We start from the raw sequence: 136511 nt of genomic DNA, 5'->3' as shown, positions 1-136511 counted from the left end.
ATCCTGGCTCCACCGGGAGATCAATAATGCATGAGGCTCTGCATGTGTGAGACGGGGGAGGGGACTGGAGGGGCGAGGCTGGTTTGAGGTGGGGGAAGCAGCCCAGATCTTCTAATGGAGCTAGCAAGCACCTGAGGAACTGAGGCCCAGAGGGGACAGGGATGTGGCAGGAACGGGTGCCCAGGAGGTTGGGGCAGAGGGACCCTTGCTGCAAGAGGCTGACCTGGGAGGAAACTCTTGCATTCAGCCATTGAAAGTTCTCAAACTCTTCCGGTGTTCAGGTATCTCTGGGCCCTTCTCCTGGCCCTGTGGGGATCCTGGCCCCTCACTGCTTGTGGGTAGAGGGGGAGGCTCTATCGGTAGGCAGGTGAAGGGTCTAGGTGAGCCAGGTGGGTGCCCCCTCTCCACCTCCATTCAGGAGCAGACCCACCAGCTTCAGGTGGGAGGGAGCTCTTCTCAGGAATGTCAGCTGCTGCCACGCAGCCCCCTTACCCCAGGGTCCATGGACGCCAGTACTCCTTGGCCCTCGCGCCGCTCTGCCTCTGAGTCACCGTCTCCGAGTCACCGGCTCCCTCCTCACCGCGCTGAGCAGTGGCAGCAGCTGCTGCAGGAACCAGGAAGGAAGGAGACGTCGGAGCCTCCCCTCTAGCCGGATCTCCCCACCTCCCTCTCCCCTGTCCCCTCCTCCCGCCAAGCTCCGGGCAGCCGCTCAGCTCTGCCCCCCTGCTCCCCGGAGGACTCAGGGCTGAGCAGACTGCCCTAGCATCGGTGTGGCTTGGGAGTGGGGGCACAGTCCCCGCTGGGCATGGTTCCAGATAGATCAGAGGACTGGGGAACTGTTGGCTGTATGCCAGTGGTGATAAAGGATTTATTCAGACTAGCATGGCAGTGACCCTGTTAGTACCCAAGGCCAATTCCTAATTAATCCCCGCCCCCTGCCTCTCATTTTACATCTGAAAATAGACTGCAAAATTTGGAGCCAGCAAAAGTATCAGGTTGATGGTGGAGGGACAGATGCCCCCTCTGGGACCATAAGAGAGTGCCAAGAGCACAGTCAGCAGGGGCAGTCAAGCCAGGAAAGGGACAGCCAGCAGTCCCCACACTGAGGCCCTTCATTGGGGTGATGCCCCACTAGGTCAGGCCCCATGGAGATCTGAAAGTGCTTGTGTGTACGAAGACACCCCACAGCCTGCAGTCTCTGATCAGGAGCAGGCCTGGGGCAGTCACAGCTGCTGTTAAAAGGGCTGCAATGCTGGTCCCCTCCCTTCCTTTTACCCTTCTGCTGGAGTACTGTGCCCAGCTGCTCAATTCTAATGAAAAATCGGCTCTTAACAAAGATCTAAAATTCATTCAAATGAATGTGGCATAGACCTACATTTTCAAGCGCAGCTAAGTTTTCTGGAAAGAAGTAGGTGGGGCCTCAGGTGAAGGATGTGATTCAAGTTTCTTCTCTGACTCCAAAAGTGACATAGGCCACTTATCCCTTCCACTTCATCCTCACCGAGCTTGGTTTACGTTTCAGGGTCTCACATATCTCTCGGGAACACCCACTGTCTTGCCTTTATTCAGAGCCTCAGCGCTGCTCCAGCCACCCCAGGAGGAGGGTGTTGTTAGCACCTGGCAGGGTTCTGGGAGGGACAGGAGCACTGGGCAGCACTGACCAGACAAGCTCTGGCATCCAGGAGCCTCAAGGGCCTTTTAAGCCACTTCCCAGTGATTGAACATCCCTGGGCATACAGCACAGGGCGAGGCACTGGGGGAAGCTGGTCCTGGCCCAGGCCACAAAAGAGCTGCTGCAGGTCAACCCTGCCAGACAGTGCCTGTCCAAGACTAAGGAAGCAGTGGCATTGCTTCAAGTCCGAGAAGGAATGTTGAACAGCCACCTTCCCCGGGTCACCCCTGCATCCACCCAGAATGTGCTCCAATCAAGGATGATGGTGGACTCCGAGTTAAGCATCCCGTCTCCTTTATTAGGAATTTCTGGTTCATGAAGACTTGCATGAGGCCTCCTACCCTAGAGCTCTCAGAATTCCCCATTAATAGAGAATCCTAGTTTTCCCGCAGGCCTTTTGTCCAGAACCACCAGACACGTTAGCTAGTGGGTACAGCTGTCAGCTGCCTTTAATAGGGCAAGCATGCGCGGGATGCCATTTGTGGGAACAGGTATAGGGGAAGAGGATTTTCCTAGGAAGGGAAGCCAGAGTGAGGAAAGTCAGATGACAGAGAAGCCCCTGAGAGTAAGTTTATAGGGAGGACAACCGTGTAAACCACAAAATAAAGGAAGTAGAATATATTTCATTTTATTATAAAGCAGTGCTCCCAAACTTTTCACAGCGTACACCTCGAGGGTGGAGAACTAACATCCAAGCACACCTGGATGGTGGATGGGACCCACTTCTAGGTAACCTGATGAGGAAGCTCTAGTGTAGAAATTCAGGATGCGGTCTTCAGAGCAGAGGGCTTGGTTCAAGTCCCTGTTCTGCCACTTACTAACTGCATGACCTTGAGCAAGCCACTTAATTTCTCTGCTCCTTCTCTGTGAAATGGGTACAATGTGGTCAGGAGTAAAGGAACTAATACATGTACAGCACTCAGCACAAAGCCTGGCACACAGCAGGCTCTCACCAGGTGCCATTCTCAGCACAACTGCTTGGTTGAGCTACTGTGGCAGTGGCAGGTTGTGCCCCAAGGGGGTGGGCTCAGAAGCCCGTGCAGCAAGAGGCAGTGACCAAGGAGGCAGGGGACAATAGCCCTATCTTTTCAGGATCTCTGCCTTGGACCTGGAGAATGGAGAGACTTTGCTCCTATCAGGTCCCAAGTTGGGAAAACTAAGGACGAAGCCGGTGACTGACATCTGAAATGGAATCCTCTGCATCTCCAAGTGGCCCTATACCTGACAATATCATTACTAGTGAAAACCAAGTGACAAACGCACTTCCCGACCCCAAGTTCTTCCACATCTCCCATGGAGGAGAGCACAGCCAATAGCGCAGAGTGTATTTATGCGCAGGGCTGGCTAAACAGGCTGGCTACGAGTCCGGAACAGGGTCAGGATCTGGCTTCCCATTGGCCGACATGACAGAATCCTTCTCGCGTTGCTCTCTGATGTACTGGTCCAACAGGGTGGTCAGCTGGAGGGGCTGGTGCTGGAGCAGGGAGTGTGTCTGGGCTGTGAGGCAGGTGAGGCCTCCTACAAGCTCCCCCTGCACCAGGGGCAGGCTGGGGAGCTTGGAGTAGTTGATAAAGCCCTGCCTGCTGAGGATGGTGTCATCAATGCAGCCACCTGGAAGAACACAGGGTCAGTTAGGCTCCTTGCAGATGCCTTTCTTCTCTGAAAACAATATTCTGACCCTAGGAACTTGCTCTCCATTGCCCTTCTCAAAATCCTGCCTTCCCCAGGACCTGGGTTCCACTGTGCCCCACACCACACCCACTGTGCTTGGGATCGATCCCTACTTCTTCACTCTTCCCTCAGAAAACTCTTAATATATCCACCTGGCCCTGACCCCTATTAAGTCAGTGTTTCCTAAACTTCCTTGTAAATAAGAATCAGGTGGCCAGGTGTGGTGGCTCATGCCTGTAATCCCAGAACTTTGGGAGGCTGAGGCAGGCAGATCACCTGAGGTCAGGAGTTCGAGACCAGCCTGGCCAACATGGAGAAACCCCGTCTCTACTAAAAATACAAAAATTAGCCAGGCGTGGTGGCGAGCGCCTGTAATCCAAGCCACTCGGGAGGCTGAGGCAGGAGAATCGTTTGAACCCGGAAGGCAGAGGTTACAGTAAGCTGAGATCGTGCCATTGCACTCCAGCCTGGGTGACAAGAGCGAAACTTCGTCTCAAAAAAAAAAAAAAAAAAAAAAGAATCAGGATGAGGTCGGATATGGTGGCTCAAGCCTGTAATCCCAGCACTTTGGGAGACCAAGGTCGGTGGATCACCTGAGGTCAGGAGTTTGAGATCAACCTGGCCAACATGGTGAAACCCCGTTTCTACTAAAAATACAAAAATTAGCCAGGCATGGTGGCAAGCACCTGTAATCCCAGCTACTTGGGAGGCTGAGGCAAGAGAATCGCTTAAACCCGGGAGGCGGAGGTTGCAGTGAGCTGAGATTGCGCCATTGCACTCCAGCCTGGGCAACAACAGCGAAACTCCATCTCAAAAAAACGAAGAATCAGGCTGGGTGCAGTGGCTAACGCCTGTAATCCCAACACTTCAGGAGGCCAAGGTGGCATAATTCCTTGAGCCTAGCAGTTCAAGACCAGCCTGGGCAACATGGTGAATACAAATACAAAAAATACAAAAATTAGCTGGACATGGTGGCATGCGCCTATAGTCCCAGCTACTTAGGAAGTTAAGGTGGGAGGATGGATTAAGCCAAGGAGGTCCAGGCTGCTGTGAGCCATGACCGGACCACTGCACTCCAGCCTAGGCAATGGGAGTGAGACCCTGAATCATGGAATGGAGGGAAGTAACGGGGAACTATTGTTTAATGGGTGTAGAGTTTCATTGTTAGAAGACAAAACGTTCTGGAGATGGATGGTGGTGATGTTGCATAGCATTATGAATGTACTTAACACTGAACTGTACATTTAAAATGGTTAAGATGGTAAATTTTGTGTGTATTTTACAATTAAAAAATTGAATAAATATCATGGAGTGTTGAGGGAGTATTAAAATCACAGATTCGCCGGGAGCGGTGGCTCATGCCTGTAACCCCAGCACTTTGGGAGGCTGAGGTGGCGGATCACCTGAGGTCAGGAGTTCAAGACCAGCCTGGCCAACACGGTGAAACCCCATCTCTACTAAAAATACGAAAAAAAAAAATTAGCTGGGTGTGGTGGCAGGTGCCTGTAATCCCAGCTACTCGGGAGGCTGAGGCAGGAGAATTGCTTGAACCCAGGAGACAGAGGTTGCCGTGAGCTGAGACTGTGCCACTGCACTCCAGCCTAGGTGATAGAGTGAGACTCCATCTCAAAAAAAAAAAAAAAAATCAGATTCCTGTCCCGCCCCCTCCTTACGGAGACCTGTGAAATCTGGATTTCCAAGGACATGTGCAGTATTCTCTGCCCCTTAAGTGAGTCAGCATCAGGGGAGTCTGGGAAACACTGGTCACTGGCCCTCGGCACCCTTTACTTGGGCTACTTGTTTTAAATATCTTCATCTGTGAGGGTTTCAGCACCTACTACCCCACTGTTAGACTCAAGGTATCTAAATTTTCTCTCCCTGCTCCATGTCTGCCTTTCCTAGTCTTCCCTCCAGTGCAGAAGTGACCCGGGGTAGTGAGACAACACAGGTGTGGGAGTGACAGTCGGCCCTCAATAAATGTGCTGTTTACTCAGGCTCCATCCATGAAAGGATGCTCTCTCCAAGAACGTTCACGGTTTTACCAAGACAAGCCTAGCAGATGGCAGCAGGCCCCTCTTCACCCCACCCCTAACTGGCAGGGGTGCTTGCTCACCTAGCAGCGGCAGGAATGGCACAGTCCTTAAGATCCGTACCATCTCCTTGACCTTGGGCTCTTCACTGACCAGCAGCATGTTGTGCCCCACAAAAAGGGGCAGCAGATTTTGGTACTTGGAATCCTCCAGGAAGGGCTTCAGGACCTGGGACAGCAGGAAAAAATGGCTTATCGGGGACAAGTGGGAGGAAGAGCTACCTCGTGGGTCATGGGCCACATTAGGCTGAGGGTGCAACCCAAGGGTCTTCTCAGCCCCTAATCATAGGTTAGACACCAGATTAGAGGGTGACTCATGGAGAGGAGGAGTAAGAAGTATCATCACTGGGGAGCAGATGGTGAGGTCTGAGTCTGGTGGGGGTGGGGGGAAGATGGGCAACCCATGCCAAGGGGCCTGCTCCCTACCTGGTTGGGGAAGACCTTCATCAGGATCTTGTGTTTCCGCAGCTGGTGTCGCATAAGAAGCTTGTCCTCTGCACTTAGAGCCACATTCTGGCAGACGGCTATCATTCGGTTGTCCTGGAAAACTGCTGCTATCTCCCGGCGGAGAAGCCTGATGAGGCCTATCTCCTGAAGTTGGAAAGCAATGACCAAGGGTACATCAGCTGCCACTTCTCCTGGCAACCTTGCTCCCTCTGTGGTAGGTTCTAGGGCTTCCAGTGATGTCCAGATGTGCAAAAGATCGGGGAACAAGTAGGATAACTGGGCCTCTGACTCTCAGAGACATGTAACATCTCCCACTACTCTAACCTTTTCACTTTCATTAGATAATTGCAGTCTTTAGCAGTGTTTTTCAAACCTGAGGATGCTCAGTTCCACTCCCCCGAAAACAGTCCTGCAGTCTGCCCTAGTCAACAGTGCTTGACAATAATATTGCTAAAATTACTTCAATTATCAATCTGACACTGTACTCATGTTGAATTATTTTGCCAATCATAAATATAACTCTTTTGCAGTGTTAGTTTAAAATTGAGAAATTTGGCTGGGTGCAGTGGCTCATGCCTATAATCCCAGCACTTCGGGAGGCCAAGGCAGGCGGATTGCTTGAGGTCAGGAGTTCGAGACCAGCCTGACCAACATAGCGAAACCCCATCTCTACTAAAAATACAAAAAATTAGCTGAGCATGGTGGCATGTGCCTATAATCCCAGTTACTCAGGAGGCTGAGGCAGAGAATCGCTTGAACCCAGGAGGCAGAGGCTGCAATGAGCCAAGAGTGTCCCACTGCACTCCAACCTGGGTGACAGAGACTCTGTCTCACACACACACACACACAAAAAAAATGGCCAGGCAGGGTGGCTCATGCCTGTAATCCCAGCACTTTGGGAGGCCGAAGCAGGCAGATCACGAGGTCAGGAGATCAAGACCATCCTGGCTAACATGGTGACACCCTGTCTCTACTAAAGATGCAAAAATTAGTCAGGCATGGTGGTGCATGCCTGTAATCCCAGCTACTCAGGAGGCTGAGGCAGGAGAATCACTTGAACCCGGGAGGCAGAGGCTGCAGTGAGCCAAGATCGCGCCATTGTACTCCAGCTTGGGCAACAAGAGCGATACTCCATCTCAAAAAAAAAAAAAAGATTGGAGAGATACTCTCCCCAGCCCCACCTGCTAGGGTAGCTCTCACACACACATTTTTGGAGACAAGAAGGAAATTCAGGAGGCCCACCCAATCCAGAGCCCAAAAGCCAATATAGAATCAAGTGCGGATTTCATCTTAAAATATCTGGATCAGGCAGTCAAACTGAAATAATGACGTGCATGACAATGGCTGAGTGTCCTACTTCACTATGGCCAGAGACAAGATTACTTTAATCCACCATCCCACCACCAAGTGACATGTATCCAAATTCCTCCTTACCTCCTGTGGGGGGCTGGGAGGAGATGGCAGGCATGATGGGTGGATGGCTGGTTTCGGGGGGATATATTCAGTCACAGCCATCAGCTTCTGCCGCTGAAAGTGCATCACACGACGGTGGCGGGTAACAGCCTTGGAGCCATAGCGGACAGTCTGGAGGGTAGGCAGCCGGCCTGGGAGGGGATATAGCAACATGGTTAGAGGCAACCTCTTGGAGGCCCTAGTTTATCCCAAATGGAGAAAAAACACACCCTCTAGCAGAGAAAAGCACAGCTCACAGAGCTAGACTCAGCACAAGAGTGGGACAAGGAATTGTCTGACAAAAGTCCTGAATTTCCAAAGCTTCTCTTCTCTTTCAGTAAGTGACCCGAGGTCAATTACTTAATCTCTTGAGGCTCCCATTTCTCCAGCTCTTCTCAATGTGCAGAAATGTGAGAAAAAAATGAGAACAAAGGAGAAAATATTTTGAACACATTAAGAAAAGGGGGGGCTGGGTGTGGTGGCTGACACCTGTAATCCCAGCACTTTGGTAGGCCGAAGCGGGCGAGATCACTTGAGGTCAGGAGTTTGAGACCAGCCTGGCCAACACAGTGAAACCCCATCTCTACTAAAAATACAAAAATTAGCCAGGTGTGGTGGTGTATACCTGTAATCCCAGCTACTTGAGAGGCTGAGGCAGGAGAATCGCTTGAACCCGGGAGGTGGAGGTTGCAGTGAGCCGAGATCATGCCACTGCACTCCAGCCTGGGCACAGAGTAAGACTCCGTCTCAGAAAAAAAAAGAAGGAAGGAAGGAAGGAAAGAGAGAGAGAGAGAAAGAAAGAAAGAAAAAGAAAAAGGGGATAAGGTTAAATAAACTTTTTCTTAAAATGGTCAAACAGTAAATATTTTAAGTTTGGGGCCCATGTAATCTGTCTCTAACGCTCAACTCTGCCAAAAGCAGCCACAGACAATATGTAAAGAGACAGCAGAAGCTATGTACCAATAGAATTTTATAAAACACAGTGACTGGCCCTGCCATAATACGCCAACCCCTGGTCTAATCTAGTGGCTCTCAAGGTATGCCCCACCTCCACCCCAACCAGCAACATCAGCATCATTTGAGAGCTTGTTAGAAATTTTGCTGGGTGTGGTGGCTCACACCTGTAATCCCAACACTTTGGGAGGCCAAGGTGGGCAGCTCACTTGAGGTCAGGAATTCAAGACCAACCTGGCCAACATGGTGAAACCCTGTCTCTAACTAAACTACAAAAATTAGCCAGGCGTGGCGGCACACACCTGTAGTCCCAGCTACTCGGGTGGCTGAGCCATGAGAATTGCTTGAACCCAAGAGGCAGAGGTTGCAGTGAGCCGAGATTGTGCCATTGCACTCCGGCCTGGGTGACAGAGCAAGACTGTCTCAAAAAAAAAAAAAAAAAAAAGAAAGAAAGAAAAATAAACATAAATTCTCAGGCCCTGCCTAGACCTACTGAATCAGCAACTCTGGGGTGGAGCCTAGCAAACAGTGTTTTTTGTTTGTTTTGTTCTGTAGAGACCAGGTTTCACTATGTTACCAAGACGGGTCACAAATAGTGTTCTAACAAGCCCTCCTGGTGATGCTGACGCATGCTAAAGTTTGAAAACCACCGCTCTAACCGCTGCTCTGACACCCTGTCCTATGATTTGAAGAGGAGAAAAAAATGTTACACCATTCTCACAGCTCTTAGACAAGTTTCTCTTTCCTCCTCTCTTCCTGTTTACAGGTAATGCTACAGAGCACCCCACAGAAAACAAGGGAGGCACTCAAAAGCCCTGAGACAAAGTGACCACTTAATCCTCAACACAAGGGCCAAGACTAGAACTTCCCACTTTCAGTCATTTCCAAGACTGGGATGTGACCTCAGAAAAAGGTCCAGATAGAAGGCGGCTCGGCTCTAACAGTCTGAGAGTATAGATATTTGCTGGGGTAAGAGGTCTTATTGCCAGCAGCCACAAAACCTAACTGTTAAGACTGCAGGCAGGCTTTGGAATCAAATTAAACTGGATTTTTTTTTTTTTTTTGAGATGGAGTCTCGCTCTGTTGCCCAGGCTGGAGTGCAGCAACGCGATCTCGGCCCACTGCAACCTCTGCCTCCTGGGTGTAAGCGATTCTCACGCCTCAGCCTCCTGAGTAGCGGGGACTACAGGCACGCGCCACCACACCCGGCTCATTTTTGTATTTTTAGTAGAGTTGGGGTTTCGCCATGTTGGCCAGGCTGGTCTCAAATTCTTGACCTCAGGTGTTCCCTCCGCCTCAGCCTCCCAAAGGGCTGGGATTACAAGCGTGAGCCACCGCGCCCAGCCGAAACTGGATTTTAATCTCTCTTCCGCCAATTACTAGCTGTGACCTTGGCCACCCAACTGGTCTGAACTTCAGTTGCTGCGTCTGTAAAGAGGAGATGAGAATGTCTTTCTCACAGGGTGCTTTAGATTTAAATGATTTAAAAGATTTAAATGAGCTAACACATATAAAAATAGTTATCACAGTGCCTGGCCTATATTAAGTGCTCAAATCCATTCACTAAACAAATATCTACTGCACGCTTACTAACATCCAGCACCATGCCACCTGCTGGCTATGCTGAATGAACATGGTTCTGCCCTTGCGGAGTTTAATAGAGGAAACAAGCAACTAAACAAATGCAAAATTATAGATTGCGACGGGGCTAAGGAGTCAAGGGAAGACCTGAGGTGACATTTAGACTGACACATTAAGATGGAGACATAATGCAAAGGTCTGGGCGAGGAGTGGTCCAGGCAAAAGAAACGCTGGAGACAGACAACATCTGGACGTTGTTGCTGTGATTACCAGTCGAGTCACAAGGAACTGGACAGGGTAAGGAGGCCAGCGATCTAGCTGGGGTCAGAGATTATGGGAAGAATCAGTAGTAGAGGAGGGCAGATGAGGACTAGAGAGCGGCCGCAAGACACGCCGTGAGGACCTGGGCCACTCCTTACCCGCCTGGGGCAGGAGACCCCCTCGCAGCATCCCCGCCACGGCCGCAGCCATCTCCACCGGAAGAATGGACGGAAGCCGAGTGGAGACGGAAAGAGCTAAGGATTGTGGGGTAGCGAACCCCGGGGCCGGAAGCAGTGGGCGTACCCGCCGGCTGTAGCTGTAACACGCATGCGCTAGGCCGGGCCAACGGAGCCCGCCTTTACCTCCCCACTCGGCGTCCAGTCTCTTAGCAACGACTCCGGCTTCCTAGGAACTGCTCCTTTCTCAACCACTCCTGCCCACAACACCCCAGCTTGCTGCCAGCAAAGCCCCTCCACACCCCTCAAACTCCAGACCCTTCACATCAATTTACTGTTGTCTTCCACCTCACCCCAGCAATTTTCTCTGAATCAACCCCCTTTCCTCCTCTCCTAAGTCTCTGAGTTTCTCTCTCCTCCTGCCATCCTGAGTTCTGCCATCCTTAGGGGCCGCCCAGACCTCTCTTTTCGTTCCTCTCCCGCCTCAGACCAGCAGCCTTTTATTTTAGATCATGTCTGGAGGTGAGTAGGGAGGTGGGACGGTGGGTAGAGCAGTTGGAAAACAGCGGGGTAAGGCCTCCAAGAGTGAGGAAGTGTCACAGTTGGACTCATCTTTTCACAGGGAAGTCAGCCCAGGGTCCAGAGGAAGGGGGCGTCTGCATCACTGAAGCCCTTATCACTAAGCGGAACTTGACTTTCCCTGAAGATGGGGAACTGTCAGAGAAGATGTGAGTGCATGGGGGAGAAAAGGGGTGCTAGAAGGCTGAAACACTCAGGATGACCAGGTCCCTGACGTGTACTGATTTGTCAACTGATCTTTGTCTCTCTCCTTACTTACTCCACACATCCAATCAGTGGTAATGCCCAGTTGATTTTCCCTTCTTCAAAATAATTCCATTTCTTTTTCACCATCCTCACTCAACTGTCTTAGATAAGGCCGTGTTCACCTCTCTCCTACACACCCACCACTTTGGGAGGCTGAGGCAGGAGGATCACTTGAGCCCAGGAGTTTGAGACCAGCCTGGGCAATAGAGACAGAATCCTATCTCTAAAAATAAAAATAAACTAGCTGAGCATGGTGGTGCACACCATGCTGTAGTCCTAGGTGGCTGAGACAGGAGGATCACTGGAACCCAGGTACCTGTGGCTGCAGTAAGCTATGATCATGCCATTGCATGCCAGCCTGGGCAACAGGGTGAGACCCTATTTCTAAAACAAACAAAAAGTAAAGTATTTTTAATTACTTTTTTAGAGATGGGGTCTTGCTCTGTTGGCCAGACTGGTCTTGAACTCCTCAAACAATCCTCCCACTTCAGCCTCCTGAGTAGCCAAAGTGATCCTTTTAAATAACAAATCTAATCAGGCATTCACTGATAGAAACTTCCTCCCAAATAAATCGCAATGCCTAAGCATGAGTTGACTTCTGCTTTTCAGCCTTATTTCTGGCCACTCTCCACAAGTGTACAATTTCCCACACTGTGTACTCACACCTTAGTACCTTAGTACTCAGAGTATGTGTGGACGGGAGGGGGTGCAGGGGTAGGGCAGCAGCATTGGCATCACAGGGGGCTTGTTAGAAGTGGAGCATCTCAGCCCCTCCGCCCGATCTACTGAATTAGGATCCGCATGGGCATATTGGAGTTTCAGAAGGGCTGTATTAGCATATACTATTCCTTCTGCTTGAAATGCCTTCTCCCCATATCCCCCTACCTTCATGGCTAATGCCTACTCATCTGTCACCTCCTCTAGGAAGCATTCCCTGATTCCTCCTACTGTGAACTTAGTGCACAGCCTATGTACTCCCTTTGTCCCCTGTACTTCTGTTATCCACTTGTCAGAGATGTTTGGCCTTATTCTTTCTTTCTTTCTTCTTCCTCTTCTTTAATCTTTCTCCTTCTTTCCCTTCTTCCTCCTTCTTCCTTTCCCCTGTACTTGCCTCTGTTATCCACTTGTCATAGATGTTTGGCCTTCTTCCTATTTTTTTTTTTTTTTTTTGAGACGGAGTCTCACTCTGTTGCGCAGGCTGGAGTGCAATGGTGTGATCTCGGCTCACTGCAACGTCTGCCTCTTGAGTTGAAGCGATTCTCCAGCCTCAGCCTCCCGAGTAGCTGGGACTACAGGTGTGCGCCACCACACCCGGTTATTTTTTTTGTATTTTTAGTAGAGATGGGGTTTCACCATGTTAGCCAGGCTGGTCTTGAACTCCTGACCTCAGGCAATCCACCCGCCTCGACCTCCCAAAATGCTGGGATTACAGTGAGCCACCTCGCCCAGCCTCTTTTTTTTTTTTTTTTTTTTTTTTTATGATGTAGGGTCTTGCTCTGTCACCCAGGCTGAAGTGCAGTGGCATAATCATGGCACACTGCAGCCTCGACCTCTTGGGCTCGAGCGATCCTCCTGCCTCGGCCTCCCAAAGTGCTGGGAGTACAGGGTAAGCCACCATGGCCAGCCTGCCCTGCTTCTTTATTAGTGGTGGGCATAGACTCTGTCATTTGTCTCTAGTAGGCACTCAGCAATGTTGTGGAATGAATGAATGGGTGGATGGAACAAGTGCTTTTTTCTCCATGAACCACTCAAAAGGAAGGTGAGGAAGGATCTTTCTGCAGTGTCTCATCTCTGTCCCACCCATGCCTCCACCATCCAAGCTGGCCAGAGGAAGGTCTCTCTTGCCTCTGAATCTCTCCAGGAACCATAAGCTGCCATCCCCCAATTTCCCAGAGGGCCCTTACTCCTCTCTCTCACCCTTCCCAGTGCTAACAATAGAGATACAAGTCTGCAAGTCAAGGCAGTTTCATGATCTAGACACCACCTCAAGATGTCAAGACGTTTCTCACATCTGATTAAAATCACTCAGCCAACTACCCCTCCTTGAAACCCCTTCCCTCCTCCATCTCCCATCCTCCCTGCTAAGAGACCACATGAGTGGTGCTCTAACACCACCCTTACTGACTCTTTTCCCAGGTTTCACACTCTTGATGAACTGCAGACTGTCCGCCTGGACCGGGAGGGGATTACTACTATCAGGAACTTAGAAGGCCTCCAGAATCTTCACAGTCTCTATCTGCAAGGGGTAACTTCTTTCTCCACCCTTCCCCTCCCCTTGACCCCTGTGGACCTAATCTGTCTCATCTGAAAGGAGCCAACCAGGTCATCTTGCCCATTCCCTGGTGTTCAGGCAGGCAGACCTTCATTTAAACCATTCCCAGATGAATGACATAGGGTCCTGAATTGAAAAACTAATTCCCTCAAAATAGATCCTGAACATGACCTGTGCTCCTTCCACTGTTCTTTAGGCACTTCTCTTGATCTAGAAGTTCTTCTTGGCATCTACTCTAAATCTTTCACGTTAAATAGCTCCAGCCCATTTCCTGTTTTGAAGAAGAGGAAACTATGAAGATTCCTGTACATCATTCAGATCCTACTTGAAGGCTGTTTGGTGGTGGTGGTGGTGGTGGTGGTGGTTGGTTGATCTCCAGCCCTCCCCTGGTTGAGTATTCCCAGCTCGCTTCAACTTTCCCCATAGAAACTTTAACCATCAAGTTCCTGTATGCTCATTGTTCTCTCTGTGTATGCAAGCCACCACCAAGGCCCTTTCCATTTTCCTGGTGGCTTCTTAGTTTCCTTTTCTGATTCCCAGGTCACTCTTTGGTTGTGGAATCAGAAGAGTATACTTAGTCAGGTTTAGATACCCCAGGTTTACACCCTTAACCATCCACATGGGGAAAGAAAATCATCTTTCTTAAGGTAGTGGCAACCTGTTCAAGGAGTGGGGTGATCACTCCCAAAGTGCCAGATCTCCAGCTGCAGAGTAGACATGGTCTTGGCGCTTTGTCCCTGTAAAGGGCCCCCGACGCATCTGATCTCAGCTTGGTTTCCCCACTTCGGTTTCTTCTTGCAGAATAAGATCCAGCAAATTGAGAACCTGGCTTGCATCCCCTCCTTGCGGTATGTGGTGCCAGGGCTCAGGCAGGGGAAGAGGGGTTGGGGGAACCTAGCCATATCCCAAAGAACTGGTTCAGATTTCTCCAAGCCTGGGTCCTTGTCAGTCAAGGACCAGCAAGCCTAGATCTACTCCCTCACCCCAGAAGGCCATGTGTCCCCACTGGTCATCAGCTGCCTAGCCCAGGGGCCCCAGTGTCAGGTGCCCTCCTGTTTTCTTCCAGCTGTTCCATGATTCAGCTCTGCCTCTGTACCCCTTCCTTCCCCTGCAGCTTCCTGTCTCTGGCAGGAAACCAAATCAGGCAGGTGGAAAACCTCCTCGACCTCCCATGCCTCCAGTTTCTGGACCTTTCTGAGAACCTGATAGAAACGTTGAAGCTGGGTAGGAACCCACTCGCCCTGGCTCACCAAACACATCCCCTGTGGGGCCTGCCCTCCCCTCTGCACCCATCTGCCCGTGCTTCTATTAGCCATGCCCCTGCAGGTCCACATTTCATCCTCAGGGAGTTCAAGGGGTTGTGCCTAGAGGTACTGGCTTTGGACTAGAAAGTGGGTATGAGAACCCCATTCCCATCGCTTCATGGTCTTTTGGCTAAGATCAAGTGAGAACCCCATTTCCTCTCTCTTTGCTGTGTGCAGATGAGTTCCCCCAGAGCCTTCTCATCCTCAACCTGTCTGGAAACAGCTGCACCAACCAGGATGGCTACCGGTAAGGATTGGAGGGTGGGAAGAAAGGTCATGGCTGAGCTCTACCTGCTAACTCAGCCCAGGCCCCTCTCAGCCTGCAAACCTGGGGTCCTGTCCATGACACCTTCTCCCCCACCTCCTACCTAGCTCATGAGCCACCACCCCTCTGGGTGTGAGTGCTGTGGTGCGTGTCTTTGCATCCTCCACGCCAGGGTGCCCTCCTGGGTAACCTCTGCTCCTTCTGCTCTGCAGCGAGCTGGTGACAGAAGCCCTGCCACTTCTCCTGGACCTGGACGGGCAGCCTGTGGTGGAGCGCTGGATTTCGGATGAGGAGGATGAAGCCTCAAGCGATGAGGAGTTCCCAGAGCTGAGTGGCCCATTCTGCTCAGAACGAGGTGACCCTGCTTTCCAAGGTTTTCAGCCTCCCCAGAGCCCACCTCTGCCCTGTGGGACATGAGGGAAGCTAAGGTGGCAGTGGCGTCTGGGGAGGGGAGCCCCAAGTTCAGATCAACATCTGGGCCAGAGCCAGGTGTCAGTCCTGGGCCCCAGCCTCAGGCTCCTTCCCACAAGGGACAAGGGGCCAGCCAGAGACTTCCCTGAGCCCAGAGACCCTCCTGCTGAGCCCAGGGCTCCACCCACCCTGTACCCGCCACCCCCGACCCCTCCCAGGCTTCCTCAAGGAGCTGGAGCAGGAGCTGAGCAGGCACAGGGAGCACCGGCAACAGACGGCCCTGACAGAGCACCTGCTGAGGATGGAGATGCAGCCCACCCTCACCGACCTGCCCCTGCTACCTGGGGTGCCCATGGCTGGGGACAGCAGCCCTTCTGCCACTCCTGCGCAAGGGGAGGAGACAGTCCCTGAGGCCGTCTCCTCACCCCAGGCCTCCTCTCCCACCAAGAAACCATGCAGTCTGATTCCCAGGGGCCACCAAAGCTCTCTCTGGGGAAGGAAGGGGGCACAAGCAGCCACAGCCCCCAAGGCCTCTGTGGCTGAGGCCCCCAGAACAACCAAAACTACGGCCAAGAGAAGCAAGAAATGATTCTCTGTCAACCTTTCTCTACTAATGGAGAGGAGTGGGGCCTGCCCCCCTTCTCAGACCTCTGACCTGTGACAGAAGCCCATCCCCAGTAAAGTGTCTCTAGGCCCTGACTATGCTTTTCATGTCACTTGGGGTATCTCAGGGGAAGCAACCAGTGAAAGCTCCAGGAAACAAAATACAGAGCTCAGTGAGCCACCTGATTCTAAAGAGCGAGTCTGGAATCTTTCGGGAGCTACCCACAGGGCAGGCATGCCTCAGGCCCCCGCTGGCTTTCTGGCTCCCACTTGGGCAGGAAGCGGGCACCACCTCATGGAAGATGCATGCCATCTCACTGCCACCCCTAGGGAATGCCCTTCCCCGGTCCAAGCCAAGGACCAAGGAGCTGTGGTCCTAGTCATCCCCAACAGCAGCCAGCTCCTGTCCCCTCCCTGTCCTCCTGCCCAGTCCCCATCACTCACCCACTCATAGGAATGAGTACACAACCACAGGCCCCGCAGCCAGCCCACAGCTGCCTTTGGGCCTCACTTGGCTCTCCCACCCCCACTGGTCCTGGGATAAAGTTCACTGAAGAGAAAATAACGCACATTTATTAAGGCAAAGGCCAAGCTGGCCGCTCAGAACATGGCCAAGGAGCGTGAAGGGATTGCTCCAACTTCACCACCACTCGGGGCACCCAGGCCCCAGGGGTCCTGGGTCCACCCCAGGCCAGCAGAAGCTATGAAGCTTACGCATAAGCCTGGCTCTCCCTCTTCACGAAGGCCTGGAAGAGGCTGCCCAGCTCCCAGAGGGGTGAGGCCCACTCGCCGGCCAGCAGCCCCTGTGTGGCCTCAAGGCCTTCCTGCTCCAGATCCCGCTGTTTCTGCTGGAGCTGCTGCCCCCGATCCTGCCCCAAGGGAAAGCTGAGATGAGTCTGTCCGGGACAGGCTTCCCGCCAGGTGAAGGGGGGACTGTGTACCACCTCACACAAGCAGGAGAAAGGAGAGACCCCCCGACATTCCCCAAAGGCAGTTGCTGGCTTTGAAGGGAGGAACTCCTCTCCCCAGCTCTGAAATCTCTTCCACTCCCAAGTTCCTTCATATTTCCAGAGTCCCACTGGGAGTGGGGGAGGTCTATCATCCCCTCAAGGTAGCCCCTACTCCCTGGGGGATACCTGATCTCTCTCCATCAGCCCCAGGGCTGCCTGGTGTCCACGGTAGAGGGTATGCCGACGATCTACCTGAGTCTGGAATCGGGGCAGGGTCCGAACAGGGTCTTGTGCTCCAAAAGTGGGGGACAGCACCTGGGGGGCCTGGGCCACCCCCACCCCGAAGATGAAAGGTTTGAACACAGACCTAGAGGGGCACAGATGGAAGGACGGAGATATATCAGATCCTCTCTTCTCCCCAGCCTTCCCCACCCTCATTCTTCCCACCTGGATGGGTCTGGCGTGGCGGTAAGAAAGTGCACGCAGGGCTGCGTGGGATCCTGGGGCAGGACAGACACCATGCTGGCCGTGGTGCGAAAGCCTCCCGAGTCCATACAGATACCACTCTCCTTGTCTCTGAGGATGCCCATCATCACCTCTGCCGTGATGCCCCCTGCCAAGGAGTAGAGGGGGAAGCTGTGGGAGGGGAGAGTGGCTGGCTCTGCTGTGGCCCTCCTGGCCCCCGGCCCCCTCCACCGTTCACTAACCTTGCCATTGCCGCAGCAGCTCCCGCCCTGCCTGGAAGCGGGCCTTGGCAGCCTCCATGCGCACAGGCTGCTGGGTCAGGGAGAAGATCTGAGCAAAGTCAAAGGCACCCTGCCCATCCCACCAGCCCTTGGCCTGGGCATGAGTCCGCAGCTCCGGGTGTTGGGCCGAGATGTCCGTGCCAATGCTCAGCTGGTTGGAGATGTTGCGGGCCCCCTCTGTGGAGGAGATGGGGGAGTGGTTCATTTACCATTGAGCACCTATTCTATGCCAGGCACTGGGCGAGGTGCTGAGAACATGGTGGAGAAGAGAACTACCTACCCTCATGGAGCCTACGTTGTGGTGGGGGAGGCAGACAAAATAATCACAGAGATAAACGTAAGCATGCAACTGTGTTGAATGCGATGAAAAAGAAGTACCTGCTTGCATATAAGCAGGAAACCTGACCACCCAGGGAAGTCCAGGAAGGCTTCCCAGAGGAAGCAACAGGCTGTAGCACACGGAAGACTTAACCAAGTGAAGGGGAGGAGAATTCCCAAGTGGGCTCATCTCCCATCTCCCTGGATGTCCCGACAGGCTTGCACCTGGATCGGGCCCCTCCCTGCCCCTACCATCTCTCCCACTTCCCAAAGCTGGGAGAAAGGGAACACCTCACCCTGGATCCTCTGTGCAGCCCAGAGCCTCCCAGCTGTCTCCAGCACCCACGCCTCAGTGCGGTCAGCCAGCAGGAAGGTGCTATGGTAGGAGAATGGCGCAGCATCCTCCAGGCAGCCGCCCCCCTGCCCATAGTGCTCCAGTAACCCTGTGATCACATGCAAGGCCTCCTGGGCAGAGCTGCTCCGTTCCAAAGCCAGCCTGGCAAGAGAGAGGGCCAAGGGACAGAAGGGTGACAGAGGGATCAATGGCTGGTGGCAGAAGCTCCAGGGGACAGAAGAGGCCCGGAGAGGTTTGGTGATAGGCCCAAGTCACACAGCAAATCTGCTGGCACTGATCGTATCAAATGCAATTATGCCAGTGGCCTTCAATGCTCTGGTTCCATGTGCTATGCTTTGAGGGTTCCATGAAAAGGCCTGAAACACAGTTTCAGAGAGAGAAGTGTCCTGAGCCCCTAACCTCTCTCCACCCAGAGCTGCTCCATCCACTATTACTGGTTTTATAAATTGGGACTCTATGTAAGATTTCAACTGAAAATAAATAAATAACCACTGCTCTATTTCTGGGCCAGGAGAGGCCCAAAGGTGGCTGCTGCTGCAGCCTTCTTCACGAAGGCACAAGGGCAAAGTCTGCAGAGAGGAGGAGGCCCCTGTGAACCAGGCTGGGGGAGGGATGGATGGGCCCAGGTCAAAACTCAGCCCCTAGATTTCTGGTGTGTCAGGCAGATGAGGAAGGGCAGGGTCTGCACCTGAGTAGGTCCATGCCCAGCAGGGCTTCCCCCTCCCCAACTGGCTCCTTCGTCCACACAGCCTCGTTGCCAATGCAGACACCATGCTCGTTGGCGCCCATCTCAGCCCCCCATAGCCAAGAAGGACGGCTCAGAATCACAGCGTGCGTCTTCGACACCTGTTCCACTTCAATGTAGGTGCACTGGAGGTGAGGGAGGAGAAAGGAAGCGTCCACTCATAGAGGGGCGGCCCCTCGAGTGTGGCACTCTGCCAATTACCTTATAGATCCCTTTGAGGAAGGTCTCATTCCCATTTTACAGAAGAGGAAACTGAGGTAGACTGAGGCTACATAATGGGCTCAGGTCCAGGTTGGTAGACCTAAAGCTCATGCTCTTCCACTACTTCTGGCAGCCTCCCAGGTGTGGGGAGCAGGGATGAAGGTCTTAAAAGAATGCAGAGATCTGCCACACCTCCCAGCACCCCATAAAGTCTAACCCACCTGGAGCCGGCTCCCAGGAGTGTGAGTGCCTGCGGGGACAAACACCACCTCCTGCACCTCGTCCCGGGGTCGGTCCGAGTTCTTGGCAAAGATCACAGCCGGGATGGCTGAGGCCGGGGGCACGGAGACAAAGCAGTCGCAGGAACATGGGGAGTCAGGGCTCGACGATGCCATCTGGGGAGAGGCGGGCCTCTCCATAACCCTGGCCACGGCTCGGCCCCGAGGAGCAGCCTACCCCCACACGTGTAAAAGACGCGCAAGGAAGACACCGCCGTGGCTCCTGGACGCTCGGCGCACACACCATGCACAGGTGTGCGGGAACGGAGGTGCCCACCCTCTCCCCAGGCTCCAGGCTTGGGAGTCCGCAGGCGGGCACTCCGGGGGTCCCGCCCCCACTGGGAGTCCCGGCCCTTCGGAGCAGTCGTGGGACCGTCCCCCTCGCTACCCCACCAAGAGTCCTGCGGCCCTGCGCATGCCCAGATACCCGACCCTCTTCTGTCCAACCCTTCTCTCACCCCCAGTACTGTATTCCCCTCACCCTCTCTCCCTCCAAGACCCCAGCTCGGTCCCGGGTGCCACCTCCTCCGCTTCTGGCCAGGGCCGCCCCATTGGGCGGAGACTCTCAGGTGACCTGGAAGGCCTTCGGCCTCGGGGTCGGAGCCGGAACGGAGCCTGCAGCTCCGCCGTTTTCCACCAGGGCGCGCGCCTGCACCACTTCCCGGAGCAGAGCGGCCTTGCGAGTCCCACCTGGCTCCCTGTCCTACCCAGGCGCCCATTTGAGGCCTGACAAAGGCTGCTAACCCCACGGAGTCACTGCGGGGAGCGGGAGCTGGAGCTGGGGGTGGAAAGGATCCCGCGTGAAAAGGGAGACTTTGTCAGAGAAAGGGGACTGCTGGGACATCTGGAGATTAAGGAAGAACCTCAGATACTTGAGTCCTGGTTTGAATCCCAGAGGCGCAATCCCAGGCTGGAGGCGCCCAGGGGAATAAGATACAGAATACGAGAGTGGTGGAGGCTGGGTGCGGGGGGGCTCGCACCTGTAATCCCAGCACTCTGGGAGGCGGTGGTGGGAGGATCACTTGAACCCAGGAGTTCAACACCAGCCTGGGTAACACAGCAAGACCTCGCCTCTACAGAAAATATTTTAAAATTAGCTGGGCGTGGTGGTGCGTGCCTAGCTGCTCTGAAGGCTGAGGTGGGAGGATCTCTTGAGCCAGAGAGATTGAGGCTGCAGTGAGCCAAGATCACACCGCTGTACTCCAGCCGCGGTGACAGAGCAAGACCCTGTCTCTTAAAATAAATAAATAAGGGAAAGTGTGCACAAAACCCATCTGATCCCAGAGGACCTATCTGTCTGATAGTGCTCAAACCCATAGGAAGATCGCTTTAAAAGGAAATTTAGAACTTTCTAGTTCAAAGATTTGGTGCCTTTACCTGTAGTGAAACTGAAACCACAAAGAAGTCTTGGCCAAAGGTGACACACAGTCATGTGGAGGTACACTCTGATCCCAAATGTTTTGATTTTCAGTTCATTTTTCTCTACAAACCGTCTCTCCATAGCCATCATTAAGACAAATGCATCTTACACCCTTTTGCTCTGTGGAGCCCTCCAGAATGGAGAGAGGGGAGATGCTGTAGGTTATCTGCTTCCAGGGGTTGCACTGAATCTATAGATGGCTTTGAGTAGTATGCACATTTTAGCAACAGTAATTCTTCCAATCCGTGAGCACGAAATATCTTTCCATGTCTTTGTGTCTTCTTCAGTTTCTTTCATCAATATCTTATTTTCAGAGTACAGATCTTTCACCTCTTTGGTTAAATTTATTCCTAAATATTTTATTATTTTGATAGCTATTGTAAATGGGACTATCTTCTTGATTTCTTTTTTGTATAGTTTGTTATTAGTGTATAGGAACACTATTGACTTTTGTACATTGACCTTGTATCCTCTGACTTTACTGTATTTGCTTGACAATTCTAACAGTGGGCCGGGTGTGGTGGCTCATGCCTGTAATCCTAGCACTTTGGGAGGCTGAGGTGGGCGGATCCCCTGAGGTCGGGAGTTCGAGACCAGCCTGGCTCACATGGAGAAACCCCATCTCTACCAAAAATACAAAATTAGCCAGGCGTGGTGGCACATGCCTGCAATCCCAGCTACTTGGGAAGACTGAGGCAGGAGAATCAATTGAACCTGGGAGGCGGAGGTTGCAGTGAGCTGAGATCGCGCCATTGCACTCCAGCCTGGGCAACAAGAGCAAAACTCCGTCTCAAAAAAAAAAAAAAAGAAAGAAAGAAAGAAAGAAAACAATTCTAACAGTGTTTTAGTGGAGTTTGGCCTTCTTTCAAGCCTACTCTGCTAGGGTGCTGGCGGTCAGTCACGCTAGGATTAATGGGAAGGTGAAGGCTGTTTCTGATACAGTGTCGGGGAGGGGTTGTGAGGTTGCCAATTAATGTCATTCCAGAAGCAAACATCGAAGCTGTGTGCTGAGAAATCTGGGCACCTGAAGCAGCTTGCAGGAAGGCGGGTTCATCTCCTGCAGTTCCCCGGCTTCCCACTGTGGGGCGGAAACAGGCAGGAGGAGAGGCAGAGAGAGGCCACAGCGCACCCCCAGGTTGCAGTTCCCAGGCTGTCTTCTTCTCTGTCACTTTCTCATTTCTTATTTCATTCACCCACCCTAGAGGTTAGGAGTAGATTCTACTTCCACTTCCCAGGAGAGGAACCCAGAGAGCCAGCCCAGATGTTCTGATTTCCCTAACCCCTTCCTTGGCCCTCCATGATCCTCCTGCCAGGCACCCCATCTGAGGGGGGTCAGAGGTGGCTTTGGGTTCCGTCGTCGGGGGGATGGGGGGCAGGCCAGCCAGGCAGCATTTCCAGCAAGGAAGCAAGTGTCAGAGCCCCACCAAAGGCCCCTGCTAAGAATGCAGGTCAGCGGGAGGAGCTGCATGGGGAGGAGGGGTGGCCCCAGCCCTGCCCAGACAGGCCCAGCCGGCCGCACAGCTGCCCTCCTGTCCCTGGGGGCAGCGATGGGGGTAAAGGAGGAGGGGACTCACCAAGTTCCTGGGGTCTAACTCCCCTAGAACCAGGAAGACAAAAGAGGCACCTGGAGGAGTGGGGCTGGCATAAGGTCTTGGGAAAACACTCCTGTCCTTCCTCCTCCCAGCCTTCTAAATCTAGCAGCAGGTGGAAACAAAACAATTGGCCCCAAACCAGTCTGGTTTCCTCTACAACCCCTAAATCATTCATTCTGATGCCCCTATCCTAAGGTAGCCATAAACATTGTGACCCCAGGATCCCAAATTAAGTTATGGGATGGGCCAGCCTGAGTACCAGATTTGGCTTCGAGAAATTGGGTTAGGGTTAGAGTGGTGGATCTAGAAATCCCACTAGGGGAAAATAATACTTTTGGCAAAAAGGTAGAATGAGGTGAAAGAACACAGTAACCCCTGCCCCCCAGCCCCCTTGGAGCCCAAAACCTATCTTCTGTCAACCTTCCTGGCTTTGGGGCTCTGGAATCATGAGGCTTTCTACTCATTTGATGTGAATTAGGCACCAACTTTGTATCAAGCACTGGGAGGCCTGGGAAGATGTGTACAGATAGATATTTCTGCATATCTCTGGGGGCGGGTGCACGTGGGTCCAGTGCGGGTATGTTTGTGTGCCTTGTGGTTGTGTAACCATGGTGGGTCTCTAGCTGTGAGCTACAGTAGGAGCCTTTCCCTCATACTTTCCAGCTGGGCGGGAGCCCATCAGATAGCTCGGCTGCCTTTCATCGCCTTGTCCCTGATAAGGATCATCCTGGGTGAAGTAATCACTGCCAGTCACCCCCAGCTCAGTCACAGGCAGGGGATGGACTGACATGCACCCTCCATGGGGATGGAGTGAGGGAGCCAGTGCCTGGGAAAGAGGGAACCAGTGTTCTTAGCAGGGGAAGGGAAAGAAGGGGCTTGTATGTGGAAGAGGAAAGAGATATCTAGAAACTTCTCATAACCACAGGTATGAGACCAGGGAGGGACAGCCCGGGTATCAACCCAGAGGAAGAACCTCCCTCCTTCTGTACCAGCCACCTCTGGGGCAGGATCAGACCCCAGCTCCAACCCAACTCAATAGACATGAGGCTTTCCAAGGGGCTGCAGGATCACTGGGAAGCATCCACCCCACTCTGTGGCCCAGACCTGGTCCTCACTGCTGAGGGACACTGAGTCAAAAAGGAAACAGAGCTGGAACACAAAGGAAGCATGATGTAGTTGATGACTTTATTGCATAAAAAACACAGGCTGTTTCTCCCTCCTCCTACCCCCTCAAAGTGAGTTCACAGCAGTTAAAGAAAAAATAAATTCCTACATTTTTCCTCTAGGGGGACTGCCTAGAAAGACAGGCAGCCAAGCAGCCTAGATCTATAAAAGAGGGGAGCAGAAGAAAACCTATCCAAAGCCTCTACCAGCATACCTCAGAGCTTGGGGCTTCCATTGGGGGGAGCATCTATGTCCACCACCAACACCCATTTGGGAGTTCCCCTTAGGATGGCCACTGGAAAAGGCTGTCTTGGCACAGGGAGGGGGTGGCTGGTTTCGATGGGTGGAGGAGAAAGGCATCTTACACCCACAGTGCCCTTCCTCTCTCCCCCTCTCCACCTGGCCAGGCAACTTGCAGGCACTGCCAACTCTCCTCCTGCCCCCAACCCTCTCAGCAAGGAAGGGGATCTCTGGTTGGGTTAGCAGGAGGTAGGGAAAAGAGAAAGAAAGAAAGAACATTACTTCTTAAACTACCCCAGGCCAATGAGTTCCTCGGGAAGGTCATCCTGTCCCTTTTAAGGAGGGCCCCTTTGTATACAAACACATATTCCCACCCAGATCCCAGCCCCCACTTCCCATATAGCTCCCAGACCTTGGCTGGGCTCCAGCATCTACAAGGGAGGAAGAGATGCTGGGCCCAGATCCCAGGATCTTGGACATGGTGAATAAGATGGGGTCTCCCTGGCTAGAGACCCCAGGCTCAGTAGAGAAACACACATACATGCACACAGGTACACACAACATGCACACACATAACCTAATATTAAATAAAATACCCTTTGCTTATAACTTAAAAATCAATACACAGCTAATCTCTGCAGAGGGCTCCGGGTGAAGAAAGGGAGCAAGGGGAAGGGGGAGGGGTGTCAGAGGGACTGTAAGGCCCCTCTCTCGAGTGTGGGAAAGCCCTCCGGCTGCAAGGGCTGTGGCCTGTCAGACCCTTCCTCATATCAGCTTCTTTCCCCTCTGCCTGGCTCAGCTTCTGCTGGGCTTCTCCCCTCCCTCCCTTCCTCTCTCCCCCACCCCATGATCAGAATCAAAATGTGTTTCTAGCATCTAAAGGAGAAGGGAGTGGGGACAGCTTCCTGGATGTCACCTCAGAAGGCAGAACCCCTTCCAGTGGGAGAACAACTCTTTCCTCTCCCTTCCCCTGTGAGATGAGGGGGAGGAAGGAATCCCCTAATGAACACGCTATGGCAGGGGCAAGGGAAAAACAAGGGCCCAGCTAGAGAGACAGTGGGGTTTATTTTCCTGGTGACAGCTAAAGAGATGGTCAGGTAGGCTGCAGGCCTCCACTCTGAGTGGGAACCAGTGGAGGTCCCTCTGTTGAGACACCCCCAATCTGCCCTCAACCAGCCCAAGAAACCCTCTTCCTTCCATCCCTGAGGGGAAGGCAACTGGTGGGAACTACATGGATTCTACCGCTGGCTGCCTTGAAAACACACCTAGGGTAATAGATGGGGAATGTGAGACTACTGAACTTTATTTATCATAGACCAAGAATTAAGGGCTGAATCAGAGGTGGAGAGGGAAAGGGTTAGTTCCTTCCATACCCCACCAAATCCCTATCTCTCATTTTAGAAGGGGACTTCCCTACTCGCCCCCTACATCTAACTCTGTCCTTTATCGCCAGCCCTGGCTGGGAGGCTGTCAGGAATGGCAGCCCTCTTTCCCTCTTCCTTCATGGTTCCATCAGACTGGGTCTGAAAGGGTTAATAAGGAAGCTCATCAAAGGAGTTATTTTTACAGCAACAATCCTCCAAACCAGAGAGAGACACCCCTGCCAAGGGGGACCCCCAGGCTCCCCCATCCCATCTCGGCTCTCCCTCCGGAAACCCTAGGGGCAGAAGCACTTTAAGTGGGATGAAAGGGACCCCGCCGCAGGGCGGCTCCGGAGGCGCTTTTATGTCCTGGTTCCCAGGCGCTAAGGACGTGTCCAGACAGCCACCACCAGCGCCCCGGGCCGGCCCCACTTCTCTCTGCTCCGGGGACTGGGACTTGCTGTCTCCTCTAGCCTGTCCCCGCCAGCCAGCCGCGGTACGGGTGTCCCACCCCAACCCCCCAGCCCAGGGGCGAGGGAAACTGTGAGGCAGGGGAGAACAGAGGGGCATTGCGCAGCTCCTACCGGCCCAGTCAAATTCATCCTGCCTAGTAGCCCCAGAGACTAAGAACCCCTAGCGCCCCATCTCCCTGTCCCTGCACCACTTTTCCTCCTCCCTGAATAAATACGCACCTTCCCCTCTTCCTCAAGCCACCCCCAAGGACGTCGGACCTGGGGGCTCGCATCCAGTGCCCCCCGGGAGACCCGCAGGGAGGCGGCACCGAGGAGATCAGTTGGAGGGAGCCACGCTGCCCTCGGCCTCGCGTTTGCCTTTGCCCCCGGGGGGCTCCACTGCGCCGCCGGCCTTGCCCTCTCCCGAGGCCGCCCCAGCCGCCTCCTCCTTGGCGCCCTCGTGGGTTTTCATGTGCTTGGCCAGGTGGTCGCTGCGCATGAAGACGCGGCTGCAGACTGCACAGGGGAACTTCTTGGTGCCGGTGTGGGTCTGGAGGTGGCGCTGCAGCTCGTCCGAGCGCGTGAAGCGCTTGCCGCAGAAGAGCCAGTTGCACACGAAGGGACGGTCGCCGCTGTGCCAGCGCAGGTGCGCCTTCAGGTGCGACGTCTTGGCGTAGGCTTTCCCGCAGCCCGGGATGTGGCAGTTGTGCAAATGCTTCTTCTTGCCCCCATCGGGCCCACACGGAGCCCCCAGTCGCTCCGCCTCCAGACAGTTGGGGCAGCGACAGACGGTCTGGCCTGAGCTGCGGGGCACCGACCGCCGGGAGCCTTTGGGACGCGCCGCCCCGTCCAGGCTGGAATCCAGCCCTTGAGACTCCGGGGCGGCTACTTCCAAGGCCTTAGCCCCGTCGGGCGGCCCTAGGAGATGCTGCCCTCCGGCAGCTGGAAGGAGGTGGTGCGCATGCGGGTGGGGTGGCGGGGCACAAAGCTGGTGGTCTCCGACGTAGCCCCCCAAGCCCGCCTGAAGCGCCCCCGGGTGGCCAGGTGAGGTCAGCGCGCCCTGAGTGTGGGGGAGGTCCATCCAGCTGGTGCCCGGATGAAGGTCCCACCACGAGCCATCCTCCGCGCCTGGGTGAGTCGGCCTGAACCACGATTCATAATGGTGTGACATGTCCGGCTGCAGGAGCTTGGAAAAGGGGCCCGGGGCCAAGGGACTGTCGCTTTCCAGGTCCTCGCAGGTTACCCGCGAGGAGGCCCCTGGCAGCTCATAGCCCTGCGAGAAGTCCACCTCCGGGCCCAGCGGGAGGCTCTGCAGCTCTCCAGGCTGCAGCGGGGAGGGGTAGTCCCCGGCCTCAGGGCTCGTGTGGCCCTGGTAAGTTTGGAGAGGCTGCAGGTCGAGGCGCGGCGGGGAGGCGTGCGGCGCTTCCGTGTGCTGGCTGCCCAGAGAGCCGCAGACAGCGGTTAGCATTGCCGGGATCCGGGGTGGGGTGAGGGCAGGGACGGTCAGGGGCACCTCAGACGGGACCTAAAGGAGGCGAAGAAGCAGAAAAGTAAGGGAAATAACCAGCTCACTTTCCCTCCTAACCCAGGTCCTCTTCTCTGGCCCCAGGTGTAAAAGAAGGATGCACCTCTGAACGAGGACTAGAGATGAGTTTAGAGAATTCGGGAGTGCGAGGAAGGGTCCAAGATGTGAGGTTCTCATCCAAGCACAGAGGATGATGGAGGTCTACCTTCCTCTGGGTGATCCCTGCCGTATGACCCAGCTCATCCCTAGAGTTGGGCCACTCCCAGGATGGTAGGTCAGATACACCTACAGCACAGTGCTAGAACCATCCCCACCCCAGCTGCCCAGGCCAGCACAAGGGGCAGTGGCATTTTCCCCCTGCAGACCTGCTGTCAGCCCAAATGGAGGATCTAGACCCATCTCAGCTTCCCCAGTTTAACTCAGGATACAGATGGGAGAGGGGATGGTCTATTTCTGAAACCCAAAGCTTCAGGTGACCTGCCCCTCATAAAGCCCCAAACGGGTCCTGAGTCTTTGAAAGAGTTCTCATGCCATTCCCAAAGCATGTTCACTAATGGAAAGCATTTCACCGTCTACGCTGCTCCCCGCCTGGCCTGGTCACATCGGGCCCACTAAACCGACTCACATGCCCCCACCCCCTTCCCTCAAGCAGGGACTTCACCTCCCTGGGGAGCAGCTCTCTGGCCACCAAATACCCCCGGAATCTGGGAGATACCCCCACCAGAGAAAACCAAATTTCCATCCCTCTCTCGACTCATACCAGTGCCAGGCAACTCTCTGACTGCTACCCATCTTCCTCTCCATGCTAGGGGAGGCCCAGATATAAAGTTGGGAGGGAATGGCTTCCCCAGAGAAGAGCTTGACAGCAAGCTCTGGAAGATACAATTGCACCCCTTTAAGTGATACAAGGTCAGAGTGCAGGAAGAGGAGGGCAACAAGAGAAGTCATAACCACAGAACTTAAGAGCAAGAATTGCCCAAAAAGATGACATAAGCGAGTGCATCCTAGGCATGGATCATTTTTCAGAAGCTCCCCACCACCACCAGAAGATTCTTCTATGCAGCAAATGTTGGGAACCACTGCTCCAGGCCAATCTTCTTATTTTGAAGAGAAGGAAGCAGACTGAATGACTTGGCACAGTGACTTGGACAAGGATGTTCATTTATTCATTCAATAAACCAGGTCTCCTAACTCCTGGACTCTCAGTCTGTTACTTTCTGTAAACCAGTCTTTCTGTAGACCCTTAGAACGCTAAAGACCCCCAACGCTTTCTCAATCACATATCTGTGGCTTGAAGTTCACTCTTTTCTCACCACCTCTCCCTAAGGCCTGGAAGCCCTGGTGCCTCAGCTGGGCAGGTTTGTGTGCCTGGGTCTTCTCTACTGGTGGGGGAGGAGACCAGTGACTTAGGGCAGGATTGTTTCCTTCCTACAGCAGGGCTTAGCTGACCCTACCATCTTCTGCCTCTGGGACCAGGGAGGTGGCACTGATAGCCTGGGAGAGGGAGGGAGAGGAGGACGGGGGCACCTACTCAGGCTACGGGTGCCTCACCACAAGACAAAAACAGGGTGAAGTTGCAGGAACGGAGCCCCAGGCCGGGGTGGGGCAGCACAGAAGGGGCTGAGCGGGAGCTGTGAAGCCAGGGACCCTAACAGCTTTTGGTGCCTGGGAACTGCCCCAGGGGCTGGAGGATGGGAAGGCTAGGATAATCTGGGCTCCAGAGTGGCTTCTCCTGGCAGAGAGCTGGAGAGCCCAGGCCTGGGATGCAATGGCCTGCTACCAAGATTTCAGAAACCCAAAGCGGGGTGATTCTCAGGTTCTAAGACCCATCCCACTGGGTGGAAAACTGCCCTGGAGCTGGCTCAGTCTAGCAGAAGATGCAAGACTAAGACCCAGGAGAATAGAGGAGGGGGCAGGTCTTGGGGGTGATATGGAGCCACCCTTAGGTGGCAACCCTTAGGTTGCCTCTATGGTCCTTGACCCACCTGCCCCAGACGGGCAGCGCTGTCCTGCCCCAGAGCTGAGAGGAAAGAAGGGAACAGGATTGAGTGCCAAGTATGTGTCCGGTTCACTTCCAGGCCTAGAACGATTTCAGGAAAGGAGAGAGCACAGCGTACATCGCAGGCTTCTCGCTCCCCGAAGTGGGAAGGCAAGTCGGTGCACCCTTATGCCCCATTCGGCTCTGCCTCTCTGGATCACCGGCTAGTACTCCCAGTTCTCAATGTCCCGGTCCTCTGGTTGTCCCAGTCGCTCCAGTTGCCCCGGTTTCCAGCCTCCTCAGTCCCTCCAGTCTCTCCCGTCCGCCCAGTTTTCCCTCCATCGGGGTTCTAACCTCTCAGATCCTTTAGGACCACCCCGCTCCCAAGGCCATAGGAGGCTGGGGTGCGTTCGGAGTGCGTTTTTTCGAGACAATCTCCGTAGCGCTCACCCCTGGCCACCCCGACCCGCGCTCCTACCTCGAGGCTGCGGCGGGCTCCGGGCACGGCTGGCTGGTGCGCTACAGACGGTCGCTCATGGGCTCTGTGCGCCGGCGAGCTCTCCAGCGGTGAGGGGCAGGAGCCCAGGGCGAGCCAGACCCAGCGGCTGGCGGCAGGCGGCAGGCGGCGGAGGTGAGCGCCGGCGAGAGGGCGGAGGACGGAGGGCGGGCAGGAGACAGCGAGCGAACAAGGCCAGCTCCGCCCGTGACTCACCGGCGCTCTCTGCCTTCATCCTCTCCCCAGCGCTGCTTTTTCCCCCGGACTCGCGGCCCCGCCCACCTCACCTGCGGCCGCCTTTAACCCTTGAGGGCTCGGCTGGACCGGAGGCCCAGCCAGGGCCGCGAGGAGGGGGCGGGCGGGAGTGGGGGAGGAAAGATAACTAGGGCGTGCGCCGCCCGCTCCCTCGCTCCTCCCTGGTCCCCTCCACTCCCAGGGAGAGGGGCCCGGGCGGGGTGATTCCCAGGTTCTAAGACCCGCCCCGCCGGGTGGAAAACTGCCCTGGAGCTGGCTCGGTCTAGCAGAGGACGCAGGACTAAGACCCAGGGGGAATGGATAAGGGGGCAGGTCCTGGGGGTGAGACAGAGCCACCCTTAGGCAGCAACCCTTAGGTTGCCTCGATGGCCCTTGACCCTCTCTGAACGGGCAGCCCTGCCCCGGAACTGGGAGGAAAGAAGGAAACAAGATTGAGCGCCAAGTATGTTTCCAGTTCGCCTCTAGGCCTAGGCCGTGTGAAATTTGTCTTGGCTGCCCTCCTTCGCCATTCCCCCGACCCCCGACCCCCGACCCCCGTCCCCTGCCCTGCCTCACCCCCCGCACCCCGCGCCGCTTCTCTCCACCACCACCCTTCCCCGTCCTTTTTTCCCTCTCCCTTTCGGGGTATCCCTCTCTGACCTTTCTGGGTGACCACCTCCTCTCCTCCCCTCTCCCAGCCTCTGCCCACCACCGGTCTCTTCTGCCCCCCTACTCCGGTCCCAGGTCCCAGCAGCTGTCACTTTGCTCCTCCCCTTAGGTAGCAACCCCAGTGCCTAAGAAATCCACCTCTCAAATTCGCCTCTCCTCGCCCTCCTGTCCTTCGGGAAATGCTCAGCCTACGCACACCCTCGCCCCCGAGCACCCGGTTCTGAAGAATGGGCAGGCGCCTGAATGGCCCTGGGAAGGGACACTTCTGGAAGGAATTGAGCTATCCCTTGCCACCATTCCTTCCTAATTCTCACCAGAATAACTAAACCCAAGGTTCTTAACTTTGGGGAGGGGTCTTGGATTCCTTTGAGAAAAATGCACATGCCCAGTGCAATATTCTGGTAAAATTTCAGCGCGCTCGCGGAGCTCACAAAAACTTCCCTCAAGATCTGGATGGGTCGACATTTCCGAGACCCGCCAAGCACCGGTGGGTAGGGAAGTTCCGTCCTCCACCCACGCATTCTTCTGCCTGGCCGCTGAAGTGGCCCCATGCTTCACTCCCATGCCGCAGTGTTGATCTCTCCATGTGACCCCTTTTTTCACAGGGGAATGCAGATGAATTTCCCTATTTCTTTCATTTTTCAGATTGGTCTCCTCTGTGCGCTTTGCCGTCGGCTTTTTAAAATTTCGTTTTCCTCTTTACAGTCGACTTCATACTTGAATTTAGGCTGATTTAATCTCGCCTCTACAGCCCCTATTCCCCCCCGCCATTGGTTTACCTGTCCTGCATGCCCGTTTGGGACACACTCAAACTGTAACTCAAAAATAGCTAAACCGAGTGCATAAGCGGGGTGAAAATCAATCCATGTGTGTATGCGTATGTGCATGGTACCCCTCAGACACGCACACGTTCTTATCCAGAATCGATGTCGGATTCATCTGTGCATCTCCCTCTTTTCTAAGGCTCATTTCCCTCATCCGGACAACCTGGGTACACATTGGTAGGGTCTCCTGGGGGCTTAAAGAAATTGATATGCCTAAAAATGCTTAGCCTAAGGGGCCCCTGGTAAGCGCCGGGTAAATGGAAGATATCCTTGTTATAATTATTAAATAAGTCAGTTCCCAGTAAATATTGGTTGGATTAAGGTGTATACACAAAGACCTGTGGACTAGAAGTTGACGGATTTAAATTCTAGCCCCAGCCCTGCACTTGCTAAACTGACCCTGGCAGGTCAGGTGCCTCTAAGCCTCAGTTTCTTCCTTGGCGAAATGCTGTAAAAGCAGCCACCAAGCTAGAGAAGTGACAGGTATTTGGAAGCCGGAGGTGCCGCCTGACATCGGGGAATTGAGATTTCTGATCAGTCGGGGTTTGCTTTTTGCCTTCTTGTTACTTGGGGCTCTGGATGTGGATTCACAGGAACTGCTCTGGATCTTTGTGGCCATGGCTAAATTGACAATCAATCCTCTTCATCAACGCAGCTTTGTCTCCATCCATTCAGCCTACAAATCCTGGCCAGTTGGGTTTGTATCCTAGTTCACAGCTACCTCTGGAATGGAGTAGACACTCATCAGGTCCAAAACAGAGCCCCCAGTGGGGGACTCTGGTTCCTGATTTGACCTCTGGGCATTCCTGCCTCCTCCTCCAAGCTGCCTGCTGGTGCTGCATCTACTGTTCCTAAGGTGCTAAAGCCTGTGCAGGGGTCTGACTCTGGGTAGGGGACCAAGTTCCCCTCCCATTTATAGGCATCAGATTGCCTTCTCTTCCTGGCCCCTTCTGCCTTTTCCCTGGAAAGCAACAGGGATTCAGCCTGAGGATGGTAGACACTCCCTGCTACCTTCACTCTAGGCCCCCTTTAGCCCTGCCCCGATCCAACCAGACCTGTAGCCATCTGGAATTCCACCAGCAAAGATCCTCCATCTGCCTGCAGCTCATCAGCAGGAAATTCAACAACAATGCAGTTGTCTCTGGAAACTCCCAGCCATTCTGATTTCCTGCTCTGCCTAGGTTTCTGCTGCTCACTCAGGGTACTGGCACTATCTTTCCTCCAGTCCCCCTCTACTTGCAGTCCTCTGCTTCCAGCCCTTTTGGTTTCCCACTTGCTAAATGTTTTCCCACGGAATGATGGCGCATGGTCTGATGTTAACTTAATGAGCAAGGTCACCACAGCCCATTGCCCATATACTTATTGCTACTCAAAATTGAACAACACAGCCCATCACATCTCCTGTATAAACTGAGATCTGTCTTGGACTTGGGCCATTTCTGCTGCTCTTCCTCATTCTCTCAAATAAATAGTCAGATTTCCCCTGCAAGCGTCCAACCCCCATTCCTGCCACCCCTCTTCTTCTCAAGCTTCATCTATAGTCAGTGATCCACTTTGTACCTGGAGAAACCTCATTAGTCTCCGTGTTTATCACAAACAGCATTTATTTACTGAGCACCTACTATGTTCCAGATGCTTTACACAAATATCTCTAATTCTCATGGGCATGCAGCAAAGTAATTATTATTATTCCCATTGTACAGATGAGGAAGCCAAAGATCAAAGAAGTTAAATGATCTACCCAAGATTACAGAGTTGTTAAAAGACAGAAGAAGAAACTGAGTTCAGATCTCTCAGGTTCCAAAGCCTGTATTCTGCCTACTAGTCCATCTGGCCTCCATATGGCAGAATTGATGACCCTGGAAGTCTGGCTCCCCTAGAGCCTGAAGGCGGAGGAAACAGCATTCTTAAATGAATCCCTAGATCAAAGCCATCTCCTATCTTGAGTCTAATGGACAAACTGATCCCATCTTGAATTGCTGAGACAAGTCAGACTCTACACTTGTGATCCCTTCCAAACTTCAACTGTCCTGTAGAGATTGCACTATGAGAATATCAAAGCTGGTCTAGCCCCAAATTGTCTCGTCCAAGCCCTCGTTTTACTGGTAGGGAAACCAAACCCCAAAACAGGGACGTTAGTAGCAAGTTAGAAGCAGAGCTGGGACCAGACCAGAGTCTGGTCCTGTTTTCCTCTTCTCACTCACTCCTCTCCTCTATTTCCCACTCCCACCTCCGGGCTGCACTTCCAAGCCTGCAAGCTGATGACCCTGGATGCCAACATATTCCTTATTTCCCCTCCTCTCCCCACCATACTCTCCTGATTCTTAGAAAACCAGATAGAGCCTAAAGCTGGGGTCAAATAGTTTTCTTTCATTCATCCTTTATTTCATTCAACAAACACTTATCGAGGGTCTACTTAAGGCCAAGCACAATGCTGGACACTAATTTTATTATAAATTTCAAAATCCCTAGCTACCACCATCGCTTTTCAGTCTAGAAGATGAACCCACCTGAGGATAGTGCATCTGTATGTCGGTGTGTGTATATCTACAAATGTGTGTACATATTATGCCTGTGTGTACCTGTGGGCTTGAGTGTAGGGTGTCTTCTCTCCTCCACCGTAAATGCAGTTCCCCATAGGATGTGGATAGTGGTTTCTCCCTTATTATCCTTGCAGGTGTTCTGTCATTCAGGGCAGTGAGTGTGTGTGCCCTGTATTTCTATTAACATTTATTTGCCCTTCCTTTCTCTCGGAATAAAGTTCCCAGCTATGAATCCCTACCCCACTTCTCCACTGGGCTGACTACCCCAGCCCAGTCAAAAGACCTCCAAGGGATCCCTTTGGTTCTCCATGCAAACCCCACCAAGATCTCCCTCTTATCTCCCCCTTCCCAATTCAGAGAGAACCAGACCCTTCTCTATGACCCCCACTTTAGAGTGGAGACCTGATCCTCTTTGTGGAGGTCCCCTGTACTGGACAGGGAACAGCCTCTCTTACCAGTCCATGGAGCCCAGAGCTGGCGGCGGCAGTGAGGGCCAAGTGGCGGTGATAAAAGAGCCAGGCTTTATAAAGGAGGTGACAGGCAGTGCCAAAGGGGGAGGTGAAGGAGGGAGCAGGGATGCTGCCAAGTCCTCACGGCCTCGGAAGCTTTTAGGATAATCCAGGAAACAGTGGCCCCCAGCTCTCCTAGGGGAGTGGTAGGGGGTGAGATCTGAGTCCGTGAGGTCTGCCAGGAAAGGAGGATTTCAGCTGGGAGTGGGGGCTGGGGGCACTTCCTTCCTTCCGCAGAGTTGGCTGGGCAGTGGGAGAGGGACAAAGCAGTTCTTGCAGGATGGAGGAAATGACAGCATTGCTAGGGTGGAGAGCTGGGATGGCTGGAACTCTCCAAATTCCATCCCCTCTTCCTGAGTTTTCCTCCATGGACTTGGTAAGAAAGAAAGAAGTTCCATTTTTGAGACCTGAAAGGCTCATGCCCCCCACCAAACACACACACACTACACGTCTTCAAGTCAGTTCCTCCTTGCAGAGCTTCATGTCAGTGTTGTTGGCCTCTCTGAGCCACAATTTCTCTCGCTCCCTTTTCATCCTCTTTTTACATACTCACTTCCCAACTTGGATCCCCCAAGAGGACCCAGTGTAATCTATCTTTTGGACCTGGGATCTCTCATTGTCAAATGGGAAGGGAGGACCTTTTCCCTGACTTTGGATGGAGTGGGGAAGCTTAGGATGGACAAGAGGTCACCTAAGACCAGAAAGACCAGAGGCAGAGTCCAGCCAAGAACTGCTACAGACAGTTCAGGACTCCTGGAACTCCAGGAGGGTGAAGAGGGTAGGAAGGTGGCCTGGAAAAGGGAGAAGGGGCCTGAAGGTGAATTTAGGGGGAGCCCCCAGATATCTATTTATATGAGCCTAATTTTAGGGTGGTTGTAAGTTTAGGTATACTGGCTAACACAAACATGTCCCAGGGCAGAGATGGACAAAAGACCAGGAAGGAGAACGGAGATGAAACAGAAGAGTAAGACTTGTTTCCCAAAGCTCACTGAAGCTGTGAACTCTGACCCACATAGGAGAGTGGCCTGGGGACTTTTCATGGGATGACATCCTGTTTTTGACCACAGCCCAATGCCCTTGGCAGAGGACAGGAGCAGTTGTACCCCCTCTACACACACCAGCACCCAGTACCCCAAGACTTACATGCTACCTCCCTCCCAGGATGAGCCAGGGAGTCTTCACCCAAAACTCTTCTCCTGCTCCTCCCCTATACCCTCAGCAACCTCTAGACTGGGGATTCCCAGTCTCTTCATTAACTTTTCAGCAATTATCCCATAAAGGCCCTGACAGGTCCTTCCTCTCCCCATTTCAGAGATGAGAACACTGAGGCCCTGAAGAGGTAAAAGCTCAGCAGAAAGCCACCCATCAAGCAGGAGAGAATAGAGTATTAGAGGGCTTAGGAGGCAGAGCTGGACCTCTTTCTTCAATCTTAGGCAAAATTGGGAGGACAGGGCCAGCACAACCCCCTGGGGGAACCCAGGCGTCAGGACTGAGGCAGGCTCCAGGGAGGGGCTTCCCTGTCCCTCCCCACCTTCCAGCACAGAAAATCAGAGTGGGGAGGGGAAACAAGCTGAGGAGACCACACAGGTGGAGTAAATAATGTTAATACGGGAGCATTATCACTAGGGCATTTCCTCATGGATAAATGTCTCAAATACCAAAGGATGCCTCCAAATTATAGTTAATTACAGAGTTGATTTGCATAAATTATAAGGTGAGCATACAAATTCTTTCAATCGGTTCCATATGCTTAGGTAGCAGGTCCAGTCCAAAAGATGGGAGAATCTTGGGGTTGGGGGGGAGTTTGGGAGAGGAAAAAGACCCAGCCCTCAACCTGGACCTTCAGGCCCACACACCTTCCCCTGGCCTTTGGATCAGTCAGGGGTGTGTGTAGACCCTGCCTGGACAGCAATGAACGCAGCCAGCACCCTACTTGGCAGGAGACCCCCTTTCCTCCTCTATTCGCACCTCCAGACAATGTGTTTTCCCAACACCAGTGATGGGCGGGAGAGAGGAGCTGGGAAAGCTATGGGTGGGTGCCATGCGGCCTATAGCTTGGAGTGGGGGGCGGGACTGCAGAGTCCTGGCTTCTGGCCTTTGGAGCCAGAAGAGGGGAGGGGGCTGAGGAAGCTGAAGACCCAGTGGGGCTGAGGGTAGATTCAATTCAAGCCCCTTTCTCTTGATCTCAGCTCCCCTACCCGCCCCCTGGCCCCCACACGAGCCACCTCCCCCAACTCCAGCTCACTCCCAGCGCCAGCCCTCGGATCTCAGGTTTGATGTTGCCGCTACCTGCACCTTCCAGGTGGCTCCTCAGCGGCTCAGACTCCCAGACTTTCGTCTCCAGTGCCTGGGCCTATTTCCTCTGCCCTCGCCTCTCGGTCTCCCACCTCCTCCTCCCGCCCCTAGCTGCTAAGACTCTACTTCCTTCTTCAGCTCTCTAATTTGTTCCTCCCTCCGGCCCCCATCCTCAGCCCCAGAGGCCCATCTCCTACTGTTCTTCCTTCCATCTTTCTCCTCCTTGCCCAGCCTCCCTCCCCTAAAGATCCCAGGGCTCCCCTACACTCAGCTGTCAACTTCCCTTTTCCCACCCACCAACTGCTTTCTGCTTTCCAAGCTACTCTTCCTCCCACCCCTAAGCTTGCTTACCTCACTGTCCCCCAAATCCTTACTGCATGTAGTTCTCTGATTTTTCTCAATATACCTGCTCCAAAGGCAGACACTACTGGATTCGCTTAGGCTGCAAGGGGGAGGCTGGGCTAAGTAAGATCTCCCAAGTGTGTGCAGGTGAGAGTTTACCTTCATCTTTTTATCTTAGGGCAGGCGAAGATGATGAAGAAAGAGCCTAAAATGGTGTCTGGTACTTAGCAAGTATCTTACAAATATTTGTTTAATTGACAAATGAGGTGGAAATGGGCACTGGTCTGTGGAAATTCTGTGGAAGTGTCAACTTGCTGACAAAAATTACTACTTGTCTCGATTAATTTTCAGGTCTCCTATGCCACTTCTGTACCCACCAACCTAAGCTTTCCTGCACCTAATTAATGACAGATTAAGCATTTTTTTTTTTTTGAGACAGTCTCCCTCTATCACCCAGACTAGAGTGCAGTGGCGCCATCTTGGCTCACTGCAACCTCCGCCTCCTGGGTTCAAGTGATTCTCATGCCTCAACCTCCCAAGTAACTGGGATTACAGGCACCCACCATCATGCCTGGCTAATTTTTGTATTTTTGGTAGAGACGGAGTTTCACCACGTTGACCAGTCTCCTCTAGAACTCCTGGCCTCAGGTGATCCGCCTGCCTCAGCCTCCCAAAGTGCTGGGATTACAGGCGTGAGACATGATGCCTGTCCTAAACATCCTAAAGTGCCACTCCATCTTGGCACTTCCCATCTCCAACACATCCAGTGGCTCCACAGTGCTGAATGTGTCATCCAGGACCCTCCCACTTCACCTACGCAGTCTTCTTTCCCGCTGGTCCTCATACAAACCCTACAGCCCAGCTCAGCCCAATGGATTTAATGTTCACCAAACATGTCCAGCCTTCCTACCTTTGTCGAAATCATTTCCACCCCTGCCAGCCATTCTTGCCTCTGGAAAGCACATTATCCTTCAAGCTCCTGGCTGGCACATAGGCAGCTTTCTCTGCAAAGGCTTCTCTTATCTGCACATCACTGGCATGCTCCTCTGAACTTCCTCAGCACTTATTGCCTCATGCTCTGCTTCCATGGGCTTGTTTTCTTATCTTCTCTACTGGTTGAATCCTTGAGGGCAAGAACTCTATCCTTTCATGCCACAGGGTCCTCAGCCCAGAGCCTTTCTTTGAGAAAGGGATGGATAAGCCACAGCTGAGTGAATTAGAGAAAGGGCTCCCCAGAATCCAAGCTTCCAGAAGCTCCTCAGCTTGGGGAGGGCATCAGTGAAGGCAGAAGCCTGGGTCGGGGGACTTAAAACCCAAAGATCCATGAAGCAAGCACACACAGCTTCCTACTGTCCCCCTGGCTGGCCCTGGTTGTGTGATGGAAGTGGAAGGACCCACAGAGTATCTGGGACATGCAGGGTTGGAGTGGGGGCTGAGGGAGAGTGAAGCTCCCCACCCTGTCACCCTGCTTGGAACAAGGAATTGGAGGTTTGGGGCAAAGGAGCAAGGGCAGTAAGTGGAGCCGAGAGAAAAGGCTGGCTGGGTGTCAGTCACGGAGACAGGCAGAGGCAGAAAAAGCAAAATCCCCTTAGTCCCTCGGTAGGAATTTAAACTTCTTACAAGGGTGGAAAGATCCCAGTCATGTCGTGCCTCAGCTCAAAAACATTCAATAGCCCCCCATTACCTACAGAAGAAAATCTACACTCTTAGGCCTAGGATTGAAGCCCCATTCCCCATCTGGCCTCAGCCTCCCTTTCCAGCCACATCCCTTCCCACTCCCCAGGAGGCTTCTACTCCATCCTTACCGTCCACATACTTTCACGCCCCACACTGTTCCATGTGTGAAATGCTCTTCCCCATTTCTCTGCCTGATGAGCTCCTATGGATCTTTTAAATCCCAATTCCTATGTCTCCATGCTCTCTAAAGCCTTCTCCAGTTTTTCAAGTTATACTTTTCTGTGCTCCCATAGTTCTAAAATATAGAGCATTTAATATTCTCTGATGGGTAATACAATTAGCTGTGTGCGTGTGTAAGATCGTGAGTTCCTTGAGGGACTGGAAATTTCTGTTCATCTTTGTATCTCCCCCAGCATCTTATACAGCAACTAGTACTGAGTGTGCAATAAATATATGTTGCACTGGATTGAATTTACACCCTTTGCAGAGGACAAGGGGCTGCCAGGTCAGAGGTTGGTGAGTTCTCTATAAATCCCTTTGTCGGCTGGGTGCAGTGGCTCATGCCTGTAACCCCAGCACTTTGGGAGGCAGAGGCGGGAGGATTACTTGAGGCCAGGAGTTGCAAACCAGCCTGGGCAACATAGTGAGACTCCGACTCTACAAAAAAAAAAAAAAAAAAAAGTTAAAAGAAAGAAAGAAAGAAAGAAAGAAATCCCTTTTGTCACATCACTGAGAGTTGGCCTCATGGCCTTCAAGACACTGCATCAAAAACATGCCCTGACCCTTCCTCTTTCACCCTGACACTGTGCCCAGTGCCCTGTCAGGAATCCAAGGTCAGGGGTGGCAGACAAGGCTCCATAAGAGGCCCAGTATCCTGTGTCCTGGTCAGCTGGGCACGGCCACCAACCTGCAGCCAGGGTCATCCAGAGAACCTCCAGCAGGATCCCACGAGAGGGGAATTAGAGAGGAGGCTGGGTATCAGGACCTGGCAGGCGGAATCAGGCGGGTAGGGGGAAGGAGGGCAGTGCCCTGGAAAGGGGGCCGGTCTCATTGTTGTGGTCTGTCTGGGAGATTCCTCCCCTTTTTAATTTGCTTCCTGATTGAGGGGTTGGCTCTGACTGCCCAGCTCCCCCGTCATTATCTGCTGCCGGTGGCTCAGGTGCTGGCGAGCCTGGCGTGGCCCGTAGGTTATTACCTGGAGCTCTGGGGGTGGCAGAGGCTGCCCCTCTGGCCTGGGTGGGGGCCTGTCTGGAATCTGCCCTGATCCTACCACCCACAGGGCAGCCATCTTGATGCCCAGCATAGTGGACACATTCACTTGGTTCCAAGAGTCAGCTGATCCCAGGCGGACTTCAATGTATAGAGGAAGCTTCATCTTTCAAGTGCCTAGAGTATGGATTCAAGAACCTGAAGGGCCAGGCGCAGTGGCTTATGCCTGTAATCCCAGCACTTTGGGAAGCCGAGGTGGGTGGATCACTTGAGGTCAGGAGTTCGAGACCAGCCTGGCCAACATGGTGAAAACCCATCTCTACCAAAAATACAAAAATTAGCCAGGCATGGCGGTGCGCGCCTGTAGTCCCAGCTACTTGGGAAGCTGAGGCACAAGAATCGTTTGAACCCAGGAGGCAGAGGTTGCAGTGAGCCAAGATCATGCCACTGCACTCCAGCCTGGGTCTCACTCAGACAGAGTGAGACTCCGTCTGGAAAAAAAAACAAAACCTGAGGCAGCCAGCCACGGTGGCTCACACCTATAATCCCGGCACTTTAGGAGGCCAAAGTGGGCAGACTGCTTAAGCCCAGGGATTCAAGACCAGCTTGGGCAACATAGCCAGACCCCATTTCTACAAAAAGTACAAAAATTAGTTGGGCATGGTGAGGGTGCCTGTAGTCCCAGCTACTTGGGAGGCTGAGGAAGGAGGATCACCTGAGCCCAGGAGGTCAAGGCTGCAGTGAGCTATGATCACACCACTGCATTCCAGCCTGGGAGACAGAATGAGACCCTGTCTCAAAAAAAAAAAAAAAAAAAAAAAGCCTGGCATGGTGGTGGCTCATGCCTGTAATCCCAGCTGTTTGAGAGGCCAAGATGAGTGGATCACCGGAGGTCAGGAGTTCGAGACCAGCCTGGCCAATGTGGTGAAACTCCATCTCTATGAAATACAAAAATTAGCCAGGTCTGGTGGCAGGTGCCTATAATCCCAGCAACTTGGGAGGCTGAAGCAGAAGAATTGCTTGAACCTGGGAGGCAGAGGTTGCAATGAACTGAGACCGTTCCACTGCCCTCCAGGCTGGGTGACAGAGCAAGACTAAGTCTCAAAAAAAAAAAAAAAAAAAAATTGGGCGTGGTGGCACACACCTGTAGTCCAAGCTACTTGGGAGGCTGAGGCACAAGAATCGTTTGAACCTGGGAAGTGAAGGTTGCAGTGAACTGAGATCGCACCACTGCACTCCAGCCTGGGCCACAGAGTGAGACTTTGTCTCAAAAAAAAAAAAAAAAAAAAAAAAAAGGTAAATCACCCAGAGTTAGATCCATTTCTCAAAGGCTGTGAAAGGAGTTAAGTCATTCATTAAGAAGTGATTCCAAGCCATGTGCGGATGAGAAAGAGACAGCAGTGAAGCTAGGGGATTCTCCTGCTGAATCCTTCCTATTCTGTGGTGTTCAGAAAACCAAGATTCGTAGAGGGGAAAAAGTGGCATTGATCTATGAACCTGGGACAACTAGAACCCAGCATGTGGGACTTCCTGTTGTGTAGGTGCAGAGGAGACTCAGCCTCCTGTAGTGCCTGGAGCATTGGACTTCAGACCTCTGCTCAGTGCCTGTGGGCGCAGCCTAGAACCCTGGCAGAGAGGGCACACTTGCCTCTTCCATCTCTGAGTCCCCAAAGTTCTGGCCCTTTGCGTTATCCTTGATTGGGCCTGTGGGCTTCAAGGACAGGAGATAATATCAAGATAAACAGGAAGTGCCAAATTAGAGACACGAAGTTTGTTGTTTTAGAGGGCGCCCAGCGCCAAGCAGCGGTGCCAGGTTGGCAGTCCTGGAGCCTGGTGTCTGCCTGCTCTCTGCACAGCCAGCTGCCCCTTGGACCACAGCAGGAGGGCCCTCTGGGCAGGAAAGGAGGATGGGATGGAGCATGGCAGGGAATGGGTTAAGCAAGTCGTTCTTTTTTACCCACCAGCTGAACATTTGCAGTGTCACCTCTGATTCATTCTGGTCATTTAGTCACTCATTCCACAGATATTTTTAAGCTCCTTCCCTGTTCCAGGCATGTACTTGGTACAGTCTCTTCCCCCGAAGCTAACATCCTCACTAGAATGTAAGCTTCATGGAGGCAGGGGGTTTCGTTCATTGCACTACTCCCAGTGCTTGGGAGGCAGGGGGTTTCGTTCATTGCACTACTCCCAGTGCTTGGAATGGTGCCTGGTACTCTATAAGTGCTTTGTAAGTTTGTTGAATAAGTTAATGGAAGGACAAATAGATGAAGGAAGGAAGGGAAGAAAGAAGGAAGGGAGGGAGGAAGGGGGCCCTTAAGTGGGCATAGGAGGGTCCCATGATTTTTCAGTCTACTGGTCCACTGGTCCACTGGACTTCTTTTTTTTTTTTTTTTTTTTTTTGAGACAGAGTTTCTCTCTTGTTGCCCAGGCTGGAGTGCAATGGCGCCATCTCTGCTCACTGCAACCTCTGCCTCCCGGGTCCAAGCAATTCTCTTGCCTCAGCCTCCCAAGTAGCTGGGATTACAGGCATGTGCCACCACGCCTGACTAATTTTGTTTTGTTTCTTTTTTTTTGAGATGGAGTCTCGCTCTGTCGCCCAGGCTGGAGTGCAGTGGCGCGATCTCAGCTCACTGCAAGCTCCGCCTCCTGGGTTCACGCCATTCTCCTGCCTCAGCCTCCCGAGTAGCTGGGACTACAGGTGCCCACCACCAAGCCCGGCTAATTTTTTGTATTTTTAGTAGAGATGGGGTTTCACCATGTTAGCCTGCCTCGGCCTCCCAAAGTGCTGGGATTACAGGCATGAGCTACCGCGCCTGGCTTTTTTTTTTTTTTTTTTTTTTTTAGTAGAGATGGGGTTTCACCATGTTGGTCAGGCTGGTCTCGAACTCCTGACCTCAGGTGATCCACCCACCTTGGCCTCCCAAAGTGCTGGGATTACAGGCGTGAGCCACCACGCCTGGCCTACACTGGACTTCTTAATGAGAGCATTGATTATCCACAAGTGCTGTCCTCTCTATTCCATTCTGTCCACCTCTGAATGAGTCTTTGAGTCTTTTTTCCTTTTTTTTTTGTTTTTGTTTTTTGTTGTTTAAGAGACAAGATTTTACTCTATTTCCCAGGCTGGAGTGCAGTGGCGCCATCATAGCTTGCAGAAACCTCTAACTCCTGGGCTCAAGCAATCCTCCTGACTCAGCCTTCCAAGTAGCTGGGACTACAGGTGTGCCACCACATCCAGCTAATTTTTAATTTTTTTTTTTTTTGTAGAGATGGGTGTCTCGCTGTGTTATCCAGGCTGATCTCAAACTCCTGGCTTCAAGTGATCCTCCCATATTGGCCTCCCAAAGTGCTGGGATTACAGGTGTGAGCCACGGCACCCTGCCGAATCTTTGAGTCTGGACACCAGTAGGTGGTCATGGTCCAGTTCCTTGCCCAGATGCCCACAGGGACTTCCAGCTTCCAGGCTGCAATCACAGAGAATGAAGAAAGAAGGCTGTTCGAGAAATATGGGCAGCTCTTACAGGAAAGCCCCCCAGCCTCTAACAGGCCCTCTCTGGGCATCGAAGGTGCCAGTGGTCTTCCAAGGCCCAGGATGTGCCCGGGACGTGATTGCTCTCCTGGGCCCTGTCTTGCTGCTCTTTGCCCCCGCCCTCCTCCTCTCTACCTGATGGTGCCAGGTAAGGCTTCAGGCATGGCAGAGGCTGAACTGAGAGCCACCCTACCTTGTTCCTGTGGCTCCATCCCCCTATCCACACCCAAGAGGTGAGATCCTGGGGCAGTTGGCATCTGACAGCCTGGCATCGACTCATGCCAACAGCTTGGAAGCTGCAGTAATTAGAAGGGGAGAGGGAGAGAGGGGGAGAGAAGGAGAGCGAAAGCAAGCTCTAGAGAGAAACCTTCTTCTCCTGCCTGCCGCAGGGCAAACTACTTCAAACGAATTCGTTTCGCTCTTGTGAAACTGAAGACAATTTCCTTTTCTGTCATAAAACAAATTATTGCTCATCAGGAGTGCTGGGCTAGTCTCTCTCCTAAGGGTGTGCTCCTGCTCTTGTGCAGGAGGAGGGGAAACATTAGGGGAGGGGACCCAGGGTGCAAAAGGGATTCCCGGGAGCCATCCTGAGGGGGAGTAGGAAGAGAAGCTTTGGATAGATTCATGCTCCTCTCAGGAGTGAAACGGCACCGTGTCCCCCTTGTCAACCTCCCCGACTGACCAGGGAAAGTGTCCAAGAAGGTACCGCTTGGCTCCAACCACCAGGACCGAAAGAGCCTCTGAGAGGGTCCAACCCTCCTCCATCCTCCTGCCTCCAAGCCACCCTGGGGTAGGCTCCACCTCCCCCCTCAGGCACCTGTTCCTGCTGTTGAGGGGTGAGGACAGGAAAGGGAGGCCCAGAGAAGTTAAGAGACTTGCCAGAGATCACTCAGCAAATTAATTAATGGCAGATCCAGGATAAGAACCAGTGGGTTCTCTTCCAGGCCAGGATCGGAGGGTGCCTGGGGACTTTTGTTAGCACCTTTATGACACTGGGTTGCTCCAGTGAGCAAACGGCATCCAAATGCTGCTGCTATCCCTAGGGGCAAAGTCTAGAAAGAGGAGCTGGTGCAGTGGGTTCCCTCCATCCCCAGTCATCAGGCCCCCATGCTGCCCCAAACATACCCTTTCGCCTCTCCTGGTCTTCGCTTTGAAAAACTTCCAGGGGACCTCCCTTCAGACCCACAAGAGGAATGATGGGTAATTTTTCTCTCCCCACCCCATCTACCCCACTAAATGTTCATAGCTCTTCCTTTCTCTTCTCTACACTGATCACCAGGCCAGGGCTCAGGGGAGACATGCTTCATCTTTATGCTTCAGCTCTTACCAATTTTTCATCATCTCCCCTGATAATTGCCCTCCTCCCCTCCCTCACTTCTCCAAGCTCTGGTCTCATGGCTTTTCTGGGAATTGGGGGAAATATAAAGGTTCCTCTCCCTGAGGAGCACCTAACTGGGGTGGGAGGGGATACAGACCTGACATTCACAAGCACCCAGAAGAGAAGAGAAACGGGAAGACTCTGGCTGGAAAGAACGTGGGTATCAGGATGAGGAGAGGGAGGGCAGGGAAGAAAGGCGGAGGCAAGGCCAGGGAGGGGTCTCTGAGAGGGTTTCTTGGAGAATGAGATCAAGGAAGATGTGAGGAGGGGTATGGAGTAGAAAATCCAAGCCACGGACTGCCTGGAGACAAGGAGGAAGATGGGCCCAGGTTGGGGGCCATGGTGATGCCTGGGAAGGGGCTGGGAGCCAGGAGATAGGGTTCAAATCCCTGCCAGAGATGACGCAGGCAAATGGGAGGGCCAAATACAAACAACCATTCCAGTGATGTGGAAACCTAGTTTTAAGCCAGGGTGAATGTAGAAATGTTTGAGGATTGGCTGCCGGACCGGAGTAGCCAGACAGCCACCGTGAACAAAGGCTCTGGGATCGCATCCGCGGCCTGATGGGAGATGGAGAAATCGCCTTGCCCACCGGTCTTCCCCCAGGCACGCGTGTTTCTTTCCCACCCAACCCGCTGATCGGCACTCTGGAAAGGGGGACCCACCACCTGCCAAGTTCCCTGCTTGGCAACATCCCCAAATGTTCTCCCTTGTGTCCAATCACAATTCCTCTGGTGGCCATTGGAGGCTTGGCAAGGAGAGGGCAGTGGGGAGATGGAAAGCGACTGCCCCTCTGAAAGTGGCTGGGAGGGAGACAGGGAGGGGGAGGTGAGCAGAGGGCAGGGCCAGGAGAGGATCGTGTCCGGGCGAAGACTCCTGCTCATCGGACACGCCACGCTGGGAATCTGAGAATCTGTGGTGGGAATGGGCCGGGCTGGCAGGAACAAAGGATGAAAGCGAGGTTGTGCGGCCGACTGGGACGTACACACCCATCGCTGACGTACTTCGGCGGCCGATGACCTCAGCCAGGCCGTCAGACCCCGTCTTATCGCGCTGCCCCAGTGAGGGTCCCCCTGCACCAGTCCCCAAACAGGGCCTGAGAGCATGAGATAAGTCGGTTAGATGCCAGAAGTACCTGCTGTCAGGAGGAGCTCAGGGAATGACATTTCCCAGAGACAGGCGGGGTCAGAAGAGGGGATGTGGGAGGGTGAAGAGAAGCAATGAGCCTTAGAGGGAGAGTGGAGAAACCATCATGTCAGTGACCCTGACTTGAGGATCCAGGGTCCTGGCTGTCAATTCTTCGTGTCTATCTAAGAATTCTGACAGTGGGAGGGCAGGGCCCTGGCTAGGCCTGGAATACCTCTAGAGGACTTGGGTTAGACACCAAAACTTATTTGCTTTTTGGTGGCAGGAACATTAAGAGACTGAGTGAAGAACCCGTAATGATCTCAGAAAGTGTGGAATCACGCCTCTTGTGCAAGGGTAGATCACCACTTGGCCACACAGTCAGTGGAGGCTCCGATCCTCCCACCCCCACCCCCATGGACCCACTCAGCTTCCTGGGCCTCCGTGGAAACCTGTTGCTGGCATTTCATCTGTTCCTTTGGACCAGGAGCGGAGTAAGGCACTGTGGTTATGGTGTAGCTCCCTCTCGCTTGCCCCATTCTGGGGAAGAAAATGGGCTCTTACTGTTTTTTCTCTCCCAGTTTTGAGGTGAGGAGCCTGGGAAGGAAGGATCTGTCTGAAGACTTCATCTGCCCTTCTAAAGATCTCACCCCCACTGGAAGCCTTTGGCAGATCCTCAAGCACAGCCACACTGCCTGTGTGCCCCCCAACCACCCCTCACAGGGAGATATAGTTCCTCCCGAACAGAGCATGACATGCAGCCACACACATAGAGCCTCCACCAGCATGCACACGCGCACACACATGCACACACGCCCTCACTCAGTCACACATCCTCTTAGGTCATCACTTACCCAGAGGTTCATCCAGACCCCAGTGCAGGCATACACTGTGGCCACAGCAGCCCACAGTGACCACTGGAGCAGGCACACCCCACTCACTGCAGCACAGAGCCTCGCCATGCCAACAGGCCCCCAAACACTCCCGGGATCCCCTTCACCCAAGTGGTCCCTCACACACTCTCCACTCCCATTTGGGCAAGTGTGTGTAGTGAGCAAATACTATGATAATGAAGTGCAAAGATGGACCAACATGGTGCCTCCTGGACACATGTGTTTACAAGGTGGCGGGAGACTCAGTCACATGAGCAGAGTGTTGCAAAGCAGCACTCGAAGTGCTGGAAGAGGAAAAAGCATCAAGTACCATGGGGACGACCCAAGTCTTGGAAGCCACTTGCCTACACAGCCAGTGGGGGGCACTGAGCCTTCCCACTTTCATACGTGGGCAGCCAACCCAGAGCTGCCTACATCAGAGCCAAAGTGCTCCTGACCTCCACCAAGCTGCCTCCATCAGGGACAGAGCTTTCACACTCACGAGGCCCTCACCTACTCCCTAGTAGCCTCCTAATGCCAGCCAGACCCTCCTAACCCCGACCGTCATGGATACGCGTAGACCCATCTTCAAGCCCTTTGCTCTCACACACCCTCCTTCCAAGGAGCCAGGGCCACTTGTCACTAGAGAAGCCATAATTGGCAGGTGCTGAGGCTGCCACGGAGCTTTGGAACAGGCAGAGGGGAGGGAGGAGAAGGGTTCCTGAGGTAGGGGGCTTGGGAGCGGGATGGGGGAAGAAGGAGGGGGCTGGCTCCAGTGCCCTCTTCTCCGCTCTGCAGGTGTAATTAGCCCTGGCAGATGAAAGGGCGTCTTTGAAAGCAGGCGAGATCCTTGTCTGTCAGCAGGGCGCTCTGGGTGGCATCGGCAGCTTATCCTGAAACCACACACGGCACCAGAGCCGGGCTGTCTGAGTGCTGCCCAGGAGGCGGGGAGGCAGACCCCAGGGGCGTGAGCCCTTGACTCCCCACTCCCCCATATCTTGGCCCTGGGCTCCCTGCTTCTATGAGCAGGAGCTTCTCAGAACAGAGTCCTCCAGAGCCTGGCAGTGCCACTCCCAATAAACTGATGCCCCATCCTTTGGGCCTGAAGGGACAGGGTACTGCCTCCCCTCCCCTGCCAAGCTGGACAGGAGGCCAAGGACAATGGCCCTAGGCAGTCCTTTCATCCTGAGATCTCAAAGCGCCATCTAATTAACCCCGCCCAGGTTGGGGACTTCCTCTGGAGTCCCTTTGGAGGGGTGTGGTCTGGGACCAGCAGTTCCCAGATCTTAGCTTGGATAGGAGGACCAAGAGGGCAGGATCTACCAGTCCTCATCCTGTTTGGGATCTGGGGAGTCTGGAGGTACAGCAAATTGAGGGTGCTAACACCAAACTCTGAAAAGGGGGCTGACAGGGATCTCAGGAGAGCCTGAGTTTGACACCCAAAGGGGGATAATCCCTGATGCATCCTGTCCCTCCTATTGCAGTTGGGTTCAAACTCAAGCAAAGGACGAATCTCACGAACACTCAGAGTGAAAGAGGCTGGCTCTAAAGGCGTAAACACAGTGCATGATCTCACCTACTTGAAGGTCAAAAACAGCCAGAAAAACTAATCTACACTCTTTGAAGTCAGAATAGAGACTCCTTACTTTTGGGGGGTTTAATAACCTGAAGGTGGGATAATGGGTGCTTTGGGGTGTTGGTAACCTTCTGTTCCTTGAGCTGAGTGTTGGTTACCCAGGTATGTTCATTTTGTGAAAATTCATCCAGTTTTGTGCTTATGATTTATGTATGTTCTATATTTATAACACTTTTCTATATGCATTTCATAGTTCAATAAACATTTACATTAAACATTTTTACATATCAAGCCAATACTTTGTCTTATGATTCCTTTAAGGGGCTCTCACATTTGTCTCTTTCCTCAGCTGGAAGATCAAAGAGTTTGCTCCAGAATGAAGCCCTGGTGAGGCTAGATTCTCAGAGAATTTCTGGACTGTGTGTGTGTAGGGGGAAAAAAGACAGGAGGCTGTGCAGAGCCAACACATTGATATACCCTATTCCCTACCCCCATCCCCACTGCAATCCTCAGACACACTAACCTATTTCACTTTGCTAAAAACCAGTGAATGCTTTGATGCCAAGGGAACCAATGAGATAACTGGGATCCCTGCTGTCCTCTGCCCTACCCCCACTATCTGCTCCTGAAATCTGTTCCCAGTCAGGGTCCTACCCTCTCCACCTCTCGTGGTCAGCTCTGTCCCTTTCATCTCCCTCCTCTGCTTCAGGGTCTAAAAGAGATAGCTTTGGAGGGGTAGAGGGTGTTTGTGAAGAAGCTGCTGGTCCCCACCTCATCAAATGACATCGCTGCTTCTTTCTCTCCACCCAGGAAAAAGGCAGGAGGCATTGATTTCCCCTCCTGCCACTGAGGGAGAGGGCTTTGAGCTGGACTTCCTGATAACTGGGGTGGTAAGAAGTCCTTGGAGGGGGTGAACAAAAGCCAGGATTATTTAAAGACTGACCTGTCTGGAGATAGGGAGAGATCAGATCAGTTTACGGGGTCCTAAGCTTGCTGGGTTTTCACTGCAAAGAACTTCACCACCCAAGCATGAACACATGGAGGTACTTGCTCTTGACATAGGGTATCCAGCTGGGAAGGGATCCTAAACATCCAGGTTTCCTAATTGGCACCCCAGAACCCCCAGCCACGCCAGAGACTGAAACTCTGCCGGTTTTGTGTGACTTCAGGAGCATCCACCTCCTCCTGCGCTGAACTCAGTGATGTCCCACTGGCAACTTTCTCTCCACTGGTTTGATGGGCTCTATAACCTAGAGTCTGGGGTTCACCTTCCCTAGTTTTCTGGAAAATTCATACTCCCTGCCCCCAAACTCATCCTCCCTAATTAGCTCCCCTAAAATGTGCTGAGAAGAGGGATTCTTCTCTTCTGACCCTCCTTCTAGCAGGTGGAGTTCATAACCCTCGACCGAGTATTCCAGGGATTTTTGTTTTGTTCACTAATTGTATCATAAGCACCCAGAACAGTGTCTGGCACACAGTAGGCATTCCATAAATGTTTACTGGATGAATGAATGGTGCCCACACTTGGAAAGTTCCTCCAGAAGCCCATCCTATATCCCTATTACTATCATTTAAGCTTTCAGCTCTGGCCCTAGAAGAGAGGAGTCAGCTATCTGCCTGCATCTGCCATCATTTATTGAGCACCTACTGTGTGCAAACCATTGTGATATGTGACTGTCTGTTCATAACTTAAGAGTCTTGGCTCATCCCAATACCTCTTACTATCTGTCCCCACTTCTCCCTCCAAGTCCAGTCTTCATTCAACCTCACTGGCCCATTTTCTTAAGAATTACTCAGGATTTAATAAGAATGAGAAGTTTGCTTTCTGTGATTATAATTGTTTGTTCTAGGTCTTCTTTCGTCTCCATTTAAGAGAAGTGAAAACCTCTCCATTTCTCTTTTTGTCTCTGTGCCTCCAACTCTCTGCATAGCATGTGTTCCTGCCTCTGTATCCCCATCTGGTCTCTGTTTCTGTTTCTTTTTTTTTTTTTTTTTTTTTTTTGAGACAGAGTTTTGCTCTGTCACCCAGGCTGGAGTGCAGTGGCGTGATCTTGGCTCACTACAACCTCTGCCTCCCGGATTCAAGCGATTCTCCTGCCTCGGCCTCCCGAGTAGCTGGGACTACAGGCGCCTGCCACCATGCCTGACTAATTTTTTTGTATTTTTAGTAGAGACGGGGTTTCACCATGTTGCCCAGGCTGGTTTTGAACCCCTGAGCTCAGGCAATCCGCCTGCCTTGGCCTCCCAAAGTGCTGGGATTGCAGGCGTCAGCCACCGCGCCCGGCCTCTGGTCTGTTTCTTTGCTGGAAGAGTAGCTCTTTCTTGGGATCCCCTCTCTAGGTTTGATTCCTTGGGGTGTGGGTTTGTCTCAGGCCCAATCTATTTCTCTGTCTCCCTCTCTTTCATTTCCTTTACAGCAAATAGGTAAACAAGTGGTTGAAAAATAGGAAAAGGGGAAGAAAAAAAGAGAAGCTATCATGGGGTGTTTTCTCCCAGGTATCAGGGTCGCAGGTAGTTCCAACCTCAACTGGGAACAAGTCCCAACAGGTGCAACCCCTGTCCAGATGTTGCACAATGCAGGCGCGTGCCCAGAGCCCAATCCCAGATCGGTTCTCGGGCAGAGGTCCGGGTTGGGGATGTATCCAAACCAGAAATATCCTTTCAGGTCTCTCTCCCCGAGACAAACCCCGGCAGGGTCTGCTCCTCCCGGAGCCGGCTTGCAGGCGTGTTGGGGGAAGCCAGCGAGGTTGTTTGCCGGGAAAGGACAGTTTGGGACCCGGGAGGGGAGTTCCCTGCGTCTGGGCCGTGGGGGGAGCTACAGGCCGGGCGGGGGTGAGTGAGGCCCAGCGGACGCAGGAGGCTCAGTGGCGGCGGCGGCGGCGGCGGCGGCGATGGGGAGGAGGGTAATTAGCAGGGAGGCTCTCGCCACAGCACGTCCCCACAAATGAGAGGCCCCGGGCCCCAGACACCACACAACAAAGCAAGAGGCAATTATTTGGCTCCAGTGGGAGGGGACAGCCCTTTGCCGGCCCACTGCAGCTGAGCACCCAGCCTCCGTTGAGGACGCGGAGGGTGGGGTGCAGAGACCCCTCTCACCAGCCCCCCGGCGGCAGGGGCAGGGCCCCGAGGGACTCCCGCTGGGTTACCCTTAGAGGAGGTCCCTGTTTGGGAAGGCAGAGCCGTAGGAGGCCCCAGCCTGATTAGAGCCGGCCCTCAGCCAGCCCGGAGCCTCCCACAAGGCATCCAGGAGACCTCCTGGGGACCCCACAGGGAAGCGAGAATGTCCTGGGACCGGGGCTGGAGAGGGCGGAAGGTGCTTTTTGGGTCCTGGAGAAGCCAGTGGCCAACATCTGAACCCCCCTTCTCCAGCTGTGGCCACACAACTGGCAACCGGGAGGCTCTCAGGCAGGTGGGGAAACCACAGAGGAGGGAGCAGGAGCCAGGGAGATTCCAGAGCTCTGGCCTAGGCCTGGAATTCACACAATTGCTATGCAAACCAAATGCAAATACATCTTCTTTTATCTCCCCTTCAAAAATCGTCAAATCAAGCATATTTGGAAGAAGGCCAGGCCTGATCAGCTGGAGGACCCCCAGCCTCTGCTTGCCTCCTTCTCCCTTTCCACCCACCCATCCCTACAGGAAAACTAAGTCCTCCAATACCTTAGATTCACCTGGGACCCATCTGCAAAGGACTTTCCCCTCTTTAGATGAAAGAGCCCAAAGTACAGATGGGGAAAAAGAGGCCTTAAGAGGTTAAGGTACTTTCCCCTGCCCTAACAGCCCACCTGGAGAATGACAGGCCTCCTGGAACCTTCTGACAACAGCCAGCTGGGGGAGGGGAAAGAGCACAGAACTGGGAGTCCTAAAATCTGATCTCTGGTCTCAGCTTTGCCTCTAACTTGCTGGGTAATCTTGAGAGAGTTACTTATCTTCTCCAAGCCTCAATTTCTCTGAATATCAAGTGGCTATCTCTGGGAAAAAAGGCTCTTCCCGAGTTGAGCCCCTCCCTGCGTCAGGGCCATCCCGCATTGCTGCCAAGGGTCCTTGAGCCAAATGCTCTGCTTGTCACCCTCCCCAGCTCTCACCACTCTCTGCCTCAGGCCAACATAGGATGAACCCCAGCCATTGGCCTCCCCTTTTCTTTTTTCTTTTCTTCTCTTCTCTCTCTCCCTCCCTCCCCCCTTCCTTCCTCCTCTTCTTCTTCCTCCTCCGCCTCCTACTCTTCCTTCTTTTTTCCTTCTCTTCTCCCTTCTCCCCTCTTCCCTCCTCCTTTCCTTTCTCTTTCTTCTTCTTCCTCTTCCTCTTCTTCTTCTTCTCCTTCCTCCCTCCTCCTTCTTCTTCTTTTTTGTTATTTTGAGACAGTCTCACTCTGTCACCCAGGCTGGAGTGCAGTGGAGCAATCATAACTCACTGCAGCCTCAACCTCCCTGGCTCAAGTAATCCTCCCACCTCACCCTCCTGAGTAGCTAGTAGTACAGGCGTGCACCACCACACCTGGCTAATTTTAAAAATTTTTTTCTGTAGAGGCTGGGTTTCATTATATTGCCCAGGCTGGTCGCGAATTCCTGGGCTCAAGTGATCCTCCTGCCTTGGCCTCTCAAAGTGCTGGGATTACAGATGTAAGCCACCACACCCAGCCTCATTTTCAAAATCTTCCTCAAAATTCACTTTAGGAGCCAGGCAGGGGGTACATGCCTGTAATTCCAGCTATTTGGGAGGCTGAGGTAGAAGGACTGCTTGAGCCCAGGAGTTCGAGTCTAGCCTGGACAACAGAGCAAGACCTCCTTTCTAAAAGAAGAAAAAACAATTCCCTTCAGGAGGCCTCACTGAGTTAGCCCTGCTGACCTCTGGTTGCTGCTGATGTTGGGGTTCTCTCCATCTAGGAAGGGCTCACTGGTCCTGTACGTTTGCCCTTGCTGATATGGGCTGGGAGAGCTCCTAAGTAATTTGGAGAGTGTATGTGGGATCCTCATTGTGCCCCCACCTGCACCCAGGATGGAGACAGAGACTATGTCTTATGTTAGACTGGGGGCTTCACAAGAACACAGGCTGCATCTTTTCCAGTATATTGTAGCTCTCTGAGGCCAGAGAGCCCCCATTAGGGTGGGACTGTGTGTCTACCATTAATACTTTTCCCTAAAGTTGAGGACTCTGCCCCCTCCACCTGCCCAAACCCGTGGTCAGCAGGAGCCATTCCACAGAGGAGAGGGGCCTAGACAGCTGCCTCTCCCAGGTCTTCACTGACTGCTTTCTCAGCTCCCCCTTGGCCCCCTTTTCCGGGCCCCTGCCACCACCAGGGGGGCAGCTTTGTCATTTCCCCTCTCCCACCCGGCTTCTTCTCTTCTCAGAAACTCTGGCCTGGCATCTGCCTCCTCCTCCTCTTCTCCCAGCTTCTTACCACCCTCATCCCTCTCCAGGGCCTCAGGGCAAGTATTTGCCATCTGCCATCTCCTTGCATTCCTGGGGCTGGCTCCCAGGCTCCCTGCTTCCCCGGGGGGCCTGAGAACCCTGCTCATCTGCCCTATACCATCAGAGCTGCCCTTGCCACCCTCAGAATGTCTGAGTCCTTTGTTCCGCAGTCCCCGCCAAGGCCTCTTGGGGCTTGCAGTGCCAGGGCTGTTAACATCGTAGGCTGCCCTCACCCCTCTGAGCCAGAGAGGCTATCAGAGCAAGCCTGGGGGGCCCCCTCTAGCGCCAGCAACTCCCGGTGCCTCCCTCCTCCAGGTCTCCATCTTCACCTCAGGGAGACTCCCTGCCCTGAGAACCCACCACTTCATATCCATTTGCATATACTTGTTGGTCCAGCCCAAGCAAATTAATGCAAATGCAATCCAAACCAGAGGCAATGAAGCAGCAACGCTGGATGGCCCTGATGCCAGGAGAGGAATCAACGTCTGGAAGAACCTCTTTTTCCAGAGATGGACATTCAGGGAAACCGAGGCTGGAGAGAAGTGCATTCCTTGCTTGTGCATTCCTGGCTGGGATGCCTGATTCTCTGAAAACTTTCCAGGGCCACTGACCTGAGTTGTGTAACAATGCTCTCCTTTTGCCCTTAGACCTCCTTTAACTGTGGCTCTTCTTTCACACACTTTCGATCTTTTTCCTTCTCTCTGATCTTCCCCTTCCCTGGGTCCTGACACTCCTTGCCCTCAGCACAGGAGCCCTGCACCCCACCATCATTCCCTGAGGGTGAGTGAAGCAGGTGGTTCCTGTGGACCTGAGAAGAACTGAGGAGCCTCCCCTGTCACAGTGAGCTCCCCACTAACCTGCCCTGTTGCCAAAAAACCCTACCATTAGAGTGTTTCTGTGAGTACCATGTTCTGTTTAAAGACATGTGTCACTGTGGGTCTGGCTGACATATTCTGGAATTATCACCTTAGCAGAAAACAGGGACTTGGGATCCTCTGGTAGATTTGAGGTGGTTGAAGAAGAGAAGAAGACCTGGAGTGAAAAAAGGAATAGACACTGTCTAGAAATGCATTCAATCAATGGATGTTTATTGAACACTTACTATGTCCTGGGCCCCAAGCTCAGCAGTGGGGATGGGGTGAACAAGAGTGGCTGGCTTCATGTAGGAAAATAGGTGTTTCTCAAACTTGAATTACACCCGCATTACCATGGATGACCATTAAAACCCAAGTCCCCAGCTGGGCGCGGTGGCTCACGCCTGTAATCCCAGCACTTTGGGTGGCCGAGGTGGGCAGATCACCTGAGGTCAGGAGTTTGAGACCAGCCTCGTCAACATGGTGAAACCCCGTCTCTACTAAAAATACAAAAATTAGCCAGGTGTGGTGGCACATGCCTGTAATCCTAACTACTTGGGAGGCTGAGGCAGGAGAATTGCCTGAACCCAGGAAGTGGAGGTTGCAGTGAGCCGAGATCGCACCATTGCACTCCAGCCTAAGCAACAAGAGTGAAATTCTGTCTCAAAAAAAAAAAAAAAAAGAAAACAAAAACCCAAGTCCTCAAGCCTCTGTTGATCCAGTGAGTCTATGGGGGCCCAGGAATCTGCACTGAAACAAGCATTTCCCCGGCTGGGCGCGGTGGATCACGCCTGTAATCCCAGCACTTTGGGAGGCCGAAGGCAGGCGGATCACGAGGTCAGGAGATTGAGACCATCCCGGCTAACACGGTGAAACCCCATCTCTACTAAAAATACAAAAAATTAGCCAGGCGTGGTGGCGGGCACCTGTAGTCCCAGCTACTTGGGAGGCTGAGGCAGAAGAATGGCATGAACCCAGGAGGCGGAGCTTGCAGTGAGCCAAGATCGTGCCACTGCACTCCAGCCTGGGTTACAGAGCAAGACTGTCTCAAAAAAAAAAAAAAAAAAAAAAAAAGAAACAAGCATTTCCCCTTCCCCTTCCCAGTGATGTAGCTGTAGGTGGTCTGGTGACCACAGTTTGAAAAGCCCTGGTGGCAGGTCCTGGGTTCTAAGAACAGCCTGGAGTTTCAGGGATCCATGGAGGTAGAAAGAGGGAGGGAGGGAGGGTGTTGTCAAGAAGAGTTAGCCAGGATAGGAGGTGACAGGCAGGGTCTTCTCCTCATGGCCTGCCATGCCCTGAGAGGGGCTGGGGATCCCACCAGGCTCTCTCTGCCTGCAGGTCCCCCCTGGCCCTTCACCATCACTTGGGGGCTTCCCTGGACCCTTCCCTGGGATCAGAGGGTCTTCCACAGAGGCCTCCCAGCACCCTGTTGATTCCCACCTTTCATTTCTCTCTGGGCCCCAAGGCACCTTCTCCTCAGTCTACAAAGGGTGGGCACTAATGGGAAAAGGTGGCAGAGACCCCAGACCACACTCCCCACTCTGTAGCCCCGACCCCCTGGTCTCAGAGGGCTTCCTGGAGTCAGTGTCTAGGCTGAAGAGGGAGGGCCTCAGAGGATGAGATTTGAGGAAGCAGGAATAGAGGTTGAGAGGGAAGGCGAAGGGAGGGAGGCTGCCCCTCCTCCCCTCCAGCGCTTGGTGTTTGATGCTGGGGGTGCCGAGACATCTCCTCTCCCGGAAACTCAAGGCCAGACAGATAAACACAGATGGAGGGAGAGACTCGGCTGCTTTATTTATGGGCCTGGTGACAGGCCCTCTCCTGTCTCAGAGTCACTAATCTACCAGGCGGAAGAGACATCCCACTCCCTCGCCACCCTCTTCCCTCCCTCCTAAGACTGGGGCTCAGCCAGGCTCCAAGCCTCCCCTAGGTGGTCAGGCAGTGCCAGCTCCCATGGGCTAGAGGAGAGTGTCCAGAGGCTCAATAGACACCCTCTCTCTCTCTCCCCCAACAAAACAGGGTGTCCTTCCCCTTGAGAAGACTTCTTAAGTCAAGGCCTTTGAAGTCCCTGAAGAGACACCCTGGGCTGCCCCGACTTGGGTCTATCCAGAGCAGGGATTGATGGGGGACCCCATGATGTCCCTAAGGGGTCAGACCCAGAGCTGAAGGGTGCTGCCTCCTGATACTTCCTTCAAATTTACTTCCTCTAACAGCAATTAGCACTCAAATAAAGGGGTCTTTGGGGACCCATCTTAATTGCTCCATTTTCTCCACCTCCACCTTCTTCTTACCCATCCACACTTTCACAAACCTCCTCCTGCCACCCTCCAATGAAGGGTTAAATTTCACTGTGGCTGCTGGAGGGGCCACCAGGAATTGCCCCGCCTCCCATCAGCTGGGAAACATGGGGCTCTCTGACTTCCCTGATTCCTTTAGTTCCCTCTCCCTGCCCTGTGTCTGTCTGCCAGTGCCCCTTCATTCTGCCATCTTTACCTGGGTCTACCCCAAATCTCTGCATGGGGACAGAACTGAACTCAGCCTTACAGACAGAATGGGTTCCTTGGGCCCCAGGGTCAGAGGTCATAGAGCACCAAAAGGGCAAAAAGCAGAGGGGGTCAGGGAGGGGGCAGATCCATACCTGTCGGTGGCTTTGAGGCCGGACACTCAGAGCCTTTAAAGCCCCAGAGATTCGGGGATTTGGCTCATGGGATCAGACTGCCCGGCTTCCTGACTCACAGTGGCCAGACCCAGACTGGGACCTGCTCAACTCGCCCCTCTCTTTTTCACTTAAGCGACTTTGGGTCATCCATGGGCCAGGGAGCCCATGTTTCCCCCTCCCATGGCCCCGCCCCATTGTTGGCACCTTATCTGAGCACACAACCCGAGCCTGGGGAAAAGGGGGTGATTTGCAATCCTGGCTCAGATTTACAGTGAAGTCCTAGGTGGTTTCTTCCTCCGGTGAATGGGCATAGTTTGGGGGTAAATGGCATTTACTAGCCTCTCCCCCAATCCCCTGCCAAATCAATTTCAGATTCTCCTCTAGAAAGCTTTCCCCCAATAACTCCACTCAGCCCCTTCCCTGTATCTTCTTCCCATTCTCCCAGCACTACCTCAATAATTCCATTCAGTTGCTGTCTGCCCTTGTTTCTGGTCTCTGCTGATGAATCAGGGATGTATTCTGTCTTCCCACTCAGGCTGAGACATCTCTGTGGTCAAGAACTACGCCTCCCCTATCTAACCACTGCTCCCTGACAGGGTCTCCTCTAGATCTGCTCCCTGCACTGAGCACAGGAAGCTGACTGCTGGCAGGGGAGGAGGTGGCAGAGGGGAGGCCCATCCACCTTTCCGCTCAGGAAAGATTTTCACAAGTAGACAGATCACCCAAAGGAAGTCAGGGAAACATGGAAGCATAAGGGAAAGAATTCCCATTCTTTTTGTTTTTTTTTTTTTGTTTGTTTGTTTGTTTGTTTTGAGACAGGGTCTCTCTCTGTCACCCAGGCTGGAGTGCAGTGGTGTGATCCCAGCTCACTGCAGCCTCAACCTCCAGGGCTCAAACAATCCTCCCATCTCAGCCATCCAAATAGCTGGTACTACAAGCGCACACCACCACACCCAGCTAGTTTAAAAAAAAAAAATGTAAAGATGGGGTCATCCTGTGTTGCCCAGGCTGGTCTTGAACTCCTGAGTTCAAGTGATCCTCCCACCTCAGCCTCCTAAAGTGCCAGGATTAGAGGCGTGAGCCACTGCGCCCAGCTTATTTTTTGTTTAGTTGGCCAATTACAATTGTATATATTTAGCAGTGAACATGATTTTATTTTATTTATTTATTTATTGAGTTGGGATCTCACTCTGTTGCTCAGGCTGCAGTGCAGTGGTATGACCATAGCTCACTGCATCCTCAAACTCCTGGGCTCAAGCGATCCTCCAGCCTCAGTCTTCTGAGTAGCTAGGACTAGAAGCACGTGCCACCACACCAGATAATTTTTATATTTTTTTTTTGTAGAGACAGGGTCTTGCTATGTTGCCCAGGCTGGGACATGACTTATTAAGTCCATGCTGAGAAAAAGAAGAGTGAGTTATTCTCCCCCACACTAGGGATTTTCCAGAGAGCTTCAGAATCCCTCCTCCTGCCCCACCTCCCCATTCGCACTTGCTCCTTCCTTGGAGGCCCAAGGCAGAAGGCTGCAGGGGTCCGCCTCATCTCTTATAAAGTCCTGTTGCACTTCCCCTCCTCCCACTTGCCCACCCTGCTCGCCTGAGGGCCTGGCTCCATGCCAGGTGTCACCTGCTCAGCCTCATCCAGGGTGCTTACTCAGGACAGAACCAACTGGGGAGACAATGTCTCCTTTTCCTCACAGCAGCTGCTAACCTCTAGGTCCCCTTCTGTGCCCTGAATCCATCCATGCACGAACACACTCTGAACCCAGGGGTGTATGTCTGCCCATGACAGGGAAGGTGTAGCCGGGTGCGTTGGCTCACATCTGTAATCCCAGCACTTTGGGAGGCCGAGGCGGACGGATCACATGAGGTCAGGAGTTCGAGACCAGCCTGGCCAACATGGTGAAACCCCGTCTCTAGTAAAAACACAAAAAATTAGCCAGCATAGTGGCGTGCGCCTGTAATCCCAGCTGCTCGGGAGGCTGAGGCAAGAAAATTGCTTGAACCCAGGAGGTGGAGATTGCAGTGAGCTGAGATCATGCCACTGCACTCCAGCCTCGGCGACTGAGTGAAACTCAGCCTCAGAAAAAGAAAAAAAAAAAAAAAAGACAGGGAAGGTGGATGTTTGCTCAGCCTGGGTGTGTTTTTCACCTCTCTCTGTCCCTTCCCCTTCTTTCAGGTGATTATGGAATCCGTGATCTTGGAAAAGTCACTGCATCCCTCCCCCAGCCTCTGCCCCAACCCCCCAGCATGCTGATGAACATCTCTTTTAGGTTTAAGACCACCACCACCCTGGAAAAGGAACCACCATACCCCTCCCAGGTGTTATGAAGCAACGAAATGTACTCTCCCTTGTCTGCTCTGCCCTGCCTTGGCAGTTGGGTCCTAACTTGAAATCCATCTTCGTTGCCATCCTGTCTGCTGAAGATCTCTGAGGTTGCCCATGCTGACTACTGATCTCCTTGCTACCTCCTGGAGATAATGGACTTCACTTGTCCACCAGGGTCTCAGCCCGAGACCCGCATAGGGCTGCTAGGCTGGCTGGCTTCTGTGATTCTCATTTTGAAGGCTACCTTTCTAAGCTTAGGCTGCTGGATCTCCCCATCCTGATTTCTGATAAGCAGAAAGCTAGGAGGGGCGCCAGCTGTCCTGAAGGCAATAAAAGCTCTCATTTACTGAGCCCTTACCACGAGCCAGGCACATGCTTTTTAAAAATTTAATCTTCATGGCTGGGCGTGGTGGCTCACACCTGTAATCCCAGCACTTTGGAAGGCTGAGGCAGGCGAATCACGAGGTCAGGAGATCAAGACCATCCTGGCTATCATGGTGAAACCCCGTCTCTACTAAAAATACAAAAAATTAGCCGGGCGTGGTGGCGGGCGCCTGCAGTCCCAGCTACTCGGGAGGCTGAGGCAGGAGAATGGCGTGAACCCGGGAGGTGGAGCTTGCAGTGAGCCGAGATCGCACCACTGCACTTCAGCCTGGGCAACAGAGCGAGACTCCATCTCAAAAAAAAAAAAATTTTTTAATCTTCATTACAACTCCATTCTACACAAGAGGAAATGGAGGCACCGACAGACCACGGTAGCACTTCCCAATCAGATTGCAACCCCCTCTGAGTCACCGACACAGTCAAGGTTCTATGCACAGCAGGAGTGGCCCTCTGTGGACAAAGCTCTGCGCTGGGCAACTGAGAGAAGGGGCAGGGGACAAGAGAGGGAAGTGAGGGAAGGCAGTTTCTCCAGGAGCTTTCAGTCTGAGGGAGGAGACAAGACCTCTGTCCTCTGGGAATTGCTAGTCTGAGAGAGGAGTCAGATTGCACTTGAAAAATCAGTAGTTCCCTGATCCCTAATGCCACCATCCAGGTGGTACCAGAGGTCTTCACGACTGCATGAGTCTAGCTCCCCACCCACCGTGTCCTGGGAAAAAACACAAATAAGATTCCTCTTCCCTGAGTCGCTGGAGCAAAGGACAGGAGAAAACCCCTCTATGAGGTTGAAGGATTCTTGTTAGATGCAATAGATGCAAAGGCCTATTGACTTCCAGGGCTAAGGGCCTCACTTGGAGGAAAGTTCTTGTGGATGGTATTTGAACTTTCCCATCTAGAAGCAGGGGAATGGCTGGGATGAACTCTAAAGGCATCTTGGAATTCCATCCTATCCTATTTCCTCTCCTTCATCCTAGCCAAGCTCTGAGGATTATGACAGCGTGGGCAATAAAAAGTGCCTAATTGGTTGTTGTCCAGCCGAGGCTGCTCCCCATTTCCCTTGGCGGGGGTGGGAAACCGGCTGAGTCAGTTTCACTTTTGCTATTGCCCAGTTTCCCCATGGTTGCTGGGCACTAGCGGAAGCAGGGCACCCCGTGGGAATCAGGAGCTTGTCCCTGAAGCTGCCTTTGAGGTGAGCATCCCCCAAAAGGCAGAGGACCCCTAGAAAGCACCAGAACGTTAGGCTACAACTGCCCCTTCCCTGTGGAAAGAGGATAACTGGCAGGCTTCTCTCCAAATGTCCAGGGCCAACCCCACTGGCCTCTGAAGGAGTTGGGAGGAGGCACAGAGGACACCCTTTCCCCGGGCCTTGGTGGTGAAGCCTCTTCTGCAGCAGAGAGCAGAGGTGGAGACATGGGCTCTAGAGCCAGGTGCCTGGCTGGAATCCTGACTGTGAAGCCAGTGGTGTGATCTTGAGCAAGTTACTTAAGCTCACTATGCCTCAGTTTTCTCATCTGCAAAGTGGGGCTGATTATAGGACCTATCTCATAGGGAAAATGGGCTTGAATGAGTCAACGCATGTAAAGAGCTTGGAGCAGTGCCTGGCATGCAGTAGGTACTCAGTAAATGGTAGCCATGAGCAGTAGCTCAGCCTGGCAGTGGGCATGGGGAGATGGGATGCAAGTCAGAATCTGGACATGGCGGGGATGCGGGTGGGTGAGTGAGATGACTTTTGAACAGAGATCCTGGGCTTCCCAATGTCTGCTCATCTGGCAGTGAGATCCCAGTAAGCCAGGAGGGTCAGTGAGAGTTTGGCCTGGGTTCTCTCCTGAGCAGCTGCATCCCACTCAAGCCCTTCTACCATAGAGCTCTCCCTCCCACCGCCCACCTTACCTCTCCCCACCTTCAGCATGAAGGCCGCTCTCTCCTTCTCATGTCTTTCCAGGAAGGGTGGAGCCAGGCTCACCTTCCTGGCAAACCTGCTGGCGTCCCCCCACCCAGGTCACATCCTCTCTCCTAGGAACCTGTGAACAAACTGTTCTTTCTGCTGGGGACACCCTGCTCCCTTTGCAGCTCTCGCCTCTTCCTCCTTCCCAAGCCAGTCTGGTGCTCCTCTTCTCTAATGGGACGTTCCCAGGCACAGTATCATCCCTGCCCTGAGTCCTACCCAGTGACGGCAATCTGGCCCCTTTCTCAATGCCCAGGTCCTGGACGAGTGCACAGTCTCCCCCATCAGACTAAGAAGTTAAGCACTGTGTTTTACCCCAGAATCCACTGGACCGTGCAGTCCATCCATGAGCCTCCAGGCCTCAGCCACTGTTATGCCTTTCCCTTTCCTTGGGTTTCCCATTTTGATCCAGGAAAGCAGCATAGTCACTGGGCTGCCTGCCACCTCCAATGCACCTGGGGGCTTGGCAGACAGACAGCCACCTGTCTCGGGAGGCTCAGGTGGATACTAATAGGCAGTGGAGGCCAAGGGCCTCCCCACCAGAGACCCCCAGAAGCCCCTCCAGCGTTAAAGCTGGAAACAGACCATTCAGTTACAGAGTCCAATCCCACCCAAGCAGAGACTGATGCCGGAGGAGGTCCCAGGAAGACCCCCATTTAGCTGCTGCCCTTCTTGGAAACCTTTTGCTTCGACCTTGCCACTTCACTGCAGTCTCTTGAGGGGAGAGATGCTTATGAGTGGGAGTTGGAGTGGGAAGAACTCTGCTTGGCTCCTGGGGGGCAGCAGAGATTTATGGGACTGGATTTTTACAGGCTAGGGAGAGGCCCCAGGCAGGAGCTATGGAGCCCAACAGAGGAGCAAAGGCATAAAATCTCCGGACATGAAAGTCCCAGCGGCAGGCCCCCCCAGGCCTGTGGGTGGTGAGAGATTTACAGCTCTTGCACAAGGCCTGCAGGGGCCTGGGGAGCTGCAAGGACACTTCAGAGCCAGAATAACTCCCCGCCAAGGCCTTCACCTTTCTCCTCTAGGAAAAAAAAAATACCAATAGAACAGGTTGGAGCTGCCAAGAAGATGGTTATCGCTGCTGGGACCCCGCCCCACCTGGAGACGAGGTGGCTCCCAACTTCCTCCCCCTCCCTGAGCTCTCCTCTCTGCCCCCAGGTCAGGGAGAGGTGCCTAGGGCAAGGCGAGGGGAGAGTGGAGGTGGGGCAACTTCCAGAAGGGGCCTCCCCCTGGAGAAAGTGGGGCTCGGGCTTTCACTGTTCCTTTGCCCAGACAAGGAATGCACAGCAGTGGCCAGAACCCCTGACAAGCCCAGGGGCCTGGAAGGGGGCAGTGAGTGGGTTCTGCCAGCTCCAATATTTAGGGAATGCTTTCACAATGTGCATGTGGGTAGGAGTCTTACCTGACGGGGTACAAGGATGGGAAAATAAAGACGGAAAAACAGAACATCCCTTGTGCTTAGCAGCCATCTCTCATCTCAGTCAATGAGCTAAAAAGCTGAGATGGGAATTTCTCAAATGGAAAGTGCCCGGCCCCAGCCCCATGCCCTCTAACCTTGCTCCACCAAACCCAGCTGCCAGTTTTCTCTAGGGCCAGACCCCAGCTCCTTCCCTACCCACCGAAAGGAAGGGCAGTAGCCCTGTGCCTTCTGGGGACAGCTCATCTGGTTGAAGGGTGTTTCTGCCTCTTCTGGACTCTGTGCCCCATCACCTTGGTCCCCCACCTGCACGGAGAAGCCCAGACCCTCAGCAGGGTGGGGGTGGGGTGCATTGCTAACCACTTAAAAGGACCAGGCAAGCACCCTGAGAACAGGTGAGGAGCCAGAGCCTTTGAACTGGGAGGGGCAGGTGCTGCTGCTGAAAGATGGAAATCCTGGGCCAGGGCTTGCAGCACCACGGAGAGAGGTGAGCAGGAAGGCCCATAAAAAGCTGGACCTTCCCCTTCCCACCCCTCAGTCCAGTCCCTCAGGACCAGAGCTGGCGCTGAGACAGCCAACTGAGTAATGTCTCAGGTGCTCAGCCAGGGGGCACAGACTTGTCCCTTACCAGGCCCCACCCTGAGTGCTCAGTCCCCACCCCCCAGGGACAGGCCAGGGGAACAGTGCGGAGAGAGGACTGAGGCACTGCTGCCCAAGAGGCAAGAGGTTGAGTGGGGAGAGCCTCAGGAGGGCTGTGGGGGAAGCAGCTGTATCATCCTTTTCCCTGCTGATTGGCAGGCTGGGAAGGGAAGGAAGAGACAGGTCAGTGCCCCAGAAAGGAAGGGGAGGAAGTTAATGAGGAAAGGTGGCTTTGCTCCCCTGGCCCCCACCCCCTCTGCCACCAGCTTCTGACTCCAGGCTCCAGGAGTGGGCCGGGCTGGTCAGGACCTGCCTCCAGCCTGCCTTCCTCCGGAGCAGGTCGGGAAAATTACTCTCCTGGTACTGCTTTTTATTTTTTGAAGCCAGATCAAAGGTGGGACCCAGCTGGGAGCCATAGTAAAATCTCAGCAATGTGGAGCCTTGGAGTTTCAGAGGTGAAACCAGGAGCTTGGGGAGGGACCATCTCAGGCCCAGGCTGCATGGGTCAGAGGCCAGAGTGGGAGTGGAGAAGAAGAGTCAGGAGTGGAGCTGGTGGGTGGGGCCCTGCTAGAAGAACCAGCTGCTTGAAAAATGCAGGCAAGTCTATGGTCACCTTGGTGTGCACGGCGGCTCCCTCAATGCAGGGACCCACCCACGCGGAACCACCCCACACCCCAGCATCCAGGCCATTCAGAAACTTCTCTCCAGGCCTGTGTTCATATTGTCCCCATTGCCTCACTGCCCCATTGGTCACCTGCTCCAGTGCATCACTTTATTTATTTATTTTTGAGACTGAGTCTCGCTCTGTTGCCCAGGCTGGGGTGCAATGGCGCAATCTCCGCTCACTGTAACCTCCGCCTCCTGGGTTCAAGCGATTCTCTTGCTTCAGCCTCCGGAGTAGCTGGGACTACAGGTGCGTACCACAACACCCAGCTAATTTTTTGTATTTTTAGTAGAGACGGGGTTTCACTGTGTTAGTCAGGATGGTCTTGATCTCCTGACCTCGTGATCCGCCCGCCTCAGCCTCCCAAAGTGCTGGGATTATAGGCATAAGACACCCGCCCAACCTTTTTATTTTATTTTAATTTAATTTTTATTTTTATTTTCAGACGGAGTTTCACTCTTGTCGCCCAGGCTGGAGTTCAGTGGCACAGTCTCGGCTCACTGCAACCTCCACCTCCCAGGTTCAAGCGATTCTCCTGCCTCAGCCTCCCAAGTAGCTGGGATTACAGGCACTCACCACTATGCCCAGTCAATTTTTGTAATTTTAGTACAGATGGGGTTTCACCATGTTAGCCAGGCTGGTCTCGAATTCCTGACCTTAGGAGAGCCGCCATTCTCAGCCTCCCAAAGTGCTGGGATTACAAGCGTGAGCCACCACTCCTGGCCTGTTTTTAAATTTTATTATTATTTTTGAGACAGGGTCTCATTCTGTCACCCAGGCTGGAGTGCAGTGAAGCCATCAGTGCTTGCGGTGACCTCGACCCCCTGAGCTCAAGTGTTCCTCCCACCTCAGCCTCCCAAGTAGCTGGAACGACAGACTCATGCCACCACACCCAGCTAAATTTTTTTTTTTTTTCAGGAGTCTCACTGCTCTGTCACCCAGGCTAGAGTGCAGTGGTGTGATCTTGGCTCACTGCAACCTTCGCCTCCCAGGTTCAAGCAATTATCCTGCCTCAGCCTCCTGAGTAGCTGGGATTACAGGCACATGACACCACGCCTGGCAAATTTTTGTATTTTTAGTAAAGACACGGTTTCATCATGTTGGTCAGGCTGGTCTTGAACTCCTGACTTCGTGATCCACCTGCCTTGGCCTCCCAAAGTGCTGGGATTGCAGTTGTGAGCCATCGCGCCCGACCCACCCAGCTAATTTTTACTTTTTTTTTTTTTTTGTAGAAATGGGGCATCTGGCTACGTTGCCTAGGCTGCATAACCCTATATAACAAGGAAGTTCTTAGATTAGGTAACTTTACTCCCTCCTGCTTCAAACAGAGCATATTCCCACTTTACATGCCCGAGTTCAGATTAGCAAAAAGCACCTTTGGCGGAGCGAGGTGGCTCACACCTGTAATCCCAGCACTTTGGGAGGCCGAGGTAGGTGGATCACCTGAAGTCAGGAGTTCGAGACCAGCCTAGCCAACATGGTGAAACCCCATCTCTACTAAAAATACAAAAATTAGCTGGGCGTGGTGGCGGGCGCTTGTAATCCCAGCTACTTAGGAGGCTGAGACAGAAGAATCGCTTGAACCCGGGAGGCAGAGGTTGCAGTGAGCCGAGATCGTGCCACTGTACTCCAGCCTGGATGATAAAAGCAAAACTCCATCTCAAAAAAAAAAATGAAAAAAGCACCTTCTTGGGGCTGGGCGCAGGGGCTCACGCCTGTAATCCCAGCACTTTGGGAGGCCGAGGCGGGCAGATCACCTGAGGTCGCGAGTTTGAGACCAGCCTGACCAATACGGAGAAACTCCGTCTCTACTAAAAATACCAAAAATTAGTCTGGCATGGTGGCGCATGCCTGTAATCCCAGCTACTCAGGAGGCTGAGGTAGGAGAACTGCTTGAACCTGGGAGGCAGAGGTTGCAGTGAGCCAAGATGGTGCCACTGCACTCCAGCCTGGGTGACAGAGCAAGACTCCATCTCAAAAAAAAAAAAAAAAGAAAAAGAAAAGAAAACATTTTTCTTTATTTATAGTAGAGATTTAGTAGCATTTTTAGTAGAGGCGGGGTTTTATCATGTTGTCCAGGCTGGTCTCAAACTCCTGACCTCAGGTGATCCGCCCACCTTGGCCTCCCAAAGTGCTGGGATTACAGGTATGAGCCACTGGGCCCAGCCATTTGTTTTCTTTGAGACAGGATCTTGCTCTCTCTCCCAGGCTGGAGTGCAGTGGTTCGATCTCAGCTCACTGCAACTTCTGCCCCCCAGGCTCAAGTGATCTTCCCACCTTAGCCTCCTGAGTAACTGGGAACACAGGCATGCACCACCATGCCCAGCTAATTTTTTTTTGTATTTTTAGTAGAGACAGTGTCTCACCATATTGCCCAGGCTGGTCTCAAACTCCTGAGCTCGAGCGATCCGCCCGCCTCAGCCTCCCAAAGTGCTGGTGGGACTGCAGGCATGAGTCACCACGCCCAGCATAAGTGCATGTGGATGTAGACAAAAGGAAGGAGAGAGGGCTGCTCCACAAATTCTGCTGTCACTAATGGACTGGACGACCTCAGCCAACTCCATCACATTCTCAGAGCCTAGGTTTCCCCTGGCCATAAAATATGGGGTTAATTGTCCCTTCTAGGGAATCTAGGGGGGTTAATTGGGCAATGGCTCTGAAGTGTCTAGGAGAAGGAGATCTATAAATATAAGGGATCATTAGCGGGCATTTCACAGCCATTTTGTGGGCCCCAGTGTTATTATTAATATGATTATTGTTATTGTTATCGCCCCCATGGCCCACTTCCCGAGTCTCTCCCAGCCAGGTCAGTGCTTTCAGGTGACAACTGCTGCTCCTGAGCCCAGCCTCCAGCCCCTGTTCCCAGCCCTGGTCCTTCTGAACCCACACCCTCCACACTCAGGGTCTCTGGGGAACCCTCAGGAGACTAGCAATGGGACTGAGATATGGTTTTGACATAAGTGAGGGCCTAGGAGGGAGACGGGCAGAGGGAGAGAGGGCAGTGCCTCGCCAGGGACATTCTCAGCCTCCCTTTGTCCCTGGGGACAATTCTAGCCTGCAGTGGGCAGCTGGGACTTAGAGAAGCAGACTGGGCACCACATGGAGCTGTGGTCAATGGGGTCGGGAAAGGTGGGGAGCAGGGGAGTGCAGGGGAGGGGCTGAGGCAGAGAGAAGATGCTGCTACCCGGGGAGGTAAGAGGAGCTGGTTGGTAGGAAACCAATTCCTTGAAGAGGCAAATGTGTTTGTTTGTTTGTTTTTGTTTTCAGACAGGGAGACAGGGTTTTGCTTTGTCACCCAGGGCAGAGTGCAGTGTCGCAAACACAGCTCACTACAGCCTCAAATTCCTAGGCTCAAGGGATCCTCCTGCCCCAGCCTCCCAAGTAGCTGGGACTACAGTTGAGAGCCACCAAGCCTGGCTAATTTTTAAATTTTTTTGTAGAGATGGGGGTCTCCTTAAGTTGTCCAGGCTAGTCTCTAACTCCTGGGCTCAAGAAACAATCCTCCTGCCCTAGGCCTCCCCAAGTACTGGGATTACACGCATGAGCCACCATGCCCGGCCCAAATGGCTCTTTTTTTGTTGTTTTGTCTTTTTTTTTTTTTTTTTTTGAGATGAAGTCCCACTCTGTCGCCCAGGCTGGAGTGCAGTGGCAAGATCTTGGCTCACTGCAACCTCCGCCTCCCAGATTCAAGCGATTCTCCTACCTCAGCCTCCCAAGTAGCTGGGACTACAGGCACGCGCCACCACGACTGGCTAATTTTTGTATTTTTAGCAGAGATGGGGTATCGCCATGTTGGCCAGGCCGGTCTTGAATTCCTGACCTCAGGTGATCCACCCACCTTGGCCTCTCAAATTGCTGGGATTACAGGGGTAAGCCACCGCACCCGGGCCCAAATGGCTCTTTTTAAGGAGTCTCTTTGTAGAGGCTGGAACCCACTCTCAGTCTCCGAATGAAGCAGGCCCCATTCCTGGGGAATAGCAGGCACTCAATAGCTGCTTGTTAAACTGCATCTCCCTGTGTTACTGTAAGGTGAACGCTGGGCAGCTGCTTTGGAAATGCCTTGGGTGCCCCCTGGTGGTGACACACAAAGGCTGAGGAGGCACCCCTGCCTTCCACCTTAAAGGGCTCCTTTTACCTGGGGCCCTGCCCTTTCTTCCTGAGGCTCCACAGATCCCACCCCAGGGAGACTGGGGGTAGAAAGAAGGAGCAAAGAAGGAAGAACCCTGTGGGGAAGGATAAGTGGAATGTCTTTGCTGGAAGATTCCATGGCAGTTGGTGGGGAGCCATCGGCCTGGACAGGGGAACCAGGGGCAGAGGAAGTTGACGTGTTAGGGCAGGGGTCAGGAGTGGCAACCCCGGCAGTGAAGACAGAGATGTGTCTGTATGTGTGCACCAGGGGTGTGGTGTAACAGGGAGATACATCTTATAGCCTCTGTCAATGTTTCATGTTCACAGAAGACTGAGGAAACCTAGATCCCTGAAATCATTGATGGACCCTAGGAGGAAAAAAAAAAAACCCAAATTCATCCAAGCTAGGTGTTTGTCCCATCAGATATTTCTGTGGGTCTGCATATGAGAGAGTCCGGGTTAGAAGTCTGCAACTCTGGGCCGGGAGAAGTCGCTCACGCCTCTAATCCCAGCACTTTGGGAGGTCGAGGCGGGTGGATTACCTGAGGTCAGGAGTTCGAGACAAGCCTGGCGAAAATGGTGAAACCCTGCCTCTACTAAAAATACAAAAATTAGCTGGGCTTGGTGATGCGCACCTGTAAACCCAGCTACTCAGGAGGCTGAGGCAAGAGAATTGGTTGAACCTGGGAGGCGGAGGTTGCAGTGAGCCGAGATCGCATCATTGTACTCCAGCCTGGGCGACAGAGCAAGACACTATCTCAAAAAAAAAAAAAAAGAAGTCTGCAATTTTGATTTCCCCATAAGTAGAAAGGGAAGAGATGAGAAAATAGAAAATCATAGGAGGGAAAAAGGGGAGAAGCAGAGGTTACTGGGAAATCCTTAAGGCAAAACAAGCAGTCTTTAGAAGGCTGGGTCGGCTGTAACTCTTCAAAGATAAACACCAACAATAAAGCTTGGGTTGTAGCTATGAGTGAGGACCAACAGAGAGTCAAGGGGGCTGGCCTGATATTCTTCTAGTTTCTGGACCAACAGCACCAGTTATGCCATGTGGTTTCATAGGAGGCTCCAGGAGGGATCTGAAGCTTTTTTTTTTTTTTTAATTATACTTTAAGTTCTAGGGTACATGTGCACAACATGCAGGTTTGTTACATAGGTATACGTGTGCCATGTTGGTTTGCTGCACCCATCAACTTGTCATTTACATTAGGTATTTCCCCTAATGCTATCCCTCCCCCAGCCCTCCACCCCCCGACAGCCCTGGTATGTGATGTTCCCTGCCCAGATCTGAGCTTCTTGAGAGCAGAGGCTGTAGTTCCACATCCTTCCCTCCAGCACCCTCCCTCAGCATCCTGGGGGAGAGATGTTCACTGTCTGGTACTGACGGATTAGATGAGGACAACCCTGTGCAAAAAAGGACAAAGAGAATGTCAGGAAGCAGGAAAAGCACAGGAAAGTGAAGAAAGAAGGGGATTCAGAGGTAGACATGGAAGGAGAAGTAAAGTGGAAGTGGAAGAAGCTGGGCCTGAAAGAGAAGGGGTAAGTCCCTGAGAAGTGTTAAAAGGATATAGTCATTCGGTCAGTCAGTAAACATTTACTGTGCACCTACTATAATCAAGCAATGTGCTGGGAATGGAAGGTGCCATGGTAGACAAGACAAGCATGGGGTTTTTAGTGGTGGAGAATGTGTAGCTTTGCAAGTTAGAAATGGAGAGAAAGTGACAATGTAGAGTAGAAAGAAACTGAAAGCAGTTGGAGACAAAAGGGAAATATCACTGAGAGAATCTGCCTCCAGACACACTAGGGAGGAGATGTCGCCCCTGGTTAAGGTTGACAGACACAGCCAGAACCACCCACTGGCCCTGGCTCTGTGAAGATGGCAGCAGGTAGGGTAAGAAGAGGAGAAATTCAGAAAGGGGAGGGACAGGAGTGGGTGGGGGTGGAGGGCACAGACTTTTCCTTGTTTTTTACTTGGGCACCCAGAGTGGGAAGGTATCTTTGGGCTAAGGAGTCCTTCTCCACATTTGGCTGCCCATTGGAATCACCTGAGGAACTCCTTAATGCTGATGCCCCCCAGAGATTCTAATTTCCTAGGATGGGACCCAGACTTCAGAATCTACTAAAAGCTCTTTTAGTGAGTCTCACGTGTGGCCATGGCCGGGTGCAGTGGCTCACGCCTGTAACCCTAGCACTTTGGGAGGCTGAGGTGGGAGGATCGCTAGAGCTCAGGAGTTTGAGACCAGCCTGGGCAACATAGGGAGACCCCAGGTCTACAAAAAATTTAAAAATTAGCTGGGCATGGTGGCACGCACCTGTAGTCCCAGCTACTTGAGAGGCTGAGGCGGGAGGATCACTTGGGCCCAGGAGGTTGAGGCTGCAGAGACCCTGTCTCAAAAATAATAATAAAAATAAAGGCGGGGCACAGTGGCTCACACCTGTAATCCCAGCACTTTGGGAGGCCGAGGCGGGCAGATCGTGAGGTCAGGAGTTTGAGACCAGCCTGACCAACACAGTGAAACCCCGTCTCTACTAAAAATACAAAAAATAGCCGGGCGTAGTGGCGCGCGTCTGTAATCCCAGCTACTCAGGAAACTGAGGCAGGAGAATCGCTTGAACCCGGGAGGCAGAGGTTGCAGTGAGCTGAGATAGTGCCCCTGCACTCCAGCCTGGGCAACGGAGCAAGTCTCCGTCTCTAAATAAATAAATAAATAAAGTGTGGCCAGGGAGAGCACAAGCATTTCCAAGCCGCTGCCTGACCTTCTCCCTCTCTGTTGAAGACAGGGGCCATCTCGAAAGAAGAAATCTCTGAGGAGTTATGTGGTCGTTGGGGGAGCGGGGGTGTTTGTGAAGGAAGCTCTAAGACTCCAATGGGCCTGACAAAAGTATAACGGGGTCTTCTTCTTAGAAAGTGTCCCCTTCCTCCGGGTGCAGTGGCTCACACCTGCAATCCCAGCACTTTAGGAGACTGAGGTGGGTGGATCACTTGAGGTCAGGAGTTTCAGACCAGCCTGGCCAACATGGTGAAACCCTGTCTCTACTAAAAATACAAAAATTAGCCGGGAGTGGTGGTGCGGGTCTGTAATTCCAGCTACTCAGGAGGCTGAGGCATGAGAATCGCTTGAACCTGGGAGGCGGAGGTTGCAGTGAGCCGAGATCACGCCACAGCACTGCAGCCTGGGTGACAGAGCGAGACTCCATCTCGGGGAAAAAAAAAAAAAAGAAAGAAAGAAACAAAACAAACAACAAAAAAAAAAACCAAAGGGTTCCCTTCTTTGGCTGTGTCTCTAGTAAGAAGAGTCAGACAGCCTAGAAACAAACAAAACAAGGATAAGGTGACCTTTAAAAGGGCAAAACCAATCAAATAATTCAAAACTACTGCAGAATTCTTCCAAGTATTCACACCCTGTCCTCCACCCTGTGTGCGCACACTTTTTTTTTTTCACCTCTGTGATCTTCATGATGGGGCCTCTAGGATAGGAGAAGCATAGCTACCCCCAGTTTTTCTCCCAGAAGAGGTTTGACAGTGGCCCAGCAGGATATTCAACCCCACCTACCTCCCCCCAAAACCCCTGCACCCTAATACAGGTGAGTCATGGAACCCGGGTGGAGTCCTTGGTTTGACAGTGAAGCAATCTAAACTTGAAAAATGGCCTGGGAACAGAATGTATGGACTATACAAACAAGTCATGCAGATGTCATTGTATGCAAATATTCATTCTTTAACTCAGCTTACATTTCCTGCTGATCCTCCTCTGTGCTGGCCTCAATCCTTCTACCACAGCTCAGTCTAGCAGGAGAGTAAGAAGTGAGAATAAAAGTGTGGAAATAGTGTGTGTGAGAGAAGCTCTTCTGCATGTGCCAGGGCAGCACAGAGGAGGAAGAAGCTATGGCTGGGCAGGAGTGAGGTATGCAGACTTTGAGCAGGGTCTTGAAGGATGCATAGGAGTTTATTTATTTTTCTGAGAGAGAGGGTCTCGCTCTGTCACCCAGGCTGGAATGCAGTGGTGTGATCATAGCTCATTTTAAGTTCAAACTCCCAGGCTCAAGTGATCCACCCACCTCAGCTTCCCAGGTAGCTAGAACTAAAAGTGTGCACCACCACATGCAGCTAATTTTTTTGTAGAGATGGGGTTTTGCCATGTTGCCCAAGCTGGGTCTCAAAATCCTGGGCTCAAGTGATCCGCCTGCCTCTGGCTTCCCAAAGCACTAGGAATACAGGAGTGAGCCACCACATCCGGCCATGGATGCATAGGGGTTTACCAGAAGGGAAGGGTCAGATAGGAAGTCAACTAGTGGAAAAAAGTGTAAGTGTTTAGGAACCTGGAATCTTTCCTGGAGGGAAAAGGGTAGGATTTGTAGGAAGGGAACGGGGGTAGAGGGAGGAGATAAAGCATGAAAGATACACCAGTAAGAGTGTGTCCTCTGGTGGATGCTGAGGTTAAGAAGAAAAAAGAGTGGGAGGACTTTGCCTAGAAAGGAGTTTGGGCTTTATCTAGGAGATACGGATCCCAGGAAGGATCTTTACTAGAGGAGTATTATTGTCTAAAGTCTTGTTTTTCAAAGGCTAACACTGAGAGGAGAAGACTGGAAGAGGCTATTAACATTTATTCAGCAATTACTGTGTACCCGGTATTCTGCTCTGCATTTTGTATTATCACACCAACCTTTCCTAGCAGTGTTTTTCAAACTGCCAGTCATGATCAACAAGAAGGAGAATAAGATAGGATAGGATACGCATAGAAACTATCAGTGCGTCACAAGTAGTAAGCATTGTTTTCGGAAACTTTATGACACTCTCATACAAATAGCAGTGTACTGGTCTGTATGCAAAACGTATTTCTCTTGATGGACTATGTTTTTGTTTGTTTGTTTGTTTGTTTGTTTGTTTTTTGTTTTTTTAAGCCGTCGCGCTAAGGTGTAGGTGTGATTAACCTCGTTTTACTGATGAGGACATGAAGCTCGGGGAGTTTCGGTACCCTGCCTAAGTTAGTGGGATGTGTAGGTTTCAAACCCAGACTGGTCTGAAGCCAGAATGGATTCCCTCACTAAGCTAGGCAGCCTTCCCAAGTTCTCGGAAGAGACTTGGGAGCAAAGATAAACCTACCCGCATAGTGCCTACCAAGTGCTTTACCTCATCTCAAGAAGGTAAGGGTAAGTGGGGCAGAGGCCAAGCAGTACTTCTCAAACTCAAGCGTGCAATTCTGTCCACGCGAGGCCCTTGCTAAAATGCAGATTCTAGGCACGCCCCGTGAAGTACCGAGTCGGATTAGGAGAGGCGGCCAGGGGAGCCTGCCTTTAGAAAGAGCTTCGGATGATTCAGATGCACACGTTTGGGACCGTGGGCTATGGGGGTCGCCGCAATAACCATGTGAGGATTAACGGGGGCTTAACCGATTGTGAAAATCCCCTTAGAAGTGTCGCGTAAACAACCCCAATTCCCACTATGGTGCCGGACCCCAGTGCCTCACTGTACAAAGTCGCCCCTCCCCAGGCGACAACGAGAGAGGGACTACATAAAAGGTTGATGGCTTTCCACTCACCAGGCACGGGGTTGAGTGGCAGCCGGCTACTGCCGAAGAGCAGGTAAAAGCTCCTGCCACACCTGGGCGAGACTGGACTTAGGGCGCAATGTATATGCTATTTCTGGGGCATTTGTGGGCCTCACCCTAAGGACTTCTGATTGGCTTCAGGGCAGATCTATCATTCATCCTCTGGGTTAGAGGTGGGTGGAAGGTCAACCACGACCAATACAAAAGCACTCTTCGGCTAAGCCCCTCCCCTTCCAGCTTCCTGTTGCTGTCCATCAACCACCCAGTGGGCGGGACTTTGCCTCCCTCCAATTGGCTGATGCACATGTCACTCATTATTCAATTGGCTTTCGGTTGGTGCGCTCTACCGTCCATCAGTGACATTGCACAGACCTATTGGTCAAATCAACGTCGCTCTAGACGCCTCTGGTTGATTGGTTAATAGTGCTGTCGGTCCCCAATGTTCCAAGCGCTTATTGGTGAAGGCTGCCGTCGCTCGGGCGGTGGCGGGCTCCGGGATTGGCGGTTGCTTGGCGGGCGGTGTCAGGCTCTCGGTGGCGGCGGAGGCGGCGGAGGCCAGGGAGGAAGATGTCGTAATGAGCGGTGGGTCCCGGCCGCTGCCGGCGGGGTCTTCCCGGCCCCCAAGGGTCAGGAAGACGGGCAGAGGCCGCGGGGAGAGGGAGCCGAGGCCGAGGGTTCCCCCCTGGGGCTGGGTCTGGCGTCGGGGCCCGGCTTCAGGAGGGGCGGGGGAGGGAGGATTCCCGCCCGGAGGAGGAGCGGGGCTGGCCAGCCGGGCGGAGGCACCCGGAAGGGGGCGTTCGACTCCCCGCCCCCTCGGAGCCCGCCGGGCGGGAGGGCGGCGCTTCCGGGGGCCGGCGAGAGGAGCGGGCACCGGGGTGGCCTGGCACCCCTCAGACGGGTGCCGACCCACTTCAACGCCGCTCTCCCGCCTGGGCGAACTATGCCTGGGTCGGCTCTGAGGAGGCAGCCAACAGCCCTTGTGTTCGCCCCGTGTCTGAGAGGCCTTCCTGCACTCTTAACTGTAGATGCCCACCAGCGATTCAGGGCTCCCCGGAGAACAGAGAGGGGCGAGGGAACGCTTGAGACCCGGACGCTGCCAACCAGATGGGCACTGCTCGGCATCGACGACAGCCCGGTTACTGATATATCCCCAGTCGGGCGATGGTGTCGGGACACGAGAGCACTCCCTGGGCAGATGACCTCTTACTGGGGAGTGGGCAAAAACCTTCCTTTAATGTTTTCACTTGGATCCTTGATCTTCCAGCTAGATATCTGCAAGCTCTTAGCAGAATTGTGAGAAGTTTGAGAACTTATTGCCAGAGCTCCCAGCCTGTTACTTGACGCCCCGTAGGGGAGACTACTGCAGTCCCAAAGCTCAGGCGCAAACAATCTTAAGGAATTACAGAAGAAATAAAACAAAATAGATACTTGCTCTCTTCCTGTACCCACCTCCGTCCCCATTGCTGACTTACGGTTTTCAGCCTCTTACCCATGCTTCTTATGTTTCCTTGCCAGCGGCTTTCTAATTTTAGTTAAAAAGGAACTATGTTTTGTCCTCTGGGCAAGTGAGAAACCTGTCCTCACTGCATTCCTTGGTTTTGATTGCAATATCCTGTCATGTTTGTTTCTTAATTAACTTCATCCAAGGGGACTCAGTCTGGCCTTTCTCAGTGCATTCTCCCAAAGTTCTTTCTTCTTCTGAGGTTACTTCTTGTTCACTTATTGTTTCCTAGAGAAAGGTATGAGCCAGTAGATCTGCTTTAAACAATGAATTGGCCCAAGTTTCCCGTTTACAGATTTCATTACAGATGGACACTGTTTCAAGGTGCACTGGCATGCACTGTCTAAAACGGTTTCATGCTGTACCCCAGAAGGCATTCAGTTTCACAGTGGAGGGCTGTATTGAGTTGGTATTCTGGATGATACAATTTTTAGGGCTAGAAAGTTTAGAGTGTTGGCTGGCTCACAGGCTGCAAAGGAAATAATGGTGGAGTCCAGACCACAGCAGTAATTTCAATTACTAACACAAAGAAACCCATTGTCTGCAATAATGAATATAACTGCAGTGTCTTGTTTTGTTTTAAATTCTTGTGTGCGATGAAGGGGGCGAATCTATCAGACAACCTATCAATTGGGCTGATGATGTCAGTGTTCCAGTGGCTTCTAACAGGCGTTAATACCTGTTGGAAATGGATTATCATTGGCTGGGACGATTGGTAAGTTTTCTAATTCTAGTTCTTCCTCTTGGTTGTACAGAGGCTTAACCTCTTTGGTTAAAAGCAACTACAAGAAAAAAAGCGAGTCTGACATAATTATAAACCCCCCTGAGCTAGGCTGCTGAAGCCAGAAACTCTTTGCCAAGGAGACCCAAGTAGAGTTTGTTAATAATCGGATCCTCACCTGACTGCCCAACGGGGAGAACTGGCTCCGGGAGAAAGAGTTTGGCATCACTCTGGATAGCAGATAGACTGGCCACTTTTTTCTCTCAGATTCTATTAAAGTTTGGGCCTCTGGAGGCCTGTCAGAGAGGAGAAAAGAAATTATAAGATTTGGGCAAATGTCTGGGGTAAAGAAGCTTTATGGCATTTCAGCAAGTAGAGTGGTTGGTTCATTTGGATATTTTGGCCTTGAACTTCTTATTTCTTCTGGTGGTTAATACCAGCTTTTTGGAGAAGTTGAACAGTCCTTTGCTATAGGTCTGTGGCAGATCCCAAGTACTGTCAGCAAGTATAGTATTGCCCAACCAGGGCCCTTATGAAGACATTTTAAACTTGTTGCAGCCAACCAGTAGACCTTAGTATTGGCTTTGTTTCAGCCATCTTCTAAACCTTGCCCACTCATTTCTGTGATAGATATGTATAACATGTTTTTTTTCTAATACTTATTTTTTCACACACCCCCCCCCCTTTTCTGTATACACAAAAATTGGAAACCCTGCTTCCAAACACTGAAAAATTTAGGATATTTTGGATCAGGTGGACAATGGCTATGGAATGAAAGATGCAGAGAAACACTGCTTTAAAGGGTATGTAGAGAATTACAGAGTTTAGGGATGCAGTAGCGTGAACACTTCTGAGTTTATAAGATTTAACCTCATGGCCCGATCTTAAACCTTGCGGGCTGCAAACCTGGAGTAAAATCTGTTCAGGGAAGCTCATATGCTTTCTTACAAGTTCATTGGGTGATATGTCTGGAGTTTTCCCTTTTTGCTACTGACTTGGATTTGTCGGAATTTCTTCCCAGCACCTACAGGCTGAACTAAACCAGTATCCAGTACATTTCTGGGCTGATAAATGGACATCATTTTGGAATGCATTTGTTGCTTTTTTGCTTGTTTTTGCCTTGCTTTTGTTTTGAATATGCGTGCAACTCCTTGTATGACGTTGTCTAGACCTGTTGTAGGAGGAAAAAAAGTTCTTTCTCTTTATTTCTTCCCTTGTAGAGCCAACACTTAGATCTTTATGTTTCTGAAATGTAGTTGAGTGTCTTTTTAAAGATGCTCTTCCTCAATTATCAGCAGATCTTTTTTTGGCTAGCAGCATTCTCTTAGGAGACCTTGGGGTGGAGGAGGTCTCACTTTTCTGTCAGCAATCTATTGGAGCAAGGTGGAAAGATGAGTGAAGAGGGTAAAAATATGTGACATTTCTTTTTTTAAAATAATAGAGGCATAGTCTCTCTATGTCAGGCTGGTCTCAAAACTCCTGGCCTCAAGCAATCCTCCCACCTCAGCCTCCCAAAGTGCTGGGATTACAGGCATGAGCCACTGTGCCTAGCCAACATGGGACATTTCTAACTCGAGGGTATTGTCAGGCCATGTAGGAGAGGGAGCAGAGATTGCCCTTGAGGAGATGCTCCCAGGTGGCAGATTTGTCCTACTTGATAGATTCCAAAATGGAAAACGGATTTTTCTGCTGCCTCTGGGGACACTGAAAAAAGAACCTCCACATGAGTTCAGAGGCAGCACCGGCAGCTTAGGGGAAGTCATGGCTTCCACTGCGTGTCTAGGAAGCGCTCTTTCAGGATGTTCTGAGGCTGCCACTGGCACAGGGGAATACTGTGCTTCTCATCAGACTGGGCTGCGGGCTGATGTGCTCTTGGGAGATGAGCTCTGCTCAGGAGCAAGAGGTTGTGAAAGGGCTGATGTTTCTTAGGCTCCCCCAATGAGCAGCTCCAAGCAGTGCTGAGATGTCTAGGCTGTTTGTGTCACAGGACAAGCACACTTGCAGACCCAACTGTTGGAATCCTTCATTGGCATATCATTCCCATTGCTGCTGTTTGTCTCCACATCAGAATTGCTTGCTATACTTAGCCAGAAGCCCTGCCACATTGCAGTGCAGAGGCTTAGCTTTCTTGTTTTTGTTGCTGAGTGCTCTGAGATACCAGTTTGTCCCTTTGTGGTGATTTAGGCAGTTAGGTGGCCTTTCATCTCAATCACAGAGTAAAAGTGGCTCAGGAGGAGCCAGCAGACACTAGCGTACACATTTCCAAATGTCATCTTTCTAGAGCCTTCTCTTTGGGGTTGTCACCTCTCCTATAGAATTTGGTAGAATCACAAAGTGGTCTCCAAGAGAGTGTGAATAGGAAGTAAGAGTGAGCAGGCAGGGCCATGTAATTGGAAGTGGAATATCTCTGCTCTCAATTGATAATTAGGAATCTTCTTAGATCAGCCTAGAAGAAAACAGACCAAGACATTTCCCAGCCTCCAAAAAAGTAAATGGTAAGCCAGCCCTGTCTTCTCAGGGGAAATGAAATCACCACTCATTTAAGAAGCTGATTCTGGCCTGGGGCCAGGCTGGGTGATCACGCCTGTAATCCCAGCACTTTGGGAGGCTGAGGCAGGCAGATCACTTAAGGTCAGGAGTTCGAGACCAGCCTGGCTAACATGGCAAAACCCCATCTCTACTAAAAATACAAAAATTAGCCATGTGTGGTGGCACACGCCTGTAGTCCCAGCTACTGCGGGGGCTGAGGCACGGGAATCACTTGAACCCAGGTGGCGGAGATTGCAGTGAGCCGAGAGCGCACCACTGCACCCCAGCCTGGGTAACAGAGCAAGACTCCGTCTCAAACAAAAACAAAACACTGATCATGGCCCAGGATAAATGTGGGGAGTGACTCACAAATAAATGTGCCAAAGCACATAAGGAGATTCTTTAGGGGAAAAAGTGTATCTTGCTTCTTTGTTTTCTCCTGTTCTCTAAAATTCTGAGGCCCAGTATTCTTTGACAAAAAAACTTGATGCTGTTTCTTGGGCCTGCTTTGATCAGGTTCTCTTCACCCTATGCTGCCCCCACCCCCACACACTTCCAGAGTCCTTTCCAGTACAATGGGATGTGACCCAGTCAGGATGCAAACTAGCAAATGACAGTCACGTTTTGGAAAGAAGAATTAAGGGTGGAGACAGATAGGCGGTATTCAAATTCAAGTGCCTTCGTTATCTTTTTTTTTTTTTTTCTTGAGACGGAGTCTTGCTCTGTCACTAGGCTGAAGTGCAATGGCGCAATCTTGGCTCACTGCAACCTCTGCCTCCCGGGTTCAAGCGATTCTCCTGTCTCAGCCTCCAGAGTAGCTGGGACTACAGGCATGTGCCACCACACCCAGCTAATTTTGTATTTTTAGAAGAGACGGGGTTTCACTGTGTTGGCCAGGATGGTCTCCAACTCTTGACCTCGTGATCCATCCGCCTCAGCCTCCCAAAGTGTTGGGATTACGGGCGTGAGCCACCGCGCCTGGCTTTGTTTTTTTTGTTTTTTGTTTTGGTTTTTTTTTGAGACAGAGTCTTGCTCTGTCACCAGGCTGGAGTGCAGTGGTGCGATCCCGGCTCTGCCAATGCATGTCAATGGAGAGAAGCATTAATAATGCATATCAGTTGAGAGAAGCATTGAAATGCAGTAGTACCTGGTGTGTGGTGATGAGAGGCGTGCGCTTTGAAGTTTTTGGCCAGGAGCAGGACTGGACTGCACTGGCCCACATGTGAGGTGACTGGTGGGGTTGAGGGTTCCACCAGGGTCTGGGTCAGCTAAACCCAGCTGTGGAGTGGATCCTGACCTAGTGCCAGGATATGCAAATCTGCAGCTTTTCTCCTTTGGTTCCTAAACTCGCTTTAGGCTCTCCTGCTCTAAAGCCTCCAGGATTTATTCATTCACTTATTCAACAAATATAGATTATTAAGCACCTACCATGTGCCAGGGACTGGGATACATCAGTGAGTAAGGCAGAGAAGTCCCTGCCTTTAGGAAGCTTACATCTTAGTGGGAGACAATAACTAATAGATATTTGTTAGACAGTGAGAAGTGCTAAGGAGGCAAAATGAGGATAAGGAAAAAAAGGGGGGTGGCAATTTACATAGGGTGATCAGGGAAGGTCTCAATGATAAGGTGACATCCGAGTAAAACCCTGAAGGAGTGGGGAGGAGATTGAGCCTTTTTCTATCTGGGGTGAGGGGAGGAGGGTGAGAACTCAGCAGAGAGAAGAGCAATGCAAAGACCCTCAGCAGGGGCCATACTTGGTATGTTCAGGAACAGCAGGGAGCCAGCATGGCTAAAGCAGTGAGAGAGGGAGAGTGACAGGGCAGGTGAAAGAGGTCAGGTCACACAGGGGCCTTTTGTGTCACAATGGAGATTTTGGCTCTTACTTTGAGTGGGAGATGGGATGGTATTGGGGGCCTCTGAGCAGAGAAATAACATGGTTTCATTTAAGTGTGATGGGTCTTACTCTGGATGTGTTGAGAATAGGCTGATGGGTCAAGGTCAGAAGCACAGCTAGGAGGTTAATCCGTGGGAGACATGATAGAAACCTGGACCTAGGTGATGACAGAGGAGGTGGTAGAAGCAGTCAGCTTGGGCATATATTTTGAAGATAGAGTGTTTGCTGTCAAGTGTAGGGTGTGGAAAAAAGATAAGGATAACTCCCAAGGTTTTAAGGCTGAGGAGCTGGAAAGATGAAGTTACTATTCATTCACTGCAGTGGCGAATTTTGAAGGAGTCACAGGATTAGGACAATATCGGGAGCACTGTTTGGGGCTAGTTAGATTTTTGTTTTGTTTTGTTTTGTTTTTTGAGATGTTGTTTCGCTCCTGTCACGCAGGCTGGAGTGCAGTGGCACAATCTTGGCTCACTGCAACCTCCACCTCCCGGGTTCAAGCGATTCTCCTTCCTCAGCCTCCCAAGGAGCTGGGATTACAGGCGGGCACCACCACGCCTGGCTAATTTTTGTATTTTTAGTAGAGACGAGGTTTCGCCATGTTGGCCAGGCTGGTCTCCAACTCCTGACCTCAGGTGATCCACCTGCCTCGGCCGCCCAAAGTGCTGGGATTACAGGCGTGAGCCACAGCGCCCGGCTGGGGCTAGTTAGATTTACGATGCCTATTAATACATCCAAGTGGAGCTATCGGTAGGCAGTTGGATATACAAGTCGAGATAGAAATGTGAGAGTCAAAATTATATAGAATCTGTATCTTACTGGTTTCGAAACCCACGAGACTAGACAAAATCAGCTAGGAAACAGGTGTAGACAGAAGAAAGGTCCTGAGACAGAGTCCTGGGGCAACCCAATCATTTAGAATTTGAGAGGAGAGGAAGAACCAGCAAAGGAGATATGGGAGAAGTTAGCCAGAGACTAGCAAGCGTGTCCTAGAGGCCAAGTAAAGAAAGTGTTTCAAGGAAGAAGAGGCCAGGCGCGGAGGCTCACGCCTGTAATCCCAGCACTTTGGGAGGCCAAGGCAGGCGGATCACTTGAGGTTAGGAGTTCGAGACCAGCCTGGCGAACATGGTGAAGCCCCAACTCTATTAAAAATACAAAAATTTAGCCGGGCGTGGTGTCAGGTCCATGTAATCCCAGCTACCTGGGAGGCTGAGGCAGCGGAATCACTTGAACCGGGAGGCGGAGGTTGCAGCGAGCCAAGATCAAAAGGAAGAGCAATCAAATGTCAGAGCAACACGGATGATATGGTTTAAGAAGTAGCCATGGCCGGCGCGGTGGCTCACGCCTGTAATCCCAGCACTTTGGGAGGCCGAGGTGGTCGGATCACGAAGTCAGGAGATTGAGACCATCCTGGCCAACATGGTGAAACCCTGTCTGTCTCTACTAAAATACAAAAAATTAGTCGGGCGTGGTGGCACATGCCTGTATTCCCAGCTACTCGGGAGGCTAAGGCAGGGGAATCACTTGAACCCGGGAGACGGAGGTTGCAGTGAGCCGAGATTGCGCCACTGCACTCCAGCCTGGCAACAGAGCGAGACTTTCTCTCAAAAAAAAAAAAGTAGGCCGGGTGCGGTGGCTCATGCCTGTAATCCTAGCACTTTGGGAGGCTGAGACTGGCGGATCACGAGGTCAGGAGATCGAGACCATCCTGGCTAACACAGTGAAACCCTGTCTCTACTAAAAATACAAAAATAAATTAGCCAGGTGTGGTGGCGGGCACCTGTAGTCCCAGCTACTCGGGAGGCTGAGGCAGGAGAATGGCGTGAACCCGGGAGGCGGAGCTTGCAGTGAGCTGAGATTGTGCCACTGCACTCCAGCCTGGGTGACAGTGAGACTCTGTCCCAAAAAAAAAAAAAAAAAAAAAAAAAAAAGAAGTAGAAGTAGCCATTTAGCCATTAGGTTTTTAGCAACATGGAGGTGTCTGGTGGTGTGAACAGTTTTCGTGGCATGCATGAGGAGGGTGCAGCCTGGTTGGAGCAGGTTTAAGAAAAGCTAGCAGGAGAGAAATTAAGGACAGTAAGTATAGGTAACTCCTACAAGGAGTTTTGCTTGAAGAGAAGGGGAGACATAATGGATCTTAGCTGATGAGGGAAATTTTAACTTCTTGATGAAATTGTAGACATACCTAAGGGTCATTGCCTGAGGCTGGGGGTCTGAGATGGCGGAGTGGGGGGAGATGGGAGGCTCAGTAAAAGGTTAATGTGGAGACAAGATCTCCATTCCTTACTCACCTTCTTGCTTACTTCGGCCTGTGGCATTAGCAAGCCACGGCCCAGAGTTATTCTCATTGAAATGAAAGCCATTGAAATTTGTTTTACTGTTATTGGGCTCTTTTACCATGGTTTTAATTTATTTGTTTATTTAAAATTATTATTATTATTTTTTAAAGACAGGGTCTCACTCTGTCATTCAGGCCAGAGCACAGTGGTGCAATCATGGCTCATTGCAGCCTCGACTTCCTGGACTCAAGCAATCCTCTCGCCTTGGCCTCCTAAGGAGCTGGGACTGCAGGCACACACCACCACACCCAGCTAGTTTGTAAACATTTTTTGTAGAGATGGCATCTTGCTGTATTGCCCAGGCTAGTCTTGAACCCCTGGCCTCAAGTGATCCTCCTGTCTCAGCCTCCCAAAGTGCTGGTATTACAGGCATGAGCCACCGTGCCCACCTTATAATAGTTATTATGATTGCTGAGGTTTGCTTCTCATTGAAATATTCAGCACAATTTGGAGTCTTTCACTACCAAGGTTGCTGCTTTCTTCATCCAAATGGATTCTCATACCCCATTTGTCAGCTTTCTTTGAGGTCCAACTTTGTTCTCTAAAACCAGCCAGGGCATGCTTTTCCCTCACCAGCTCTGAATTCTTCCAGGCTAGGCAACTGGAAAAGCCTGGGCTTAGAAACTGCTTTGTTGGCTTACGGCCCAGCTGAGCTGACCAAAATAGCCAAGAGAAAGACTGTTTGCACAGTGTGAAATTCCTCCAGGGGAAATACCATAGCAAAAAGCCAAGAAAGCCAGACCCACGATGGCAGGAACCCACAGGCAAAAAAAGCCGAGTTACCCCCAAGGCCTGGGTTGTGGAGATGGAGCCTAGTTCTCTCCAGAAGAAAAAGCTTCCTAAAGCCTACTGTTGTGGTATTTCTGTAGGCGCGTTTTCTCATTTGCTGGGTCTCAAGAGTAGCATTCTCAGTGAAAGGAACAGTCGAACAGCTTGCAGCCTGGTGGCCAGGGCTCAGAGGTCTCTCTTCCTGTTACGTGCTCTCCCCAAGTCAGGCCTAGAAAGACCGTGGGACAGGGACACACTCCCAGCTCTGTGTTGATGGGACAGCGCCGAAGGGTGCCTGGAGTATGCACTGGCAGGTAGCAGGGTCACCTGCCCCAGATTTGAGGTGGGAGGAGGTCAGGAAAGGCTTTCGCTGAGTGAGAGTATAAATGAGCTCTGAAGGACAGGAGCTGGCTGGGCAAATGGGAGAGAGTGTGCTTCAGGCTCCAAGTGAGACAGGGTGGCGTGTTTTAATTCCAGAAATGAAAAACTGAAGTGTGTGTTGGGAGAGTTGGAAGGGAAAGAGGTCAGGAGGGAGGACCAGGGAGGGACAGGTTGTTCTGGCCTTTATAAGTTTATCACAAGAGCATCAGGGAACAATTGAGGGGGTTAATTAGGAGAGTAGCTGGATGGGATTTGCACTTTAAAAAGAGCCTTCTAACCAAATTGTGGAGGCTGACTAAGGGGGAGGCCAGAGGCCAGGAAGCAGTTTTAGAGCCGTAGGCAGTATCTCAGGTGGATCATGGTGATGAGGATGGGGAGCCTGCTGGGTACACTATAGGGAGATTTGTCTATGAGGTGGAATCATGAGGACTTGATGATTGGTTGGCAGTGAGGGGGATGCTCAGGTTTTGTCCTGATTGGAGATACCAGAAGAGAGGCTGCTTTAACCCAGGATATTCATACAGCCCATAGGCACTGAAGGTGTCCGTGAGCCATGTGCCAGGCCTTGGTGTCTGCGGTTCAGTGGTGTAAACAGACATGGCCCACCCTGGGGAGCCCTTGCATACATTGGGCTCATGATTAGTTAATGGGTGGTGAGTGTTCCCAAAGGAGTTAGCCTCATCTCAGGGGTCCAGAAAGGCCTCTCTGAGGAAATGACATGCCTGTTACATAATGGCTCTTAAATTATGCTGGGAAAGTCAAACAGCCAGAGACCTGAAGGGTGAGGTCTTAGCTAGTGAAGAGAACAGAAAGAGCTGTAAGCAAGGAAAGACAGCTGCAGAGACTGAAGTTTTTCAAGGATCTGGAAGAAGGCCTGTGGTGGCTGAGGGTGAGAAAGCTGGACAAAGAATGGGCAAAGCTGTCGCTCAGTGCCCCAAGTGTCTGTGGCCAGCCCTAATGGAAGACCCACAGAGGGCTGGATGTACAGGTCTAACACGTGGAGCAGAGATCTGGGCCAGACACAGGCCTATGAGTTGGCAGCCTGTGGAAGGTATGTAAAGCCGTGTGAGTAGGCATGGTCACCCAGGGAAAGGGTGCTGGGTGAGGAGAAAGGACAGATGTTGGGGAACATCAGTATTTAAGGGGTGGCAAAGGAAGAGGAGCCCACAAGGGGAAGAGGTGGCAGGAGAGGTGGGAGAAAATCCATGGGAATTTTGAGGAAGAGGCACTGGTCAGAGGGGCTGTTGGATTGAGCAGCAAGGAGGTCGCTGCTGACCTGGGCAGGTGCAGCATGAGCGCAGTGCCAGGGTGGATGTCCTAATGCTGCCGGGAAATGAGTGAGTAGGGAAGGAGGGAGGGGACGGCAGGGTGCCAGCAGTTTTTCTACCAAGTTTGGCCAAAGGGGTAGGAAGAGAAGGCTGTGCTGGAGGGGACAGGAGGTAGAGGCGGATGATCAGTAGTACATCAAGAGTCTAGAAACTCAGGGGATGCTTTTCTGCTGGTTTTGGAATTAAATTGGTTTCCAGTATGGGAAAGGAATGTTGTGTATGGTCCCATCGGGCACCTGCAACCCCATCCCTATGCCATGCTGTCTTCAAACTTTGTTTGATACCCCTGGAGTTTTCCATGGAGCCTAAGAGAGGTACTGTTGCTTGTATAGTAAATAATTGTAAAACTTCACCAGCCTGGGGACTGTTGGGAAAGTTTTAGCCAACCTAACTTAATGAAAAGTCTGAATGATATAACTTTGAAAGCAATGCAGCTTTTTCTTTCAAGAATATGCACTAATCCCACTTACCTATGTTGTTAAGTGTTGGTTTCAGTGACCGGATGTAAACTACTGTTAAAACCAAGTGGCACTATTAAAATGGCGGAAGTGGTATAAAACAATTATTCTGACTAAGGGTCCCTTTGCAATCTTCGAACACCATTTAGGCTTGCTTTAAATAGTATGAAAGAAAAGTTAAGCATAATTTATGTCCAAATTGTATATTTTAAATATAAGATTCCAAATTAATGAGGTTCTAAAGTGCCTTTGATCATAGTCTTACAGTTAGGTATCTATGCTACCTCTTCTTAACCACTTTTCATTTCCAAACATCAGTGGGAAATGCCTCTGTTTTCCTTTTCATGGTTAATTCTGTAGTGGCAGGGAGATCGGTCTCTCTTTTGGTTGCCCAGGTCTGCAGCCTGTGGCCATAAAGCTCTGAGTGACGTTAGGGAAGATACTTGCAAACATTGGTTTGAGATCTATAGGAGTATTTCAGGAACCAGCTGGGGAGGAAAATGAAACCAAGCTGAAATGGTGCAACGTCCAGCACCAGCAGTCTGCAGCTTGCTTCAGTAGATTCTGCTTTAACCTCCTAACTGAAGAGTCACTCAGAACCCAGCCCAGTGTCCAAACAGTTTGAGTCCAGGGTAATAAGGACTGCAGAGAGGGAGATGATGAAGAAACGCTAGGCCAGTTTTTATTTTGTCTCATTTCATTTACACTCTGCGTGGATCCTATGTCTCTTCTGTTTTATAATAGAGGATGTCTAAGAGAGTCATTCACTAATTTTAGCTAAGCAAACCTGAGCCCTGGGGGAGCCTCCTGGGAGAGCCATTGCCTTCCTTTGCAGTTCTGCCAGCAACAAACTCATCTTGTATTTTTATCAGCAACATGGTCTGAGAAGTATAAAAATCTTTTTTTTAACTTATTTTAAATCACTGCACTTTCTTCCAGTGAATAAAAATCTTTTTTTTTTGAGATGGAGTCTTGCTCTTGTCGCCCAGGCTGGAGTACAGTGGCACGATCTTGGCTCACTGCAAAATCCGCCTCCCGGGTTCAAGCGATTCTCCTGCCTCAGCCTCCTGAGTAGTTGGGATTACAGGTGCGCACCACCACACCCAGCTAATTTTTGTAGTTTTAGTAGAGACGGGGTTTCCCCATGTTGGCCAGGCTGGTCTCGAATTCCTGAGCTCAAGTGATCTGCCCGCCTCGGCCTCCCAAAGTGCTGGGATTATAGGTGTGATCCACCGCGCCCGGCCATGAATAAAAATCTTAAAGATCATTTGGTCCAACTTCCCACCCCATCTCAACATCCTGACTCCAGCAGGGACACATGTCCTGCCTCTGGTTAAGTGATTCCAGAGAAGGGAGAACATAGTACCTCAGAAGGCAACTGATTTTCATCTTTTCAAAGTTCTCTCTTGTGTTAACTAAAATCTGCCTCAAAATGTCCACACAGGAGTCTTGGTTCTACCCTTTGAACCCATGTCCCCACTCTGGCACCCTGGCCACAACCATTGCTGCTGTCTTCTGAACAAGCTCCAGCTGAAAATCCCCCTTTTAAAATGTCCCTCAGAACAGAACCTGATGCTCCAGATGTGGCCCAAGTGTGTAAACTACAGGAGGATATTATTTTTTTGTTCTATGACTGAACTTTTAGAAATGCAATCCAAAATTGCAGTAGCCTTTTTGGCAGCCATATATAGATTGTGCTGGCCCCCATTCAGCTTAAAGTCAAAACCTCTGGGGCTTTTCCACATGGCACTATTAGGCTCTTTCTGCCCTATATGCATGTGATTGGTTTTTTAACCTAAGTGGAGGACTTATTTTTTTTAATATACAGACAAGGTTTCACCATGTTGCCCAGGCTGGCCTCAAACACCTGAGCTTAAGTGATCTGCTCACATTGCCCTTCCAAAGTGCTGGGATTACAGGCTTGAGCCACTGCACCTGGCCAGGACTTATTAAACTTTAAAGCCATATATGCCTTTAAACCCTCGATGCTGTGATATAAATTATTAGAGCCTCACAGAAATCCTAGAAGGATGACATTACCTTTGTTTTACAGAGGGCACTAGGAGGAGGCTAAGAGGGACCATCCCACTAATGAACCACACAGTCAGAATCTCATTTAGGTATGGAGCCTGATGTTCTTAAACATTGTACCTACGAGTTTTTTAAGATGTCCTTGAACCCTAATACTAATACCCATTGTGTTTCCAATCCTTCTCACTTTTGTGACATCTGCAAGTTTTGTTTGTTTGTTTGTTTTTTGATACCGAGTCTTGCTCTGTTACCCAGGCTGGAGTGCAGTGGCACCATCTCGGCTCACTGCAACCTCTGCCTCCAGGGTTCAAACAATTCTCCTGCTTCAGCCTCCCAAGTAGCTGGGAGTACAGGCATGCGCCACCACACCCCGCTGATTTTTTTGTATTTTTAGTAGAGACAGGATTTCACCATGTTGGCCAGGCTGGTATGAACTCCTGACCTCAAATGATACACCTGCCTCAACCTCCCAAAGTGCTGGGATTACAGGCGTGAGCCACCACGCCTGGCCAACATCTGCAAGTTTTACTTGTCGTCTAGATCTTTGCCAAACTTGGGTGGTGAATACCGTTCTAAAGCCTAAGTTTTCCAGCCTGTAGGGCACAAAACCAATTTAGTGGGTCACAGCCAGCATTTAAAAAAACGAAATAGAATAGAAAAATACCATGGTCCATCACATGTAATAAGGGAGTTTTGTTTCAGGAAACTTTCATTGCATGAGCATGGGACAGAAATGTGTGGTGTATGTATGCATATGGTGGGTCTTGATGCAAATTGTTTCTGTAACTGTGGTTCGTGGTCTGATAGTTTGAACACTACCACTGTAAAGGAGAAATGGTTTGGGTTGGCTTAGATTATTTTCATTATAATATTACAACTTAATTTTATATGAACATGAATCTGTGTGTCAGCTCATTGATCTAGCTCCTATAAAGTTCACACATGTAACTACAAAAAAAGCCAGTAAAATTCAAATAATCAGCATCCTTCTGAGAGGGTGATGTTTGACTGAACCCAAATCATTGCTTTTCCTTGTAAGCATGGCACAGACTTGACACTTAGGCTCCTTGAGTTCTGCACACCCATCCTGTAGCGTGTCAGTCAGAGTAACACAGTCTTTCCACTGCTTCTAAAGTTATGTCATCTTTCACTTTGCACAGATGTATCGTGAACTAAATGTGCAGAATGAAGTTGTCCTAATTAGCCCACACAGTGCACTTGTAAACACACACACAGGCCCTGAAATGTGCAGGACTTGGTTATGCAGCAGTTACCTGGTGATCTATGGTATATGTTCATTTTTAAAAAGATGATTGGGCTGGGTGTGGTGGTTCATGCCTGTAATCCCAGCACTTTTGGAGGTCGAAGCAATGGGATTGCTTGAGCCCAGGAGTTCGAGAAAAGGCTGGGTAACATGGCGAAACCCCGTCTCTAGAAAATACATAAAAATTAGCCGGGTGTGGTGGTGTGCACCGGTGGTCCCAGCTACTTGGGGGGCTGAGGTGGGAGGATCACATGAGCCCAGGAGGCAGAGGTTGCGGTGAGCCGAGATCACGCCACTGCTCTCCAGCCAGGGTGATAGAGCAAGACCTTGTTTCTAAATAAACAAACAAACAAATAAATCTTTGTTTTGGCTGGTCATGGTGATTCATGCCTGTAATCCCAGCGCTTTGGGAGGCCAAGGTGGGTGGATCACTTGAGGTCAGGAGTTTGACACCAGCCTGGTTAACAAGGCAAAACCCTGTCTCTACTAAAAATACAAAAAAAATTAGCCGGATGTAGTGGTGGGTGCCTGTAATCCCAGCTACTTGGGAGGCAGAGGTTGCAGTGAACCAAGATCATGCACCCCAGCCTGGGCAACAGAGTGAGACTACATCTCAAAAAAAAAAGAAAAAAAAGATTGGCCGGGCACAGTGGCACACGCCTGTAATCCCAGCACTTTGGGAGGCCAAGGCAGGCGGATCACGAGGTCAGGAGCTCGAGACCATTCTGGCTAACATGAAACCCCCTCTCTTACTAAAAATACAAAAAATTAGCTGGGCGTGGTGGCGGGCACCTGTAGTCCCACTACTTGGGAGGCTGAGGCAGGAGAATGGCGTGAACCCGGGAGGCGGAGCTTGCAGTGAGCAGAGATCGCGCCACCGCACTCCAACCTGGGCGACAGAGCGAGACTCCATCTCAAAAAAAAAAAAAAAATCACAGTGAAAACACACAAGAAAAGAATAAAAAGGCCTCTGCGGAGATGCCTGTGAACCCTGGTCCTGAGACCCACCCCAGTTCGAGACACCTTGCAGCAGCAGACTTCTCAGCACTTAGGTGGAGGCATGCTCAGCTTAGCCCCAGACAAACTAGACTATCATATTGCCCAAGTTTCCTCCTTGTTTGTTCACAAGAATATTATGAAAATGTCAGCCAGATGCCTGTTGAAATAAAATACCTGGTGTATACCATGCTCTTGATGTATCCATCCAAAACCCTACAAAAAAGAAACAGATTTGTTCAGCATGACCTGTTCTTCTATATTATAATGCTATTCCTTGTGGTCACTCCTTCCTTTCCTCAGTAGTTACAGTACTATTCAATCATTTGTCCTAGGATTTTGCCAAGAATCAGTGCCTGTAATATTACAGGATCTGCATATATAATTTTGCCCAGAGCTGCCCTCCAGCTCCATACACATTTGCAGGTGTGTCTGCAAAGTCTCCCCTCCTCTGGAGTACAGTTTGTGTGGACTTCAGGCCTGATAACCATTTAAGGCACTGGTGTGCTTTCTTACCAGCTCATCACCTATCCAGGGCTTCAGTTTCCACTTCACCTTTTTTTTTTTTTTTTTTTTTTTATGGAGATGGGATCTTGCTCCATCACCCAGGCTGGAGTGCAGTGGTGTGATCACGACTCACTGTAGCCTTGACCGCTCAGGTTCAAGCGATCCTCCCACCTCAGCCTTCCAAGTAACTGGGACCATAGGCATGTGCCACCATGTCCAGCTAATTTTTAAATTTTTTGTACAGATGGGGTCTCCCTATGTTGCCCAGGCTGGTCTCAAATTCCTGGCCTCAAGCAATCCTCCCACTTCACCTTCCCGAAGTGTTGGAATTATAGGCACGAGTCACTGCGTCCCGTGCCTTCACCTTTTCTTTACTTTTCCCCATTTAAGAATTGTTCTTCCAAACAGAGAAGCCTGAGGCCAGCCAAAATGTGAACGGTTCTGCTTTCCCAATATGTATCCTTTTGTTTGTTTGTTTGTTTGTTTGTTTTTGAGACACAGTCTCACTCTTGCCCAGGCTGGAGTGCAGTGGTGCAATCTCAGCTCACTGCAACCTCCACCTCCTGGGTTCAAATGATTCTCCTGCCTCAGCCTCCTGTGTAGCTGGGATTACGGGCACCTGCCACCACGCCCCGCTAATTTTTTGTCTTTTTAGTAGAGATGGGGTTTCACCATGTTGCCCAGGCTGGTCTCTAACTCCTGAGCTCAGGCAATCTGCCTGCCTCAGCCTCCCAAAGTGCTAGGATTACAGGCGTGAACCACCACACCCAGCCCAATATCTATCCTCTTTTTGCCAAATTCCTTACAAGGACTCAACCCCTGCGCCTTTTTGTTTTTTTTCTTTTTAAGAGATGGGGTCTTGCTATGTTGCCCAGGCAGGAGTGTTTTGGCTATTCACAGGTGTGATAATAGGGCACTGCAGCCTCAAATTCCTGGCCTCAAGTGATCCTTCCATCTCAGCCTTCCAAGCAGAATGCATCCTGAGCCTTTTTGTCTCTTTTAGTCTTTAAAGTAATACCTCTCTTATTTCTGTACTTACTGAAATCTGCTTTCCAGAGGTCCAGGATTGAAGTCTGACTCTGCCTGGTGTTCTTTTCCTTAGTGATTTATGAACTTTAAGATGGTATAGATTCTTTCTCCTAAAATTCTCATGACTTTCATTTTCCTGATACTGTGTTTCTTTCTTTTTAAAAATTTTTTATTAGGGACGGGGTCTAACTGTGTTGCTTAGGCTGGTCTTGAACTCCTGGGTTCAAGCGATCTTCCCACCTCAGCTTCCCAAAGTGTTAGGATTACATGCATGAGCTACTGTACCTAGCCTCTTTTGGATGACTTAAGTGCACAGTAGAGAGTCCCTTCATTACTTCCTCAACCTTATTTTTCTTTATTTAAGAAAAAAAGTACAGTAGAATATATTTATCATGGGAAAATGAAAAAGTACAGAAAACCAAGGTGCAAAATAAGTTTAAGTCAAACAAAACTCAACCGCTAGGAGATAATGGCTTAAGACTTTTTCCTATTTGATTATATTCATATATAGAAATATATACACATTTAAACAAAAATAGAATTTACTCTGTTTTCATTCTCCTTGTTATATCCAGTTAGTCATTAGCTCTACTGAGTCTTGGTTGATGCCTGTGGGGCCATGCCTATTGTAGTATGTAAAAGCGTAAATTCAAGTAAAGAATTGACCCATGAGGCCAGGGATGGTGGCTCACGCCTGTAATCCCAGCACTTTGGGAGACTGAGGCAGATGGATCACCTGAGGTCAGGAGTTTGAGAACAGCCTGACCAACATGGTGAAACCCTGTCTCTACTAAAAATACAAAAATTAGCTGGGCATGGTGGTACATGCCTGTAATCCTAGCTACTCAGGAGGCTGAGACAGGAGAATCACTTGAACCTGGGAGGTGGAGGTTGCAGTGAGCCAGGATCGCGCCATTGCACTCCAGCCTGGGCAACAAGAGTGAAACTCCTTCTCAAAAAAAAAAAAAAAAAAAGAATTGACCCATGTGCTGTATATGCTACCTGGGGACAACGGCCTTTGTGGTGAAGGCTGAGCATAAAACACCCAAGACTTGGCAATGGAGCAGGTGTGTCCTCCTTGTCAGAAATCTTGGCTGAGTGATACTTCACTCCCAGTTTTGGCATCTGTCTACAGCAGGAGTGAACAGGAGGCTTGAGTTTGAGCTAGAGGATTAGCTGGGGAGCTCCCCCCTGCCCACCATAGAGGAGTTCCAGTTTAGCTATGGAGAGCCAGCAGTGCCCAGCAGAGAGGGCATAGCTGAGTTACAGAAGAGAGTCCTGGTATAATCTTGGTTATTTTTGTGTTATCTCAGACTCTGTGGTGGCTGGAGGGGGCAGTCCAATGACAGCAGGACCAGCTGTCCTCACAGCCTCAGATGGCTGAGTCTGAGGAGAGGAGAGGAGAAAGTAATCTACTGAAATAGATGTAAGGCTATCAACCCAGGGTGGGTAAGTCTGGGGAAAAGTCATTAACTTCCCTTGGAGAAGCAGCAACAAATAGAGGCAAAAAGAAAATCTGGCTGGGTGCAATGGCTTATGCCTGTAATCCCAGCACTTTGGGAAGCCGAGGCGGGTGGATCACCTGAAGACAGGAATTCGAGATCAGTCTGGACAACATTGTGAAACCTCTGTCTCTACTAAAAATACAAAAATTAGCTGGGCATGGTGGCAGCGCCTGTAATCCCAGCTACTCAGAAGGCTGAGGCAGGAGAATTGCTTGAACTTGGAAGGGGGAGGTTGCCGTGAGCCTAGATCATGCCACTACACTCCAGCCTGGGCAACAAGAGCAAAAATTCCGTCTCAAAAAAGAAAAAAGAAAAAAAGAAAATCTGAGGCAAGTGGGCTTGCGTTCTTTTTGGGCATTTTATACATTACTCCATCTCTTTTCTTCCAACAGATCCACAGACCAGCATGGCTGCCACTGCTGCTGTGAGTCCCAGTGACTACCTGCAGCCTGCTGCCTCCACCACCCAGGCGAGTAGGCAGTGGGCTCCGAGGGCTTGGGGCTGCAGTATCCTGGACAGACTCACCGAAAACACGCTCTCTTCACTGTCTCACTGTAAATACCCTAGGTTATGAGACTGGGGAAGGTTCAGTTAGCCACATTTTCTTTACTGAGAAACCATGGCCATTTACCTAAGGTGCCGCAGTTGGGCCAGGGGGAAAAACAAGGATTAAACTCTGTGTTCCTTCCACCAGACCTCACTAAAAAAGGAAAAGGAAAACAGAGGCTTTCTCATTGTCTCGAAAGTGTAGCCCTCCCCAGTCTATAAAGTTACATGTTCCGAGTACTAAAAAGCACTTTACTGAAGTATTTATTCCTCCTGTTGCCCCTCCATTTTTTCCTCCCTCCTTTCCTCAGTTGAGCAATCAGGGACCCCTCAGTCCCTGGGGTGGGCTAACAAACTCCATCTGAGAGCCAAACATGCTTCACTGTCCTTAGAAACAAGGCCAGCGGGGAGTAGGAAGTCAGCTCGTGCTGTTAGTTTACCCTGTCTGTGGGGTGCTGCCAGGGGTTCCTTCCTGAGAAAGACATTGCCCACCTTTTCTCCCTCACTTAATGGAGAAACCAGTAGAGAAAGGGAGACAGCAGCCAAGCAGGGGAGGGTGCTGGCAACATGCCTGCCCCGGAGGTGGGGAAGACTGGCGTGGAATGCCGCCAGGAGGAGAGGATCATGGACAGAGGCGGCCGGGCAGCGGGCCTTCCTGTCTCACTCCTTTTCTCTGCTGTTTTTTTGCAGGACTCCCAGCCATCTCCCTTAGCCCTGCTTGCTGCAACATGTAGCAAAATTGGCCCTCCAGCAGTTGAAGCTGCTGTGACACCTCCTGCTCCCCCACAGCCCACACCGCGGAAGCTTGTCCCTATCAAACCTGCCCCTCTCCCTCTCAGCCCCGGCAAGAATAGCTTTGGAATCTTGTCCTCCAAAGGAAATATACTTCAGATTCAGGGGTCACAACTGAGCACCTCCTATCCTGGAGGGCAGCTGGTGTTCGCTATCCAGAATCCCACCATGATCAACAAAGGGACCCGATCAAATGCCAATATCCAGTACCAGGCGGTCCCTCAGATTCAGGCAAGCAATTCCCAAACCATCCAAGTACAGCCCAATCTCACCAACCAGATCCAGATCATCCCTGGCACCAACCAAGCCATCATCACCCCCTCACCGTCCAGTCACAAGCCTGTCCCCATCAAGCCAGCCCCCATCCAGAAGTCGAGTACGACCACCACCCCCGTGCAGAGCGGGGCCAATGTGGTGAAGTTGACAGGTGGGGGCGGCAATGTGACACTCACTCTGCCCGTCAACAACCTCGTGAACGCCAGTGACACCGGGGCCCCTACTCAGCTCCTCACTGAAAGCCCCCCAACCCCGCTGTCTAAGACTAACAAGAAAGCAAGGAAGAAGAGCCTTCCTGCCTCCCAGCCCCCTGTGGCTGTGGCTGAGCAGGTGGAGACGGTGCTGATCGAGACCACCGCGGACAACATCATCCAGGCAGGAAATAACCTGCTCATTGTTCAGAGCCCTGGTGGGGGCCAGCCAGCTGTGGTCCAGCAGGTCCAGGTGGTGCCCCCCAAGGCCGAGCAGCAGCAGGTGGTGCAGATCCCCCAGCAGGCTCTGCGGGTGGTGCAGGCGGCATCTGCCACCCTCCCCACTGTCCCCCAGAAGCCCTCCCAGAACTTTCAGATCCAGGCAGCTGAGCCGACACCTACTCAGGTACCACACTCCCTGTACTGTCCTCCTTCTCCTCCTCTGGTTATCTCTTTTTGGCTTGCTTTGAAGATGATGCTGGTCATCTCCCAGCTTGATCTGACCTTGAGAGTCAGTATCTTTTGGGGTGGGCAGTAAGTGGCCGTTTCTGCCTGACAAATGGGCTCTCTTTAGTTCATAGGGCCAAGTACTTCTTATCTTTAGAAATTAGATGAAACATAGGGATATTTTGGCCCTTTTTCCTTATAGGTTGTTTTTTTTCAGGGGATGGTGAGGGGATAGATACATACTTTTTAATAACTTATTTTTGATTATAGAATTACTCAAAACATTAGCAAGAATGAAAACATTCCAGTTCATAGAATTTTATGTAAAGTAAGAAAATTAATGAGAAAAATGCTGATCATTATTAATGACAAGAAAAAAACAGGAAGAGCAGCCTAGCTTTATAGCAGGAATATTTAGGCTAGATTCATCTGGAATGTTTGTTTGTTTTAGGGTGTTTTTTTTTTTGAGATAGGGTCGTACTCTGTTGTCCGGGCTGGAGTGCAGTGATGCGGTCACTACAGTCTTAATCTCCTGGGCTCAAGCAATCCTCCCACCTCAGCCTGAGTAGCCAGGACTACAGGTGTATGCCACCATGCCAGGCTGAGCCACTGCTTCCTGCCAAACTGGGATGCTGAATTCAACAAGAATGTTCTTATTTTTGGCATTTATTAATGTGCTCTAATACTCTGGAATCTCTTTGGCTCTGTGAGGCAAGTTTTATTCTTTGTTCATGCCTGCTAAGTGCCAGTAATTGTGCCCATGTTGCAGATGGATAACCCTGAACTCAGATAATTTATGAAGTATCCAAGATCAAATAGGGCATAAATGACAGGAACCAGGAGTCAATTGAGATTTGTAACTTCAGACCCCACACTCTTCCATCTTCCACCTTGACTCTTGTGTCTTATGTGTAGCAGGTGCTACCATTAAAATTGAGGAGTTTTTTTTTTTAATATAAAAAACAGTTCCTGCCATCGAGGAATGTATGACCTAGTTGTCTATAGAGGAAGAACCGAATGACTGAGAGTGGGAAGTTGTGTAATTTCCTGGGTGGAGAAGAGAGCCCTTGAATTTGAACTGTGGACATAGAAATCACACAGGAATTCACCCTTCTGGCATATTTAATGTTGCCAGGTATTTTTTATAAGTCATTTATCACAATATCTGTGAATTCCCATGATCAGACCTACCCTACAGGTGATATTTTATGTTGCCAGGTGATTTTTTATAAGTCGTCTATCACAAATATCTGTGAATTCCCATGATCAGACCTACCTTACAGGTGAAGAATTGTGGCACCTGCTCAGGAGCACATCCTCGGCATTGCCTCCCCTCCCTTCCATGAGGTCCCATTTCTTGAGGTTGATGGAGACAGGACTAAAACCCAGGTCTTCCCTAAGGAAATAATGATACATATGCAGAAAGATGTAGCTACAGTATTATTTTTTCATGACTACACAGCTTTATAACATCCCAACATGCTGATTATTATACAACTGATACCTTGTTAACTGTATATATCTAGGCTGTTTCCAATCTTACAGCTAAATAAATCCCTGAAAGTGGGTCAAGGACACATACATTTTTTAAAAATTTGTATTCTATATTAGAGGTTTGCAGTCTGTGACCAACTTTCAAGCCAAATCTAGCCCACCCACCTGTTTTTGTAAATAAAGTTTAATTGGAGTGCCGACACGTCCATTTGTGTTGCCCTTGCACTACAGTAGCAGCACAGTTAAGTAGCAGAGACAATATGCCCCACAAAGCCTAAAATATTTACTCTCCAGCCCTTTATAAAAAAAGCTTGCTGAACCTTCAGATGCAAATACACACACACACATGCATGCATGCATACACACACACACACAAAATCAGACATAAAATATCAGTGATTTGAAAAAGGGGCATATATCAGAAAACTGGGAATGAGATTTGCATATTTACTAAGAAATGGGCCAGGTGAGGTAGTTTATGCCTGTAATCCCAGCACTTTGGGAGGCTGAGGCTAGAGATTGCTTGAGCCCAGGAATTCAAGACCAGCCTGCGCAAGATAGCAAGACCCCATCTCTACAAAAAAATTAAAAATTAGTGAGGCATGGTGCTACACACCTGTAGTCCCAGCTATTCGGGAGGCTGAGGTGGGAGGATCACTTGAACCCATGAGTTCGAGATTGCAGTGAACTATGATCATTCTACTGCATTTTAGCCTGGGTGACAGAGACCCTGTCTCTATTTAAAAAAAAAAAATTTTTTTTTAAAGAGATGAGATGTTTGTTAGCTTTTAAGTGAGAAGAAGCACAGTCATAAATAATCCAGGAATTAAAAATTACCCAAATCAAAATCACAACAGGATTTTTTTTTTACAAAGAACTTTTTTCCTTTTGACTCACTTGAGTGTAAATTGCCACCATGATCCCCCTTGTCATTTCTGAACGCTTTAATTCCTACACACAAGGACATTCTACATTACCACAATACAATCGTCAAACCCAGGAAATTAGCAATGAAACACACTGCTAATTCCAAGACCCCACTCTGTTTTCACCACTTGCCCCACTAATTCCTTTGTGGCAAAGGATCTGATCCAATATTACACATTACGTTTAGTTGTCTCCTTAGTCTCTTTTGATCTGAAACACTGTCATTCCTTTTTTTTTTTTTTTTTTTCTGTTTTTTTGAGATGGGGTCTCGTTCTGTCGCCAGGCTGGAGTGCAGTGGCGATCTTGGCTCACTGCAACCTCCAACTCCTGGGTTCAAGCGATTCTCCTGTTTCAGCCTCCCGAGTTGCTGGGATTACAGGCGCGTGCCACCACGCCCGGCTAATTTTTTTTGTATTTTTAGTAGAGACGGGGTTTCACCGTGTTGGCCAGGATGACTTCCTCATTCTTTACTTGACCATCATGACCTTGACACTTTTGAAGGCTAAAGGTCAACTTTGGCCATTGGCAGCTCTTTCAGGTCGGCTCTTTTTTTCTCTTTGGCCATTGGCAGCTCTTTTCAGGTCGGCTCTCTGCAACCTCCGCCTCCCAGGTTCAAGCGGTTCTCCTGCCTCAGCCTCCCGAATAGCTGGGATTACAGATACCCGCCTCTGCGCCCTGCTAATTTTTGAATTTTTTTTTTTTTTGGAGACGAAGTCTCACTCTGTCACCCAGGCTGGAGTGCAGTGGCGCCATCTCGGCTCACTGCAACCTCTGCCTCCCGGGTTCAAGCAATTCTGCCTCAGCCTCCCGACTAGCTGAGACTACAGGCGAGCGCCACCGTGCCCAGCTGATTTTTTGTATTTTTAGTAGAGACGGGGTTTCACCATGTTAGCCAGGGTAGTCTCGATCTCCTGACTCTGTGATCCGCCCGCCTCAGCCTCCCAAAGTGCTGGGATTACAGGCATGAGCCACCGCACCCGGCCAATTTTTGTATTTTTTTAGTAGAGATGGGGTTTTACCATCTTGGCCAGGCTGGTCTCGAACTCCTGACCTTGTGATCCACCCGCCTCGGCCTCCCAAAGTGCTGGGATTACAGGCGCGAGCCACCACACCCAGCCTTCAGGTTGGCTCTTATATCCCTCTGACAGGCTCTCATTCTTTTTTTTTTATAAAATCAGCTTTACTGAAACATTCACATACTATGAAACTTACCCTTTTAAAGTATACAATTCAGTGATTTTTAGTATATTCACAGAGTTGTGCAGCCATTACCTCTACATAATTTTAGAACATTTTCTTCACCCCAAAAAGAAACTCTCTACCCTTTAGCCATCACTCCCCATTTATTTCCTCCTCTCTGCAGCCCCTGACAAGTACTGGTCTATTTGTAATGTTTTCAAGGTTCTTCCATGTTATAGCATGTGTCTGGTGACTGGCTTCCTTCACTTAGCATGTTTCAAGGTTCATCCTGTCGTAGCATGTGTCTGAACTTCATTCCTTATATTTTCCCAACCTCAGCCTTAGGGTCAACCATTTCTTCTCAGATTCCTGGTTCCTCTCATTGAAGGATGTGATTGCCTCTTTTTAATTCTGTCATTGTCTTCCTCCCCATTTATTTATTTATGTCATTATGGACTCACGGATTGCTGCTTTTTTGTTTTTTTGAGATGAAGTCTCACTCTGTCACCCAGGCTGGAGTGCAGTGGCACAATCTCGACTCACTGCAACCTCCACCTCCCAGGTTCAAGCAGTTCTCCTACCTCAGCCTCCCCAGTAGCTGGGATTACAGGCGTGCGCCATCACTCCTGGCTAATTTTTTTTGTATTTTCAGTAGAGACAGGGTTTCACCAAGTTGACCAGGCTGGTATCGAACCACTGACCTCAAGTGATCTGCCTGCCTTGGCCTCCCAAAGTGCTGGGATTACAGGCGTGAACTACTGCACCCAGCCAGATTCCTGTTTTATTCACTGGGTTATAATCTGTTAAGATTATTTTGATGTTTTCATTGACCTAGATTTGGCCAGTGGGTGCCCCTTTAAGCTGGCTTGTATCTTTTCAAGTCCCCACCATTCTGTAAGCATTTCTTTACTTTCTGGTGCAAGTGTTCCAGGCTTTCCTTGTACCTTCCCTGCCCCAACCCTGGAATCAGCTATTTCTCCAAGGAGCCTGGGTTCCTTTTAGTGGAGCATGTGAGTTACAAGCTAAGGCCTGGGTGCTAGGTAAGCTCATTGGTCCCAGCCCTTCTCAATGGACACAGCTAGGAAGTATATATAAATAGACATACCTATGCAATGTCTACATAGATAGATGTAGATAAACTTATATAAGGACACACACACGTATACACATACACATATACACACATTTGAATCTATATTTCTCTGTCTATATATATTGAAACCCATGAGTTTCCACCAATGTCTCTAATTCCCATCTAGCACCACAGTGTTCCATCTAGCCTTCTCCCTTTCCATAACTCCCTTCTGTGACAGTGAGAGCCCTCACTCCTATTATCCTTAACATGCTTCCTTTCTGGATAAGTCCTCGGTATGCAGCCAGTCTCCCACAGCCATTAGCTCTCCCATAGAGACACCCTCCTCAGCCTGCCACCGCCATTCCCTACCCACCACGGACACCCTCCTCCCCGCTACAAATGCCCTCCTTGTCCTGCTCAGCCTCTAATATGCGTATTTTTAAGGTTTTTGATACATATTCCCAAATTTCCTTCCAGCAAGGTTAGCCCACATCATACTTCCACTCCTAATATACAAGTGTCTGTTTCCTGGTGTCTCACCAACAATGAGCATATTTTATTTTCCATGTTTGTCAATCTGAATTGGAGAAAAGTTGTTTTTCATTAATATGTGGCTCTTTTTTTTTTTCTGATAACAAAGACCAGAAACTTTTTTTTTTTTGAGACAGCGTATTGCTCTGTCACCCAGGCTAAGTGCAGTAGAGGAATCATAGCTTACAAAAACCTGGAATTCCTGGGCTCTAAAATGTGGCTCTTAAAAACTAAAGTGAACCTGTGTCATTTGTTTGATGGTCATTCACAGTGCACTGCCTTCTAAATCTCCAATTCTGATTCTTGGCAATTACTTTTTCCATGCTAAGTAAATTCAACGTTTGATTTCAAATCAATAGTCAACATTCGCCAGCTTAGTATAGGATGCAACAGCCCTTTGTTGAGCATTAGCTGTGTATAAATGTAGGTTTGGGTGAATTGAAGAGACTTTTAGTGGACAGGCGCCCCCAGTTCTCACTTGGGCAGGGACATTTGAAGGCCCCAGGAACCTAGTCTCTTCCAGGCACTGATTTTTTTTCTCTGGCCCCTCCCAGGTCTACATCCGCACGCCTTCTGGTGAGGTGCAGACAGTCCTTGTCCAGGACAGCCCCCCAGCAACAGCTGCAGCCACCTCTAACACCACCTGTAGCAGCCCTGCATCCCGTGCTCCCCATCTGAGTGGGACCAGCAAAAAGCACTCAGCTGCAATTCTCCGAAAAGAGCGTCCCCTGCCAAAGATTGCCCCAGCCGGGAGCATCATCAGCCTGAATGCAGCCCAGTTGGCGGCAGCTGCCCAGGCAATGCAGACCATCAACATCAATGGTGTCCAGGTCCAGGGCGTGCCTGTCACCATCACCAACACAGGCGGTGAGGATGGCCCCTGTGGCCAGGGTGTTGGCAGTGGTACCTGCTCCTAGCAGGTGGAAACTATGGGCTGGCCCCGGGATTTCCAGTAACAATAGTGAGGATGCTGTCCATCATAGCTTAAGGGTACGTCCACCTGCAGCTTCTCACCTAGTCCTTACAATAGCACTCAGAGATAGTTTAAGGCACATGTCCCCATCTGACAGCTGAAGACAGAGAAGACAGATGTACTCGGAAAACTTTCCAACTGACATCCAAACGCAAAGACGGCTTCTTGAAGGAGAAAGCCTTGCGTTAAGGTTGGAAGAAAAGAAGGGAGCCCTGGCAGTCAGAATAGTTTGTGCTGCACTTCAGTTCAGTGGTGAGATTTATGCTGTGAAACCAGCCTTGCAAATAACCAAAGGAAAAATTGGAGCAACCTAGCAAAAATGGCTCCTTATGTAGGGGGAGCTCTCTGAATTTCTCTTCATCCTTAATGAATTTTTTTTTTTGAGACAGAGCCTCGCTCTGTCGCCCAGGCTGGAGTGCAGTGGCACGATCTCTGCTTCAGCCTCCCGAGTAGCTGGGATTATAGACGCCCACCACCACGCCCGACTAATTTTTGTATTTTTCGTAGAGACGGGGTTTCACCGTCTTGGCCAGGCTGGTCTTGAACTCCTGACCTGGTGATCCATCCGCCTCAGCCTCCCAAAATGCTGGGATTACAGCTGTGAGCCACCGTACCCAGCCCATCCTTAATGAATGTTTAGCACTTTAACACATTTGCTTTTCCCTCTTGAGGTGACCCCCAAGAGGATAAGGCGTCCTAGAGGATCTGATTTTTCCCAAAGCCCATAGAACTGTGTCCTCTTTTGTGTTTTTTGGTTTTTTTTTTTTAAGACATGGCCTCAGGGCCTCGCTCTGTCATCCAGGGTGAAGTGCAGTGGCACGATCATGACAATGCAGCCTCAGCCTCCTGGGCTCAAGCAGTCCTCCTACTTCTTCTTCCTGAGTAGCTGGGACTACAGTCATGTAGCACCATGCCCGGCCAATGTTTTAGTTTTTTGTAGAGATGGGGGTCTCCCTATGTTGCCCAGGCTGGTCTTGAACTCCTGGGCCCAAGCAATTGTCCTGCCTGCCAGAGTGCTGGGATTACAGCTATGAGCCACTGTACCTAGCCTGTGACCTCTGTCTTTTTAACAGAAATCCCTGGAGACTTTCCTAAAAGCAGAGTTGGTATCTCACAAGGGCCTAAGGTTGGAGGAGATTCAGGAAGAAATGTCTTAAGACCCTTCCCAGCTGAAATCATGTGGGCAATATTCTAAAGCAAATTCTGCCTACATAGTACAGTGGTTCAGGGCACTGACTTTGAAGTGGGCTTCCTGGGTTCAGATCTGGGTTCTACCACTTACTAGCTGTGTGATCTTGATATGTTATTGAGCCTCAGTTTCTTCATCTGTAAAGTGCTGATGATAGTACCTATTTTATAGGGTCGTGGAGATTAAATGAGTCCCTGTACAAAGGTCCTTAAAATGATATCCAACATATAGCAGGCTCTCAAAAATAGCTGCTGTGATTATCATCTTTGTCATGTGCAGAAGGGCAGAAGGGTTGACTCGAGGTTTCAGGCTTCCTCACCCTGAACTCTGCCCCTCTTCGTCCCCACAGGGCAGCAGCAGCTGACAGTGCAGAATGTTTCTGGGAACAACCTGACCATCAGTGGGCTGAGCCCCACCCAGATCCAGCTGCAAATGGAACAAGCCCTGGCCGGAGAGACCCAGCCCGGGGAGAAGCGGCGCCGCATGGCCTGCACGTGTCCCAACTGCAAGGATGGGGAGAAGAGGTAATTCAAGGAGAAGGCCCAAGCCACAAGGCTGGCCTGTGTTCCCCAAGCCCCTCCTGGACAGTTGTCCAGAGCTGCAAGCTGGCACAGACCAGGCAAGGAAGAGCTGGCAGCTCTGTGCCACCTTGCCCCCTGCCTCCTTGTGCTCTCTGACCTGACCCCACATCCTCACTGCATCCTGTTCCTGCCCCATCCTCTACCGCTTTTCTCTCCTCTTCCTATTCCCTCCACTCCACCCTCACCCCAATTCTCAGGTCTGGAGAGCAGGGCAAGAAGAAGCACGTGTGCCACATCCCCGACTGTGGCAAGACGTTCCGTAAGACGTCCTTGCTGCGTGCCCATGTGCGCCTGCACACTGGCGAGCGGCCCTTTGTCTGCAACTGGTTCTTCTGTGGGAAGAGGTTCACACGGAGTGACGAGCTCCAACGGCATGCTCGCACCCACACAGGTCAGCCCTCTGCCTTCGGGACCCTCCACCCACAGAGGTCAAATTCCTGCCTCTCCTCCCACCCCCACTGTACCGGCTTTAGCAACATTGACACTCCTGGAACTGCCACACTGAGCAAAAGCTACAGACTATCCAGGGATGACATAGGAAATTATTTTCAAGCCATTCCGTTATCACTGTTGTTTCCCCAAGTAATGGGAAAGGAATAGTTGTCATTGCATGACACAACCTGATAACTTTTGCCATGTCAGCATAGTTATTTAACAAACACTGACATGGTGTGCCAAGCACAGTACTAAGCACTTTACTGATTACCTCAGTTGATCCTGGTAAGGACTTTATGGGAGGATACTTTGTTTATGCCTTTTTTTTTTTTTTTTTTTTTTTTGGAGATGGAGTTTTGTTCTTTTGCCCAGGCTGGAGTGAAGTGGTGCGATCTCGGCTCACTGCAGCCTCCACTCCTTGGGTTCAAGCAATTCTCCTGCCTCAGCTTCTCAAGTAGCTGGGACTACAGGCACCCACCACCACACCCAGCTAATTTTTGTATTTTTAGTAGAGACGGGGTTTCACCATGTTGGCCAGGCTGGTCTCGAACCCCTGACCTCAGGTAATCCACCCACCTCGGCCTCCCAAAGTGCTAGGAATAGAGGCGTGAGCCACTGCACCGGCCTGTTGATGCCCATTTTACTGAGGCATGGAGAGCTGGCCCAGTCACACAGCTAGTGACTGGTGCGGCCAGGTTCAAACCCAGGCCCTGCCATGGCTTTTTGTTTTTTTTTTTGAGACAGGGTCTCACTCTTTCACCCAGGCTAGAGTGCAGTGGCACAATCTTGGCTCACTGTAGTGTTGAACTCCTGGGCTCAAGCGATTCTCCCACCTCAACCTCCTGAGTAGCTGGGACTACAGGCATGCACCACCACACCTGGCTAATTTTAAAATTTTTGTAGAGACAGGGTCTTACTGTGTTGCCCAGGCTGGTCTCAAACTCCTGGACTCAGATGATCCTCCCTCTTCTGCCTCCCAAAGTGAGATATCACAGTTATAGTTTTAGGTACTAGCAAATCAATGCAAAACTATTAAAAATGTTGATCCAAGCTGGGCACAGTGGCTCACACCTGTAATCCCAGCTCTTTGGGAGGCTGAGGCAGGTGATCACTTGAGCCTAGGAGTTCGAGACCAGCCAGGGCAATATAGCGGGAGCTCATCTCTTAAAAAAAAAAGGATTATACATCTACCACCTGAAATTGTCCTGGGTATCCACAGTGGTCCACACATACACTTTGGCAAACAGTGCTATAGTGAATGCCCGCAGTGAGCAGACACCTGTCCTGGGGCTAGAGGGCTGAGGGAAGCGTGACCCAGAGCTCCAGCTCCTGGCCAGTGTGGTGGGACAGGTCCTACTCCCCAAAAGGCAGAGGAGTCAACACTCCACAGAAAAGCAGTTGGGGTCAGCATGGTTCCAACTAAGTGAGTGCTCAGGGCTGGCAAGGTCAGGGTGGAGGGGAATTTTCCTGCGATGGGGAGGATGCTGATCCAGGTTCAAAGTCAGAGGGACAAAAGAAGAAAGCAGGCAGACAGCCTTGCACGGGAAGACTCTTAGGTGCAGAGGCTCCAGGGACAAAGAATGGGAACGAAATAGACTGGAGAGGTCAAATGGGGGGTCAGAGAGAAATGAGAATTGATAAAGAGATTTAGATGAGTAGGGGCCAAGCCTGATGGCTCGTGCCTGTAATCCCAGCACTTTGGAAGGCCAAGGTGGGCGGATCACTTGAGGTCAGGAGTTCGAGACCAGCCTGGACAACATGGCGAAACCCTGTCTCTACAAAAATACAGGAATTAGCTGGGTGCAGTGGCGGGCATCTGTAGTCCCAACTATTTGAGAGGCTGAGGCAGGAGAATTGCTTGACCTGGGAGGTGGAGGTTGCAGTGAGTGGAGATTGTGCCACTGCACTCCAGCCTGGCCAACAGAGTGAGACTCCATCTCAAACAAACAAACAAAAAGATTTAGATGAGTAGGCACCAGTGAGCAAATATGAGAGCAGGAGGTGGGCAGAATGTGGTGACAAGGCCATGTCAGCTTGATTGGGTGCACCTCACACGCACCCCACCTTTTTGGGCAGAGACAGGGTCTGTGCACAGGGTCTGTGGGTGATGAGCATCTCCTTTTCCCAGGGGACAAACGCTTTGAGTGCGCCCAGTGTCAGAAGCGCTTCATGAGGAGTGACCACCTCACCAAGCATTACAAGACCCACCTGGTCACGAAGAACTTGTAAGGCCAACTGCGGCGGGAGGCCCTGAAGATGCAGTCCCCCACCTGTGTCCTCCCTGGGCCCCTGGTGGAAAGGAGCCCTGTGGCTGCCTTGGGCCTGCCCTCAGCCCCACTCCTGTTCTGCAACTGTCCCCACAGGAAGGGGCTCTGTTCCCTGTATTGTCCTCCTTCTGAAGCCCCTTGGCTCCGCCTTGGCCCTTCCCCTCACCACGAGCTCCCGGCCTGCCCAGACTGTGGACACTGGCCGTGCCCAATGAGACGTTCTAAACCAGGACGCGTGGGAACCCTTATTTCCAAAGGAAAAACATGCATTTCACTCCGTCGAGGAGCAAAGTGAGCCCCTACCCCCCACCCCGATCCCCGCTCCCAACTCTGCCGGAGTCGCGTCGTGCCATGCCCCCTCTCCTGCACCTCCCTGGCCCTGCCGGCCACTGTGGACGCCCTGGGGCTCGGCACCCACCTCTGGAGAGACTCGGGGCCACCTCCACTCCATGTGCCCAGCCCCGCCACAACCTCTCCTCCAGCACATTCCAGCTCTATTTAAAAAGTAAAGACACCCACCGACTCCTGATCCCCCTCTTTTTCTATGGAGAACGTTGCCTTATACTCTCTACTTCAGATGATGAACACTGTGTACTGTGTGTGCTTTAAAGAAGTTTTATTTAATTGCTCCCTTCTTCCTTTCCTTGTTATTCACCTCCCTGATGCCTGCTTTCAGTTGAGGGTTGGGGGCAATGATGAGCATATGAATTTTTTCTCACTCTAGCAATTCCCTTTTCTAAATGACACAGCATTTAAACTCAAATCTGGATTCAGATAACAGCACCTGCGCATCCTGCACCTCCTCCCTCTCCCTTCACCTCACCCCTGCCCGGCCCAAGCTCTACTTGTGTACAGTGTATATTGTATAATAGACAATTGTGTCTACTACATGTTTAAAAACATATTGCTTGTTATTTTTGAGGCTTTTAAATTAAACAAAAATCCAACTTTATTTTTAGTTGTAACTGCTTGAGGTATGTTTTATGAATTAAGTGACAGATTTGTTATCCTTTATTAACGTACTTTGTTGGTCAGCACTGGGCTGACAAAAATTTTTTCTTGCTAATAAATTTAGTTGCCTGAGGCAAAATCTTCAACTTGGCAGTTCGGCTTCCTTTGTCTTTTCCCTTGGAGAGCTCGGAGAGGGGACTCCAGAGGAGGGAGCTGTGGTCTCTCAGAGCGATCCACACTGGGACCAAGGTAGGACCTTGCCCTCTTGACCCTCGGCAAACCCAAGCCACATGCCCAAAAGGGGCCGCGGCCACATATACCTCATGACACTGGCACGAGCCCCCAGAGCACCTCCAAGGGCCAGGGCCCAATGCAGGTGTTCCTGCCTTTTTCTTCTGTAAGCCAGTTTTGCCTGTACACAAAGCAGATACGAAGAGCCAAGTTACAGCAGTGACCTCAGCCAGCAAGTTAGCTCTTCCACCCACCTCCCCAACCCCTGGAGGAAGGCATTGGCCTCAGAGCCCATTAATAAGCTTAGAGAGGAGAGCCAATGGGGCCTTGGCTCAGTCCCCTCCAGAAGGCTACAGTCTGGCAACAATGCATTTCCCCAAGGGCCAGGGTCCCTTCCCAAAGTGAAGGGCGAGGCAGGTTCCTGGGAGGGCTTGGCAGCTAGAGAGGCCTGGAGCCCAGCTGCACCCGACAGAGGACTCTGGCCACAGATTCTGGTTCCTTCTATATCGCCTGCCCAGTAACCCAGAGAGGACAAGAAGTTGATTGTGCCTTTTGGTTTTAGCAGATGCTACAAATCTGAAATTTTGGTGGGGATTTGTTTTGCTTTGTTTTGCAGAGCTAATAGGAACTCAGGGGTTGCGATGTTGTGCAGATTAAGATTGGAGCTAGCTCAGTACATGTGTTTAAGCCCCACAGGGCCCTGAAGAGCATCCGGCCTGAAGAGACAGGCAAGTCCGCCTCAAGCATGTAGAGGACAGCATGTGCTTTCACTCACCCTCGAAAGGACACAGCTGGGATTGCTGTTCTGTTCAGGAGTGGCGAGGCTCGTTTTGAGCTATCCATTCCCCTGCTCTGTTCCCTTTGTCACCAGCCACCTGTGTCTGCCAGCAAACAGCTTTTCCTTAGAGCCAGTCAACCCTCAAATGGCTGAAAAAGTAAAAAGCCCACAGATCTCAGATGGATCCAGGTTCTCTGCCCTTCCCCTCTTCTTTGTTAACAAGCAGGGGCCTTTCCTATCCCTACGGAAGTCGTTTGGGCAATACTAGACCACCAGCTGAATCTACCTTGACACAGAAGCCTCTTCCTCAGCCCCTCAGCTCTGCATCTCATCACCGCACTGGCAGCAGGTGGAAGACATGAGGTGTATTTATTCCTCATGCGTGGACTGCATGACTAGAAAACTGCCTTGCTGCATTCTGAATAAGGGGATTGGTGGAGAGATGGGGAATATTAACAAAGTGACCTCTTTTTGCCACATGTTTCCCTTGGCTTTGCTCTCAGGCACAAAGAATGATCCTTTCCTGGGAGCTGATTTCAAGCCATGTGCTTTATGCTTCCAGTACAGAAACTGACCTGACTCCCCAGCATCATTTGGAAATGAAGGTGCCAGCCCCAAGTTGGGCAGGACGAGCATTTCCCGTGTAGGATTTCCCTTCTCCAGTGAGATGGGGGTTCAAAAGTTATGTCTGATCATCTCTGCCTCCCTTGGGATGGCTGAGAGCGAGAGAGTGTATTCTGCCTAGCTGAGTGATGGCACAAGGAAAGCACAGAAAGACTTGTGGGCAAATTAACCCTCCTCTGGCTTTAACCTATCCATTATTTGAGAGTTGCAGGGGAACTGTTGAAGGTGTGATGCAGTCTAAGCTCACCCTAGGCAAGAGGCTCCCACAGACACCTGATCCTGATGGGCCCTTGATGAAAATCTGGGTGCAGCTCAAGGGTAGGGGCCCCACATGTGTAGTTCCTCCTCTGTCCTCTACTGTCCCCAGCGTCATGTGCACCAAAGCCCATCCCTCATGCCCTTCCTCTCTGTCCAGCTGACACTTGGCATTGTGCCCATTATCCCAGAGCCTAGGATTCCATGCCTGGAAGAAAGGGGGACTGGGCAGGACTTCCCTCCCAAAGGCAAATCCAGGCATTATATGTACTTTTTTTTTTTTCTTTAACAAAACCAGCAAATGGGTCTTCCTTGCCCTTCCTTCAAACCACCCAGTCCATTTTTACAATCATCTTTCTGGCCGGGCACAGTGGCTCATGCCTGTAATCCCAGCACTTTGGGAGGCCGAGGCGGGTGAATCACTTGAGGTCAGGAGTTCAAAACCAGCCTGGCCAACATAGTGAAACCCTGTCTCTACTAAGAAATATAATAATTAGCCGGGCGTGGTGGCGCATGCCTGTAGTCCCAGCTACTCGGGAGGCTGAGGCAGGCAGGAGAATTGCTTGAACCCAGTAGGCAGAGGTTGCAGTGAGCCGAGATCATGCCACTGCACTCCAGCCTGGGTGACAGAGCAAGACTCTGTCTCAAAAAAAAGAAAAAAAATCATCTTTCCAGTGCCCTTGTGAGGCCCCAGGCTTGTTTGATGACAGTGCTGACGTTACAGCCTGCCACATGACATATTTTGAGGAAGACAAGATGGAGCAAGAGAAGGGTTCAGACCTATCCCCAAGCCCAGGGTAGGTGTGTAGGAGCCCTGAGCGGATGGATGCAAGCTGTCCTGGTCTGAGTGCAGAGAATGGGGTGTTCGGGTTCTCCATTTGAGTCTTCCACTGCCCAAACCTGAGGCCCCTTTAAGGTTGCCCCTTAAAGTTGCCACACCCAGAAATTGGGCCAAAGAAGTTAAGCTGTTGATTATTTCAATTCTGAATAAAAATGAAGGCATCTTCTCTGCCTCCTAAGGCCTGGTCTGATCTTGGCTCCTTCATCACTAGAACCTTCCTGAGCAGTGGTCTGGGACCCCTCGCTTTCCTCCCTCCACCTGTGTTTCAGAGCCCTCCTAGTCAGCATGGGCTTCACCTCAAACCCCACTACTATTCTCTCTTCTTCCTGGGGTTCATCTCAAGCCCCACTGCTATTCAACCCCCCTCTTTCTCTTCAGCTTCAAAATAGACTCCCGCATGTACCTTGATTAAACACAGGCCCACTGCAACCCCAGTGCCTCAGGGACGAGGAGGGAAACTGTTTTTAACCATAGGGAAAACAAAGCAAGTACTGTGGTCAATGTCAGTGACCCTCTGCTTAGGGCAAATATTGGAGTGTGTGACTGCAAAACTGGGACATCCACCCCCGACTACAGGGGGTGCCCCTATTCTGCTTCAGCCAGTTGATGGTATGTGAGAATGCAAACTCTTGTGATTTTTGTAAGAGAACCCAGAAATGTGGAGTTTGGGGTGGAATCTGATCTTTCAATGTTGGCTCAATTGTTTAAAAATACAGCAGGACCAGTTTCAGCGCTTGAGCTACCAGTTTTTGACTTCTGCATCATCCATCCCTTCTTCCCTGGCCAGTGACATCCTCTCTACCCCCTGACAGTCTCCAACCTCTCAGTCTTCCCTTCCCCAGGTTACAGGATCACAATGGCCAAAACATTTTTTGTTTGTTTTAAGACAGGGTCTTGCTCTGTCACCCAGGCTGGAGTGCAGTGGTGCAATCTCAGCTCACTGCAACCTCTGCCTCCCGGGTATGCAATTCTTTTGTTCCCAGCCTCCCAAGTAGCCGGGATTACAGGCATCCACCACCACGCCCAGCTAATTTTTTTTTTTTAATAGAGACGAGGTTTCACCATGTTGGCCAAGCTAGTTTCAAACTCCTAACCTCAAGTGATCCGCCAGCCTCGGCCTCCCAAAGTGCTAGGATTATAGGTGTGAGCCACCATGCCCAGCCTCATTTTTTGTATTTTTAGTAGAGACGAGGTTTCACTATGTTGGCCAGGCTGCTTTCAAACTCCTGACCTCAGGTGACGCGCCTGCCTCGGCCTCCCAAAATGCTGGGATTACAGGCGTGAGCCACTGCACCCAGCTCCCCAAACAGTTTAACCTGCTGCCCAAGAGATTATCAAAGTGGAAGAACTCAACTGTCCAAAGCAAGTGGGACAGCCCCTAGGGGTTAGACCACTGGCCTCAGTGTCCAAAGGCTCAAGCACCTGTTGCTTCTGCTTCTTCCCCTGCCTGTAAGGGGTGAACAGGGTTCTCAGTTCCTCTCCTGCACCAGGCCCCTGACACACTGACCTTTCCTAGAGGACCTTAGACCAGCACTGACCCCTCCAGTGAGCAGGCAAATGGCTTTTCATGGTGGCAGTGTCAGCAAGAATGTGTTGCCCAATAGTGAAAGAACAGGCTGCAGACCCCCAGGAGAAGTAGTGGAGCATCCATTGTGTCATCAGCCTGGGCTTTTCAGGTGACATCTGTGGCAGCTCTGCAGACTGCAATTGCGTGATGTACACACCTGAGTTTGGGGTCAGCTCTACCTTAGGTCCACTACTGTCCTGCAGGACAGTAAGAGGGCCTGGTCCCCAGTCATTAATCTTGACATTGTCTCAGTCTCTTCCTAATTTCCAGTCCTAGAAAAGCTTGGCCATGATGTCGACTGGACACAGACCCCTCTGCAGAGTCAGAGGGGGCTAGATCCACCCCCTACAGCAATGCCCACACCAGGGTCCCATGAGACGTGTGTCTTCTACACTGTCCTCCCATAGGCAGGCGGTCTTATTCAGCACAGCAGGGCCACCCACCCCATGCCAGGGAGCTTTTAGGGAGACGAGCCCAGAGTTTAATAGAACTGTCATGACTGGGAGTCCTCAGCGGGGACACCCTGGGCTCCCCAGCTCACGGTGAGAAAGTGGGCTGTGGTCACGCACACAGATACAACTTCTTATCAGCAGCATCATCCTTTACCCCAGGCAAAAGGGAATATGGCAGAAGTTTCCTAGTTCACACTGCCCTAAGGAAAACTCACCCTGCCCAAGGCCAACCCTATCTCTTGTCCTGTCTCCAAAACCAAGCTGAGTGGACCCATTTCCCCACACCACACCCATTCTTAAGTTGAGGGGACCTGGACGAAGCAGCTGAAAGACTGAGAACTGTTACGGATGAGAGACTAAGGGGACAGGACTGCTAAATGCAATGTGGGGTCCTGGAACAGAAAAAGGACATGAGTGGGAGAAAAAGGGGTAAAACTCAAAAAAGCCCATAGTTTACTTTTCTAGTTTTTATTTTTTTGGTAGAGATGGAGTCTCCCTATGTTGCCCAGGCTGGTCTCAAACTCTTGGGCTCAAGGATCCGCTCACCTAGGCCTCCCAAAGTGTTGGGATGACAGGCATGAGCCACCATGCCTGGCCTCTGTAGTTTAATTAATAGTGGTGTGCCAGTGTTAATTTCTTGATGTAGACAATTGTGCTATGGTAGTAAGATCTTAATATTTGGGGAAGGTAGGTGAAGGGTGTATGGGAAATCTTTGTACTATATTTGTAACTTTTTTGTAAGTCTAAAATTACTTTAAAAAATAAAATGGAATGGAAGACCTGGAATAGAGAAGTAAAAAATGAAGCAAATGGAACAAGATCACCCAAGCAGCATCAGAATCAGAGTGGACAGCACATACTATGGTGACTAGGACCCTGAGATTCTGGAGATTATGAGAGGTGTGGGCACCTGCTAGGCAGAGCTTGCCAGCTATGGCCCCACCTCCATTCTGCCCCTTGCCACTTGCACCATCTCAGGTCCCCAGATCCATCAGGGGCTCATGGCTGATAGAACACAAATGCCAAGGAATCTAACTCAGGATGAGATGCTGCCTTGGGACAGAGAACACTTGTGATTCAACCAAGGTCTTTGGGGCTGGGGTGAGTCACTAAAGGAACTGCGGTAATAGGACAGGTGGCAGTTGGGTTTCCTAGGAGAAGGGGTCCTCAGGGAGTAGAAGAGGCAGGAAGTGAGCCTGCAAGGATGGAATAATGAACAGGGCTGTGGGTAAAAAAGGAAGCAAACCATGGTGGACTATGGTATGACTCAGGGCCTGGAAAAGAGGGTCAAATACCTGCTCATAGGGACCTTGGGCAAAAGGAAATGAGAACTGACTGCAGGGCAGGCCAAATGCAAGGACCAAGATTTCTCAAAGGAAACTAGGAAGCCGCTAGGCCATGTCCTTTGAGTCTGCCTGAAAACCCACCACCAGGCCTCCTCCCACTCACTGCCTGTGGCCGACACCATAATTACCAAGGCAGGTAGTCTGGGGACTGAAACTGATTTAATTCACTTGGACTTTGAAGCTCAACATCCCTCCAGTCAACAAACACACTCGTGGACGGGCACAGCGGCTCATGCCTATAATCCCAGCATTTTGGGAGGCTGAGGTAGGAGGACTGCTTGAGCCCAGGGGTTTGAGACCAAGAGCAACATAGTGAGACCCCATCTCTACAAAAATCAAAAAATTAGCCAGCCATGGTGGTATGTGCCTACACTCCCAGCTACTTAGGAGGCTGCGGTGGGAGGATCTCTTAAGCCCAGGAGGTCAAGGCTGCAGTGAGCTATGAGTGTGCCACCGCATTCCAGCCTGGGCAACAGAGTAAGACCCTGTCTCAAAAAAAACAAAACAAAAACAAAACAAAACAAAACAAAAAAGAAAAAAAAAACCAAAACAACAAAACACACACTCAGCCCTGCTCCCACCATGTGCAAAAATGTCCTGCACCCTACTCACCATACGTAACACCCATCATACTGAAAAGCTTAAAAAAGTGGTTTATGCATAAACATTACAGATTAGCATTTTTTGAGCACACCTTGTGGGCTAGGATTGTGAGAAGAAGCCAGAGAAAGTTAAGAGATGTGGTCCCTGCCGTGAAGGAGGTCCCATTCTAACAGGGAATACCAGCCACCCACAATGTATTTGGGAAGCCATCTATAAGCACATGCAAGGATCGTTTAGAGGGTTAGCCACAAGCACCAACAGGCAGGACACCGATAAGTTTCAGCCTCCTCTGATCTCGTCCCAAGCCTCTGAGGACCCACCTCCCTTGGGCCTCTGATAAACCCACTCAGGGCTTAGGCATCTGCTGGCAGAGCACCAAGCACACGCCCTTCTGTAAGTCCTGGTGTTGCTACTCTTGGGGCTCCAAGCTGAGTTCACCTCAAGGCTGGGCCCAAGAATTCCTGAGCTTCAGGCCCTCCAGCACACCCCTTGCTCTGCTATCAGCCTTCTTCCTCTCACCTCTTAGAAAGCTGGACACAGGCCGGGCATGGTGGCACACACCTGTAATCCCAGCACTTTGGGAGGCTGAGGCAGGCGGATCACCTGCGGTCAGGAGTTTGAGACCAGCCTGGCCAACATGGTGAAACCCCGTCTCTACTAAAAATACAAAAAATTAGCCAGGTATGGTGGCGGACACCTGTAATCCCAGCTACTCGGGAAGCTGAGAAAGGAGAATTGCTTGAACCTGGGAGGCGGAGGTTGCAGTGAGCCCAGATTGCACCACTGCACTCCAGCCTGGGCAACAGAGTGAGACTCTGTCTCAAAAAAAAAGGAAAAGCATTAGAAGAAAACAGGCAAGGCACAGTCCCCAAACCCACATGCAGACCGTTTTTTTTTTTTTTCTTTTGAGACTGAGTCTTGCTCTGTTGCCCATGCTGGAGTGCAGTGGCACGATCTCAGCTCACTGCAACCTCCGCCTCCCGGGTTCAAGCCATTCTCATGCCTCAGCCTCCCAAGTAGCTGAGATTACAGGTGCCCGCCACCATGCCTGGCTAATTTTTGTATTTTTAGTACAGACAGGGTTTCACCATGTTGGCCAGGCTGGTCTCAAACTCCTGACCTCAAGTGATCCACCCACCTCGGCCTCCCAAAGTGCTGGGATTATAGGCATGAGCCACCACACCCGGCCATGCAGACTTTTTTGTTTCATCTTGAGAAACCAGTGTGCCTCTCTGTACAATAAAAATGTTGCTATGTATTTTCTATTCATTTAAGACTTTCTCAAGAGAAGACTGGAACAGTAAAATAATTCCTTTCTCCCACTCAGAAAGTCCCTGCTCGTGGTTGCATCAGTAGCAAAAGTAGCTAGCAGGCTTGTTTCCCTTCTGGTTGTGCACTGAGGGGCTGCTTTGTGACCCAGAAACCAAATCCAACTAAGCAGAAAAGCATAACCCAAGTCTACTTATTATCCTCAAGACAAAGGGAAAAATACAAAAGGGCAATCAACTGCACACTTCTTTGCTAATCGCCAAGGGAAGGAGACGCTGTCAGAATCTAGCACTTTTTTCTCCCCATCTGGTCTTTAAAAAGCAGGAACTAGACACTGGTTCACAGGCTAAAAAATATCACAGGATAAAATATCAGAATCATTGTGTCTAAAAGCCTGACCCTGGGCACCTGCATGATGACTCTGCAGCAAGGAGCACCTAGCCCTGCCTGCTTGTTCAGCTTGTTTTCTCATCACCTTTGCTCCAGCAGTATTAAACGTCTCCACGTTCCCCCAAGTGCACCATGCTTTTACTCACAATGTTCCCTCTTGCTGGGACGCCTGTTCCATTGTCCATCTAGCAAAAGCTTACTCATTAAGACATCAAATGTCCACTCCCTTTACAAAGCCTTTCCTGACTGTTTGATCCTCTTCTTTTTGCTCCTCTTTACTGTACAGAAACACCCGTTAAAATATCTCAGGAGGCTGAGGCAAGAGAATCTCTTGAACCCAGGAGGCGGAGGTTGCAGTGAGCCAACATTGTGCCACTGCACTCCAGACTGGGTGAAAGGGTGAGACTCTGTCTCAAAAAAAAAAAAATCTGCAACAACTCTTAAGCTCACAAATCTGCCTCCCCCTATAGACTACAAGCCCGGGTTGTCATCTTCATCTTAATATTCTCAGACCTGGTTCAGTGCCCGGTCCAAAGGAAGTATTTAACAAATGTCTACTGAATTAATACATAAATATGTATCTACTTCCACTATACTGAGCTGTTGGCTTTTAAGTACATAGATGATCTTAGTCTTGGTGTCCTAGAATCCAGGTCCAGGGTAGCAGCAGCCCAGGAGTGCTGAGTGTGAAGAAAAACCCCATGGCCAGGCACGGTGGCTCACGTCTGTAATCCCAGCACTTTGGGAGGCCGAAGTGGGTGGATCACTTGAGGTCAGGAGTTCCACACCAGCCTGGCCAACATGGCGAAACCCCGTCTCTACTAAAATTACAAAAAATTAGCCAGGTGTGGTGGCACACGCCTGTAATCCCAGCTACTTGGGAGGCTGAGGCAGGAGAATGGCTTGAACCCAGGAGGCAGAGGTTGCAGTGAGCCAAGATTGCACCACTGCACTCCAGCCTGAGTGACAGAGGGAGACTCTGTCTCAAAAAAAAAAAAAAAAAAACAAAACCCATGAACCAAACCCATCTGAGTTGAAGTGCACTCACTACTGCTTACACCGGTTCAACTGCAGGGGCTTAGGAGGGCAGGAGTACAGCAATGTTCTTATATAGAAAGACAACTTCGGCCAGGCGCGGTGGCTCACGCTTGTAATCCCAGCATTTGGGAGGCTGAGGCAGGCGGATCACAAGGTCAGGAGATCGAGACCATCCTGGTTAACGTGGTGAAACCCCATCTCTACTAAAAATACAAAAAATTAGCTGGGCGTGGTGGCGGGCCCCTGTAGTCCTAGCTACTTGGGAGGCTGAGGCAGGAGAATGGCATGAACCCGGGAGGCAGAGCTTGCAGTGAGACGAGATTGCGCCACTGCACTCCAGCCTGGGCGACAGAGCAAGACTCCATCTCAAAACATACAAAAAAAAAAAAAAAAAAAAAAGACAACTTCAACAGGAAAGTAAATCTACTCAACTTTCTCTCAATTATGCTTATGGAGGAAAATGATGGCAGCACAAAAAAATCCAACCAGTGGAGAATCCATAGACCAATATCATTAAGCCTTGAGACATGTATTATTTCTTTGCAGCAAAATTGTCTTCCAGATTCTATCTGGCTCAAGCTATGTACACATAAAGGATGACAGGTATCTAATGTAGGGCTTCATGAAGCTCAGCTGTAATGCAGACACCTGGCCAGGCCAGGAAGTTCCCCTTACCTGGCACAGTCCTGGGTGCCTGCCTAGATGGCTCTTGCAGTTCCCCTTCCTGATGCTGGTGGAAAGCAGGGCTATAGAGAGGTCTCGACCCAACGCCGCCCCAGCCAGCTCAGAATTGGACTGGGCATGAGTGGGTTTCCCATTTTGCAGCCTTGCATCCACAGCCTGGAAAGGCTATGCACAGCCACCTGCTCATGGTGCACCTATGAACTCCAGTGCACCATGGCAGGGGAAACCATGAGCAAAGGGAGTAAAATGCTCTGACCCTTGCTTAAATAAATGAGGCTGGAGGGAAGGGGTTTAAAACTAGAAGAGGTGGCGGGCGCGGTGGCTCACGCCTATAATCCCGGCACTTTGGGAGGCCAAGGCGGGTAGATCACTTGAGATCAGGAGTTTGAGACTAGCCTGGCCAACATGGTGAAACACCGTCTCTACTAAAAATACAAAACTTAGCCGGGCGTGGTGGCGGGCGCCTGTAATCCCAGCTACCCGGGAGGCTGAGGCAGAGAATTGCTTGAACCCGGGAGGTGGAGGTTGCAGTGAGCCGAGATCGCGCCACTGCACTCCAACCTGAGCGACAGAGCTAGTCTCCGTCTCAAACAAAACAAAACAAAACCAAAACTAGAAGAGGAAAACCACTCTGGTCTGGGATACCTTGGTCCCAAATTTCCTTCTTCCCCCTTCCCATTCAGCCATCTTCCTTCTCACCTCACCGTCTCTTCCTCACCCCACTGCACCTCCCCACTCGGGGCATGGTCCACAAGTCATTTCAACCTCTCCCACTCTCATGCCCTAATTTCTCCCCACAACCAGATTACCCTTTTCTCTATGTGTCCCCATCACCTTTCCTCAGAGTCTGGCCCCTAATTCCATCTTCCATTTTTCTTTTCCCATTCCACTAGTCTCCCTTCCCAGGGGGTACTTCCTGCCCTAAGCTCACCTACAGGCACCTACTATGGGCCAGCCACTTAATACTGACTACTCCCCTCAAGCCCCCGGGACACATCCTCCGCCCCGCCTGAGCTGCAAGAGATCCTCCTATACCTTTAACCAACCTCCACGTGCGTGTTAACAGCGGTGACAGCATTTCCTTGTCTCTCTGCTCCCGCCCCCAAAGGCGCTACCCATTGGCCGCTGCGTTCCTCTGTTCTCGCTCTAATTGGCCTCGTTACCGAAAAGCTCCAACCAATGACCTCTCCGTGTCTGTCCCCCTCCTCCGATCCTGGAAACTCATTGGCTCCGAGGACTTAGGACCTGTTAGCTTGGTTGGGCGACTGGCAAATCCTTCCTTCCCCGGGGTAGAAGTCCAGGGTGAGAAATTGGTTCCGAACTCAAAGGAACCCAGTGTCGGGCCACAGCCGGGTCACGTGGCCGGCGGCCCCCCATGACGTGCTGGCTGCGGGGCGTCACGGCGACGTTCGGGCGACCTGCCGAGTGGCCAGGCTACCTCAGTCACCTGTGTGGTCGCAGTGCTGCCATGGACCTGGGACCCATGCGCAAGAGTTACCGCGGGGACCGAGAGGTGCCGCCGCCAGGGCCAGGCCTCCTGCAGGGGCGGGGGAAAAGGGGTCCCCGGAGTCATCTACAGCGGGGAGGGGAGTAGGAGGAGCCCCTCGGGGCTTCTGGGGCCAGCCGGTGGGGCAAGGAGGTTTGAGGATCACCCCCCGTGGGAAAAGGGGGCTTCAAAGACATCCCACCAGGGGAGGAGTTCCGGGGAAACGCAAATGAAGATGGGTTCAAAAGGCAGCCTTTCGTAATGGGTAAGAGCTCGAACTTTGGAGCCTGCCTGGGTTGGAATGTTTAATGTATCTGGGCCTCAGTTTCCTCATCTGGGAAGTGATAGTATCTGCCTCACGGGGATGTTATGGTCTTAGATGTTTGTAAAGTGCTTAGAACCCTGCTACTCGACAGGTAGCAAGGTCAAATAACTTGCTCAGTCCCACAGCTAGTGATGAATGAATCGGGGTTTCATGTGATGGATGTCAGGACTGTGCTGGGCCTCCCTCAAGGGCAGGGGAAGAGGGGTCCTCGGAGTCATCTACTGGGGGGAGGGGAGTAGGAGGAACCAGCCCCTCAGGGCTTCTGGGGCCACCCCCTGGGGCAAGGAGATTTGGGGGTCACCCAAACCTCCTTGTGCCAGGTGGGCATGGTCATGGGCCCCTCTTTAGGTGGATACAGTGACAAACAGCTTACAAACTGTTTGACAAAAAAGTAAGTGGAATATGGGGGAAGGGGACTAGCTCAGGGAGGAGGGGAGGAGAAAGCTCTTAGCTTACTGCCTTCAGTACTTTCTGCTGACCACTGGGAAGTTCTTTTCCTTTTCCCTCCTCAGGAGGGGAACCAGGAGAACCTTTTAGGAATTGGAGTCCAGGGCCCTGGTTGCCAAATCTGGTTGCATGTGGGCATTTCTAGAAACGCTTGTTTAAAATGCAGTTTTTCCAGCCTGGGCAACATAGTGAGACCCTGTCTCTACAAACAATTAAAATTAGTCAAGCATGTTGGAGCATGCCTGTAATTCCAGCTACTTGGGAGGATGAGGTTGGAGGATTGCTTGAGCTCAGGAAGTTGAGACTGCAGTAAGCCGAGATCACACCACCGCACTCCAGCCTAGGTGACAGAGTGAGACCCTGTCTAAAATAAATAAATAAATAAATAAATAAAAATGCAGTTTTTGATGAAGCCTCAGACCTGCTGAATGAGAAATTATGGGGGTGGAGCCCAGAAAGTTTTTTTTTATGCTCCCCAGGTGATTCTGATGCACAGACAGTTTTGACACCCATGACATGTAACCCTGATTTATCCATCACTAGCTGTGGGACAGCAAGTTGTCTGAGTTTTTTATGCCTGTTTCCTCACCTGTAAAATGGGGCACAGAATCTTCTTACTGCATACTATTTCTTATTTTAAGGTCATTGTCATGAGGACTAAATGAGTTGATTTTTGAAAAGTGACTAGAACAGTGCCAGGTCCATAGTAAGCACTATATATGTTTATTAAATGAAATAAATCTCCCTTCCTAGGCATTTGAGGAGACTCATCTGACCTCCCTTGACCCAGTGAAACAGTTTGCTGCCTGGTTTGAGGAGGCTGTTCAGTGTCCTGACATAGGGGAAGCCAATGCCATGTGTCTGGCTACCTGCACCAGGTGGGCATGGCCGTGGGCCCCTCTTTGGGTGGATACATATGAACTAGGAAGCTTATGAAGCTCTCTACTCTGGATGCCAATTTTATGGTTCCAGCTCTGTTATTAACATGCTCTGTGGCTTTAGGCAAGATACTTGTCCTCTCTGGGCCTGTGTCCTTACCTATAAACCAAAGACCAGGCCACAAAATTACATTTCAGTGATAAAAATGCAGTGCCTTGTTCATTTCTGCCCTTGATACATCCACACACAACCCCTTGCCTCCCTCATCTCCCCATCTACCCAAGCCCCGTCTGCCATTCAGGAGCTACTTCTCCTGGTGAAGCTCTGTCTCTCTCTCGAAATCTAGCACAGTGCTTGACTATATCATTCCTTTGACAATCATATGCCCTTTGAGACATCACTTGTATTAGCCTGTTATTCAATTCTCCTCGCTAAAGTGTAAGGCCTTGTAGCCAGTGCTCTTGTACTGTGCAAGTGGATATCTCCCAGAGCTCTGAGCAGAGGGGCTGATCTCATAGCACCACTGTGATCCCGAAGCATTGGATGATTGCATTATTGTTAGTCCCTGCCCTTAGGGTCTTATGAATTTGCTAGGGCTGTCTTAACAAAATACTGTAGACTGGATAGCTTAAACAACAGGAGTTTATTTCCTTATAGTTCTGGTGCCTGGAAGTCCAAGATCAAGGTGCCATCAGGGGTGGTTTCTGATGAGGCCTCTGCTTGGGGTTTGCAGACAGCTGCTTTTTGCCATGTCCTCACACTGCCTTTCGTGTGTGTGTGTGTGTGTGTGTGTTGTGGAGGGCAAGGGAGGTGGTTCTGAAGTGTCTCTTCTCTTACAGTGACACCAGTCCTACTGGATTAGGGCCCCACCCCTATGACCTTACTTAACCTTAATTACCTCCATAAGGTCCCCTTCTCCAAATACAGTCACATTGGGGTTTAAGGCTTTAACATAGGGGTTTGGGGTGACACAATTCAGCCCATAACAGGGCCCTAGGCTGTGGTGTCATACCTCTAGGACAAATCCTCAGGAGCACATGGGACGGGGTAGCCTGACAACCCAATAAAGGGGGTGCAGCTGGAGGGGGTGCTGAGACATCCTTTGGGAAGAGGGACTATAGCCAGAACATTGAAGCAGACTCTGACCACAGTGCTCTGCTGTTTGCTCCTAGAGATGGAAAACCCTCTGCCCGCATGTTGCTGCTGAAGGGCTTCGGGAAAGATGGCTTCCGCTTCTTCACTAACTTCGAGAGTCGAAAAGGAAAAGAGCTGGTGAGTGAAAAGAGCTAGTAATCTTTCCCAGGGCCTGCAGGGTTTGGCTCTTGCCTCCTCAGTCACCTTCTTATGCCACCCCACCCCCCCAGTCTACTTGCTCTCTGTGTGCAAGTGCCCTCCTGCCATGAGGCCTTGGCACTTGCTGTGCTCTTTGCCATAAATGAATGAATGCACTTTCTAACCAGCCTCACCCCATCAGCCATGACCTGTTCCTTCAGATCTCAGCCCACATGTTACCTCCTCAGGAAGGCCTTCCTTGACTCTGACTCAGACTCAGCCCCTCATGCTGTTTGCTGCCATTATAACTTGCAACTTTCTTTTTTGTCTTTTTCTTCAGTTTGTAACTGAGCATTTATTTGGGTGATTATGTAACTGATATTTGTCTCCTCTGCTCAACAGTAAGCTCTGTAGGAGTGGAGGCTGCTCTGTTTTATCTCTGCTGTATCCCCCGCACATCTCCTGTTGTCAGACCCAGAGTGGGCACTTCGCGTGCATTCAATGAATGAATCCAAAATGAGTAAACCTCCCTGAGTCCATGCCAGCCAAGCATGCATTTCTCAAGACTCACAAATCTGTGGGTGAGAGAAATCACCCAGTCTCACTTTGGAGTCCGACTGGCTTAAACTTAGCTCCACCACTTCCTGCAGGAACTTGGGCATGTGACTTAGCCTGTCTCCGTGTCTGTGACAATAGGCCTACTTTTGAGGGTTTAAATGAGCTCTTACGGTGGATGCATCTGCTGTGGGCCTGCGCACTACAGCTCTCCTGCCTTTTCCCTGCATGCCGGAGGCCTCCTCTCCCTGTCCTGACGGCTGGCTGTGGATTCTCTTTTACTTCTAGGACTCTAATCCCTTTGCTTCCCTTGTCTTCTACTGGGAGCCACTTAACCGTCAGGTGAGTGAATTTTCCCAGGACAGCCTGGGATGGGCTGGGTTGGCAGGGCCTGAGTTTACGGCTAAGTCTAGCGAAGGTCCCCAGACTGGGCAGACATCCCAGCTGGACACTCTGCCTCTAAAATAGCCCTCAGTTAGTTGGAGCCAAGAGTGGTGGGGCAGCCAATCGAACAGAGAGGAACGGGGCCTATGCTGGTAGGGAGGGCAGGTGGCATTGAATGCCATTCACCCAGAGCCATCCCTGAGCAGGTGCGTGTGGAAGGCCCTGTGAAGAAACTGCCTGAGGAGGAGGCTGAGTGCTACTTCCACTCCCGCCCCAAGAGCAGCCAGATTGGGGCTGTGGTCAGCCACCAGAGTTCTGTGATCCCTGATCGGGAGGTGAGTGGGGCTCTGCTGTAGTCCTCCAGGTGGTGGAGGCTTTGGCTTATCCCCAGAAGCTGTCCCCAGGAGATGCCAGGAGATGTCCCCAGGAGATGTCCTCTCTCTCCAGCCCAGTGAAAACAGTGAAAAGGACAGTGAGAAGGGAAAGTGGGGGTAGGGAGAGGGGAAATAGGCCTCCTCTGTCCATCTGGCCATCCTGTTGACTGCTCCTGGAGGACAGAGGCCAGTCTGCTCTGCTCACCCATGTCCCCAGCACATATCCCCAGGAAGTCCTTGTTCATGAATCATTGACTGGGCCTGGCCCTTCTTCTAACTCCTCCCCCTGGACAGTATCTGAGAAAGAAAAATGAGGAACTGGAACAGCTCTACCAGGATCAAGAGGTGCCCAAGCCAAAATCCTGGTGAGTGACATCTGGTAGTCCTCTAGAAAGGGACACCAGGCCCCTGTGTTTACCTGAAGCCACCTGCCTGGGGAATCACAGATCTCCTCCTCCCTGGCCACCCTTGTCAGATGCATCCCAGCAACTTCCTTCAAGAGGCCCTGGGATGAGGGGTGAGGGTGGGAGAATGACCTGGCTAGAAAACTCCACAGAGCACTGAAACCTCTGCTTCTCCTTATAGGGGTGGCTATGTCCTGTACCCTCAGGTGATGGAGTTCTGGCAAGGTCAAACCAACCGCCTGCATGACCGGATAGTCTTTCGGCGGGGCCTACCCACAGGAGATTCCCCTTTGGGGCCCATGACCCACCGCGGGGAAGAAGACTGGCTCTATGAGAGACTTGCACCTTAACTCTGGGACCTGCTGGCCCAGAGTGGAGCTAGGGCTAGGTGTCAAGAGAGGGTGTGGGATTGGGACCCAGGCCCTTCTTTCTAAACTCAACCCATTTCCCTCCCTACCCCTTATCTTCAGGACTCTTCAGAGCTAATCCTCTAAGTTCTCTGTACTCAGTTGGTTCTCAGTTAGCTGGTCAAGTGGAGTGTAATGGTGGCGTAGAGAATCACAAATGGAAAATAATTCCATAATTATTTTTTTGACCTTGCCTATGATTGATTAGGATAGCTCCCTCTAGGGGTAGCAGCCGGTGTGACTCCCTTTCTGGTGACAGACAGGGCCCCAGCAGCCCTGTTACCATGTGAGTCATACTGGCCAAAGCTTAGTCCTAGCATATGCACCTGAGCCAACCTGGCCAATCAGATTGTTTTGTCAATAATTTGAAATTTGAACTGGAGAGATCCAGAACCTTGGGAGTCATTAAAGCCAAGTCATTCATAGCAGCCAGGAAACAATAGGAACCAACAGCCTCTACCTGCTGCTATTGCAATTCCCAGGATCTCTCCTTCCCTGGATCCCTCCCTCCCAGGTCTGGGCTGTGCAGTTCCTCCCCCTGCCTTAAAACACCCCACTATCTCTGTAAAGTCTCTCTCTCTCTCTCTCTTTTTTTTTTTTTTTTTTGACTTAATCTAGCTAGAATCTATTTCTGTTGATTACAACTTAACTAACTCATTTACGGATAGGACTTTTTTTTTCTTTTTTTCTTTTTTCTTTTCTTTTTTTTTTTTTGAGATGGAGTCTCACTCTGTCGCCCAGGCTGGAGTGCAGTGGTGTGATCTTGGCTCACTGCAACCTCTGCCTCCCAGGTTCAAGCAATTCTCCTGCCTCAGCCTCCCAAGTAGCTGGGACTACAGGCACACGCCACCACGCCCAACTAATTTTTGTATTTTTAGTAGAGATGGGGTTTCACCATGTTGGCCAGGATTGTCTCCATCTCTTGACCTTGTGATCCACCCACCTTGGCCTCCCAAAGTGCTGGGATTACAGGCATGAGCCACCACACCCAGCGAGATGGGGTTTCATTATGTTGGCCAGGCTGGTCTCCAACTCCTGACCTAAAGTGATCCGCCCGCCTTGGCCTCCCAAAGTGCTGGGATTACAGACATGAGCCACCACGCTTGGCCGGGATAGTATATTTTTATAGCACTTCCCCTACTGATTGCTGCCTTCTCTGTGGCTACAAGGGACCCACAGAATTACAGGGAAGTTACAGGGAAGCAGGTTTCATCTCAATATTGGGAGAGATTTCAAACAATCAGAACTGCCTCAGAAGGAGTGGGCTGTCACTAGGAATTTTTATTCCCAGTCAGTCAGGAATTTTGTAGAAGGGCTTCATGTGCTGGTACCAATAGGACAGGAAGATTTTAATCAGCTTTACTATCTATGTTTTTTTATGGAAACTGTGTGTATGTATACATACATTTTCCAAAAAGAAAAATTAAATGATTATAGAGATTATGTTTTTCAGACTACTCACATATCTGCTTTTCTTACTCCCCACCTCTGCTGATAATTCCTAGTTCATTGGTTTTTCCCCCACACTGGAATTACCTGGGGAGCTTAAAAAACCCTGATGCCTGGGTCCCACCCTCAGAGATGATTGAACCAGCCTGGCCAGCATGGCAAAACCCTGTCTCTACTATGATATGAATGCAGCCTGGGCACTGGGAAATTTAAAAACTCCCCAGAGAATTCTGTGCAGCCAAGGTTGAGACCTCCTAGTCTAGAGCTTTGCTATACACAGGGTGGTCCACAAGCCAGGAGCATCAGCATCACTTGGCAGCGCCTTAGAGATTCAGACCCCAGACCCACTGAATCTGACCCTGCATTTTCACTAGACCCCAGGTGATCAGCTGCACTAGACTCAACCTCTAAACCAAGACCTCCCACCCTCACAGTCTGTGATCCTTTAGTGACCCTCAGCTGAGTCCTGTGCTGAACTGTGTTTGTTCTCCTTGAGCACATGCCCGCTGACCAGGGACAGACTGGATGAGCAAGCAACCTGCTGGCTATGGAGAAGAGCCAGGCTGGGTAAATGTTTGCTGTGACTAAGCCAGGATCAAAGAACTGACTGTTGCTTGCACTGGCTGGCATTGAGCTTGCCACTCTGTGAACTGTGCTTCCTTCCCCTGCATGGACCTGTGCCTCAGTCACTATTTTCCGCAGGCCTTCTCCAAGGGCAGCCCTCTCCTTGTTTATCCCTCTTAAGCCTGCGTGCAGGAAGGCACATTAACCCTGTGGGGCCCCCTGCAGGCAGGAGGGTGTTGGGTGCCCTTACCTACCTTGCCCTTTTTCTTGTACTGTAGGCTGTGCCGTTGATGAGTAAGTGATGTGTGTCTGTGTGTGTGTGTAGAAGTGCTGCACCCACCTTGTGTTATTGGAGGTTGTGTATCCCCCTAGCTTTGAGCCTGGTCTCAGATGTTCCTTTTCCGTTCTCTGTCCAGCCGTTACTGCCCCCAGTCTTTAATAAAAGCCTATCAGCCGTGCACTTTATTGATGTTCAACCCGGCCTGGTCTCCCTCAACCCCCAAGGCAGGGACTTGGGGAATTTAAGCAACTTTCCTGTCCCCTCACTTCTCTGCACCTTGTAGGCAGTATGTCCAGAAGGGGGAGCCCGCCGCCCAAGGTCGGCCCCTTCCGGGCAGTGAAAGCAACTTCTAGCCCGCCTCCCCTGCCTCCCCCTTCATCAGCTTGGGCCGCGTCCCAGTGAAACTGTGGTCGATAACCCGTAGCCTCTCCCGGTTGCCGCACATATTTGCGCTCTCGGTTCCTCCTCTTCCCCTGTTCTCATGAAAACTTGCAGCTGCCTCGCTCTGCTTCCCTGGGCATCCAGATCTCCCTTTGGCTTCTAGTACCTACCCCACATCCATCTGGCCACCCAGCTTAGAAACATATGTGGACTTTACCTAGAAGATGGAGCCGGGGTCAGCATGCAAGGGGCAGAGGGGCTGTGGATACTCTCACCCAGAGGGGTAATGGTGATACTGGAGGAGTTGGCAGTACAGTGCCAGTATTATCTAGAACCTTAGGTTGGTGGCCCAGGGGCCATCCTTATCCCCCACCTCAGGGAAACCAAGAATGGGCGGATGTGGGAGATACCTGTAGTCTAGGGTCTTAGGGGACACTCAGCTTCAAAGCTGGTTGGCTTTATCCAACTGCTTCCAGAGTTTGTCCACCCCCCTCGAGTGATGCTCACCTCCTGGGATCCTAAGACCCAGACGTTGCTCCCTCCCCTCCCAACTTCCCCTTCTGCAGAAGGTGTCTGTGCTTTTCTTTGTTCTGAGCTTCAGTTTCCTGTCCCCGTAGCAGATGAGAATCAAGAGTGGAAGGTGGCTGTGTGGGACAGTGGTCACATGTACAAGCTGGCTCTGGCTTCAGTACTAGCTGTACCACTGCCAGCGCCTGGCCCCCAGGGTGAGTGATTTAACCTCTAAGCCTCAGCCAACTTGTCTGAAAAATGGGGATAATGACAGCACCTGTCTCAGGTGATGATAGGATTAAATGAACAACCTTAGGGAGGACTTGTTCTAGGGGCTGCCTGCCTTAAGCACCCTATAAATGTTAGCTATTAACACTGGGCAGGGCTGCGGTGTAGGGAAAGTCTGAGATCCTCTGTGGAGGCCTCATGGATTGAGTAATTGGTGAGACCCTAGAAAGTTCTGTGTAGTGGGAAGGGGTAGGGGAAAGAGGCTTTGGGTAAGGCAGCACCCCTGAGCCTGACTTCCATCCCTCCAGCTCCTGGTCTCCCTTACTCATCATTTGAGGTCCCCCTGGCCGGGACGAGGCACCTAACAAAGCGTCCCTTGTATAGGTCTGTTTGTTTCACTAATAAATTCCCTGAGCAACAGCTCCTGGGGTGGGGTGGCCCAGCAGCCTGCCAGGAGCTGACCTGGAAGCCGCAGGACCACATTGTTTAGTGGCCACCTTGGTCTCTCCCTGTGTTTCTACCATGAGCTCCAGAGATTTGGCCAACATTTTTTTAGTTCCCAGCTCTTATGGCTTGAGAAAGAGCTGGACCTAACCTCATAAAGTGACAGCTTTATGAGGTTAAGTGACAGCTTAAGAGAGAACTCCTCTTTCTTATTTATTTATTTATTTTTGAGACGGAGTTTCGCTCTTGTTGCCCAGGCTGGAGTGCAATAGAGCTATCTCGGCTCACCGCAACCTCGGCCTCCTGGGTTCAAGCAATTCTCCTGCCTCAGCCTTCCAAGTAGCTGGGATTACAGGTATGTGCCACCACAGTTGGCTAATTTTGTATTCTTAGTAGAGACGGAGTTTCTCCGTGTTGGCCAGGCTGGTCTTGAACTCCCAACCTCAGGTGATCTGCCTGCCTCAGCCTCCCAAAGTGCTGGGATTACAGGCATGAGCCACCGCGCCAAGCCTCTCTTATTTATTAATTTTATTTTCCCCTAGAGATAAGACCTAGTTCTGTCACCCAGATTGTAGTGCAGTGCCACAATCATGGCTCACTGTAGTCTTGAACTCCTGGACTCAAGCAATCCTCCCACCTCAGCCTCCCAAGTAGATAGGACTACAGGCATGTGCCACCACAGTCAGCTACTTTTTGTTTGTTGGTTGGTTTTTTTTTTTAGACATGGGGTCTCTCTATGTTGCCTAGGCTGGTCTCAAACTCCTGGGCTCAAGCAATCCTCCCACCTCAGCCCCCAAAGTGCTAGGATTACAGGCCTGAGCCACCATACCCACCTTCTCCTTTTTCTTAAACCAAAGCTGTGGGGTATGGTGGAGTTCCTTATAAAGGAAGGGGGAAGGAAACCAGTATTAAACTGAGCACTTACTATGGGACTCTCATAGGCCACTTAATACTGACCACTCCCTATGAGATAGGTATTATTTCAGCCCCCTTTTACAGAAGAGGAAACTGAGGCTCAGAGTACAAGCAAATGTTCCCAAGGTCACCCAGCTACTAAGGGGTAGAGCCAGAGTTTGAATCTTAATCCCAAACCAAACCACTGAAACTTTGGGGTCAATCACCAAAGGTCTGCCCTACTCTCTTAGAGCACCTGACGGGCTCTCTGTTGACTGGAGAGAACTGACCACTGAGGTGTAACTAGCTCCTTCTGCTGCCCCATCCCCATACTAAGGCTAGTTTGATGGTAAAAATTAGTGACTCAGTTCCTACATTGTCACACCTGGGAACCCTTCCTGAAGCTTGAAAGGAACAGTTTGAGCACAAAGGTCCACTTTACTTACATGAAGGAACATAAAGGCATGAGAAACAGTCATCTCAATAAATGCAAGACATGAGCATAAAAGAGGTTCTCTGCTTTTCCAGCATTGTTATTACAGAGAGAAACCTACAATTATTTTGTTAAACAAAATTCAAGGCTCCAGGACTCATCTCTGGAGCTGATATGTCTTAAATACTATTATAGTAGGAGAGGGAGAGGAGAAAATTCCCCACCCACTCCCCCGATTTGGCCTGTGTAGCTTCCCTTTGAGGGTGTGTGACTTGCCACCTGCAAAAGTCATGGCCAAAACAGGAACTAACAGGCCAAACTACCATCAATCTAGTCTTCTACAGCACCCTAACAGAGTGCCAGGGTCCTCTGTCCCCTCCGCACCTGAGGGCAAAGTTCCAGGAAGTTTACTGCCAGTGTTAGGAGGTGAGCTCAAGTTCAGGGTCTCTGCCTCTGGCTCCACAGAAACCAGCCCCTATCACGTGGCTTCTGGAAAATGTGCCCTCCTCAGAATTGGTCCAGGGAGTAGTCACAGGTAGAGAAAGTAAAGGGAGCAGCAATTGAAACTCGCCCTTGACCCTGTGTCCAGTAAGGAGGTGAAGTCTGTCTGGCTCACTCTCTCCATTCCCTGCCATGCCCACCTCCCTGCTGGCCCTGCCATTGCTTCAAGGAGGGCTGTTCCTCCTGGGTGAGAGTTTTCACCCTTGAACTAGAGTGCCTTTGTATGTGGTCAGGGGGAGGGTGGAGGACCCTGGGATCTCCCAGGCCTTACAAAAGTGGCAGCACATAAATACAAACCTAAAAAACAGCCATTTCCTGCCAGCAGGTATCAACTGGCCCCACAGCTTCAGCTATGGCCAAAGAGGCCAGCGTGGCAAGGTCCTGTCTCAGATCTGGCTGATGGCAGGGAGCCAAGAGGTGCTAGCACCCTCCTCAGCCCTTCACTTTGATGACCGTCCTTCCTCGTGATCATCAAAGAGGTTAGGGTTCTCTGCCAGCGTGGCTCTCACTTTCTTCTTCTCCTTGAAGCGTCCTGAGTTGGAGACCTTGACGTGCTTGCCCTTTGTGCTCTTGTCCACAATCTTCTCCAGGCGGGTGTTAAAGTCGCTGTTGGGGCCTCCAGCGTCAGGCCTCGGGGGTTCTGCATCTCCCTCTGTTTGGGCATAGGTGTCAGGGATCTCATACAGCACTTTGGGAGTGGATTTCTTTTTCCGGAGGAAAGTCAGCTTCCACCAACCAATTTCAGTCGTCATGGCGCTCCCTAAGCCAAGGATGGGGCTTTCTGCTGGAGTAGGGTGGGGGAGACAAAGGGGTCAGTGGGAAAAGGGGGTGGGTGCCTTTGGACCAGCTTGCTGCAGACTCCTAATCATGGGCTGTTTTAAGAATTAAATAAAGGGCTGGGCGTGGTTCTTCATGCCTATAATCCTGGCACTTTGGGAGGCCAAGGCAGGTGGATCACCTAAGGCCAGGAGTTCAAGACAGGCCTGGCCAACGTGGTGAAATCCCGGCTCTACTAAAAATACAAAAATTAGCTGGGTGTAGTGGCACGCACCTGTAATCCCAGCTACTCGGGTGGCTGAGGCAGGAAAACCACTTGAACCCGGGAGGCAGAGGTTGCAGTGAGCTGAGATCATGCCACTGCACTCCAGCCTGGGTGACAGAGCGAGACTATCTCAAAAAAAAAAAAAAAAAGAAAGAAGAAGAAGAATTAAAGAAAGAATTTAAGGTAGGGCTGAATAAACCCAAGATTCAGGTCAGTGGGGTGACACAATGCTTTTGGAGAGTGTGAGACAAGAAAAGGGTCAAAGTCAAGGTCAAGACAGGGAAGCCACTCGCCAGACAGAGAGGCAGTGGGACAGGCACACACCATTGCCCTGCAGGGTTGTCAGGAGCTTTGAGATAATTCCTGCCAGGCCCCTCAGGGCCACAGGCAGGTGGACAGCTTGCCTGAGTCACACAGCATCCAGGCCTTTGATGCTCTTCCCAAACTTCCCACTATACCACCAGACCCTGCTGCCAGGCATGGGCAGACCATTGACTGGTAGCATAGGGAGGGAAACGCCCTGTGCATTTTGCTTGGAATTCATTACAAAATTAAATATAATTAGTGGCATTCCAAGCAATTTGAACTTCCCAGTGGTGACCAGCAGGGCTAAAGTAGCTGCTGGGCTCTTCCTAAGGCAGGAGTCAGATCCTCAGGCTGGGAGTGGGAAGTCCTGGGGGCTGTCCTAGCCTCATGACCACTGGCAAGCTACCACCTCTCTGGGCCTCAGTTTCCTCACCCATCCCATCCAGCGCTAGCATTTAGCTCTACTGTTAATCCCTGCCCACAGAGGTAACCATGCATTGCAAAGTAAAACTTATGATAATGGGAATAATTACTAAGGGATGGTTCCCTTTCCCCACCAAGCTTCCACAAGGACAGGAGTTGGAAGGGGAGCTAAAAAGGCAGAAAGCAGTTAGAAGGATCCCAGAAGTACAGGGGAGACATGATCATCACAGGTTGTACCTTGCAGGGTGGGGCTTGGGGCTGAAATCCAGGCTTCTCCACTCACAGGCCATGTGTCCTACCATGGAGCTGCCTTCCCTGGGAGCTCACCTTTGACTAATTTCCACAAAGTTACTATATGAGCTAGCGGAACTTCTCGGAGAGGAGGTTGCCTGGACATCATTGATTGCTGGGGTATGTAAGATAGAAGCAGATGACAGTCTGCTAGATGAAGGAAGATCAATGACAGAACAGGTAGAGGAACACTGATGACTGGTGAGGTCGGTGGTCTTGTTCTCAGGATGCCTAGCTGCCGGCTGTGAAAGCTCCCAGGAAGGAAGGCGCAGCCAGTGTACACCAGAAAGCTAGAGGGTATCACCTCCTTTTAAAAACTGGAAGTGTTCACTGCATTTTTGAAAAAGACCAGAAAGACACTCCAAATGATGTGCCTTTTTTTTTCTTTTTTTTTTTTTTTTGAGACAGAGTCTTGCTCTATTGCCCAGGCTGGAGTAAAATGGCATGATCTCGGCTCACCACAACCTCCTGGAGTAAAATGGCATGATCTCGGCTCACCACAACCTCCACCTCCCAGGTTCAAGCGATTCTCCTGCTTCAGCCTCCCGAGTAGCTGGGATTACAGGCATGCGCCACCACGCCCGGCTAATTTTGTATTTTTAGTAGAGACAGGGTTTCTCCATGTTGGTCAGGCTGGTCTCGAACTCCTGACCTCAGGTGATCCGCCCGCCTCGGCCTCCCAAAGTGCTGGGATTACAGGCATGAGCCACTGTGCCCAGCCCAATAGTGCCTTTCTTTATGTAGGAGTAGAGGATGCTTTCTCTTCTCTAGTTTTCTGATTTCTGGAATTTCCATAATGAGTATAGATTATTTTAGGGGTGGGGGAGCATATCAAATTTAGGAAAGAGGAGAGCACGACGCAGGCCTAGACTTTACGATGAGCTGAATGCCTGCATCCATACCCCTCGTGCTCTGGTCTCCTGCTCCCCACCCCCTCCCTCAGAGCACACAGCCAGTGGATTCCTTCCCACCTCTCTGTCTGGGAAGCAGCTCCCACATTGCCAGCTCTGTCCCTTTAGCTGGGCTCAAGTAGCAAGAGAAGCTGAGGGGAGATCTTGTGCAGCTCCCGCTCAGAAAGTGAAGGAGTGGTGAGGGGGGCTCCATAAATACTTCTAGGGCACCCTGGAGAGGTGAGCACACCTAGGGACAGCCTGAGAGGTTTGTTTTGGCAGCTTGCCCCACCTGGGCTTAGCACAGCCTTGTACAGAACTTAGTGTTCCAGAATGGGTTTCTGGAAGGAGGTGGGGGAGAGCAGAGAAGGAGGAACAGGGCACTTGCTTGGTCTGTGGGTGCCCGAGTCACTGCCTTGTCTGGAATGAGGCCCACAGCCCCACCACTGCCCATTTGGGGCTGCCAAGGAACTTGGGGAATGGAAAAACAGAAGATCCAGCTCCTGAGACTATCATAACCACCAGATTTTCTAGCTCCAGAGAGAAAAGGGCTTCTGCCTGTGCCATTAAAATTCACCTGTTTTAACAGGTATTTCAAGTTGGCAAACCTGGGGCTTAACTCTCCTTGGCATAAAGGGAGCCACAGATCACGAGGAACTTCTCAGCAAACTGTAGAGATGGGAACAGCCCTTGTGCCCTGCCCTGGGGCCTCCACCAAGGCATCAACTCTGGTGCCCTTGCATCCTAGCCTTGTACTCTGGTCTCTCTAGAATACTCTGCCAGAGGCCAGGTGCAGTGGCTCAAACTATAATCCCAGCCCTTTGGGAGGCTGAGGCAAGAGGATTGCTTGAGGCCAGGAGTTCAAGACCAGCCTGACCAACATGGGGGAACCCCATCTCTACTAAAAACACAAAAACACAAAAAATTAGGCAGATGTTGTGTCGTATGCCTGTAGTCCCAGCTACTCGGGAGGCTGAGGCACGAGAATCCCTTGAACCCAGGAGGCAGAGGTTGCAGTGAGCTGAGATCATGCCACTGCATTCCAGCCTGGGCGACACAGTGAGACTCTTTTCTCAAAAAACAACAACAAAAAAAAAAGAGAATACCCTTTTTGCCAGGCCTTCCTGTCTCTTCTGCCCAGGAGGACATGTGGGGACCAGTAAGCAGGCGTTTGCCCCATTAGCAAGCCTGACTTATGGAAATCTGAGTTTGCAAAATGGAAAAATTAGCGGACTATTCTTTGTTTTACAAAATAACCCAGCTGTAGGATCTGTAAATAGTCATCATAAAAGATAGTGTAAAATCTGATTTGCTTTAAAAACAAGCAAACAAAAAAGGTGATGTGATATCCAAACTTCCCAGTTTCTCAAAGTTGCAAAGAACAAGATATCTACAACCGCCTGCCTGTGCCTCATCACAGAGGGCTGAAAGGGGTTGGGGGAGTGGGAGCAGGTGCTTGGGACTTCAAACAGACCCAGCATTTGGTGACACATGGTGGGCCCTGCAGTTAGCTTGTGCAGGTTCCTGAGCTGGCCGAGCTAAGGGCTGGGCCCTTGCCCTGGGGCCTTGCAATCCAGGGATGATGGAAATCAGCCCCTGAGGATGCCAGTTTCACCTCTGTTGTTTGCACAGCTTTGGGGCCATGAAAGGCCTCATGGGACAGCCTGCCACCCCCTGTCTTTGGTGGCCAGCGCTATAGCATGCACATGGGTGTCCCAGGAGAGGCCCCTCCATCCCAGCTGGGTTCTGTGAGCTGCTCTGAAGGGCTTTGCCCAGACTGAGCCAGGCCCCTCCTGAGCTGGGTCAAGTTAACCATTGACTGGGGCAGAGGTGGAGGGGCAGGGGGACAGATAGGGGAAGCAAGTCAGCTAATATGTTGTAAGACAAAACCCCAGAACTCCCTCCCCCATCCCTCTGCAGGGCCCCGATGGCACTTAGGGGGCCTGCAGGATGAGACAGGGGTACCCTGGATAGGAATTGGGAGATGTTCCTACCAGACAGCTGGAAAAATGCTCCAGACTGGGGGGTCAGAAGGGTGGGCTCCAGTTCAGCAAGGGTTAACAAAACTACTCAGCAGGAGCTCTGTTGGAGGCCTGGATTGACTCCAAGAGGCCAGTGGGATGAGTCTTGAGTGGAGACCAGGTTAGAGGCCTGGGTTCCTCTTTCCTGCTGGGCTTGTCAGCCCTGGAGGCAGAACCAGGTGCTCTGACTGGGGTCTATGCCTTGGTTTCCCCATCCACCAGCCCTCTGCCTGTACCTGTAATCCCGACTGCTCCAGGCTGGAGGTGAGACCTTTCCTAGAGAAGCAGTTGAGTGTAGGAGCTGCCTGGGAGGGTGAGACTCGGGAAGCAAGTGGTGCCTCCGGGCTGCTGTATCAGGCAAGGCTCAGCCAGGAGAGGTGGGTAGGAGCAGCTGCACGTCAGGTGCAAGAGAAACAGGTGCAAGAGCTGTTACCTGCTCTGCTGCAGCTCCTGGAGTCAAGGTGAACCTGAAACCCAGCCCCTCCCGGCTAAGTAAACAGAAGCAGAGGCCGGCTCAAGCTGATGAATATTCATCATGCCAGAAATCCAATCCCAGCGCCCCTGCATCCACCCAGAAGCCAGGGTTCTCCAGGGACCGCCACGCAGGAGGAGGGAATCCCAAGGGAGATCTGGGGTCAGGGAGCACAGGAGGCTCTCGCTCAGTTTCCCCACTCTTGGGTGTCTGGTTGCACTTCCCAGCTATAGCCAGGGTCACCCCACCCATTTCATCTTCTGAGGAGGCGCAGACCCCTCTCCAGCATGGACCACCACCTGGATGTTGCCCAGGGCACAACCAGGAAAGAGTTAAGGGCTGCTGCTTCCATTGGCAGGCTGGGTAGGACGGGGTGCACCCCAGCTTCCTTTGAACTCCCTGAGTCGAAACCAGTCCCGGTTAAACTGGTTGGCAGACCGGTTCCCAGGCTGTCCCTCCCCTGCCTGAAGCCTCAAAGTGGGGACTGGGTTGGGGGCTGTGGCTTCCTCCTGACCTGAAGAGCCCCTCTTCAAAAATCTCCCTAGGGAGAAAAAAAAAGGGCACAGCCTCTCCTCGGGCCAGGCTCTCCAGACCCACCACAACCTCAAACATTGTCATCCCTCTCCCACTTTGCTTGGAGGTGGGCTTCAAGGCCCTTGAGATCTTATGCAGAATTCCATGTTTGTGGGCAGAGGGGCATTGCTTTTTCTGCATAGATTATACTTTTATCAGACTCTCAAAGAGACCTGTGACAGTGTCCCCACTAGCAAAGTGCCACTGGCTTCAACTCCTCCCAGATGTCCAGCAGTCTATTGAAAGGGCCTTCCTGGGTATTATAAAGTTGGCAAAACCTGGAGCAAGTTCTCAAGGAAAGGAGAGATGGGTCCCTAGTGAGTCTGGAAGAGAAGGAAGGGCAAGAAGGCAGGGGATGGGCACACGGTTGGGGACAGGGGTAGAGTGTGTGTGCACAGGGGCCTTCGTCCTCACCGATCTGCAGTCTCATTGCCCCTACAAACCCACCATTGGCCAAGCTGTGTGCAGCGCTCAGCCAGGGCTGCTCTTGCAGATGGCTCTGTGTCTGGGGAGCGTTGTTTTGCAGCCACCCGGAGGTGGCCT

The 136511-nt window shown here is 51.2% G+C and overlaps 8 protein-coding genes and 1 long non-coding RNA gene across 57 annotated transcripts in view; 3 read left to right on the top strand and 6 right to left on the bottom strand.

Annotated features, from left to right (window-relative positions):
• Positions 1 to 664, bottom strand: part of OSBPL7 (oxysterol binding protein like 7) — a 14493-nt gene extending 13829 nt beyond the window's left edge. For 6 of the 11 annotated variants that reach the window (XR_001710770.3, XR_001710771.3, XR_002940171.3 and 3 more), the window contains exon 1: positions 493 to 661. The gene's annotated coding sequence lies outside the window, so the exon portion shown is untranslated. Of the gene's footprint in view, positions 1 to 223; positions 354 to 492 lie in introns of all 11 variants that reach the window. The other 5 variants (XR_010153214.1, XM_016931564.4, XR_010153216.1 and 2 more) reach the window with 4 other exon arrangements.
• Positions 665 to 2284: 1620 nt separating this feature from the next.
• On the bottom strand, positions 2285 to 10379 carry MRPL10 (mitochondrial ribosomal protein L10). 2 transcript variants are annotated; one of them, XM_001173485.5, is made up of 5 exons: positions 10286 to 10379; positions 7314 to 7483; positions 5859 to 6023; positions 5457 to 5601; positions 2285 to 3283 (listed from the first exon to the last, which is right to left on the bottom strand). In XM_001173485.5, exons 1-5 carry the CDS (start codon positions 10335 to 10337, stop codon positions 3030 to 3032), a joined length of 786 nt encoding a protein of 261 aa, XP_001173485.1. In that variant the 5' UTR covers positions 10338 to 10379; the 3' UTR covers positions 2285 to 3029. The 2 variants fall into 2 exon arrangements, with proteins under 2 accessions (XP_001173485.1, XP_001173458.1); XM_001173458.5 differs by having other exon boundaries at positions 10137 to 10367.
• Positions 10380 to 10383: 4 nt separating this feature from the next.
• On the top strand, positions 10384 to 16079 carry LRRC46 (leucine rich repeat containing 46). Its single transcript, XM_016931562.2, has 8 exons — positions 10384 to 10825; positions 10926 to 11031; positions 13265 to 13373; positions 14202 to 14248; positions 14515 to 14624; positions 14882 to 14951; positions 15182 to 15324; positions 15599 to 16079. The coding sequence occupies exons 1-8, from the start codon at positions 10816 to 10818 to the stop codon at positions 15967 to 15969; spliced, it is 966 nt and encodes a 321-aa protein (XP_016787051.1). The 5' UTR covers positions 10384 to 10815; the 3' UTR covers positions 15970 to 16079.
• A 461-nt stretch (positions 16080 to 16540) lies between these two features.
• Positions 16541 to 20229, bottom strand: SCRN2 (secernin 2). 2 transcript variants are annotated; one of them, XM_063799576.1, is made up of 8 exons: positions 20058 to 20229; positions 19520 to 19693; positions 19041 to 19222; positions 18294 to 18493; positions 17641 to 17856; positions 17381 to 17546; positions 17120 to 17300; positions 16541 to 16852 (listed from the first exon to the last, which is right to left on the bottom strand). In XM_063799576.1, the coding sequence occupies exons 2-8, from the start codon at positions 19691 to 19693 to the stop codon at positions 16694 to 16696; spliced, it is 1278 nt and encodes a 425-aa protein (XP_063655646.1). In that variant the 5' UTR covers positions 20058 to 20229; the 3' UTR covers positions 16541 to 16693. The 2 variants fall into 2 exon arrangements, with proteins under 2 accessions (XP_063655646.1, XP_054526829.1); XM_054670854.2 differs by having other exon boundaries at positions 19041 to 19228; positions 19526 to 19693; positions 20058 to 20193.
• Positions 20230 to 23759: 3530 nt separating this feature from the next.
• Positions 23760 to 34705, bottom strand: SP6 (Sp6 transcription factor). Of its 2 annotated transcripts, none has more exons than XM_016931561.3 (2): positions 34530 to 34705; positions 23760 to 27330 (listed from the first exon to the last, which is right to left on the bottom strand). In XM_016931561.3, exon 2 carries the CDS (start codon positions 27271 to 27273, stop codon positions 26143 to 26145), a length of 1131 nt encoding a protein of 376 aa, XP_016787050.1. In that variant the 5' UTR covers positions 27274 to 27330; positions 34530 to 34705; the 3' UTR covers positions 23760 to 26142. The 2 variants fall into 2 exon arrangements, with proteins under 2 accessions (XP_016787050.1, XP_016787049.1); XM_016931560.4 differs by lacking the exon at positions 34530 to 34705 and adding an exon at positions 29787 to 30550.
• A 40203-nt stretch (positions 34706 to 74908) lies between these two features.
• Positions 74909 to 110562, top strand: SP2 (Sp2 transcription factor). 33 transcript variants are annotated; one of them, XM_063798321.1, is made up of 12 exons: positions 75097 to 75135; positions 75579 to 75688; positions 76657 to 76769; positions 88523 to 88589; positions 94194 to 94270; positions 95038 to 96012; positions 101814 to 102126; positions 103771 to 103945; positions 104200 to 104393; positions 106566 to 106662; positions 107780 to 107904; positions 108575 to 110562. In XM_063798321.1, the coding sequence occupies exons 5-12, from the start codon at positions 94208 to 94210 to the stop codon at positions 108604 to 108606; spliced, it is 1974 nt and encodes a 657-aa protein (XP_063654391.1). In that variant the 5' UTR covers positions 75097 to 75135; positions 75579 to 75688; positions 76657 to 76769; positions 88523 to 88589; positions 94194 to 94207; the 3' UTR covers positions 108607 to 110562. The 33 variants fall into 33 exon arrangements, 32 of the variants coding, with proteins under 32 accessions (XP_511930.2, XP_016787043.1, XP_063654398.1 ...); XM_063798325.1 differs by lacking the exon at positions 75579 to 75688 and having other exon boundaries at positions 75075 to 75135; positions 108583 to 110562; XM_063798320.1 differs by lacking the exon at positions 75579 to 75688 and having other exon boundaries at positions 75075 to 75135.
• LOC104002793 (uncharacterized) lies at positions 77115 to 118849 on the bottom strand. 2 transcript variants are annotated; one of them, XR_010152801.1, is made up of 3 exons: positions 118769 to 118849; positions 97330 to 97449; positions 77115 to 79221 (listed from the first exon to the last, which is right to left on the bottom strand). It is a non-coding gene; the product is annotated as an uncharacterized LOC104002793 (long non-coding RNA). The 2 variants fall into 2 exon arrangements; XR_010152802.1 differs by having other exon boundaries at positions 77428 to 78145; positions 118769 to 118833.
• Positions 118850 to 118948: 99 nt separating this feature from the next.
• Positions 118949 to 126744, top strand: PNPO (pyridoxamine 5'-phosphate oxidase). 2 transcript variants are annotated; one of them, XM_001173409.6, is made up of 7 exons: positions 118949 to 119246; positions 120745 to 120869; positions 122043 to 122142; positions 122986 to 123039; positions 123288 to 123416; positions 123750 to 123820; positions 124041 to 126744. In XM_001173409.6, the coding sequence occupies exons 1-7, from the start codon at positions 119109 to 119111 to the stop codon at positions 124207 to 124209; spliced, it is 786 nt and encodes a 261-aa protein (XP_001173409.1). In that variant the 5' UTR covers positions 118949 to 119108; the 3' UTR covers positions 124210 to 126744. The 2 variants fall into 2 exon arrangements, with proteins under 2 accessions (XP_001173409.1, XP_009430115.1); XM_009431840.5 differs by having other exon boundaries at positions 118949 to 119484.
• A 2690-nt stretch (positions 126745 to 129434) lies between these two features.
• On the bottom strand, positions 129435 to 136291 carry PRR15L (proline rich 15 like). Of its 2 annotated transcripts, none has more exons than XM_001173420.7 (2): positions 135160 to 135411; positions 129435 to 130731 (listed from the first exon to the last, which is right to left on the bottom strand). In XM_001173420.7, exon 2 carries the CDS (start codon positions 130700 to 130702, stop codon positions 130391 to 130393), a length of 312 nt encoding a protein of 103 aa, XP_001173420.1. In that variant the 5' UTR covers positions 130703 to 130731; positions 135160 to 135411; the 3' UTR covers positions 129435 to 130390. The 2 variants fall into 2 exon arrangements, with proteins under 2 accessions (XP_001173420.1, XP_009430112.1); XM_009431837.4 differs by having other exon boundaries at positions 129438 to 130734; positions 135160 to 136291.
• Positions 136292 to 136511: the final 220 nt, after the last annotated feature.

This window comes from Pan troglodytes, chromosome 19, assembly GCF_028858775.2.
Source record: "Pan troglodytes isolate AG18354 chromosome 19, NHGRI_mPanTro3-v2.0_pri, whole genome shotgun sequence".
Classification (NCBI taxonomy): Eukaryota; Metazoa; Chordata; class Mammalia; order Primates; family Hominidae; genus Pan; species Pan troglodytes.
This window is presented reverse-complemented; position numbering and strand designations above follow the sequence as displayed.

Coding starts and splice junctions, on each gene's coding strand:
- LRRC46 (XM_016931562.2), top strand. Junction 11,032..13,264: donor GGGGAACTGTCAGAGAAGAT/GTGAGTGCATGG, acceptor CTCTTTTCCCAG/GTTTCACACTCTTGATGAAC. Junction 13,374..14,201: donor ACAGTCTCTATCTGCAAGGG/GTAACTTCTTTC, acceptor TTCTTCTTGCAG/AATAAGATCCAGCAAATTGA.
- SP6 (XM_016931561.3), bottom strand. CDS start 27,273: ATGCTAACCGCTGTCTGCGGCTCTCTGGGCAGCCAGCACACGGAAGCG.
- SCRN2 (XM_063799576.1), bottom strand. CDS start 19,693: ATGGCATCGTCGAGCCCTGACTCCCCATGTTCCTGCGACTGCTTTGTC. Junction 17,547..17,640: donor GCTGCTGCGGCAATGGCAAG/GTTAGTGAACGG, acceptor ACTCCTTGGCAG/GGGGCATCACGGCAGAGGTG. Junction 17,301..17,380: donor GCCACGCCAGACCCATCCAG/GTGGGAAGAATG, acceptor GTGCCCCTCTAG/GTCTGTGTTCAAACCTTTCA.
- PRR15L (XM_009431837.4), bottom strand. CDS start 130,702: ATGACGACTGAAATTGGTTGGTGGAAGCTGACTTTCCTCCGGAAAAAG.
- MRPL10 (XM_001173485.5), bottom strand. CDS start 10,337: ATGGCTGCGGCCGTGGCGGGGATGCTGCGAGGGGGTCTCCTGCCCCAG. Junction 5,602..5,858: donor TGAAGGTCTTCCCCAACCAG/GTAGGGAGCAGG, acceptor CTGCTGTCCCAG/GTCCTGAAGCCCTTCCTGGA. Junction 3,284..5,456: donor GCCATTCCTGCCGCTGCTAG/GTGAGCAAGCAC, acceptor GTGTTCTTCCAG/GTGGCTGCATTGATGACACC.
- SP2 (XM_016931549.4), top strand. CDS start 85,416: ATGGCTCTTAAATTATGCTGGGAAAGTCAAACAGCCAGAGACCTGAAG. Junction 85,735..94,193: donor GAGTTGGCAGCCTGTGGAAG/GTATGTAAAGCC, acceptor TTCTTCCAACAG/ATCCACAGACCAGCATGGCT. Junction 103,946..104,199: donor TGCAAGGATGGGGAGAAGAG/GTAATTCAAGGA, acceptor CCCAATTCTCAG/GTCTGGAGAGCAGGGCAAGA.
- PNPO (XM_001173409.6), top strand. CDS start 119,109: ATGACGTGCTGGCTGCGGGGCGTCACGGCGACGTTCGGGCGACCTGCC. Junction 120,870..122,042: donor TGTCTGGCTACCTGCACCAG/GTGGGCATGGCC, acceptor GTTTGCTCCTAG/AGATGGAAAACCCTCTGCCC. Junction 123,821..124,040: donor GTGCCCAAGCCAAAATCCTG/GTGAGTGACATC, acceptor TTCTCCTTATAG/GGGTGGCTATGTCCTGTACC.